General features: G+C 39.7%; 8 protein-coding genes across 17 annotated transcripts; 4 read left to right on the top strand and 4 right to left on the bottom strand.

Annotated features, from left to right (window-relative positions):
- Positions 1-17,661: 17,661 nt before the first annotated feature.
- On the top strand, positions 17,662-21,323 carry fas (Fas cell surface death receptor; the record flags this gene model as incomplete). The annotated part of the gene is made up of 7 exons (XM_051429340.1): positions 17,662-17,839; positions 18,532-18,649; positions 18,831-18,904; positions 19,026-19,124; positions 19,317-19,351; positions 20,084-20,102; positions 20,725-21,323. Coding segments are annotated over 7 exons (798 nt in total), but the record flags the coding sequence as incomplete, so codon positions are not given.
- A 3,276-nt stretch (positions 21,324-24,599) lies between these two features.
- On the bottom strand, positions 24,600-26,614 carry LOC127377407 (cholesterol 25-hydroxylase-like protein). The gene is made up of 2 exons (XM_051425259.1): positions 26,559-26,614; positions 24,600-26,055 (listed from the first exon to the last, which is right to left on the bottom strand). Exon 2 carries the CDS (start codon positions 25,998-26,000, stop codon positions 25,410-25,412), a length of 591 nt encoding a protein of 196 aa, XP_051281219.1. The 5' UTR covers positions 26,001-26,055; positions 26,559-26,614; the 3' UTR covers positions 24,600-25,409.
- A 1,820-nt stretch (positions 26,615-28,434) lies between these two features.
- Positions 28,435-34,254, top strand: itprip (inositol 1,4,5-trisphosphate receptor interacting protein). The gene is made up of 2 exons (XM_051375570.1): positions 28,435-28,553; positions 30,647-34,254. The coding sequence occupies exon 2, from the start codon at positions 30,714-30,716 to the stop codon at positions 32,325-32,327; it is 1,614 nt and encodes a 537-aa protein (XP_051231530.1). The 5' UTR covers positions 28,435-28,553; positions 30,647-30,713; the 3' UTR covers positions 32,328-34,254.
- Positions 33,572-36,423, bottom strand: LOC127349731 (glutathione S-transferase omega-1). Its single transcript, XM_051375594.1, has 6 exons — positions 36,271-36,423; positions 35,081-35,189; positions 34,739-34,961; positions 34,532-34,633; positions 34,278-34,384; positions 33,572-34,019 (listed from the first exon to the last, which is right to left on the bottom strand). Exons 1-6 carry the CDS (start codon positions 36,296-36,298, stop codon positions 33,869-33,871), a joined length of 720 nt encoding a protein of 239 aa, XP_051231554.1. The 5' UTR covers positions 36,299-36,423; the 3' UTR covers positions 33,572-33,868.
- Positions 36,424-36,490: 67 nt separating this feature from the next.
- cfap43 (cilia and flagella associated protein 43) lies at positions 36,491-52,663 on the top strand. 3 transcript variants are annotated; one of them, XM_051375476.1, is made up of 38 exons: positions 36,491-36,619; positions 36,834-37,087; positions 37,242-37,338; positions 37,448-37,615; positions 37,840-37,990; positions 38,166-38,310; positions 38,510-38,592; positions 38,752-38,883; positions 38,993-39,109; positions 39,218-39,295; positions 39,452-39,600; positions 39,871-39,974; positions 40,189-40,338; positions 41,468-41,628; positions 41,837-42,001; positions 42,105-42,235; positions 43,362-43,527; positions 44,044-44,154; positions 44,832-44,909; positions 45,420-45,545; positions 45,721-45,825; positions 45,914-46,039; positions 46,558-46,752; positions 46,970-47,176; positions 47,369-47,455; positions 47,715-47,795; positions 48,311-48,439; positions 48,542-48,661; positions 48,933-49,040; positions 49,271-49,357; positions 49,446-49,534; positions 49,678-49,888; positions 50,131-50,243; positions 50,384-50,543; positions 50,656-50,820; positions 51,950-52,030; positions 52,124-52,277; positions 52,366-52,663. In XM_051375476.1, exons 1-38 carry the CDS (start codon positions 36,591-36,593, stop codon positions 52,539-52,541), a joined length of 4,989 nt encoding a protein of 1,662 aa, XP_051231436.1. In that variant the 5' UTR covers positions 36,491-36,590; the 3' UTR covers positions 52,542-52,663. The 3 variants fall into 3 exon arrangements, with proteins under 3 accessions (XP_051231436.1, XP_051231437.1, XP_051231438.1); XM_051375477.1 differs by having other exon boundaries at positions 45,914-46,030; XM_051375478.1 differs by having other exon boundaries at positions 45,914-46,030; positions 46,561-46,752.
- Positions 51,391-53,875, bottom strand: sfr1 (SWI5-dependent homologous recombination repair protein 1). Its single transcript, XM_051375598.1, has 4 exons — positions 53,741-53,875; positions 53,507-53,633; positions 53,025-53,372; positions 51,391-52,918 (listed from the first exon to the last, which is right to left on the bottom strand). Exons 2-4 carry the CDS (start codon positions 53,585-53,587, stop codon positions 52,730-52,732), a joined length of 618 nt encoding a protein of 205 aa, XP_051231558.1. The 5' UTR covers positions 53,588-53,633; positions 53,741-53,875; the 3' UTR covers positions 51,391-52,729.
- Positions 53,876-58,968: 5,093 nt separating this feature from the next.
- On the top strand, positions 58,969-83,375 carry col17a1b (collagen, type XVII, alpha 1b). 5 transcript variants are annotated; one of them, XM_051375473.1, is made up of 56 exons: positions 58,972-59,190; positions 60,419-60,486; positions 62,699-62,749; positions 62,890-62,997; positions 64,652-64,975; positions 65,109-65,165; positions 65,285-65,320; positions 65,452-65,502; positions 66,872-67,018; positions 67,618-67,839; positions 67,894-68,262; positions 69,057-69,140; positions 69,268-69,336; positions 69,438-69,590; positions 69,936-70,028; positions 70,115-70,159; positions 70,243-70,389; positions 71,552-72,046; positions 72,185-72,235; positions 72,352-72,369; positions 72,507-72,533; positions 72,647-72,709; positions 72,800-72,904; positions 73,012-73,065; positions 74,173-74,208; positions 74,346-74,399; positions 74,489-74,524; positions 74,610-74,645; positions 74,751-74,813; positions 75,376-75,411; positions 75,591-75,662; positions 75,762-75,788; positions 75,904-75,975; positions 76,492-76,572; positions 76,703-76,738; positions 76,838-76,918; positions 77,303-77,362; positions 77,474-77,524; positions 77,640-77,705; positions 77,794-77,862; positions 77,953-77,979; positions 78,130-78,171; positions 78,285-78,368; positions 78,493-78,531; positions 78,661-78,777; positions 78,857-78,976; positions 79,065-79,175; positions 79,278-79,415; positions 79,509-79,619; positions 79,727-79,906; positions 81,096-81,236; positions 81,344-81,571; positions 81,750-81,914; positions 82,055-82,135; positions 82,237-82,311; positions 82,399-83,375. In XM_051375473.1, the coding sequence occupies exons 2-56, from the start codon at positions 60,429-60,431 to the stop codon at positions 82,452-82,454; spliced, it is 5,418 nt and encodes a 1,805-aa protein (XP_051231433.1). In that variant the 5' UTR covers positions 58,972-59,190; positions 60,419-60,428; the 3' UTR covers positions 82,455-83,375. The 5 variants fall into 5 exon arrangements, with proteins under 5 accessions (XP_051231434.1, XP_051231431.1, XP_051231433.1 ...); XM_051375472.1 differs by adding an exon at positions 60,215-60,267 and having other exon boundaries at positions 59,051-59,190; positions 67,618-68,262; XM_051375471.1 differs by having other exon boundaries at positions 58,971-59,190; positions 67,618-68,262.
- A 56-nt stretch (positions 83,376-83,431) lies between these two features.
- On the bottom strand, positions 83,432-104,511 carry slka (STE20-like kinase a). 4 transcript variants are annotated; one of them, XM_051375490.1, is made up of 20 exons: positions 103,885-104,511; positions 100,729-100,893; positions 98,405-98,453; positions 97,708-97,857; positions 96,764-96,836; positions 96,203-96,397; positions 95,897-95,978; positions 95,527-95,658; positions 94,084-95,412; positions 93,850-93,980; positions 93,195-93,318; positions 92,670-92,849; positions 90,688-90,780; positions 89,507-89,578; positions 88,293-88,422; positions 87,202-87,326; positions 86,926-87,120; positions 86,359-86,484; positions 85,483-85,596; positions 83,432-85,346 (listed from the first exon to the last, which is right to left on the bottom strand). In XM_051375490.1, the coding sequence occupies exons 1-20, from the start codon at positions 104,032-104,034 to the stop codon at positions 85,200-85,202; spliced, it is 3,762 nt and encodes a 1,253-aa protein (XP_051231450.1). In that variant the 5' UTR covers positions 104,035-104,511; the 3' UTR covers positions 83,432-85,199. The 4 variants fall into 4 exon arrangements, with proteins under 4 accessions (XP_051231450.1, XP_051231469.1, XP_051231459.1 ...); XM_051375509.1 differs by lacking the exon at positions 90,688-90,780; XM_051375499.1 differs by lacking the exon at positions 89,507-89,578.
- Between the last annotated feature and the right edge of the window lie 1,377 nt (positions 104,512-105,888).

The raw sequence follows: 105,888 nt of genomic DNA on the forward strand, positions 1-105,888 counted from the left end.
CATGCATAACCTTTCACCATTCACCTGTTTTTGTTTGTTTTTGCAGCGGGTACGGCCTTCTGTAGCTCATGTGTCAAACTACTGTGAAGGAGAAAAAAAAAAAAAAAACCAACACCAAAATATAGAGATTTAAGCATAGTATTATGACCAAATGAGGGGGTGGGGGAGTGTGTGTGGGGGGGGTCAGTCTGGCCTACAAAGAGAAGATAAACCCAAGCTGGTAACCCCATTTCCCTTCCATCTGTTGGTAGCAGTTGTAGAGCATGGCTGCACTCACCAGGACCTGGCAACCCATCCCCCAAGCCCTCTTTCTCTGGCTGACTGCACAGCTGTGTTGCGTTTGGATTAGGCCAAGAATAAAACAGGAAGTAGAAATTAAACAAAAGCTTAAACACACACACACACACACACACACACACACACACACACACACACACTCTCATACAGGCAGTGTAAGTTACCAAAGACTCTGCAGCAACAAGAGTGACAGCCTGTGGAAAGTGCACACACCCACACATATAGACTATTGCACACAAATATACTACAGTATGAACAAAGTCATACTCTGCCTCCCACAGACTCACATAAGCCCAGGCAGGACCACAGGCGTATCATTTCTCTGTGCCCACACTCATGCTCACACATATGGTCTTTTTACATGCTAAGTGCCTCTCTGCCTCTCCTCCCCTCTTCATGGTGGTCTGCTGTGGCGGCTGATGAGGAAAACTAGCAAACACGCTCAATCAGTCTTGGAGCATGCCAGCGTAATGATGCTAATAAGGGAGTGTTTTGGTTATGGGATGACGCGCAAACGTTATATTCGTAACAAAAATGACCGCGAGTGAGATAAAGACAACATAAGTTGGTCTGGTTACTTATGTTTTCACCCTGATTAATAGTACAGAGATGTAGAAACACTACATTTCTTGCAGATTATTTCAAATAATCCACTACGATAAAGCAGCTTTTCTTTAAAGGAGATTAAGATGAATATTAAAATAGTTTTTTTTCAACATATTATTGAACATATCATTTTTAATAATTTTTGAAATCTTGATTAATCCCTTTTAGGTCGAACTGCATGATGGTCATTATGGATCACATAAAAAAAATTATAATCTACCTATAAAAGAACCATCCGAACAGCAGTAAAACCTCAAGAAGAATAACTTTGGTGTTGAATGTTGTCACTCATCTAACATTTTAGATCTTAAGAGTGTGAGTATTGTCTCTGCTGTGAACTTTCAGCAAATCCTCTGTGCGGTTTCTCCTTTTGTATGAATGCACTGAAATAGCCCGGCGATAGCACACAGGAACTACGTTCAATGAGGAAGTGGAATTGGGAAGAAGAAGGGAGATGTTTGGAAACCCGTAGCTGTACTGGAGCGGCACAGAGTTAGTTTAGCTGGCAAGGTGCATCTGATGGAAATCCATTAAAGTGCTTCTCGTCACGACTTGGACCGACTGTTAATGAATATACGGTAAATGTTTTTCAGATGTTATTTTTACTGTCAAGACCTGAGTCACCTAATGAGTCACATGAACTCTGTTGCTGTGTGAGTTTTTGTTGACATGGATATGCCAGCATGCTTGTCAGTCTGTGTGTGTGTGTGTTTATGTGTGTCTTCATGAATAAGAGAAGCACATGGAAACACTTACTGTATTGCTGTCGCCACTGACCCCTCCCCTTCCTACACACACACAAACACACACACGTACTTATTCTCTCTATTTGATCAATGAAGAGCATGTGTGTCCATTGTTCTGAATAATCCTCAACATGCATTGCCAGAGGCAAAAACCATGGACAGACACATATCAGCCATTTACCACAGAAGCATGTCGGCATATTTTACCATAGGGTACATACATACATACATACAGTACATACATACATACAGTACATACAGCCAGCACACACACACTCACACACACATTTCTAAAACAGGAACTTGTGTTATACTTTGCTCTCTGTGAAACGTGCTCCTGCTGCAGGGCTTTTATGTGTATGAATCTGCGTGCATGTGAAAACGTACGTTTATGCACCAGATTCTGTGCATTTATCAGACTTTACTTTGACAGGCTCTGTTCTCACCTGACTTTTACCCTGAAATCTTAGAGCGGGTGTAATCCTTCCCCCGTGCCTCCTCCTCATCCTCACTCTTTTCCCTCTCTCCATCTAGTGTCATCAGGAGGGTAATATGAGGCATATGGCTTCTGATGACAGTCTCTAATCCTCACGCTGATGACTGATAGTCACCCGCGCACTCCTCATCCCCATCTCATCCTTATATACCAAGAACAAGGGAGGGAGACGCAAGCGTGTCGGCTGATACTCCTTGCTCAGCCTCCGCGTCCCTCCACTCTCTGTCTCTCCCAGCTGAGAGTCATTATCTGAAATGACTGATGTGAGAACGGCTGATGGACAAGACCGATATTAGTGTTTGTGCTGGAGAGTGAAAGTTAGAAATGGTGCTGCAGACTTTCAGAGTTTCAGAGAAGAGGAATTGCTTCAGGGTTTTACAGTGCATGAGATGCATAATAAAAAGGCATATACTGTAAGACTTGAGAGCTTGTTGAGGATAGACACGCTTGAGCTCTGGTAACTTTAAAAGGGATTGTTTCTGTTCGTTATCACTGCAGTGACTCAATTGGAGGAGACTGTGACGCTCCTTGAATGAAACATAAATTCCAAATTTCCATCATGTTTTCTGCATAGTTCACCACCATTTGAGGTGTGACTTGCACTAATATATTAATGGAACAATAATGGGATAGAAACACGCAATAATTTGAATTTTATTTTGCTATAAATTTGCCTAAACTTGCACATTTGGAGCGAAACATTCCTTAAAGGTCCAGTGTGTAACATTTAGGAGGATCCATTGGCAGAAATGGAATAAAATATTCATAGGTTGTTTTCAATTGTGTATAATCACCTGAATATTGGAATCATTGTATTTCTGTGACCTTAAAATGAGCCTTTTATATCAACAGATGCCACAGGTCGAAGTCAAGAATGAACTCCTAAAAGTCATAAATCAGCAAAGTGACCGAGTAATACGGGACAATATCTATCGAAAGTTTGCTGGCATCAGCTAATATTAGCCACCATAAGCTACAGCTCATACCAGAGCAAGTAATAGTGCAGCAGCAAAAACTGCAGAGTGTACTGGATTGAGCAATCGACCTTTTATTGCTTATGAGTTCAACTTTTCATTCGTAACAGGAAGAATGTGTTAATTATTTTCTCAGTTTGTAATACACCAAAGCCGTCAGTTTGCACAGATATGATGCAAAAAGGAAGACTTACAAACCTGACACTCTTTTTACTTCTCTAATAGTAAAAAAAAAAAGAGGCCTGTTGATTCTGGCCATATTCTCTGTGTTTAGTTTACGTTCAGACTATTTATTTGGCTGTTGTTGAAAGAAACATCCTCTCCACATACACACACATCAGGAGCAGTTTGGGTTGAGTGTCTTGCTCAAGGACACTTAAAGGATTAGTTTGAGACTTTGAGAAATACGCTTCTTCGCATTCTTGCAGAGAATTAGAGAAAGAGATATCACTCTCATGTCTGTCTGTTAAATATGGAGACCATTAGCTTAGCTTAACGTAAAGACTGGAGGCAAGGGGAAACGGCAAGCCTTGCTCCGTCCAAAGTTGGAAAAAATTAACACATTTAAAGCTCACTAAGTAACATGTTGTATCTTGTTTATTAATCCGTACAAAAAGAAATGGAAGGCTGCATTTTTAGGGAGGTTATGAGCCCAACTGTTTCTTGGCCGTGCGCAGTGACTTTCTGAAGTTTTCAGTGACAACAAGACCGGACGGAGCCAGGCTGGCCGTTTCTCCGTGTCCAGTCTTTATGCTAAACTAAGATAACAAGCAAAGCGCATAAGCATATTTCCCAAAATCTCAAACTATTCCTTTAAATATGTCAAGAAGAAAATAAAAATGTTTGAACCACCAATGGTCGGCACACTGGACAGCCTAAGATAGTACGTCAGTTTCCTCAGAGGAGAATATCAAAGGCTGTTTTTCAGAGCATCTTTTACAACAGCAAACATTTTTGGGTGAGTACGTCTTGTGTAAACCAACAGGTCTGTTTTTCTAATCTGTTCCGCCGTATGGTATGCATTTATTTAAACTTTCTTTCTTGTCTGCAGATGTTTATGGGCTATTTTCACTGCATTGGAAGAAACCTCTGGAGAAGAGGTATGCAATGGAAATTTCTGCTGTGTGTATGTACATACTTGTACAAACAAGTGACATACTTTCTGGAGGCCTTGTGGATGTCAGTCACGGGGGTGGGTAAGCATGGTCCATCCTCTCATTTAAAGCCTGCCAGTCAGCCAGCCACTCAACCAGCCCTGGAACCAGCCAGCCAGAGCTTTTTAAAGGGGCCTGTGATTTGACAGAATCCCGTGGGGGGAGACAGGGGGGGGAGGGATTAGGATTAGCAGCTGTTTCCCCTCAAACACTGGAGAAGATACGCTATAGCTACACCACGCTGATGGCAAATTAATAGATGAATAGAACATGCGTGCATCGACTCAGATAATGTGCTAAAGCTCCCCCGTTTCATAAATAGCGAGGAAGGTGTCCTTTTCTTGAACCCGGCTGTGTGGATCTCTTGTCACACACATATTGAGTAGCAGGGAGGGAAGCAAAGGCATATTGCGGCCGTGAGAAAGGTTTAAAACATCATCACTTTAATCTGGGAGCACAAAGCCAGCTACAGATTATGCTTCTGCCTCTCAAGCGATTCTGCTGCAGATCCGGTTTAGATGACCCCCGCTAACACCCTCAGAGACAGGGGCTTTTAACCCCAAACAAACACTGATAGCAAGCAGCTATCAAATGAGAACACACACACACACACACACACACACACACACACACACACACACACACACACACACACACACACACACATAGTATCCACATCCATGGCATGCACATCAACAGTACCCACCCACAGCATCCAAAAACACATACATGAGGGCACACACACAAAACACACACACACACACTGAGGACACCGTAGCACATGCTCACAGCTGCAGACAATAACAGATAAACACACAGGCTTATGTCGGTTCCACTTGCATCCATTTCAGGCTATTAAGCAAGACACGAAAAGCCCAAACTGTTGCGTAGCTAACAGGTTTTGAGGTAAAAATGACACAATTGCTGGTGTGAAGAGACAGCACACAATGTGGCCCATCCCCTAAGACCGTCACACAGACCACCTAAAGTGAGGATGGCACTGCTGTGATGCCGTCAAGAGTTACGAGCAAAATGAAGGGGCACAAATGCACATGTGAAAGGTTAAACAGATGCCTAACTCCTCTGCTGCTGACCCTGCAGGCCTGTATTACCTGTATTAAAGGAGCTCAGGCACCCTGACGTAACACACATGCTGATTTTTTTCTCACTCTCTTTTAAACTGGAGCACCAACCACACAATTAGCTCCCTGTGAGTTAATGACTAGTCTTCTCTATCGCTCATAAAACCCACAGAAGGCCACATTGAACGCAGAAAGAACTCAATTCTACCCCTGTCTGGCATTTCGTGCATATCAGTCCAAATATTGTACTATTTAAGCTCACAAGATCGACATATTCTGTATAATTTACAATATTTTCTTTAAAAAAGGGGGGAAAAAAGCTAGCATATTTAATATTTTATTGGAAATATGCATTATTTAAAGCTATCTACATTGAGCTCGAACTTAACCTTTGCTAAAGAGACAGACACAGAGCAAACGGAAATGGAAAGAGGGAGAAAACGAGATACAGGAGAGAAAAAGGATATAAAAGAGGAGCAAATTCGGCAGCGGTTCGCCACAATACACTTGAGACCTGAAGGATGAGTCAGAGAGGACATGGCCATGTCAAAGAAAATTGAGAAAGCAAAAGACAAAAGAAGGAAGGAGGAATTTTCAAGCACAAGTAGCATTCTGTTTGAACTCAGCCCTTGATTTTGAACTTGGAGAATAAGATCATAACATTATCATCATATCTCAGTCAGCCTCTTCAACTCACCAGAGCTCATAGAACAGTCATTCTCTGGCGTGACAAGGCTGTGTGTGGGTATTTATTTATTTTTATTTGTGGCAGTTTTTGCCCAACACTTCAATGAGAGCCTCAAACTAATTGGTCTCACCCCCACTCCACTTTAGCCATTTGTGTCTATACGTAAAGCAGATCTGGCAGATTTTTTTTTACAATTGCAAAGCTCAAACCGCATGGAAAATGTCCACACCCTTAAACAACGGTTATGTGCGTGTGTGTATGTGTGTGAAAGAGAGAGAGAAAGAGGTAAAGAGAATGAGAGCACACCCTGATGTTTCCTGTCTCCAAATAAAGACTGATGGCTTGTGTGTGTGAGTGCGTGTGTGTGTGTGTGCTTGTGTGTGTGCTTGCGTGCTTGTGTGCGTGCGTCTGTGTGTGTGTGTGTTTGGATACCTACAAGTGCAAACCTTAATTTTTGGCATCACACACTTGACATAAAAAACCTGCCGCGCTGATATATTTCAATAAATGTCGGTGCATACACGGTGGATGCACGCTCACGCACACCATCTCACACACACCACCTGTGACATCGCCACTCCCATGCTTGGTGGGATGATGTTTCTGTTTGCACTCCAGTTCAAGTCCGATAAACCAGGACCAAGACAACACACCTTAAAGCCGCTGTGTGTTTGTTCTGCAACACACAAAGCCAGATTTGATCAGATTTAATAAAAAGCAGCACATGCAGAGAGAAGGTGCACAGTATCTGCTCTCATCTCTGTTATGTCTTATGTGTCCTGATGCAATAGCGGAGACGTAAACACGCCATTTGTGTGTCACAATAAACCCAACATCATGATCATTCTGAATGATTTCAACCATGACTTCCATCAGATAGAAAATGACAAAGTGCTGAGGTTTCATGTCTGCTCACTTCCTCTGTGATTTCTAGAGAGAGAGAGAGAGAGAGAGAGAGAGAGAGAGAGACAGAGATAGTGTGTGTCCATGCATGTGTGTGTGAGAGAGAGAGAGAGAGAGAGAGAGAGACTGAGAAAGAGAGACCTATCTGTACTTGAACACTCACCACTACCACAAATAAGTGAGTGTGATTCATCACTTCCTTCCTATTAAGCATGAACAGTGCAAGAGCAGAGGGTGTAAACCAAACGCTTCAGTTCAGAGCACCAGGCTCTCCACCCGAGTGTGCATGGACTGTATGTACAGTGTGTGTGTGTGCATGTTTGCCCCTATACACCTGCATGTCTCCATCACATACAAACCACTGATTTCTTATTGAGGTAAAGAGCATTTAGTATGTAGTAAGTCATCTTTTAAGCTTCTGTGCGTGTGTGTGTGTGTGTGTGTGTGTGTGTGTGTACATGCAGTATGTATTGTGCGTCGGAGACCCTCCAAAAAGTTCTCCTCTCGACCTCTGGTGCCATCTGCCAGTGACAGGGCAGAAATGCAAATCAGATAATACACCACGCTCGCTCCCTCCATTAGAGCAGCCTACAGAAATAAACTAGGTCAGACAGACCAGCAGCCAGCTGTGTGTGTGTGTGTGTGTGTGTGTGTGTGTGTGTGTGTGTGTGTGTGTGTGTGTGTGTGTGAATAAGGCACATGCGCCTCTCTTTGTGTGGGGAGACAGCTATACGTGTGTGTGTGTGGGGGATGGGTTTCGAGTTAGCATTGAGGGTTCATAATATCCTTACTTGTGATGTACTTCACTCAGCACTCCTTCAAAGATTTCAGACAGAGAAGGCACTTCTAGGCTGTGTGACATGGCAAAGGAGCTGGGTGACAAATAAAGGCTCTTATCTGAGGCTGAAATTAGCCACAGCCAGAGCGCAACTGATAGGGAGCGTATTAAACTCTCGAAAATGAACCACCCGGGAGGGTGATGCAACGCAGAGGCAACGCTGGCGTAATGCAGACAGATGCGTCCTCCTCTCTCATATCGCTGCGACGCCTCTGAATTATGAATGAGGCCCCGTGCACCTCTTCAATGCAAAAAGCATTCTTCTCTTCATGCTCACAATATACTGTTTGTTTTCATTAATGCCTCGCACTCAAAACGCAGCCTTCCATCCTCATTGTTGGTTGTGTTAAAAAAATCTTAAATAAAAGGGTCGCAGAGTAGCTGAGGGGTGTTGTTCAAATCCTCTTTGTCTGAGGACAGTGCACGAAAGCAGATGGCATATAGGTGCTGATCTGGGACAATTAGATTGCTTGTGTTGCTTTTGAGGAGCTGAACTGATTTATGTTTTAAAAGGATACAGCAACTTTTTGGCAAATACAGTATCTGAATGATTAGGTCAAACCTTAAGTTCTGTGCCCCTTTATGTTGGGTTGATTCTGCAGCACGGTGTGTAGGTTTGTATTACTTGAGAAATTCATGCTGCACGTAAATCAGAGTTGATTTATTATTATTATTTAAGACTTTGTATGCCTTTGGTACTTTCATAAATAAACAGTAATGCCTATCACTAGATTTAATCTGCTATTGTCAGTAAATAAATCCGGATTCCAAACAGGCTTCTTTTACTCATTCTATGTGATAAACATGGAGCAATATGAGCTGAATAATAAATGACTGCATGCCTTTCAGAATCATTTCAAACGTGGGCCTTCTATTTATAGACGCTCAAACATTTCCTTCTCCAGCTAACTTTCTCTGTTTTCTTTCTTCCTCCAACTGATTTCAGGCACAGATTGTAAATTCGGTCACAAGGGAGGGTCAATGATTCTCATTTCCTGCAGTTTGGTCCTCTTTAACCAAATGACTTTCCACTCCCTGAATTCCCTGTAGTTCCTCTGAGATATCTGCAGCCGCTTGTGTGTGTGTGCGCGCATGTGTGTGTGTGTGTTAGTATGTATGAATCTGTGTGTACTTACACCAGTTCATAATGTGCATGCGTGCAGTGTGGCATGTGTCTATAGGCATGTGAGCGTGATGCATGAAGTTAAACCAAAAGGTGACATGAGATGAAAAGGTTAATATTTTCCAGGCTGGTGGGTGGGAGGTGATAGCTCTGTGTGTTCATGTGTGAGAGCACTGTGTGTGTCTTTGTGTCTTTGATTACACATTTATGTGTATTTTCTGTGTGGGTGAATCAGAAAAGTTTCAAGTAAAATGCTACCATGTTCTCAGAATAGTGGATCCATTTCACTGAAGTGAATATGCGACGTGAGATTTATTGGTTTATCTGTTTGTTAGAATGTCTGAAAAAGTTGTCAAATCTCAAAAAAGATTTCAAATTTGTTGCACTGAACCAAAAACTCTTATTTTGTGGATCAAATTTTTAAAAGGATTTCTGATCACTACTATCAAGAGAGACTGTTTTAAAAATGTTCACTAATTTCTCATGAACTTTTAGCCCCTAACTTGAACAGACAGAAATATGATGCATGTATCTTCTGATTGTCTTCACTGTCCTTTGATTCCAATCCAGATGTAAACTTTCTAAAAAAAAATTCTGTGATTAAAAGTAACAAAGTGAAAGGATTGCGCAGTTATGTGCTCGCTGAAAGTTAAACTATGTAGATCATCGTTCTGTACACCCACAGTCCAAAAGGAACTGAAAGCTTCATCTCAGCCACCCTTCATGTTCCAAATGTGTGCAGCTGAACTGAGCTTAGACTGGATGTTGTTAAACACTGTTATATTAGTAATATAATATAAAATAATATAATATAAATGTTGAACTTGAACTGAAGTTGAACTTTCAATGTTTGGTATGTTTTTGTCCCATTTCCATTTGTACTGCTACCACTTGAAGGAGCAGAAGCCAGGGGTTTTAGCCATTTATCCATTATGTTTCAGCTAAGTATTTCAACCATTTATCCATTACTTCTTTATCTATTTCAGATTGAATACATTATTCACAACTAACTATTTAGTCATTACTTTAAGCTGAAAGTTCAAACCATTATCCTCTACTTTAAGCTAACCATTTCAACCTTTAATCCATTATTTATAGTTACCTATTAGGTATTTAGTCATTACTGCTAACTAACTGTTTCAACTGTTATCTATTAGCTTCTTATAGCTAATTTTTTCAACATTTAATTACTTTATACTATTTGTAATTTTACTGAACTCGTCTGCTTGCTTGATAGACCATAGTTATAGTTATTAGTTTACACACTCTCTCAATTGCAACACAAATGAATTGCCCCTTTCCACGGCCTTACCACGTACTCCCTGACAACTGCAGAAGTATACCTTAGTAAAAATACCCTGGTTGGGAATTTCTGATGTAGATCACAGTTTACACAAGGTTTAGAGACACCCTGAGGACCACAGGCGTATAACACGTTCACATATACTGCTCTCAGAAATGAGAGAAGGGTCATCCCACAGAACAGAATGAGAAAATGTTTTTTCATGCAATGGTTTGGACAAAGGACAATGACTGGAGTGGACCCACTCTGAGGACAGGTAAAGGACAGGACAGGCAGGACTGGAATCAGTTTGGCCTGGCCTACAGGCTCAGCTCTGCTCTGTTTTGATTAAGTCCCTAACCGGATTTTTCCTATACCAATAGTCCCAATAAATCCATCTCCATGGGATATTCAACCGGCATTATTCTTGTCTTTCCTCTGTGCTGGAGAAAAGCGCTCGGCACAGTTTGGAACAAGACATCCAATCTGCACTCCTCTCCATTGTCTTCCCCACCAGACAGCCCAGTGAATGAATGCTCTCGGCCAAATCCCCCTTCCATGTGCAGACACAGACTCCCTTGCCCACAGATACGCTCAGCTCTAATTAGGCAGACCGCTGGACGTGTTGCGGGAGGAAATCTCTCTGCACAGACATATCGTCTAGTGGCAGCTTTACAGATTTACGTCTTTTCATCTAGTTTGTGTGCATGTATGTAAGCTGGTGCCGAGGGAGACAAACACGGGGAGATACTGTAGTTGTTTTTTGACGATTTAAAGATGAGCACAGTCCTTACTTTTAATATATGGCACTCAAAGAGATGTGGGACATAGTGTGTGAATGTGTGTGTCCGTGCTGCAACATGTTGCAGGGCTTTGCACAGCCACGCCGTTCATGCAGCTACAGAGTGTACAGTATGCTTCAGATCTACAGAACTTGCTGAGCATTCCCCTGAGATCTGCGTCATCAGCACAGAGGTTATTTCCTGTAGTTTAAGAGCAGCATGACTCTCTTCCTGTTCTGTGTGTGTGAAGCCCCCCCCCCACCACCACTCCCAGTTTACTCTATACTGGACACAGATTACAAGGCAGACAAGCAGTTAGTAATAGATGTTTTAGCCTCACATTAGTTATTTCCTCTTTCACTCTTTAATGCATTCAAGATATCCCAAATGAAGATATCCCTGCCTGAGTTATTATCACCTAATACCACGGTTTCAGCGTCTGAACGGGAGCACTGAATGCAAAAGCTGTGACGCTTGTCAGCCTGGTACTTTTTAAGGTGAATGTTTCAAATGTTCACTTCAAGACGGAAAAAGTGAAAAATTGTCACGGTGGTTATGTTTAAATGTCAAAGTCGCAGCAGTATAGCTACTCTGAATTGAAAGAGCAAAGGTGATCCCTTTGGAAATATAGTTTTCACATTCACTCTCAGTGCATTCATGGATTATGATTACTACCTGTAGACCTGAAAGCTTTGGCTCTGTAAAGAAGTGCTATAGCTCAAGTTAGAGAAGAAGCTCAACCTCGAGGAAGTAAATATGAAATATGCAGAACTACTCCACAACATGCATGGAATTTTAAATTAACAAATGTATAGTGTACTTTAGGGGAACTGGTAATAATATGCATGCAATACATTTTCTGGAAAAAACTTGTTGCCTTTCTTGCTGTTTTTAGTTTTTAAGTTAATACTGTTGTGACCCAATTTCCCCCCGAAAAGTGCATTGTGACTATAGTTAACTACATCTATGAAACACACTGCAGTACAGCATTAATGAACTTCAGCATACAGACACAATCACAGCCACTGAAGTCTCCTCTCTTTCTTTTTTGGTACTTCTTTTACCCAAAGAGAAGAGCTGTTACCTACTGCTTCCCCGACTCATCTCCTCCCTCTTCTTTTGTGTCCCCGGGGAGGCTTTGCAACACGGTCCCTTCCAGCAGCTTCCTCCTAACAACAAAAACATTGTTTTATTCTATTTTATTTTTCCTCCCCTCCATCTCAGTGGAGCTATTACTCTGCCTTATTCTGCATATGACCTGGGGGCGATGGGAGGCGGAACACACTGGCCGCGGATGATAATGTCTTTCCACACAGCTGAAATCTACGAGCTTCGCACTTCTCTAGTGGTGGTTTTGCAGCTATTTGTGGCAGTACAGCAGAATGGAGGAGAGTGGTGCTCTCACTGTGGCCTGTTGGTAACAGTTTTCTATGCTATTATTACATTAAGCATCAGCCCACTCAAAACAGAGGATGAGGCACCAAAAATACACACGCTTGTGCCAAGACGACCATGTCCAACTCATCCACTTATTTATCCTCAAAGCTGCGGGAGAAGGTCATCGGGGTTACATCCCACATTTGAATTCTATGAAGAGATTTTTATTTTTATTTTTTAAAGAGTTAAGTTAAAATTAACGACATCTGCAGAACCAAATGCAAATAAATGTGTAGTTTTGTCATTGATCCATAGGTTTGGCTATATATGACATATTAGAATATATTGAAATAGCTGTATGGCAGTGCTTTGAGCTAAATGCTAATGTCTGCAAGCTAACATGCTCTGAGTGTTAAACTGATGTTTAGCATTTATGATATTTACAATGTTCACAATCTTAGTTTAGCACGTTAGCACAAAACCCAACACACACACACACACACACACACACACACACACAACACACACACACACACACAATGGGATGATTGGGATAATTAGTTATGCACATATTTGCTTATAAACTTAGTAATATTAATTTTTGACCTGATGGTGGCACTCATTGAAAAGGAGAGGAAGTGATTACAAGCATCTTATGGCAATCTGTCTAACATTTGTGGGAACATTTCACCCAAAGGCACAAAAGTCAACTTGATGATGCATGGCGCCAGAAGAAAAAGTCAGAGAAATCGCCAAATTCAACAGCCTTCATCCTCCGGGGACCAAAAATATCTGTACAAAAGTTACAAAACATTTTGAGATATTTCAGTCCGAACCAGCGGTGGACTGACCGAAAGCCTGACACTGGCATCCATAGAGCCATAGTACTTAGTCTAAAAATATTAATTCATGTTTTACATCACACCTGTGTGTGTGCGTGTGTGTTCATTTTGCTCTCTAAGTGGGCCAAATGAGCAGGCAACAGACTGGTACAAATCCGACACTGGGACTCACTGGGACTACAAAGGGCTGAAATTTGATACACTTGCAAAAACAAACCAAATCCCACAGGAGTTCTCCTTCAAGTTAAGTTTTTATTCCCCAGCCAAATACTTTTTTCTTCACTTTTGTTCAAAGATAAATTTGCTGTTAACTACACTTGCCAAAGATCAAACAAATGTGGCGTTTTTTTGGGGTGTGGGGAGACATTAATTTGTTAGTAGTGCAGACAGAAAGGATTTCAGAAATGACTTGTATAGCATATTAAGGGCTTCATTAATTCACTCTACAACAACTTTATAAATCAAAGACTGAGTTTAAAACGGTATTGATTCATATGATATTATAAAAGTGTACTTTCACTCTACCTAACCTTTTATTTACTACAGTTGCAGGTATCCAGCTGTGCAGTGCTGTTCTGCATCACTTTCGTATTTATTTCCATTTGGGCTGATTTCCTGTTCAGGAACAGAGAGAACAGATATGAGTCAGTAAGTGGTTAAAAATGTTTTAATCTTCACTTTCACAAATCACCTTACTCTTACTGTCTGCAAGCCAGAAAGCATAGGTTCTGCTAACCCAAGGAATAAATGCCACACATAATTCAGCAGGTAATATAAATCATTGTTGGGTAAGATCATAAAGATGTTCCTCGGTTGATCCCCCGTGGGAGAAATAAAGTAATTAGTAAGTTTGGCTCAGCAGCACAGAGAAATGTAGTGCAAATAGTAGAGAAAAGTAAAAATACAATAAAAATGTAATAATGATATAATTAAAAATGTAAAAAACTATAATGAAAATATATACCCTATATGCAATATGCCATAAAGTGGAATATGGTGTGCAAACATTTTTTTAAACAGTATAACTGTCAATTGTAACAAGGTGAGTTTGTGCAAAAAGAGTTGAAAAGTAGTTTCTGTTGTGTACTTTGTGGTGTGGATTGCAGTTATCAGATTATATCACATTCATTATTTATCAGTGATATTTCAGTATTCTGACGGATCAAGACTGTCAAGGTATACTGTATTATTTTGTTGACCCTCATCAGCAGGAGCCACGGCTCTATAGCAGCCATCACACCAAAAAAAGAGCAATAACGCCTTCTAGTGGAATAGTTTGAGTCACACATGAGGGAAGGCATCTGCAAACCATACTACTTCATTATCATCTTCTATAGCAAATTACAATTGTAGAGTTGTCTTTTCTGTATAATGTATTAATTCTGTTTGTTTCTTTCTTTCCATGAATGGACTTTCCTTTTATTGTATTTTTTTTTCCATAGAGAGAGCTTTATATTCCTATAAACCAAAGCCATTGAGGGCACAGACGTCACATGTTTTAGCAACAAGGATGTTTTCCAAGCTGATTTCAATGCTTTTTAAACGTAAAATTTACTTATTTTAAGCAGGTAGAATAATACATAAACTATTGCTCCCCCAGAAGTACATGATAGAACTGAATAACTAGATTACTGGTTGAACTATAAGTCTGTGAGATGTGACAGGTGCATTGGGGAGGACTTGTGTGATGTCAGTATTTGTAAAATTCTAGGTACTATCCTGCTGTGGCAGAGTTGTGTAATGTGGGGCTTTCCAAAGCACAGTAACTGAACGGTTACACTGGCTACCATCTTGAGAGTCCTTAAGTTACATTCAATTGGGAACATATCTTACAGTACAACAAAAAAAACTATACTATAAGTGTATTTGTGTAATGTACAGTTTAATATTTGTATTAATTAATTAATTTGTAAGTTTTGACATAGTGAAGAAATGCACAATTCATTGTGGATTGTTAAAGAAGCCAATGAAGGAAGTGAGCTCACCAGCCAATGAGAGTGAGAGTAGGGTGGGGGCCGGTTTACTGTACACATTTCTCTAGGAGGTAACGATGATGGCAGCCGCTTCAGACAAGATGTGTTTTATCGCCGCTGTTTTGTTATTCCTTCTGGCATCAGGGTAAGTAAAGATACATAGATCATAAAGTTTGTGTCTTAGTCTGTTTAGTTGCACATTGATAGTGTTTGCGTGGTTTGGATCCATAATGTGATGGTACTATCGGCAGTGTGTATATACATATATGTAAGAGATGGTACTGGTTAGGTTTATAGGTAAAAGGTTGGGTTGAGGTTGAACATCATATAAGACTGTGACTGAGTACAGTCCTTACTTGTAAATCACATACTAAAGTACTGTTTATTAAGTCGAGTATGTAGTAGGGTTAGTGTTTTAGAGCTGGGTGGGGTTCTTGGGACACAAATCAATGGGTCCCTGAACTCACCACAACATCTCAGTTCAGACCTCTGATGTTAATTCCAACCGGTTGGAAGGAGAAACAAAGAGATACCGACATGATAAAGTAATCATTAATCCATCCACCAAGACATTTTCTTCCAGTTATTACGCAGGCGAAACCTACTTTCACTTTCCTTTTCTTCATTTTTTTTTTTTTTTCAGAAACTTTATTAAGTCAACAGGGTGCAATATCAACAAAACGCCGCCAGGGGGGTTACAACAATACAGAGGCAAGCTTTCATACAAAAACATTGTAAAGTGTACATAAATTCGAAAGTTTTGTGTATAGCTTAGAACTCGCTCAAGCAGGCGACCAATGGGCTATAAGAGGTTTTATACATCCAAAGAATTTCTATAGAATCCAGACCAGGCCTCTAATTGACACCTGCCTTTATTTATCAAAACATGTAGCTGCACCAGGCTACCTGAGTCTAATTGGGATGTTGCTTTTAAGTTTTACGGTATCTTGTCCTGGAATTTTTTATTTTAGCCCCTTGTACACCTGGGTGTGTATTTTGTTTGAAACTCAGCTGTTGGTAGGATAAACTGTATGATTATGACTGATAATGATCAAATGTCTTGTTACTGTGGTTCATAAATACATGCACAGTCCTGATTATTCTGGGGATCTCCCAGTTTCTCTTGGTTACCCTCCACTTGTTTCCGAGGTTTTCCTGCCACCATAATGCACACGCAACTGCAGCGACGTAACCTTGATGTCCACGCCAAATTCAAAGGATATGCTCAACTGTCTCAGCCTCATGACATAGATGTTTTCCTATAATGAAAAGTGTACAATTAGAAACCTGCTGTACTTTCACTTTAGTTTTACTGTGGCTTTCTTATCACCAGGGCCTTTTCTCCTGCCTCAGGCCAGTGTACAGATGGGACCTACAATCATAACGGGAAGAACTGTTGTCGGTGTGTGGTGCTGGTAAGTGTCAGGGTTTACATGTGAGTAGCTACAGAGAAATCAGTTTACAAGTTCTTTAATTTGGGCTGCTAGATAGCATTGGATAATATATTGTTTAATGTTCAACTGTGAATGATGTGATTTTCTGGATATCTTCAACTTTGTCTGCTTCTGTTCTTTGGGGGAAAAAAAATTCTGTCAAACGTGCTCTAGGTTTACAATTAATCTCACCAGATAAGTCTGTAAACCAATCAGCGGCAGAGTTTTGAGCAAAGGCAAAATTTTAAACACCAACTCGTATGTAAAAGACCTTACATTATAAAACCACCCTGTTAGCCACAAAAATACTATATCTTGTAATCAACCCTGGGACAAAATGGAGCTGTGGGCCTCAAGCTAGTTTGATTAAAATGTGATTGGAAGCAAATTCATAGCAAATTCATATGTAAGCATTATATTAACTGAGATATTTAAGATGCTAAAACAACATTTGAAACAAGGCCCTTTTAAATGACAAGGCCTCAAGAAAAGGTAAAACTACAGGTATTATGTGTGTACCATTTTAGGTTTTATTGTGCTTTAGGTCATATTACCAAACAAATCACCCCTAATTTGTTTGTGGTGGGTAAAGACAACTTTTGTGCAGTTGGACCCACTATCAGAACGTTGTGTTCTGTTTTTAAAGGTCCCGTGTGTAACGTTTAGGATCTTATGGCTGAAATGTAATATAATGTTCATAGGTATTAAAGGTTTTAATTAGTGTATAATCACCCAAAAATAAGTGTGTTTTGGTGACCTTAGAATGAGCGGGGAGGCCTTCTATGGAGGCCGCCATGTTGAACTGCCATGTTTCTACAGTTGCCCAGAACAGACAAACCAACATTGGCCCTAGATAGGGCCGTTGGCAGTTTTGCACCTTTAGCAGCCTCCGTAGTTTTTCCCTCGTGCTCGGAAGGGGAGGGTGAAACGAGTGAGTTTCCATCTGCACCTTGATGCCACTAAATCCTACACACTGGACCTTTCAACAAGACGCTGATAAATATGGACATTTTCAAACGATGTCCATGTGGGTGTGTGTATCATAGGCTGGCTCACACTGACTAAAATGTGTTCTTCTGCCTCTGGCTCTCGTGTCTCCATGCTGTAGGTTGGCGTGTGGTGAAGCACTGCAATACAAATCTACAACGTGGCGAATGCAAAGAATGTGAGGCTGAGACGTACAGCAGTTACCATAATGACCAGACGTCCTGTGAGCCCTGCACATCCTGCTCACACCCCAATGGTATCACAATGGACTTCACTGGTTCATTTATTTCCATTAAAAACAAAAAAAAATCCCAAAGACGAGGTTTCAGTGCAGTACAGCTTTTTTATGTGTTATTCTTATTATTCATCTACTTAAATCCCAGTAAGTTGAACATTGAACCAGCATGAACAAAACCAAGATCTTGAAACTGAAGCAAGCTAAATGGAATTCAGCCATCAGTAATTTTATATTTAAAAGCTGTGCAGTTCCTACTGTGACATGTCAAAATGAGGAGGAAACCATGCTACCTAACATACAAAGCATTTAAGATATACTACAACACTATAAGCTCCACATACCTGGACACATGTTATGAAATATTATTTTCTGATTTTCTAGATGAAACATTACGTGATTAAAAAATGATGGCCAGATTAATTGATAATGAAAATAATTGTTAGTTGCCGCCTCAATCACAATCAATTCCATGCAGTGAGATATATACCGATCAGAAAATAATAATCTAGAGCAATAATTCAGTTTATCTATGAAAATTCAGTACTCAGAGTCAATACCTTTTTTTAGAAAACAAAATGGAGTAAATCCTGGTAATACAACCATAATACGACCATAATATTAAACATTCTGCCTCTCAAAATGTGCATTTATGTACCGCAAATAACTACAGCTCCTCTAATGTCAGCGGTGTGGTTTTATTATCCTTTCAGCTAATCTAGAAGTTGTCGAACACTGCACTCCTGCCAGTGACGCAAAGTGTGGATGTAAAAAGGATCACTACTGTGTTACTGCCGAAGAAAGCTGTAAACTTTGCCACCCCTGTAAAACGTAAGTTCTTCAAATATCTGTACACTAGAAGATGTATGTGTATGTCTCCAAAACGGTGTCTCCAATTTATGGATTTGGCCTCATAGACTACCAGCAGAATTTAAAAAGAATGATAAAGATGTTTTAGTTATTTTTTGCTGTCACCATTCAGTTTTGTCACTTGCTTTTCTTTTGGTTCAAGATGTGACGGTCCTGAGAACATCAAAGAACCGTGTACAGGCCACAGTAATACAGTCTGCAAGGAAATACGTGAAGGTATGGTTTAGTTTCGCATGGCTGCCTTTGAATTAAATCATGACGGCTTCATGTAATATATTTTACAATAATTTCATCATTCTGTGTGTGCTAAAAACATGTCCATATATTTGTGTTCCAGGGGGAAATACAGGCAGAATTATTGCTGTTGTAATTATTCCAGTAGTAGCAGCAGCAGCGGTGATGGTTGGGGTGTTTATTTGGAAAAAGAGAACATTCAGTGAGTATTTCTACCACTATACAACTATAAGTAATGGGACCAACAGAGGGCACCAGAACCTCATGTGTTATGTGTGATATGTGATAGTACCTGTGGTTTGGTTCACATTTAAGTAACATTAAGATTGAATTGCCATTTCTGTAGGTTTTCACTAATGTTTGTGTATTCTTTTTTTGTAATTTATCTCAAAAGGCAGACAGAGGCAAGGCCAACTGCCAAATGATGTGGTAAGTTATTGGGATGCACAAACAAATAAAGTATCTATCTATCTATCTATCTATCTATCTATCTATCTATCTATCTATCTATCTATCTATCTATCTATCTATCTATCTATCTATCTATCTATCTATCTATCTATCTACAATATTAGGCAATATAAAGGCCAGTAAATAGGATGTGTGTTATATATATATTTAAATTATAGTTGATAAATTATTGGTCAGTAATAATAATAATAATTTATTTTGTGCCAAACATTTTAAAGCCTTTATTATGTTCAAAAGCCAAAGTATGTTTGCCAAAGTTTTTTGTATGTTTTTTTTTGTGTTAACAATAGTGATGTCTGTTAGATTTTGTTAAAACAGAGCTATGGAATAATAAATATTCCATCTTATATCTTATCAATAACTTTGTATACCTTTTATTATTAGCTATGCTCCTCTTTTAGTCAGTTTATAACTGACCAGCTGTAAAATGTTTGGCCTCCGTCCTGTTTTTCAGTTTTATCTAACCTCTTTTGTCACACTCGCACATATGCATGTATGATAAACGCTTTTCTGTCTCTCCTCTAATGTTGGCATAGCTGCCCCTTTCTGTAGGAGCTGCAGGTTAGTTGCCTGAAAGCGTTGGTGTCGTTGTTAGTGTGCTTGCTCTGTGTCAGTACTATTGTGTAAGCAGTTTTATCACTGTGGACTTGTAAATCGTTTATTAACATTCATTCTGCTTCTGTTCCTCAGGAGATGCAGCTTCTTTATGGTAAGAAAAGTCAGAGACCATGTGTTTAATTGATGCAATATTAGAGCTTGAATTGCTTTTTTCAACATATTTTGAGCTTGTCAGATGAAAAAACTGATCAATTGATAATCAGACTTAATTGACATTTTATATTTAGTCAGATATCAAGTTTATGTTAGCTGATTTCTGTTTGGGAGGGTTATATTTTATGTTATTTAGTCTATAACAATCAGTTGTGAGTCACATATCTTTCCAAAATGTTATTTTGTTGTCTTGTTAGCTGCAGTAACGCTGCCAAGGAGAAGTTAATTTAACGTTGCCCACTACAATATAAGTGATATGCTGATATATACCCAGTTATTATCTGTTACCTGTAAATTGAATTACAACAACCTGTACATCTATGCTTTTTTGCCATTTTTGTGGCAGCTTTCCTGTTACTATTTTTATGTAGTTATTTCTGTGGCACAGGAAGATGATTTCCCCATTTTTAAACCTGCCTATAATAAACCTCTGTTGTTTTTCTAACCGCTGCGACCACTGTAAATGTAACTGTAAATGCCCCTGCAGGTTCAGTAAAATCTTAATGTGTGTTGTACTTTGTTTCATTAATCCTCATTTTCCCTGTCTTTCACACTGTCAGATAAGGATCTCCAGCCTTACCTACCTGACATTGCAGAAGCGATGGGATGGAAGGATATGAAGTATGTAGCAATACGTAGCAAGATACCAATGACTGCTATTGAGTCCTGTCAACTGGACCACCCTCATGATAGTAAGGAGCAGACTGTCAAACTACTGATGATCTGGGTGGAGAAACAGGGCTCGGATGCAGCAAAGAACTTGCTTGAAATCCTACAAAGAAGTGGCAAAAGGAGAAAGGCCGAGAATGTGAAAGACATATTGAGTCGTGGTTAATAGATGAAAGCTTCCGGTTTGAATGTGTCTATTGTGAGCACTTTTTTAAAAATGTTTGCAGTGCTGTCTAATGTATGAATTGAACTGCTGAATTGTAAACGTGTGAGTTAAGATTTTTGAGGACTACAGCAATCTACAGAGGAAAGACACGGAGGAATCCACTACTGTCTGCTTCCCAGTGTATGAAATAATGGTGTGAGAGGTTTTTTTCAAACCCCAAATCCTGTGTTTACATAATGTTTGTGGAGATATGTGCCATTTTTTGTGATGAATTGCGTGTGCCATAGTTTATATATTGTGCAATAAATTTGTAAATAAGTGTCACATGGATTTTGGTTCCTTATGTATTATGAAATTGTTATTTGTCTAAATTTGTTTCATCTAATGCTGATGGACACCAGATTTTTCAGTTCAGCTGTTTCTAATATTCAAACGAGAATACCACAGTATATAACTATTGAGGCTTGTTGCAGTGACGTCTGACTGACTGTAACATCTTTAACATCTAAGTACTTAGAAATATCTATGTGTACTTTACCATGCTTTTATTTTGCTACGTAGTAACATTACTGCACCCCATAATTGTTATATTAATTAGTATAAGTAATACAGATAGACCTACCGACACATAATTCTTAAATCTCTTTCGATTTTTTGGGGGACACTGTAGTTAAACTTACTGAAAAGCCATCATCTGAAAATAAATTGTATACAAAATGACTTCCTTATGCCCAGGTACGTCTGCAGAATTGGTCTTACAATATTCGTACACTGATTGCTGGTTCCCAGTCTCAGTTCTTACTAATCTCTCTTCAGACATTGTATAAACTTGTTTTAGCTTCAAAATCAACTACCTGCCTCCTTGACCCCGTACCAGATTGATTGATTACTATAATGTTCCAGTACTGTAATACTTCAGACTACTTTAGAATACTGGCTTCCCTATCCATGTCAGATCATACACACCTCATAGTCAGACTCACTGGATTTAGACTCTGGGTATAAGCCTGCTATTGGCCATGCTGGGACCTCTCTCTCTCCTGGCATCTCTGTGCCCCATCCAGATGTTTGATCTGGATCATCGTCCCCCAGGAGATAACAGCTGTGCATGCCTCGTGTTTTTTTTTTCTTTCCAGTCCTCTTTGTGTGGTTAAGTTTCTACCTTTCTCAGCGACACCTGAAGTTGCTTAATGTCTTCCTTGACCCATATTCTTCTCATATGTTATACAATCTGCATGTATCTGTAATTGTAATCATCCTAATTTGGATGTACTGTGATTTCTTTGTCTATTACACAGAACATAACACACAGAACATCTGTTGCTGCTGATAAAGGGTTTTTTTTGGGGGGGGGATTTTTCCCTCAAGGGACATTTTTGTTCTGGTGTTGTATGGTGTTTTATTACCACTAGGGCTGCAATTACTTATAATTTTAATTACTCAATTAATTGTTTGATCTATAAAGTATCAGACAAATAGTTGAAAATAGTGTTGTGTATTTTGTTTCAGTTTATTTTAATCTTCACAAGTTTTGTCATTTCGTAACAAATTGCTCACAATTAAATTTCTGTCAACTAATCATTTCAGCTCATGGCACCATGAATGTACAACAAAATTACCCACTTTCCATGTTTGTTTGTTTTTAAACAATTTAAAGTGTTACCCAAGAAGTGAGTAATCTATAAAATGACACACCACAGTTTAAAACCCAACCCCTGTCTTCAAATTGCTTGTTTAGCTTGAAATGCTGTCTAAAAAAAAAGAAAAGCCCTTTATTATCACAGAGACAAAGTAAAGTAGCCGTAAAGAAAGAATGTCTGCTATTTTTAGTGGGAAGATTACTTAAACAATGTACTGTCAATTGTTGGGTACTTTCCTGTGAATTGAGTAATCGATGCAGCTGATGAATAGAACAAAATTAACCAGAGAACCCACTTCCACTTCTGACTTTGTTTAGTAGAGTGGTGACACCATAATTGAGTCAGGTGAACATTAGCTTTTATTTATAATGGTTTCCAAGTTCCACATTCTTTAAAATTCTGGTTATGTTGTCAAGGCTGAGTTTGATGCTGCTATGAATAAGTCTGTGGTCGAATAAAATTACATTTTGTAAAGTTGAACTTTGAGATTGCATTGAAAGGGTTTGATAGAAACATTGTGGGAATGTGTAATAAAGAAATTAATAGTGGAGTTACACAAATGTTTTTATAAATACCTGAATATTTAAAGCAGAAACAAAGTGAAGTTTCAACCCATCTACCTTTAAAGGTGCAGTGTGTAACATTTAGGAGGATCTATTGGCAGAAATTGAATATAATATTCATATGTATGCTTTCATTAGTGTATAATCACCTGAAAATAGGAATAGTTGTATTTTTGTTACCTTCGAATGAGCTGTTCGTATCTACAGAGGGGCCTTTGGAGGCCACCATGTTCAACCGCTGTTTTGTGGCCACAGTAGTTTCCCCTAAAAGCCTGGAAGGCTGAGCTGAATTCAGATGGTTGAACTGCCATTAACTCATATCAGCTCCATTTTTTGCTCATTCTTGTAATAGTGTAACAAAATCTTTTTGTATTCATGTGTTATTGCACCTTACAATTGATACCTCCTACCTACTCTAAATTAACATTGAGATTTCACCTTTTATATTGATACTGCAAAGTTGTTGGCAAACAGCTGCTTAGTTAGACATCAGCAGTCACGGAGCAAAAGCCACCAACTAGAAGAATATAAAACAATAATTGCAATAAAGTGCAGGCTAGCATGCCAATTCTAACGTTGACTAAGCTGTTTCACCATGAATGCATCACAACTTTTAGTGCACTGGTGCCCTTTTTGTTTTGCCCCTCAAACCGCCTGAGTCTGCCACTGCTTCATCAGATTCATGTTCCTGTCTTGTAAATCCCTGAGGAAGGAAGACGATCATTTTAGCCTGGTTATTTCCAGTCTGCTGATTAGTCTGTCTACTTTCATTTCTCATCATTCGGCCAAAAATAGTGACATTGGCACCAATGTGCCCTCATTCACTTTTACCATCAGGTTTTTTTTCTAGCAGTTTCTGACCACATTTGGGTAATTTGGTGGACTCTTTTTTTGTTGAGGCATCAGCTTCGTATCAGACACATCAGTGTTTTCTGATCAGCAACTATATCATCACTTGTGCAGTCCATTCTGCTTTATGAATAAAAGACTACAGTTGAGTATCTATTGAAATGATTAATTACTAAAGAAAAGATCAAAATGGAGAGAAATGATTTAACATTTGAATGAAAAGAGAGGAATGAAATGGATGAAGATGTCAAATGAATGTGTAAAGTTATTAGATACCACAAGCTAAAGTAAACTGAACCTGGAATATTTTTTTAATCTATTTGTATGTATATGTATTTATTCATTCTGTAATTTTTCTTTTTTACTTTTTCTTTTCATCTGATGGATCTCCAGCTTTGGTTTTTATATGTAGGTATAATAGTAATAAAAATTAGTTTTAGTACAAATTGTGCAAAGAGAGCGAGTGAAAACAGATTGTGAGTACAGATGTGGATACAAGTTTGACTTTCTAGAAGAGCGTGGGTGTACCACCTCACAGTACCTCATAAAAAGAAATGTTTTTTTCTGTGTTGACAAATGTTATGTAAGTGTCATTTCAGCTCCACATTACACATTACAGGGGGTAAGTGCAAACAGATGATGTGTGCATTGTGCCAGTAGATAGACAGGAATACATGGTTGGATTGACTTCCTGGGACAAGGTGGGTGTACCACTACATTGCATTTTAATAAAAACCATTTGCATGCACTGACAAATTGTTATTTAAATGTTATTTCAGCTCAAAGGGCAGAGGAAAAACATAAAAAGGGTATTTTACCAACTGACTGTAGGTTAAAGGTATAACACTTTATGTCAGGCCATTTATTGAGCCATATTAATTACATTTTGTCAGTTTCGAAAGCATTACAAAAAAATCAAACAAACATCAACAACATCTGTGGCAAAAGTGAAGTAAATTAGATTAATAAAATAAGTATATAACATTTATGAGGTTTAAGTGATATTTTGAAATACAGTTACATTATAATGATGATGAAAAGTTATATAATTCCAATAGTGACAAGACTTCCAACCTTTGAAGATAAATACATTTATATACTACATATGTGACTGTAGATTGATAACTCGTACCTTGTACTGATCTGACGAAGTTGAGTTTTTTACAGCCACCTTTACAGTTTAAGTTCAGATTTTTTCATGTCCATCTTAATAAAATGATGGCATGCCCATGTTCATATTGACACAGTTATTGGTCGCTGTTGTCAAGAATATAGCTTTGATTAAGTCAATTTTCATCTTTAGTTGCTTTTCTTGCAGGTTGACAGCTGGAAATAATGTCCATCACACATTCTGATAATCATGACTTCTTGTTTCTTGACTTCTTCTGAGTGTCTTTTCCCTGCAGTGTGCCAAAAAGTCTGTCCCAGTGCGTGAAGTATGGCGCGTAGTTTACTCTGAATTTTAGGTGGTGGAGGTCATGATGCCGAGCTCCTCCGTAGAGGCCGAAGGGCACGAGTCTATGTGGAGACCAGGGAAATTCATAGCCTGAGTGAGCCTCCACAGACAGATACATGTTAGTAACATAGAAGAGCATCTCTGTGAGTGGATGGCAGCCCAGGAGAGCGGGGTTCAGTGTCGTGAAAAAGCTGAGACTCAGCATCTCCCAGATGCTTGTGTCTTCGGTCATCATCGAGAAGGCAGCCGTGTAGAAGTGGTGCTCCTTGTGGAAGACATTGTAGAGCCAGGACACCTTGTGATGCAGCAGATGCCACAAAAAGTACTGCATGTCGAACAGGAGGAGGCAGGCCAGTATATCCTTAACAACAGACAGCATCTCAGGTGCCAGTGGAGGATAAAAAACAGGTCTAAAGTACCAGTGCACAAGAGATGCAGGGAAAATGAAACAGACATGGTTGTGGACAATTTTGCGCAAGCAACTGTAAGCCATTGTCCATGTCACCTTGCTTTGAGGCTGGATCTTGAAGCGGTGTACCTGGGTCAGTCTAGAAGAGAGCAAATCCAGACAAACGTAAGGGAAGCAGCAGCTCAGGTACACAGTCAGAGAGAATAAAACTGGGAAAAACGGAGATCTGAGGAGGCTCTGTTGTATTAGCCAATCCCAAAGAATCTGCAGAGGAAGCATCTCTGTGCTCTGTGAGTTTGTCACTCTGCAGTATGAGAAAGCCTCACTGACTGTACAGACATTTCTACTTTAGTGAAGTGCTGCGACATTGAGCAACAAAGCATTTCCTGGGGGGTTTCACATTAAAGACAGTGCCAAAACAAAACTTCACCAGAGATTTATTCCGTCACATGTGTATGTCCTTTGATAATGACACTGTTTATCACTTTGAAAACAGGGGCTTGTTTAATGTTAGTAAGACAGGATTTTTAGTGTTGATGCATCACGCAACAGTGTCTATCAGTGAATGAAACAATGTTAATATGTATATGAACGTCGGCTTCCAAAGCTCATATTTTTTGTGATTGTTGTTGTGGTACTTACCTGAGGAATTTGTTGAAAGGAATGAGTTGTGTTTAGTCTGTGCTTCCTGTGTGTCCTGCCCTCCCTGACTGTAGGTCTCTTTTATACAAGTATGAAGCGCCACCTTGTGGATGCAGAATATTTATTGAGGAAGTGACATTGTTACATTATGCTATAACAGTGACCATGTGTTGATTGTTTTAGGATGATGATTTTGTATTTTCCAAGGTTAGCAGAGCTATTTTGAAATATCAGATTCACACCAAGGCCCAATTTGTTCATTTTAAATTGTAAAATTTAAGAAATCTTTTTTATTTTAATTGTGGTCTGTTTAATTTACATTTTTTTGCAGCATGTTAGTTTAAGTAGGCTGGAAATTAACAAAAAACAATAAATGCTTTTATGAACACCCTCCACTGGCTGATTAAGATTTTAGGTTTCACAACTACTAATTTCATCAATGAACATTATGGATCTAAACGTCAAATAAGTAAATAAAATTAAATATACAGAGAGCTTTTTTGTGTACAATGATTATTTGCTTTTGAACATTTTGAGGTGTGAAATATATATTTTTAACCTTAACTGATAGATTAGACTAATAGATTACTTCTTATCATTACCTCCACAGTACATGTTTTCAATTGTTAACTTGTTCAATATCAACATAAAGGGACCTGCAAATAATAAAAGAACATTTATTTTTTAATCATAGAAAGGAAGTGATTAACTTTGAACCATCGCGTGTCAAAGTTATACAGTATGTTACTGTACATTGTATTGTTACTGAGTCAGTCACAGTCTGTCCCCTGTAGGATACCAACAGTGAGAAGGCATTTTAAGATTCACCTTCTTGTATCAGAAGGAGGTATATTCCTGGAGCGTGTTTGTGCTGACAGACTGTGTGGAAGAAGCACATGTTTTTAGGATTTTTAACAAACAATACAACATACATCTTCTTACCTTCAGTCACACAGTGATGGAATGTAACTAAGTTACTCATGTACTGTATTTAAGTAAATATTTCAGGTACTTGTACTTTCCTGCGTGTCTTTTTACACTTCTGCCACTTCACAAATTAAGATATTTGCATGCAAAACATGTGAAAATGTACAAATAAACCTAATATTTAACCTAATCCATTGACAAAATGAATTGGCAGCTATTTTAATAATCCTTTTTTATTTCTATTTTTAGCAATAGTTGTTCAGTTGGTTGGACAAAACAAGCATTATTAGGCACCACTTTGGGCTCTGTGTGATTCTGATGGCACTGATCACTATATTCTGACTTTTTATGAACCAAACAATCAATTGATTTATATAGAAAATGATTTGCATAATCATTAATTAGTAAGTAAGTAAGCAAGTAAAGCTTGATTTATAAAGCATGATTTAACACGGAGTTACAAAGTGCTCCACAAACAAACAAATAAAAATATAACACACATACGCATAACCATACCCTATTATACATACACAGGAAGCATATAAATACAAACTACATAAAAAAAGAGAGATGAGTTAAGAAACAATGACTTTTGCAGTCCTATTTAAAATAGTTCAAAATTAGCTGCACTTTTATGAGGTGATTGCATGTTTTTGTATTTAAATTCTCAATCTGCACAGTAACTATAACTACAAGTTTGTATGAAGGAGCATAACATTTTAATAGTCCATAAAAACACAGTGGCTACATTTAAGTGAAATGCACAGTATTATTTAGACTGACTTAATTTACCATACATTTACATCCATATACATATCCATCTGATACATTTATGATATTTAACATAAGTCCTACACCGTCCTCCTCCCAGCTCACAGGGCCTGTTGTGGTGGCAGGGAGGAAGCTGGGCGGTGTCTGTGTGTATGGGTGGAGCTCACAGTCAGGAAATGTGTAAGAAAAAAGCTGAAACTGTTCCCTCGCTGTTCGCATGAGTTTGAAGAGGCTGCGTTCACAGGAGGGAGCCCGCCACATGAGTTTATCACCATGAACTCAGAAAACAGAGCAAAGGTAGGATATATCAACTTTTATACACCGTGTATCTTCTAAATGTGTCCTCTAGACTTTTACATCGACGAAGAGCCGCAAAACATGCACTTATCTCGCCCGAATGATGCTCGTTGCTCACATTTTCGGGAAAATAAACGTTTTAGTTGTTGTTGTTTGTTTCTTAAAGGTTTACACAGCATCACACAGAGCTCAGTTTGTTAGCTGAACAGGCCTTAAAGTGACTCATGAGTGTGGAATAATGTTTGTCTGTCTGCACATTTCCGTGATGAGCGGGGTCACTATTTTGTTGCTAGACAACCGAGGAGGAAACCGTTGGCGATGTGTCGAAACGACGTCACTGTAGTGCACATAAACGTCATAGTGAGAGTTATTTAGCCTACTCCAAACACCCAAATATGGTATTATACATCCACTTTACATTTAAATTAAGTACAGTTTTAAAGTTGGCTACTTTTACTTTACTTAAAGAGTGTAAATACTCCTTTTACACATAAAAGTCCTGGATTCAGGAGTGTACTAAAGTAATTAAAGTAAGATTTTATATTGAGTAGAAGTAGTGTTAGCATCAAAATGTATCCCCTACTTTATCAAAAGTAAAACTGCTCATTATGCATATCATATCATATTATTAAATTACAATTATTGGTACATTCATTTGTTCATTGCCTTTATTTTGCAGCTGAAATACTGTACACGTAGTAGTAAAGTAAAATGTACTTCTTTTTTTTACTCCACTACATTTTTTTGACAGCTGCAGTCACTGGGTACTTTACAGATGAAGATGTTTCATACAAAAATCTTTAAAAAATATTAAGCACTTGTATCGATTAAACTACCCAACACCCCAGCTCCTAGTCCACCAGCCTGCAACATGCTGTTCACATGATAATGCATAACGATGATTTATTAATGACGATATATAGCTTATAATATTTCAGTAAAATATTTAAGGCAGAAGGTTTACTTGTACCAGAGCATTTTTACATAGTGTTCTTACTAGTTAATGTAACAGGATACATGTTTAAACACAGTGAAACAGTAGCACAACTAGAGGAAATGCATTTACACAGCAGTCTATTTAAAGACCTGGTTTTGCTTTCAGCAGCAAAAACCCCATAATGCTTTAAATTGAGATTTGTAACTTTTTTTTAGATCAGTTTTAACATAAATAATGTTTAATTTCTTAATCTTCTCAGTCTTTATTTATGTTGACCATGTTCTTTAACAATAGGTGATCTCTAATATGTTTTAATGAAGCACAGCACATGCCTCTCTGCCTGGGCTGATGTTTGTTTGGATGGACTGAGCAATGTAAGTGTTGGACCACATCCCAGTGAGTAAGTCATGGGAAATTTCCCTGACTGTGGCCTCACATACTCTGCCATTACTGCTGCCATTTTAAAACTCGAGTCTGACAGAGAACAGCTCATAATCTCATGATCTTACAGTGAGATCATGATGCATGTGTACGTCCTATTTCTTGTTCCTCTTATTCGCTAAAGGAAGTCCCATTGTAGACACTTTTATATGCCTTTTATTTTGAAGATTTCAATAACGGTAGTTTATTAAGTACATCCTTACCGGAGCATTGTGCAGTTGTCTCTTTAAATTCTACTTGGAACATAAGCAAGAGACTTATGTAATTTCCTCCTCTGTACAATATATTGCATTGCTTATCGGCCATCTGATGACGTCCAGGAAAGAAGATAATAATGTCAGTGTGAGAGTTTTCCACATTGTTTCACTTAGAAACTTTATTTGGACATTTTCCAGAAAGGGAGGTGTCATTCATTTTATTTTGGACAAAATGTTAACAGGATGTTAAGAGGCATAATTTAAGTAACTTATCAGAGGAGGGCGACGTTCTTCTAAAGGGCTCGATCTTCCTTCCTCCCATGTTGCACAGTCTGATACTGGCCGAGTGCGTCACTCAGCCCACTGCCTCTATTTTTAGAGGTACAATCTGTGCTTCCCTGGTGGAGTGGTTTACAAATATAACAGGATTTTATATATATATAGCATGATTTTCATACATGTTATTCAGCACACTTAAATCCACTTCAATAAAACCACCATTTCTGTTTTTGTTTCAGGATCTGAGCTTCAGCTGCCCGGACGTCTACTAGGTGCTTAAATGTGTACGTTAAAAACGAGCTGAAGATGCAGGGGGCCATTGCACGTGTGTGTGTGGTGGTGGCCGCTGCCATATTAAACCACCCCTTGCTGTTTCCTCAAGAGAACACCACACTCCCGGAGCAGGACGAGGTTCTGTTGGCTCGCATGCGGGAGCACGAGGAGAGGCTGGAAATGGAGCAGGCCAAGCTGGAGAAAGAGCTTTCACAGCTGGAGTCACAGCAGGAAGAAACCACCCCGGAGGAGGGTTACAGCTGGTACTTCTGGAGCACTGTGTCTTTCGTCATATTCTTCACTATCGAGATGTACAGGGTGGATGTTGCCGACACAGAAATCAAGCCAGTTGAGGATGAAGACATATTTTCAGAGAGTGGATCAGTCACCCCCATGACGGTGGTACTCGATAAAGATGTCCTGAGAAACTTCTGTGACAAATGCAGCTACACTTCATCTCATGAAAACTGGAGGGTGAGGGAGTTTGTCGAGGGTTTCGCCGATGACCTGCTGGAATCGCTCAGGAGCGTGTGCGACAGGGAGGCAGACATGGAAGTCGGGGACTTTGTCGGGATTGGAAGCATGTTCGAGTCTTGGAAGGTGTGTAAGCCACTGATGTGCGACCTTATAGTGCCTTTCTCGCCTCCAGATCCGTACTCCTTCCAGTTCCATCTGTGGTGCAACCCCTCCAGCGACGTGCCTCCGGACATGCAGGGCTGTGGCAAGATAAAAGTCACCAGGTTTGGGGAGAACGATGAGGGCTGTCTCTGTGGCTCTGCTAACCTGGGAGAGGACATGCTGTGTCTGTTGCACAGCAGGAACGACACGCTCAAAGTGGACCGCAGTCCTGATGAACTGCTGTGCTCCAGGAACACACCTTTCTTAGCCAAAGATCGAGTCATGAAGTGGTTTCAGATCTCTGTAACCAAAGCGTGGGGACGCATCTCTCACAAATACGACTTTGAGGTCACTTTTCGCAACCTGGATGCCGCCGGTGCTCTGAAGATCCGATTCCGTTCAGGGAAAGTCATCGTAATGAACATCATACCGGTGCTACAGCTAGAGGATACAGATGCCTATTTTGTCTCACACTTTCCCTCCGATTGTGACAGCTCTCCCGACCCATACTGGCCCCTCTCTTTTGCTGCCTACGAAAGGAATTTGCTGAAACATTTTGCCAAACGCCTACCACAAAATTCCTGTCATTTACACTGCCTACAGATTGTTACTTTCCTGCACAGAAAGCAGACAGGGCTCACAGGAAAAAGTGCCCTCACTAACTATCACTTAAAGACCGCTCTGTTGCACTTGTTGCTGAGTAAAAGGCCCTCATTGTGGGGCATTGAGAGTACGGAGCACAGACTTCGGGATGTGCTCAGCTTCTTGCAGAGGAGCCTGCAGGAGAAGAGACTTCATCACGTTCTGATCGGGAACAGTAAAGTGCCAGAGGACGTCCGGGTTCCTGAGATAATTCGCAAAGCGGAGCCCATCAATCTGTTTCGGTCTCTGGTGTTGCAGAGGGAGCTTCATGCAGCTACAATGAGGCACTTCCACGAGATGTTGAGAAATGCACCTGTGCTTATACAAGAGTACACACCTCACTTATCAAATGGAGGTCTACACCACAGCCTGGATGGAAGTGTGTGAGCTTTGGCAGTGTTCATGAATTATTTCATACTTTCAGCACTAGCAGACCTTAAAATATCATTCAGTGTTACTAAGAGTAATGCACAAGTACTGAAATGAAAGGTGCGCATACAACAGTTATTTTAGTTACGGGCAATATTTTAGATGTGTGGTGGTTTTTGCTGCAGCTGCTCTCTTTACATTCAACAAGGTAGCCAGTGTGTTGAGAATCTGGCCTTCAAACAATACATTAGCAGCATTTCTGCCTGTAAAATCTAGTTGGCAAAACAGTGCCTGCCCTACAAGATTTGATGGGTGTATTGTTTACCCATGTAGTTGTATTTAATTCAGTCTCAGTCTGTAGGACTGTTTCTGAAGCTTATAAGTCATATTGCTTGTTTTATGGGCATAACAATTTTCTGTAGATATCCCTAATGCCTCTAAAAGAAGCAGCAACTAGTAATTTACATGAAGGATTATTTTAGAAAAGCATTTCAGTATTCTCCTGACAAAAAGCAAAGCACTTTTGTCTGAAATACCTCTCATGTTACTGGTCTAACAGGGATGAATGACCAAACTAGGGATGCACTGATCGGGAGATTCTGGGCTGATTTATAGATGTTTAAAATAACAAATTAGCTGATAGCCGATGCAGATTATTTTTTACTATTTATTTGCTCTTTTCTGCCAGTTTGCAGCTCAGTCCACTTCTGTTCTCATCCAAGATGTGACACACAGAACTGAACAGCCGCTCACTGTCCGTGCTGCTGCATGGAGCACATCTGTATTTGCGTGAAATTTGTGCCAGTGCTGGAAAACAGAAGTTATTATTTCTCCAATATCCGAGTTGGAAATAACCAACACAACATTTAGCCAGCGCAAAATTCAGTGCGACACAAAAGATAATTATCGGTTCATGTGGCCGATGTCAATCAACAAAGCGGGGATCAGCTTGTGCTGATGATTGGCTGATAAATCAATGTATCCCTGTACCAAACAGTATCGCAGTGTTTTTGTTTTCATTCATACTGTTGCGAATCTGATGGCAGCTATAACATTTTGTAATGTTCAATGATAAATACTTGTTTTGTTATTGGTTATTAGAATTCAAATGTTTTTTTCTGGTTACATTTCCACTGGGTTGATGTCAAATATTTGGTAGAACTGCAGTTTATTAAATGGGACAACCTTGTGCAGCCTGCGGGGAAAAGAGTTTTTTGTTTTGTTTATTATAACACAGACAGAAAATTCAGATTCAGGCCGGAGTCATTACATCTCCAATTTTTATTAGAAAAAGTTCCAAACTTTTGAATGGATCATTGAAAACATCTTGAGTCACATTTAGCTCAATATGCCTCATTCCCATTATGGTTCATATTTCCCCTTCAATACCAAAATAAGTCTTAAATGTCCAATAAAATACATTTTTGTTCTTAATATTAACTCATCATGATATTCACTATAGTATACTTTCCTATTACACACTTTCAAAGACAGATTCCAGCCTAACCATGATCAAAAACCAAACAAATGGACGGTTTAAGGTTTGGATCACTTATTTTCTACAGGCCATAGTCATAGTTGGGTTTTCCCTCAGTGTAACTCTTGTAGAAGGCCTTGTAGGTGTCCTCACTGTGCATGGTGGCTTTGACAGCCGGGTCCTCCAACATGCGCTCTGTCCATTTCTTCAGCTCAGGTGTGCTGTCAAGGCAGCTGAAAGGACAAAGGGAATCCAATCATTCACTCAAAACCAAAATACAACTCATGAAGTCACCCTCATGAAATATTAGATATCATGAAGGAAAGATGACAAAGAAGACTTGACTTGTATGATCCTGTGAGATTCCCTGCTTTATATTATACTTACTGTACCTAATATTTGCTCCTATCTACGGTTACCTTGACTGTTCTGAAATGCTTCTATAAATAAAATTTATATATTTTTAAATGTCCTGGGTGATTATTACTTACTGTTTCAGTTCAAAGATCTCCAGCCTCTCAAACCAAGGCCACATCATGTAGTCGATCATTGTGATGGAATCACCACCAAAGAACTTGGTCTTCTTATTAACTAAGTCCTGAAAAATAAACATTACATTCATCAGAGTCTTATAAAACACTAAACTAGCCAGATACAGTCATACAGACTGACACATGGATGATCTCACTTTTACACATCTTGTGAATGTGTAAAGAAATCAGACTTTCTTGACTTCACAACCTACCTCATTTAATTTGGCAAACTTCTCTTTCAGTTCAGCTTCCAGTTTTGAGACATCCTCGCCATTCTTTCTCCCTGTGGGGATCTTGTAGAAGTATGGCGTTACCTGTAGAAAACAGTGGCATTAATATGATTATTTAATGATGGCAACTGTAGAGAAATGTACAAAACAGAACCCCAGAATTTAGGTGCAAGTCTTCATATAAGATACCTTGGAAAAATGCTCCAGCATCATCTTCTGTTGAGCTTTCCCAAAAGGAGAGGAGGGAAGCAGCTTGTTCTCGGGGTAAACTTCATCCAGGTATTCACAGGTGATGGGAGACTCATATATCACCTCACCAGCAGGTGTCTCCAGTGTTGGGACGAGACCAAAGGGATTCCTCTCAAAGTACCACTCAGGTTTGTTTTGCAGGTTGATATTGATGGTGTCATGCCTGAAAGACAAAAACAGGTTCTGCAAATTTAATCAAAAGCTCTGATTACATGAATTTCACGTTAAGCTAACTGTGACGCTAGGGTTTATAAATAAAGTATAATAATAGTGTATCTTTACTTGATCCCTTTGGCATTCAGCACTAATCTGGTCCTCTGGGCGAAGGGGCAGAATCTCATGCTGTAAATTCTGATTTGTCCTTCGGGGACTGGACCTGGTGCAGCACTTCCTGGAAGGATAAAAAAAAAAAAAAAAAAACTTACTAGTGTTTCCATTTTAAGCTACTTATTATTTCAACTTTAAATAATTTCATAATTGAAATAAACCATTTTTAAAAAAGGGAAAAAAAAAAAAAAAAAAAAAAAAATAAAGCAAACATTAGTCCTTAAAAAACTACAATCATTTTTGCATTATATACTGGAAAACATAATATATAGGTCAACTGGTATACTCTCTACTTTATAATATTAATATTCTACATACTAAACATGAACATTTTATAAAGTATGATGCATTGTCACAGATTAAACTACCCAGCAGATCTCCACCTCGATCATCATTAAAATGCTATACATCAATAATAACAACAACCCAATAATATAATATGTATGACAATCTGGAAGAGACTGTGAATACTTTGATACTTTAAGTACAAGTTACTGATAGTAATACTGAATGTAAAACAGTCTGAACTTTATCCTTTCAGCCTTTTACAGTCACACAGGAGATACTATTACATGATCTGTTCTAATGAGTAACTGCAGTAACCTTTACTGTACATTTTAAACGAGTAACTCATAATATCAGCAAAGTAACTTCTTGTCTGTCAAACATCAGAGTATCCACAGAGAGTCGCTGTGTCAATGCAATCTTTAAAAGTGCACTCAATTAGATGGGACATAAAGGTGGGGACTATTTGACCTATTTGTAAAACCCTCCTGTTATCTACCGTGAGCTTCACAAACGCACAGTCACAATGACTGTGCAAAAAACACAACATCCGTCCTTATATTGTTTCTGACATTTCGAAACGTCACGTATACTGCCAATGGTTACAGCACAAGACAGAGCGGAAGAAATGAATGGGATGGCAAACATTTAGCAGCGTGGAAAGTTTCAATGTGAAGCAACGCATTCAGTCGGAAAACAACAGTGAACATGTACAAACCTCTCATAAGCATGTGACAGATTTGCGGAAGTGAAAAAGAGTAATGTTATGGTAATCGTATCTTAGCCTGCTAGCAAAAAACTGACAATGCAACATTTATTTTCTCAGTTAACGTTAGCTGAGTGATCGCTGTACGTCTTACCTTTGGCGAAACACTTTTCAGTAGACATGTTTACACTTTAGGTGGTGAATGAAATCAGTAACCTTGGCAAGAACTGAGAAAGACAACGACCCAGATGAGAGCGCTCTGTGGTGTGAGTGTTTTACGGCTGAATTATTTTATTTGTAGCCTTCTTCCGGTATGGGCGTGTCAGATAAAGTATCAGCCAATAGTATGAAAGGGTGGTTACTTAGGAGTTTTCTGGTTGCCAGGGAGACGCAACCACTCGCCCGTTCGTTTGACTGTTGTTGGTGAAAAAAAAAAGTTGAATTTTATTGTGTGTCATTTTGTTTTAACTTAAAATGGACGACATTGGAGGTTTAGAAGTCAGGTATGTCGCCGCTACTAATACACCTATTTATTTTTGCTTCTGTAGACTCGTATATATACACCCTCAATATACAGTGTTAGCCACAGTCGTTCATAGCAGTTAAGCTTGCATAAAAACACAATTCACCAGCGTTGTTTTAAAAAACCCACCATGTCGTTACTTAAGCTACCGTTGCTACCTTCTATCTAATATTTTGCCTTTTTACTCCCTCCAGGTGGATACAAGGTTTTACAAACAAGAGTATCGAGTTTGTCGACAATAAAACAGTATGTTATCCATGCGGGAGCCATGTCTGTTTCCTGAACCTGGAGACAAAAACGCAAAGTGTGCTTCAGAGTCCTGGCAGAGGCATTGGTGTATTGACAGCCAATGGCAATAATGGGATTTTTGCTTTCTCTGAGCAAAAGCTATCACCATCTATATTTGTGTACATTTTCCCTGAGTCTCAGTTGAAGAATGAATTAAAAGGTAATGTGATCTTTTCTCCCAGCTGAGATCTCTGTATTTCCTGTAATTTTCTTCCAATATGTATTGAGTTATTTTTGTCTGTTTGTATGCATCCGTCCTACATTTTTTCTCTCTCTCACAAATCCTAAATAGTTACCATTAATTCTTTTTCTAGGAAAAGCACAACTGGACTACACATCTCTGACATTAAGTGATGGTGGTCCTTATTTGGGCAGTTGTTCCTCTCTTCCAGACCACACCATAACAGTGTGGTAAGCCACTGAAAGCAGTACACTATCTTGTATTGTGCGCTTAACATTTCCAACTATGTTTATTTAGGCTGAACAGCTCTGTTACATTAACCATGACTGTGTGATGCAGGGACTGGGAAAAAGCTGTTCCTATTTGTGCACAACCACAAGCTGGGCACAATGTCATTTCTTTGGTGTTCAACCCAATGAATTGGCTACAGCTTTGTGCTTTGGGCACTACATCCCTCACTGTCTGGAATATTGAGAAGAGTGCCAGATTGAATGTCCTGAAACCAAGGTAAATGCATACTTGGCTTCACAAGCAAGTAGTTAAAAACTAAATTGATATATGCACATGAAATTGCCTGTGCATTGCATATGAATTAACTTATAAATGAAATTATTTATCCTTGACATTCAATAAGCAGCAAGTGGAATGGGGACTGATGAAACATGCATAATCTAGATAATTAAGTGTCAAACAATATTACTAATGTGTATGTCGTATTTGTTGCATTGCAGTGTGATAGAGCTTCCAGCGACTGATGGTTCCTTTGTTGAGAAATTGGTGCCCACCTCTCATACTGTCAGTGACAAACTGCCCTATTTTGGTCCAGAGATGGCTCCATCAGCCATATGTGGGCTCATGGGAGAAAGGACAGAAAGCATTGTGGTATTTGTAACAGTGCCAAAATAAATACACTTTAACCAGTTAATATGTTTGTTTTGGAGATTTGATTTTTTTTTTGGATCCATGAATCTATTTGTTAGGGAAACTATTTTGTTAACAGACACACAAACAAAGACAAAATGTAAACTGTTACCCCACTCCACATGTGTTTGCACAGACTAAACTCTGCACCAAAGCCAGACTGACTCCTACTGCCATCTGCTGGACGGCCACATCAGAGCTTTATGTGGGCTGTGCAGAAGGTTTTCTGCTTCTTGTTGACCCTGAGAACGTCTCTGTCACAGTCCTCTTCAACCCCACAAGTAAACACACACACACACACACACACACACACACACACACACACACACACACACACGCACACACACGCACACACGCACACACTGGTGGTTGATATTTAAGAACTCACTGGGAGTATTTCTGGTCTTCCATATATTATTGTATTTTATTTGGCTATAGAAAATACATTTGATATCTGGTTTGTGTTTCACTTTTGTTCAGCTGCTGATGCAATCCCTGAACTCAGGGAGAGCAACTTTAAAGGTTTAACCTTTAACAACAATGGTTTGATCGCTGTAGGAAAGGTAAAAGACCATTAACATCTTCATACATCTGTATGCTACCTTCAAATTTAATAAAGAATAATGTATAGTAATCCAATGATCTGATTGATTTCAGGCTTCAGAAATTCTCAATTACTCAATTGTAATTTAAGAACACTTTAAAATGCTAATGTTTTACAGGAGAGCGTGGTGCACTGTCTACAAATCAAAGGGACTCAGATTGACATAAAAAAAACATGGCAATTAGAAGGACCTGTCACAGCTGTGATGTACTCCCCTGACTATGAAACATTACTTTTATCTTCGAATACAGTAAGTATTTAAATGCACCATAGTGTGACACATTATACATTATAAAATAATAACATGTTACGTGAGAAAGAAGATGTACTGAGAGTATAACAGGCTTCTTGTTTTTCAGGGCCAAATCTATATGTTGAACCCAAACCAGTCAGACAAGATTGTGACGGTCCTGGATGTTCCCAGTGGCAACTTTGTGGCAGCAGCTTTTTCACAAACTGAGAAGAACATTTGTGTGGTAAAACATTTGTGTTGCTCAATAATTACAGTGTCTTGTGATGGCATGTGTAATTTAGGTCAGTGTCTTTTAAGTGAGTTTTGATGTTTGTGCTTTTGCTGGTTGCAGTCAGTGAGGGATTCTGGAGAACTGCAGCTGTGGACCGCAGATGGCATTAACCTCGGTTCCCTGTCTCTTCAAACTGAGGTGGGATTCACAACATATGATCATTCAGAATATATCAGTTGAGCTACATTACAGTAATACACATGTTCTATAAGCATGTGGAAATTACTTAAACCAAATCATTAAATTTATCAGAATTAAAAATACATTTAAAACTTGTCATCTGTGCCTGTTTAGGTGACAAGTCTGGCCTGCTGTCCTATTGCACAATACGCAGCTGTTGGTACAGCTTCAGGAAATGTCCTCTTCGTTGACCTGTACAGGGAGCAGCAGCCTCGCCTGGTTCACCAGGTTCATCTCTACCACTCTCCTGTGCATCACCTAGTGCAAGTATCCTCCATCCCTGTCATGCCACAGACTTTCAGTTTAACACCGTACTTGTGATAAAGTATCTTATCACACATTTTTGAAGTAGAAGCATGAGTTATCTCTACCCATAAAACCCAGAGAGGACAACTGCTCCTCCACTTCTGGTCAGCAAATTAAAATGTCACATTAAATGGTTACAATCTTTTTGTGTGCATATATTGTATGTCTGTGTATGTGGTGTGTGTGTGTGCGTGTGTGTATGTGTATGTGTATTTGGGCTTTTACAGTTTTGATCAAATAGGGCACTACCTTCTCACCGGTGCCTCGGATTCACATATCTATGTACTAGATGCAAAGCCATCAAAGAGGTTTTCAGTCATAGGATACACAGGTAGATATTCCTTTTAACACTTTGTGATATAATTGATTAGATATGTTACAGCTCTCCTGTACATACCAAAACACTGTCAATGACATATAATTGCAAAGTTCAGTCTAGCTTAGAAATAATATACAGATATATTGAAAATTGTTGTTCTTTTACTTTAACATTTGAAAGTTTAAGCTCACCAGCATCCTTTTGTCATTTGGCTTTTATTTTCCAGCTGTTCCTGGACCCGTTTTATCACTTTCCACTCAGTGCATGAGGGACAGTGAGCAGGTGAAAGTTCTTGCCCTGTGCACTGGTCAGGAGGGCAAAAATCATGATGGTAACCTGCTCACAGTGCTCTCTCTGCCTGCGAGGGACCTTACAGGTATGGCACAGATGGAGGAGAGAGAGCTATCTTATAATAGAGGATATGTGTGACACATTATTCATAAGATGTGGTGGTGATATTGACGTAAAGACATTCAACTAATTCAGACAGAGGCTAGGGAGGTCCACTGCAGACTTGGGAGGCGTGATGTTTGGACAAAAGAGAAGAATTTATGTTGCAACCAGCAGTCAATGAATCATCTCCTGTAGGCAAGGAAAAGTTTACAGGGTGATTGATGATATTTTACCAAACGCCAAATTAACAAGGCAATAATGACCTTCCCTACTTTTAGATTGCAAAATTTGTGAGTAGTAAAAAATGAAGTTGCAGTTTATTGGACTTCAATTTGCCTTCTGTTCTTATTGTTTTAAAACTGGGAATCTAATCATTCATCCTTGATGATGCTCTGACAGTGGACTTCAGTGTTGTTTCCAAAACCGTATTCAGGGACATTAGCATAACCGATTAATAGTACTCAACTGGACATTTCAATCCAAATGTTTAGACAGGTTAAACTGTATACTATTACTGTACACGGTTAAAAAGGGAGAAAAATGACTGAGCAGTTTACAACACACCCTTTGTTTATACAGTCTGGGAAACTATGTTGAACAAGATAGACCATGAGACAGGTCTCTAGAGAACAGTGCAAACATTAAGTCTAAGGTGAGGCGGCAGATTTATACTGTGTGACACAGTATAAATGAGGGTTATAAAACATGGCTGCAGTGTCTTCTAAGGTTCTATTTACATGGTAGTTAAAACCACCAGTGATAATGACTTTGGTAATAATCAATTGAGGATAAAACCTCTTAAGATCTGGTTAAAACACAATTTAATTACGTATTGTTATATTCGTGTTTAGAGAGCCATTCTATATGTGGTGTATTTTATATACACGCTTAAGCTGATACAGTACTTCTGTTCTCCAAACAAAAGTGCCAACTACCGAAGAAGACTCGGTGTTATTGTAGATGTGTAGATGCAGGATTAACAGACTGTAGTAGTTGTCGCTATGGACGGGCATTGTTTAAACTAAACAGAAATAGGAGCCTGACTGTTTCTAATATTTTTTATTTTTATTTTTATTTACTGATTAATATATTTATGATGTGCCCACCTGCAGGTCCAGCTTGTGTAGACCGACATGGTTGTCTGTCTGCTCACATCCTCGAAGTGTCCAGATACGAAGTGCCTCATCCACTTAAATCCTGTGTTCTGGGAGTCAGTGAGGTCTTTGCTTACTGCCACAAGAAGAAAACTCTTCAGCGATTTCAGCTTCCTCAGGTTTATTGCTGCCTAACATATCTTATGATCCTTATTCTCTGTCTTCATCTACCTGAAATGTTGATACAATTATAGAAAGATCTTTGTAAGTCTTTGTATTTTAAAATATAGCACATTTTAATATAAGCAGTTGTCTTAGGTCTGTGTTCTTAATTGGTGTATTAACAGATATTTAATCATTATCCTACTCTGTGATCTTTCTGTCCAGGACACAGACGGTGTCTCTGGTCAACAGGTGGTCCAGCTGAAACCAGAGCAGGAAGTTAGGGGTCATCCTCTGGGTCCTGCCTCTCTCGTTCTGTCTCCTCACCAGCTGTGGCTGGCTTCTGTGGGCCGAGATGGACTACTACGCATCCGAGAAACTGCTTCCATGGTTGGAGCTCATTTTATTTAGTTTTATTCTTTTCTTGTAAACATTTGAGTCACGTTTCCATTGTCTGTTGTTGTGTATTACGATGCTGTTGCTGCACCTACAGGAGCGGTACATTGAGCTGCAGTGTCATTCATGCCGTGTTGGCGGAGTCCGGAGTGTGTCGTTCACTGCAGACAGTCAGACACTCCTCACTACTGGCGTTACAGATGGCTCCTTTGTGTGCACTTCTCTCAGGTACAGCAGCAAGCAGCCTGTCATGCTTACATAATGTGTTGCTGTGTACACTAGAGGGAACTGTTGCTCGCAGCAGGGCTGTCACTCTTGTGCAGTGTGTTTACATAACACATTATTTTTCCTTTCTTTGCCTTTCATATGAGGGACAATAGTAAATAAATACAACTGAAGTGGTGGGTTCAGGGGGATCATGGTCATAATCCGCAGGAAAACAAAGATCCAATAAACTTCACAGCAGTCTCCGCGCTGAATCAGATCCCACTCACATTCCACATCTGCCTCCTCTGCTTGGTCCCGCACGCTTTTGTTTTGAATTTTAAAAACCTTTTCTTCTCCTTACTACTTTTCCATTATTTTAAGTCACTGTTGTTTTAATATTCCAGGGATTGTTGATAATAATGAAATAATTGATATTATGTGAATTTAAAGGACAGGTCTGGTGATATACTCCTTTTTCTTTTGTTTGTTTGGACAACAAATCCCATGATAACAAAGAAAACCAATTATTTGTGATTGTATTGAAGTACAAGTATTGGCTGTGTAGCTAAAGGCTTATATGTCTTATTCTTCTGTGCTTATTATAAACATATAGATGAGTCACACCATTACGATGGGTGACTTGTTTCTTCATTTTGATCAACACGTGCGCTGTGGTTTATTGTGAGTCAATCCAATATATGTGGTTCTGCTGCCATAAAAACTCACTAGTGCACTGAATTCACAGCTAGAAACTACTGACTCCTGTTTGAGTAACATTTGCTAAAATATACAGTCCCCACCTGTTTTGTGAAATAACTTTAAAACCTTTTTGTAAAGAATAAAAGAAGAATTTGTGGCCTGTTTTTAAAGATTTACATCTTCAGTAGGAACATATTGGGCTTGGTGCTGCATGCCACAGACGAGGTTGCGAAGTCAGAAATTATAGAGACAAAGTAATTACTGTTAGTTTGATTTTTTTCATGGGATTTGTTGACGATAATACATATGTAGAATATCACTTCTTTTTTACTTCTTCTACACTGTTGACCCATTTTAGGTCTGTCTTCTAAAAATTAAATATAAAATGGCTATTCTTATCTGCTCTCTCATTGTGTATTTCTGATGTGTTTCCCATGGCTCCATACAGAATGAAAGGTTTGGATGCTGGCAAGGTGAATGAAGCTACTCACTATAGCCAGTCTATGTTTCACTTCTTGATGCACACATTCAAAAAGGAGAATCCTGTCCTCAAGGGCTTGTCTGAGTGGGGCCAGGGGTCTCCCACTGGCACTGAAAAACCAGAGGAAAGTCAGGTAAATGATGGAAAATGGAAGGAAAACATTAGCACCAGCTCAGTATAATTCAAACTACCACCTCCAAAATGATTATAAGATTCAATAAATGCCCCTCCAAAACATTGTATGACAGACTTAGAATAAAAAGAATATTGTCCTGCTGTACTGGACAGCGGGTTGCGTTGGTATTGTAGGTGATAAATGGGAGAGGTACGCCAGTAAATCTGAAGAATGTAATGATAATGTGAATTGTTTGTAAAAAAAGGTTTGTTTCTGAATGGCTTCCATGAAACATAATCAACATTTTCTGTTCTTAATTAAGGCACTGTGGTCTAAATCTGGAATTAATATTTCACAATTTAATAGATATAATTTATTGCTTATACAAAGGCCTCATTCATTACTTGACTAGATTAACATTTTAGCAATTTGTCAAATGCTTTTATTTTTATTATTATTATATTCTTTATTATTATTATTATTATTATTATCTGTATCTGTGCATTATTTGTATGTGTTGTTAACACTTTGTAGGCCAGTGCTGCAGAAGAGACTGTGGATGTGACAGAGCAGGACGAGAGTTATAACAGCTTGCTGTCTGCTCCACCTTCACACTCCACCTGGCTGGAAAGCAGGCGAGAGGCGGTTAGTGACTAACATGCTGAATATTTGCAGTGGTGGCATAAGATGTGGATAATGTTAACTATGTTTAGATATTTGTCTTGTGTCTCTACATCGTTGCAGGTGGAGGGTTACGAAAGTGCCCTTTGCACCTGTGTGTGATATCTTGCATTGTTGCTGTTGGCACACAGTTTCTCTGTGCAACAGCTTGATTTATCGTCACCCAGTGAGTGAGAAAGTCAACCAATTAGCAAATGGGAAAGTAAAGCAGATAAGCATTTGTAAAAAAAAATGTTAAGTACTTTGTCACCTGACAAAGCTTCTTGATAACAATAAATTGATACTGAAGGCGTGGCAGTCTTTGAATTGTGGGTTTTGCACCTCGTTGACAGTCACACATGGGAAATGGGCTGAGGAACTTTCCAGCCTGCTTTTATGCTACAACATGCTTTGTAATCTGACTCACATGTTCTGTGAGGACACCTGTTTAGATCAAGTTGCATCATGTTGAATGATGAAGTGTTTCATAGCATATCATTTATTTTATTTTCCCATGTTGTCAAATGTATCATAATTAACATGAAGTTTGTCATTTACATTAACTTACTGTAGGAAGGTGGGGAGGTCTTGTGAAGTTGACATGAGCTAACTGATTCGATAATGGAGTTGTCACTTGTTTTCAATTTGTGCATATTAAACAGGCTGTAAAAGAAGAAAATGAACAATATTCTGAGACAAAGAAAAACTTGAAGAAAACCATCAAAGAGTTACGTGACACTGTAAGTGATTTTTTTTTTTTTACATATTTGTTATTTTACCTCTTAATTAAGAAGATACTCAAGCTCTTTAGCAAGAAAAAAGTCTTGACAAACATAAAACTTGCTGACAAAACAACATCCCACAGTGCATGTAAGCACAAATGCTGTATCATTAAACATGTTTGGTAAGTGCTTTTCAATCCAGGTAATTATACATAGCAGCTCACTAACCAGGGCAACACTTACGCACACAATCAATTAGGGGCACTCAAGCTAAAGGATAAAAACTGTATGTGGAATATATAAAACAATACCAAGCCATGATAAAGTCAACTAATGTCAACACTTAATTGAATGTATTCCAATAAAAGCATCATCAGTCTTTTATCAAGAACAGTTTACCTATTCTAAACTCACCCCTTTATTTTCAGGTTCAGGCTTAAATTAGAGGAAGCTGCACAATTACAAAACAAGTCACAGAGAAATCCAACAAACAATATGACAGCTGAACTATGTTTCCTGTATCGTTAGATCCAGAAGATGATGCGCGAAAATGAGAACCTCCCAGATATTGAGCGTCTGGAGCAACAGGAGTTCAACCTGGATGTTGAGGAGCAGAGGAGACTGGAGGTCATGGTGGAACAGGAAGTTACTCGGGTACTGCACACACACTGCTCTATTTGAAGAGTGTCCTGCCATAACTTCTGTTGTGAATTGGCGCTATACAAATAAAATTGAATTGAATTGAATTGAATTGAATGTGAATGTAATGCAGCTTTAATTTTGCCTTAAGGTTATGATAGCAATGATTCTTAATGCTGTCACATTGTAGGTGAGAAATGAAATCCAGCTGGAGATTTTAGCAAAATGTTACCTCCGTGATGTCCTGAAGAGAGAATGCTGGGATTCTATGAAGGTCAAAGGCAAGGCCATTAAGGTAAAACGGCTTAGGAGCATGCACTGAGACATACTATTACAGCATGTTGCACTAAGAGTTTAAAATCACTTCTGGCTGTCTACCACAGGCCTTTCACTCCGAACATGAGGTGAAGAACTACCCTCTGAAAGAGCGAACCGAGAAAGAGGTGGAAGAACTTCGCAGGGTTCAGAATATGAGGAAGTTTGAAATGGCTGCCTGCACCGTAAGCAAAGTTAGTCCACAGGCCTGAACAGTTTGTGGTTTAGATTCTGGTTAACACTGCAAAGAGAAGCACATGTAATCAGTTAGAATGAGCTAGATGATATGTTGACTGTTTTTAATGTGAAACAGAAAGGCAGCATGAAAAGTCACAGCAAGCAACGCATCAACAATCCTCCATTTTTTAAAAGCTGCGATAATGGAGCCTCTTCAGTTTGTTGGGGTTTTACTGTCTGGCAATACATTATATGGCAAAACCAAGTCAAAATAGGTTTTACAGCTGGAAAATAATTTGATGTTTTGAATCATAGTTCTATGTGTGACCTTTCACTGTTCAACAGTGAGCTTTTTAAAATGCTTGAATACGTGCCAGTCCACCGGTGTTGAAATCTCTGTAGATTTATGGCTGTGTGGCCAAAATACTTTTCTTCACTGCAATATTCTTGTGATGAAGTTTATAATCTTACATTTAACGTAACATTTATTTCAGCCTTCTGATTCACTCTATTTTTCCCCACCTTTCAACTGCAGCAGAGCAACCTGAAGAAATGTTCAGACACAACCAGTGCGAAGGAGGAAGAGCAGGAGGATGAAGACCATGAGTCAGGGAGTGCTGCTGTAACAGGAAGTTTCTCCACTCAGTTAGGATATTCAAGTCCTTACATCTACGATCAGTTCAGCCTGCAAACCACAGAACAGAGGATAAACCAGATAATTCTGCTGCAGGTGGGAACCTGTTCAAAAACGGTTGTATTTCAGCGAAAGTGTTATAATAACGCCTTTATATTTCTAAAACAGTGACCAACACACACACTTAAGCAAGAAGTGACAAAAAAAGCAAAGTTAGATAAAGAACACCTAATTGACTTACCTAATAAGAACTGTCATACATGAATATTGTCATGATCACAAAAAGTATTTTTTCACTCCTCTCCGAATGCAGGATGTGATTTATTGCATCAAGACCGCTTTCAACGCTGACTTTGAGGCCGTGCACAGGCAGAAGTTGCAGGAGCTCAACCGTGTGAGGGAGAGGAACAGACACATCAGGGGGATCAAGCTGGAGCTGGACCTGAATGACAGGCTGTGGGAACCCAGCCTGACCACCAACGAGCAGCCAGAGAGGCTTCTGACCGTGGACGATTCTGAGGTTACTGACCTCCGCATGAAACATTTAAACAGTTGACAAAGTTCACAGAAAGTTCAACAAACAAAGTGTACATCCTGAACTATTTTGTGGTTTGTTTGTTTTTAGCAAATTGTGAAATAGTATGTGATTATCATCATATGAGAGGCTTTTTCACAGTTCACCAGAGAGATATGCGCCTTTGTCCCACTCTAGATAAAAGCTGAAAAGTACCTCACCCCAGAACAGAAAGAGGAGGAGGAGAAGAAGAAGTTGGAAGAGCAAAGACGTTTGGCTGCCAAGGTATGCTGCCATTATAAATTTGTTTTTGTTTTTCACACTCTTGTATGTCGCTGTTTACAAATTCTTCAGATACTTCCATATATGAAAACTACATCTAGGATTATTGACTATGTAAGAGTACATTTAACAGTCCTTTACCTGAATGAAATGAAATATATTAATGGCTTATGACAATGTGATATGCAGCATACGCAGCAAGTCATAAACAAAAGTAGTTCAGTTCTGTCATATTGATGAGGTTTGTGTCTTTCTATTGCAGGGTGATTCCTTCAGAGACAGGGCTCTTGATGACATGATGGATGGAGTGCTTGAAGTGAAAAAAGAGGACATCTTGAAAATGGTGTGTCAAAATGTTCACATTTTTGTTAAAGCACTAATACTGTAATAGATTGATCCCAGAGACACACACATGGAATTTCAGATTGTTCTGTCTGTATTAGTTTAAATGTTGAAGACTGATTTAAAGAGCTTTCTTATTAAATTAACAAAAGTTGTATTAATAATTAAAATGATTGTTGGTTACTGCCATAATGTAAATGTGTTTTTTGGATTTTGATGAATTTCCATTATTAGATGCTCATTTATTATCTAATTAGATAGTATGCAAAGAGTTTACACAAAACAAGAAAACCCTTTCCTACCTCTGAACTCATTTCTTATGACATATACAATACATCTCACTACAGCCAAAATGAACTCCTTAATACTCACACAGGACACTGTTCATTCTCTTTTGGCAAATTATGACTTGTTTTTTTTTTTTTTTTTTTACTTGAATTCTTTTCTAGTCAGTGTCAGTTGAATTAGACAAATCAGCATGAATGTCACATACTTTCTATTGAATTGACTCCACAGGAAATACCTCCGCCTGAGTTTGTTTTGACTAAACCTGGCATCAACTGGAGTGAGGAGGAGAAAAAAGTCTATAAAGAGTATGAAAAGAAATCCAAAGACTTGATCGAGGAGAAGGAGACACACAGAAAGGTACAGTTGATAAATCACAGTCCTGCTTTGCAGTGATTACAAATATTACTAACTTCTGATCAGTGATCAATATAAGTCATCTAGTAAACTGTGTAATTGCAGACACTGGAAACAGAAATGAAAAAACTGTTGGCATCCACCAAAGATGCAACTGTAAAGTTTGATGAGACTTTGACAAAGCTGTTTGAAAAGAAAGTGAAATGTGAAATGGCTATATATCAGGTGAGCCAACACACACACACACACACACACACACACACACACACACACACAAAGACAAACACTACATGTATGTGACACATGGACAGACTCAAGTCAATCTGCATCACATTGCTTCCTTTTGTTTCCATTTTCTCATTTCCCTCACACATAATGAAGGGGCCTTTCTTCTCATTGTGGTTTCCTCCTTCAGATAATTGTGCGATGTGATATCTTGTGTCTGTGACACCTTAAAAAACATCCTCTTTAATGTTGTGTTTTATGTATTTTACAGGAAGAGCTCAAGATTACTTATCTCATCTATTCAGTCCTCCTAGAAGAGGAGATGAGAAACCGAGAGCTGGAGCTCAAGTTCAAACTTGAAAAAACTGTGGCACACAAGGTCAGAAAACTCAAACACAGTAATGCTGAAAGAATTTATGGCTGCCAGCTTCAGATTCTGTAGTTTCTGAGACACGCTGAGTGAATGGTAGTGGTGTTGTTCCAAATTCTAGTATAAAAATGTTACCATCGCTTAGGCGTGTCTTGCAAGAGCTAACCTGTTCTGCACGGTCATTTATTCAGGGTTCGCGACTGCCAGTCGTATCTCATCCACATATATTTCTCTGACAGGATGAAATCGGGGAGGAGATGAAGAAACATGAAGAAGAAGTAGAATTGTTTCATGAAACCTATGATAGAGTTGTAGCTGAGGACAAAGTAAGCCAGCTGGTAAAAATAGTAAAATCATTGTGACTCTAAGTGATGGTGACCATACATAATATAATATCCCTCCATGTCTCTCAAGGCTCTTGACAAAGAATTCAGGAAGGAGTTCTTTGATATACCAACTCATGTGGTTGATCAACTATATAAGTTATTCAAGCGTAGACCCAGGTTTGTAATACTCGCCATTTAATGAAATATAATGCAGTTGTTCTGACTCATAGCTTCATATGTAGAAAGCTACGTGATTTGATATCAGCATTATAAGTTGTAAATGATTTAACAGTTGCAGCACACAATCTTTTATGCATCAGGGTTCAAAAGATGAGGACCCAAACTGACAACAACTCCAATCCGTTGAAAGAGCAGCGTCTGTGCGGTTCTCTGGCTCCCGATTCACTTAGCAAAATGCTGCAGGCCATGGAGGAGCTGGATGCTCCGGAGAATATGCCAGAAGGCTTGAACCCATCGATATGGGAGAGGTTTTGTGTTGTCCGCAGAACGAAAGTAGATAGTGAGCAAAAGGTGAGAACAGGTTAAAGATTGGGATTATAGACAAACAGAAAGTGTCTGTTTCCAGATAAATCTTTCTAATTGCACTCACGAACAAGGCTTTCCAAGTTATAGATGTAGCTTCTCCATCTTTGCATATTTTTCAAAGGTTTTCACTTTTTAACATCATGCTCAGCCCAGCTATTAAACTGAACTATTTTTTTATTGTGTCTTGTGTCTAGTTGTCCCCTCACTGTTTGACTTTTCCTTTGCAGGTAAAAGTAAAAGCTTTGACTCTTGCTGAGATGCAGGCGTTTGTGCAGAGGAGGAGAGATGAGGATAAGGCTGCTCAACAGGAAATTAAAAATATCTCTAATGAACTTGAGAGGTATGACAGATTATAGGAAGGACCTGAGAGGATGGCACAAGTCTTAATCTCACTGTCGGTAACCTGTAACCTGTGTTCTATTTCTCCATGGTGGTAGAGAATGGTGCTTTACTGGGTTTTGTTGTCCTGTTCTCTTCTAGTCTGCATAAGGAGAAGAACCATTTTCTGACTGACCTCATGGTCCAGGTCATACTCAAACAGGGCCAAGTGGAGCTGTCTACCACAGACCTGACTGCTGACTACACTGACTCTGTACTTACCCACAGGAGCGTGGTGGAGGACTTCAACAGAATCATCAGGGTACAGATACCACAACTTGTTACAAAACATAGATTCTTCAAGGATGTTTGTTCTTATGGTGGATCTATTTACAAATATGTGTCTGTCAAATGATTAATATCTGTACAATCAGACGCTTGGAGAGCAGAAAATAGCCTCCATGGTAGAGTGCAAAGACTTTCGCAAGGGCATCATCCAGCTGCAGTGGGAGCACAAGATGATGAGGATGCAGATAGAGGACCTCAACAGCAAGGCGAGGGACATCCAGATGTTACGACTCACTGAGGACCAACAAGATGTGAGTGTAATTATTAGAACACCCTTTATTCTTTAGACTTTTTTACTCTAAATCAAATGCTGGCTTTGCCTCAATAAGGAAATAAGCACTAAATAACTCTTTTCTATGCAATAATTCTACTAGATAGTGAACAGATTTTACGTTTTACATAATTCATGGTAATTCCCAAAATTCAAAAAGTTCAGCATCTGCCTGAAATAGCGATGACATGTCGGCTTTTGGGGTGAAACCTTAAACCTGTTAGCATTTCTGGCCAAACTTCAGTCAGTGATATCAAGGCAGGTATTTTGGTTTTGGCAGCATCAGATGTTTTGTGAGCAGAAAATTGTTACCATCCCTAAGAACAGATGGGTGATCTTTTGTTATCACAAACACACACACAAATAGGGTGGGGAATCTGTGTAGATCGGCAGACTCCACACCCTTTTTTTCCCCTCCTTTTTATATCTTTTAAAACTCCTGCAACCCAATAGTTTGAGCTGTACTTATGCTTTCTTTATCTCTGTTTTAACATATCAGCCATGTTTTTTGCAATGATTTAAGATTCTAGTACAGAAACCGAAAACAGAAAAAGCTTCTCTGCTTTATTTGGCAGCAATTGTCAATCTGAGGCGTGAACGGGCATTTTTAATTAAATACAGACCACTGGATACTTTTCTCCTGGTTGCAATCCATTAACCCCTTAGCACACATTACAAAACACAAGGAATTTCATGAGTTAGTGATATAAAAAACAACAGGGAGGTGGTGGTTGAGCAATGAAAGAAAACATGAAGATCATATGAGTCATCCATCATCTTAATTTCAACAAGTCGATGAGCATGGCACACACAAAACACGTTTTCAGGCCTGAATGCCAGTTTCCTCTGGAAAAAGGCTCAGGTAGCGCCGCTCAGGCGTGGCACACAGCTTCCTGTCATTGTTTAGGCCCCGAAACATGAGAGAGAAAAACTTTAAATATAAACAAAAGCATCCTGAGAACATTTTATGATGATGCATTTTTGCCATTAATGTTGTGGGATCTCTCATCACAGGAGCGAGGGTTGTTGAGACACTTCATGTATTTATCTATATTGTATTTTTCCAAGTTCTCACTTGATACACGCCAATCATTCCCATTTGTTCCCAGTATCTCAACAAGACAGATCGAGACAGTCGAGTGTCCAAACAAGTTTCCATTCTGGAGAAAACCATAACCTTCCAGGAAAAGGTAACTATTTGAGCTCAGTAATCAGCTCCGTATTGTGTACTTTCCATACCTGAACGTTAATTTAATACACATATTATTATTCTCTATTTTCAGACTCATCAACAGAGCCTGCAGCATCGCATAAAAAAGATCGAAAAGCTGAACAGGCAGGCAGCGAGGAAAGCGAAGAAGAACACGACTGTAGAACAGCAGCTACCAGATGTGCAGGTGACTGTGGCAGAGAGGAGACACGTCTGTGAAGCTATAGGTAATAAAACAGTAATTCCAGCTCTAATGAAATACATAGCAAAGGGCGATTTTAGAGCCTCTTCTGACTGATGGTGTTTGCTGTTTAGATGCAGAGGAAAACCAGGCGGCTCTAAAAGAGGAGCGCTACCAGGAAATCCTTCAGAAGAGGAACTTGGAGGACCTTGCCAGAGCACAGGCCGAGGATCTGGCTTTCCTCTGGGCAGAAGTTGAGCGTCTGAGGATGAAGAACTTTCCTTTACTTCATCAGTTGAACCACTACTGAGCAAAGTCTTTTCAACAGATAACCCCATTTTATTTACTTTTCTCTTTTAACATGAAATTTACACCTTAAGCTGTGAACAAAAATGGTATAGCAGCAACAAATAAAACAACTAGTTAACCCAGGATATTTATCTGGAGTTATTATTCTGCAACAAATTATGTGTGTGTGTTTGTTTTAAAGCATATTTATTAGGCAGTGAAGTCTTCCTCTCTACGGTCAAAGTGCAGAATCCCATCCTCCAGACCAAAGAGGTCAATAAGCCCCGACAGGCTGGCCTTTCCTCCGTCTATGGGGACGTCTGACTGGAGCTCGTACAGCGCAGACTGAGCACAACTCCGCCACTTGTCAATCAAGGTTTGGAGCTGGGTTAAATCATTCTAGGGAGACAAAAGAAAAGTCAAATAAAATCACCACTTTCAGTCCAGTTTAAGCAAAATAAACCCCATTTTTTTCATGTTAGAGGCAACCGGAGGGGGCTGATACCTTGCTTCTGTACATTTGAACCATCTTGAGTCTGCGGAGAGTCTCCGTCTTGTCTTTAACCTCCTTCCTCAGTCGGTCTAGTTGTTGTGTAAAGTCTTTTGAGGGAAGAAGTGCTGGTTCGGGAACGGGTCCAGAAAATCTCTCACTCCCTGATCTCGCCTCATTTCTGTTTACATCTATGCTAGGAATGATCAGTGGAGGGTTATTAACTGTCTCTGCTGAAACTTGTTGGCCATCCTCCTCCTCCTCATCAACACAAAGGCGTTTGGCCACAGAGGAGGGCGAGGTGAAGGAGCGCCTTGATCTCTTCAGCCTCTCCTTCAGTGAGGCACTCAGCTTCTGATGATGCTGCGGGGATGACAGTAAAAGACAGGGTCTCTATGTGTCATGATAGCAGATATTAGATCACGTTCAATCAACTGATACAACTAATAGTTTTGATATTACCCTAATAACATGCATTAAAATGACCTTCGACCTACCTTTTGCTCTTTATACTCGCAGGGGCTGGACTGTGGAGAGCACACAGGTTTGAATTTGGCTGATTTGGGAGTGATCTCCATCGGTTAAACTCACTTTGACTCATGTGAACCAGCGTTGTTTTTGCTGCTGTGGATACAGTAACGTCGTGTTACTACGTTAGCTAACGTTATTCACATAGCTTCTCAACAAACACGAAAGAAAGCCAACCAACACAAACACTCAACCAGACGTACAGACGGACGCCTTCCCGATAACTAGCGAACAACCAGCGGATATTTCGCCTGACGCTGATTAAATATATAAACCAGTGAAAGCGAAGAGAGACTTCTCTGTTTTTCCTTATTTTTGCGGCTCAAGAAAACCTCCAAAGTCAGCGATTGGACAGAATTTGATGACGCGAAACAGAGGAGGATCTTGGGAAATGCAGTTCTTACCGACTAGATAGGTTAAAGAACATAACAGAAGTTTTAAAGTTATTTCACGTACATAAAACGCACATTATATCGACTTGGCTCCATCATCAGACACAATAACTCTAGTAGCAATTATAAAGGAACAAAACAAAACCACAGATACAAGTTTATTGTTTATTATAGGGGCAATTTAGTCAAATAATAATACATTTAAAGTCTACCTGTTGAAAATGTAGTCAATAACCAAATCCAACTATCACAATATTAAAGTAACATAACTTGTTTATTAATTTTCATTACTTTCGGATTAACTTAATATATGGGCATATATGCAAATAAAGACAAGACAAAAGAAGTCAATAAGATGTTGCTTATTCTTTCAGACAAAAGAACAATGTTAGATTTTTAGTATAAAAATGTGTCTGCCCAGGGTTTATTTTAAAACTTGCTTTTCATTAAGAAAATTCAGGCAGTAGCTTATAGACCATTTTCACAACTGGAAGTAATAACTTATACTTTACTGTGATGTTGTTCCCTTTTCTGCTTTAAGGACAAAATAATTGGGAAATGTATTAACTTATTAATATTTTGCAACTATAAAATATGCTATGGTTTCACTCGAGACCAGAGAGGTGTTGTGAGACTTGTAGGAAGTTGTAATATGTAAACACTGTGCATGTGCATGGCATAATATCATTCTTTACTCTTTACTTATTTAAAATTGTTATCCTGCCAATGCCCATTTTTACTAAAAGTAACTGTAATCTCATCACATCTTTTTTTTCTGTAACTGTAATGGATTGCAGTTACCTTTTATTTCATATCCTGATTAACTCTGTTAATTTGTTGCTCCCCCAATAATACCACTGCTAATAATAATACATATTATAATAAGTAAATTAGCACATTAAATTAATTCAATTCAATTCAATTCAATTCAATTCAATTTTATTTGTATAGCGCCAATTCATAACAGAAGTTATCTCAGGACACTTTTCAAATAGAGCAGGTCTAGACCGAACTCTTTAACATTAATTACAGAGACCCAACAGTACCACCATGAGCAAGCACTTGGCGACAAGGGCAAGGAAAAACTGCCTGTTAAAAGGCAGAAACCTAGGACAGATCCTCCGGAAGAAGGAAGAAGTACATACATAAAGAGTTTTTAGAGGAGAGAGCCGTACTGGATGGGATTGTTCTCGTGGGATTAAAAGGAGACACATTGACACAAAATGAACTCCTCAAAGGAAGTAAAATAGGAAAGGTTTTTTTGTGGGCCTGTGGACAGTTTCGTTGTTGAAGCAGTGTTACTCGGTTGCCCACGTTACTAGGGTCGAGTCACATTGTGATTCAGCTCTTCTCATCAGTTGATTCATCTCTATTAAAGGATTTATTTAAAACTCCCATAAACTGATGTGTTCATCGTTTGTTTTGAGACTCGTGCTGATATCCAGCACTTTAAAAAAAAAAACATGGTTTCTCTGTAGCTGCAGGGAGAAAGGTGTGAATTAAAACGTGATCCTGCCTAGACTTGATCATCAGAACTTGGCAGTTTGACTTTTCCCCACCCGAGGGAATGGGGATTTTTAACATTTTATATGGATGAATCTTGCAAAGCTGAGGGATACAGATAATTACCATGTGTAAGTTTTCTGTGCTTTTTTACTTTTGAATAGTTGACATGAAATAGTGTGCCTGCTCCTCGGCGATGTATGAAGTAAATGTAGCATTGGTATGATTTTACAGAATCTAGAGGCTATGTGAGAGACTGAGCGAGGGTGCCAGCTCTTTCATCAAATGCAGGTGTGTTTGTGTGTGTGTGTGTGTGTGTGTGCTGGGCGCTCGTAAATTATGTCATGTCATGTTTGTGCAGGCTATTAATTCCTCTCAAGATGCACATATGGGTCAGCAGTGAGATACTATCCCCTCTGCACATCTAATATGGTCTGAATATTTTGTAATTTTGCATGGATCGTCTTGAATTCAGTCTTAAACACAGGAGATTCTTGACATCTGATCTTTCTCTTAAGTCCCTTTTTCTAGTGGAGGAGTTGTGATGTGCTGAGGAAGGTGTTTTGTATTTTTTTGGTTAGTTGGTTATTTTGATTTCCAGTCGATACTCTGTGTTATCTGCAATCTGCTATCTCTGTGTTTCCCTTTTATTTGGTGCCAGTGTCCCGTCTGCAAACACTTCCTCATCTTCCATGTTTACATAACATGCTTTTTTTTGAAAAAATTTTAGGATTATGTTTTGGGGCTTTTTTATTTTGATAGAACAGCTGAAGAGTGACAAGAAAGTGGGAAGAGAGAGGAAGTATGAGAAAGCAGAGGGAAGTTACAGGTTGGAATCAAACCTGGGCCGCTGTGGTAAGGACTCTTTGTACATGCTTTCTAAATGGCAGCGCAGGGCCCGTCTAAGGCACAGCCACAAAACGACCTATTAATGTGGGTTCTTTGCTAATTCATAACAAATGTGCACTGCAGCAGTGGCTGTTTTGGCCTCCTTTGGGTCTGGTGTAATTAGCCTTTTTCACAGCAGACATTTTGATTGGTCATATAGAGTGCATGTGTTACTAATAACATTAACGTTGGTTCAGTTCTATTTAAGTGTCTCAGTAAGTCACGACTGTGTGACAGCGAGGCAGCATGAGCAATACCAGGACCCTGAAAGTGAAGCATGCTAAATGGAATCCAACCATCGTTATTTTTTCATTATTTACAGCTGTGCTTCTCCTACTGTAAAAAGAGTGTATTCTGTGAAGAAAGGACTACAATAATAAAGTGCTTTTGAAATGTTTGACCTGTAGCCTACTGATTGTTGTGCTAGTTGGATTGTGGGTATTGCAGATCCTTCCTGAATATTCCCCAGAATGAGATGAGGGTATGTTTTCTTTCACGGTCAATGAAGTAATTATAAAATACATACATATTAAGACTATAAAGAGGCTGCAACTGATTCTTATTTTCACTATAAATTACTTATTCTTTTCTGAATTAACAGATTAACCATTAGATCTATAAAATGTTAAATAAAATCATAATTTCCTAAAGGTTGATTTGATGATATCAAATTGCTGCTTTTGTCCGACACTCCAAAACCTAAATATTATTTAGCTATTATTAAAAAGATGAAGAAAAGCTGCAGATCTTCTCAATTTAGAAGCTGTTACTGGGGAAAAAGTTTTCTACTTGACTTCTACAAGATGAAAAATAAACTCTCCACATCACTTTCTCTAAGCCAAGTATCCAGGTACATAAATACAGATAAAATCCAGTCAAGGGCCTGAGCTGCCTCTCCTTTGTTCGACCACACACACACACACACACACACACACACACACACACACACACACACACACACACACACACACACACACACACACACACAGTGCCGCCTTCCTGGAATTTATTCTCTGCTGTTCTTTCTCGGGAGAGATTTTTACCAGAAAGAGGGTTTACCAGCTTAACTTGGAACAAAGTGTGACATCCATGAAAAGATGAGCCTCAGACTTATCTCTTTAAAACTGTCAGAAACGTCCCGTCTGGAGCTGTCCTATATATTATCTTTTATAGCTAACAATAAACAAGTGATGCCTGACTGGCAGAGAAATGGTGCCTGCAGGAGATTTCAGCAGACAGATGAAGACACATGTGTGAAGAGATTATTTCACAGCCAGCTTCATGAGGAAAAACAATATCTGTCCCATCAGTTTGTGTAATGTAACACCTCGGTTTACCCGAGGAAAGCCGGTGGTTTCTTTACAACATCCTACTGTCACTTTCAAAGCGAATCATTAATATGTAACATTATCTTGATGAACCTGAAGTGATTAAGTTCTTTGCTATGTAATGCACTTCTTTTGAACTCTAATCTCACCTAATTTGGGCACTTTTTAAACTACTGCCCCCCCCTTGTTTCAGAGAACAAGCCCTCCTCTGAAAAGCTGTTATCCTAAACACAGACATGAGTGTGTTTTCAGCCAAAAAAAAAAAAAAATGGCTGAACAAGCCAGTTAGGAATCTGTTGTTTTAAACCAGCCCCTTTCCGTTAGATATGGCATTATTCAAGCTTGCACATAGATGTGAGTTGGAGCAGCTCCTCCTCCGTTAAACTGTCCTTGGGGCCATTTGTTTTCCATCATTTGAGCAGATTGGAGTCATGCTCACTGTGAGTCATGCAGGGTGGGTAGATGTCTACACTGGGTGTGGTGGGTGAGGGATCCTACTGCCACTTGCGGCTGCCAGTGGATGAATAAAGCATCCAATTTGGCTCAAAATGCAAAATGAATAGATAGGGAACTTTCATTATGATCATAAAGTTAAAAACAGCTCACATGGGAGTGTGCTTGTGGTGGAAACAGTCTGATGCTTCATCTCCAGAGTCAGATGAGAAGTATCATAATCCCTAATCTCAACTGTAAACAGGAAAACTGATCCTCCAGCAGCTGCACAAACATGCAGAGGTGCCTTTTGTGCAAAAGACGTGGAGGTAAAATTGCAATATAGTGAGATTGCACGCTGCTTTTGCCCTAAAAAAGTGTTTGTGCATGTGGTAAAATGCTGTTTGGTTATGTAATAACACAGTGGCTGAAACCATATAGACTAAATGTTCTGTTTCGACTTCCAATGTGTGCTCCAGATGTGTTCCAGCTGCTGGATTTGCTACACACAATAGATCAGCAGACCATGAGATGGTTGTACTCCTTCAATCCATAAAGAAAGAGAAAGAAAGAAAGAAATAAAAAGAAATCCCACCTCCTCCAAAAAAGTTTGCCCAGTTTCGAAAAAGTGTTGACCAAAGCAGACAAACAGAAGCAGCAAAAGGAGGAGGAGGAGGAGGAGGAGGCGCTCATCACTCTTCTTTTTCACAGTCGACTATCTGTCTCTGCAGAGGTGAGTCTGACAACTTAATTGGTTCCCTCAGGCGCTGTTTTTTCTTTTTCTTTTTAAACTTTTTTCTTTCTGTTTTTTTTTTTTTTTTTTTTAAGCTCCAGCCTTCCGTGCCGTCTACTACACCTGCCCTTGCCAAGCTCCAGCGCTGATGGGCGCGGCTCGGACCGGTGCCCAAATCTCTGTTTTGACTTGCCTGGGAAAGTTGCGAGAAAAGGCACAAAAGGACCGAGGACTTTAAGAACCCCCCCCCCACCACCCACCCCCTACAGCACGACGCGTCAACTTCATATAAACACTTTATTCCTCCTGTGGATCAGTCGGTCCATCTCGAGAGGAGGAATCCGGATTTGATTGATTGTTGTTCGAGCTGGCTGAAGGTATGGATTTATTTTATTTTTTTAAACAACATGTGGAATAAACCTGGAGACTTTTTCTTTATGTTTAAGCTGTTTATGCTGGATGGAGTTTTCTTCCCACCTGGCTGATGCATCTCTGCACTAACAACTGTACTAAGTTTGGTGATGGGCTTTTTTTTTTTTTTTGCCTTTATAGTTCGGATTTGTTAGATGGAATTGCGCAAAGTCTTATACATTTATATAACATGTCTGTAAAGTGTTTTTAGGTATCATTTTCCTGGTGGTATCTGTATAATTAGTCTGTTATAGTGATCTCGGGATAGTTTTACAAGTACTGTTGCTGTGCTATTTACATCCCTCTAAATATACTGCAGGCCAGGACCTTGCCGCCAGCTTTATGTGACATCAGCCTTTCATATTTGCCGTTGAGATCAGTTGCAGGCTATAACAGAAAGATTTGTGTTTAAGTAACAAAGCGTAGTAAATGTAACGAGGAATGATTCATTGGCTTTCACTCATATTTTACCTTTCTGAGAGGTGGAAGAAACTGGAAAACTTTGATTTGAGGAAGCCAGGATTTGAGGAAAGAGTATTTCTGCTTTTTTCTTATGTCTATAAATGAAAGTGTGCAGTACATGAGGCACATGCTGTTAAATGTCCTTGGCTGGCAGGGTGTGGTGAGAGGATGGTCTTTCAGAGCTGTGCAGTGATCCACTGGCCTCTTTTGTTCTTTTGTTAGTTTGGGCTTCAAAGATACAAAGTTAATACAAACTCTATTCAAATCTATAGATGATGCATCAGAGCTTCTGGGGGCCTTTCTTGTGGTATCCACCATTCACATGAGAATTCAATGTGTCTGGAAAATTATTTGGTTTTTCTTTTTAAAGGCAGTATAGGTGAGAGGTGAGGTCTATGTTGGGCCTACTGCGGAATTTCTGTCTCAAGATCTTTATAAGCTGGTTGTTCAAGTATCTCCTGAAATATTAGAATGGGGTTTTAAAAATAAGATCCCAAGACTAATGTGATGACATTTTTCTGTCCTCAGTGGGATGAAATTTCAAATTGATGCAGTAAACATCAGACACAAGCGGCTTAAAGGTCATTCCCCGCATAACTTAGGAAATGTTTTCCCAATTAAATGTTTGCTGAAATGCCATTTAACCACAGTTACAAGTCAAGAAATAAACTGAACTTTAACAGCAGTTGGCACAGCATCTGCATGACAGTGGACATTTTATCATCTTACCAGATAAGATGGGATGGACGAGTTAACAAGACAGATGGACTTCCTCTCAGGAGACTTGTCAGAAGAAAAGGGTGAGATTTCTGAACTTATTTATGACATTTTCAAATGAAGCCACCATAGAAACACAAGTTACAAACACCAAAAAAAACCCCACTGTTGATGTAAGTGGAGGAGACACGGTGGAGACTAACTGGCTCTCATTTACGGTGCCCAAAGCATCAGAAAAATACATTTGAAAATCTCAGCAGAAATGTGTCTTTTCCAAAAGTAAGGTCCAATTTCCACAGACCTCATTGTGGTAAAGTTCTATAAAATATTATCTGAAAGCTTAAAGAAATATTGGCTTATAGTGTAAATCTGCATTTAAAGACCCACAAACACTTATGCACTTATTTTCCTGGGTGATGCTTGTGTCTCTTTTTTGAGGGCGCTTCCCATTACTAACATCATGGCATGCCTTCCCTGGTCTCAGGTTTCCATTTCTGCTCCTCACTCTCAGGGCTCAGGGTGTAAGTCATCCTCCGGGGTTTCCTCCACTAAGTCATGACTGTAAAAGGACAGCTCATCTTGGCCTAACGACTTTTGAGACGAGGTCAAGGAACGCCTGATTATACGTTGGACTCTAGATGAAAACAAACATATAATCAGCTGTTCTGTTGTCCCCTTGTTCTCCTTCTTGTTTTACCAAAGTAAACCTCCTGTATATATCACTTTTCACAACAGTGCTTTGCAAAGTGCCTTACAGAAGAGAGAAAAGAAAGTGAGAGAAAAAAAGAAGAGATAGACAAGATAACGTGGTTTGGACGCAATATACAAAGTTCAGAAAAAAGACCATAAAAAAGCCAAAACAAGTGAGTTTTAAGATGCTTTTTATGCACCAGTTTGGATTGTCTGAGACTTTTTCGGAAGCTGTTTCAAAGTCAAGGAGCAACAGGAGCAAAAGCATGATTACCTCTGGTTTTTAGCCGTCATCCTGGAAGAGATAGAAATCCCTAAAAGGAAGGAGGAGGATGAGGAGGAGGGAGGACAGGAGCAAGGAGGCATCATGAAACTGAAATGGAATTTACATTATGCATAACTGAATCCAATAAAACTCAACCAGGCTGGAGAACAAGATGCCTTCTAGTGGAAGAAGGCGGTCATTAGTACTATTTATCTTCTCCCAGTTCATTATAAACACAACATGATTTACATAAACTATATTCCTGCACCTTGTTTAACTGCCTCTAGAAGGACAGAGTGAGTGATTTAAGTGAGAAAATGACACATAAACATAAATAAGAGTAAAAGAGGCTGAAGGTTTATTAGTGATTTTGGAAACATCAGTAACAAAACAAGGTCCACTTACTGGACTTCGTTTTCCAGGGCTTTTATAGAGATGGCTGTCATTTCGTACTTTATTTCTCATGATAACAGCTAAACCATCTCCATGACAACTGAGCAAACTCTATATGCAAATGAAAGCCACGATATCTGGCTGAAAGCTCAAGTAAGTCTCTCTCATGCTAAGACATTTTTGTCAACGTAAATATCAAAGCAGGAGACGGCTTTTGAAAACCAGTTTTCTTTGTTAAAATCAAAGTAATGGGAATATTTCCACCCGCTGAATGTAAGCGTTTCCATCGTTTCCTCCACAATTATAAAAAAGAATCCAAAGATGTGATTGGATATCAAATTTGTAGGGTGGTGCCAACAGAAGTGAGGTGTAACTAATTTTTTTTTTTTTTTTTGTGGAGGTAAGTTTAATATTATTGCTGACATTAATTAGTAATTAGTTACACTACTAGCTACTGGGGAAAGCAATAGTATTACTGTAATACCATTACTAGTAACGCGTTGCTGCCCAACACTGCTTAAGGGTTCATATAATGATAATAATCCATTATTTACTATGTGTAAATGTTTGATGATTGAATGATTGTGGAGGCTCCTTCTGATGAACTAAAAATACAAAGCCACTGTCCTAGGAGGAGGATAAACACCGACCTGGCAACCCGAATGTTGTTCTTAATAAGACTTATAACTGATACATATAGCATTGTAAAATCATGTTTTATCTGTTAATAAAGCCTTTAGTTATTGCTTATAAACCCTGTACTAGAAAGTGGGACTTAGAAGCATGAAAATCATCACCATACCAGTCACTCAACACCTCAGTCAACAGCTGCCAACTGGGATTAACATATAGAAGTTTGAATAACATAGTTGTAGCTGTAGATACCTCCCAGCAACTGCTCAGTATACGCAGAGTAATAACTTTACTTCTATTTCATGTGCCATCAGTTGTGACAGAAACTGTATCCTCCACGTCCAGACTGACTTCTCTACCGCCAAGTGAGTGTCTCTTTCTTCTGCTTTAATTATCAGCAGCAAACTAAATGCATAATACAGTAATTATAGCCGAGCAGTTCTAAAGGAAGTACCCGATGAGTAACAGCGTCTCCTTGTTTTGCTGTGTGTCTTCTCGTTGCTAGAGGGAACCAGCGGATCAAATCACAGGAATATGTCCAGCGGTGCTGGAGGGCTGGGCTTGGAGAAGAATGTCTTAACCCAGAACAGCAGTGGAACTTATTTCTCCTCATGTGAGAGCAAATTTCCACTCATGGCCCAAAATTGGGAAGTTGTGGTTTTGTGTTAGGACAAGTTCTGAGATGCTGGATGTTATATTTTTAACCCCCAGTAGGAGGAAACTAACACTAATTTCAGTTTCTGGGTTTCGTGTGTCATTTCACATCACTTGCAGTTTTTAAGAACTTCATATTTAATACTCCATTACAAATTGAAAATATAACTAAAGTACATTTACTCTTAAGTACACATTTGAAGCACTTATTTATTGCCACTTTATACTAATGTAAGAACATTTTTACTCCACTACAGGTATTTGACAGATATTGCTAGTGGTTACTTTACAAATTAAAAGTTTTATATACAAAAGTTATGGATTATCTAATAGAATTATCTTAGAAAATATGATGCTCTGATGTAGATTAAACTACCCAACAGTATACCTGTATGCAATTAGATTCATTAGTTGATTAATTTAATTAATCCACTGACTAATTGATGATAATTGGTTCCGTTAGTTTTCATGCAAAAACAAAACAAACAGTGTGAAGGTCTCCTTGTGAACTCTGGGTAATTGGCTAATTAAAGGCTATTTCCTGAAGCTATATAAAACCCAACAATCTGTCAGTTAATCAATAAAATAATAGTTATAGAGTGTTTTTACAATATTGTATTGCTACTTGTATTAAGTAAAGGACCTGAGTACTTCCTCCCCACTGCCCATAGCTTCCTGTCATTTTCAAGAAAGGAACTGATGTTTAACTGTAAATTCATCTGAAGGTTCCTGGGAGGAGTTGTATAATTTGGCACTTATTATAAGGAAAGTTGTGTTTAGATAACCTTGATAATCTCAGAGTCAGTGCACAGCAGGTCAGCTGAATGAATGTTACATTGATCTGCAGGTATAAGTATCATAAAGTATCATAAAGTTCAACATATATGGAGAGTAAAGCTTACAATAATAATCAACACTTAATTGAGTTTAAAGGTTCAACATTTAGGAGGATCTGTTGGCAGAAATGGAATTTAATATTCAAAGGTATGTTTTAATTAGTGTATAATCACCTGAAAATAGTCAGTATCGGCTATGTTGGGCGACAAGACAACACAATCTTGTTATTTTTATACTTTATTGTGTAATAACAATTTAAAAAAATACAAAAAAATAAGGAAAGGCATTTTGTTTTTTAATGCAAGATTACAGCTATTCAGTTGTCAAGGACTGGATTGATTTTAGTAACTTGAAGTGTGAATTGTGCAACTGTATTATCTAAAAATACTCAATATTAAATTACTTAAATCAGATTGGGGGCTAAAAAAACCTTGATAAGGACATCCCTAAATATTATATTACATTACTGGCAATAGAGCCTCCTAAATGTTACACACTGGATCTTTAACTACTTTGTATATTCAGCATTCTGCCATCATATGGTTGTTACCTGTAACCACAGCTGTCAGATGAATATAGTGCAGTGAAACATACAATATTATAAATATAATATATCTATATATAAGTATAAAGTCACATGAAATCTAAATACACATATAAATAACAAGTAAGTGAGTAAATGACTCAGGGATATTCCTGTTTATTTATTCACACTGCAGAGAGGATACAGTTGCAGGAAATCAAAAATAACTTGCATGTATCATCCCCCCCTCCAGCCTCTGTAGGTGTGAACACCAGCAGCTACAGCTCCTCCTCAGGAGTTTACCTCGGAGGAGACTCCTCGGGAGGAGGTGATGGAGGGGGGTGCTACATAGACGGTGAGGGATACGGAAGTGGAAGCGGAGGAGGTGGCGGCGGAGGCGGTGGTGGAGGAGGAGGCGGCAGAGGCGGTGGCAGCTATCTTGTGAGCTCGGTGTCAAAGGTCAGGTCCAGCTCCTCGGGTGGTGCACGGAGAGCGCAGACTGCTGGCTCATCAGGAGGCCTGTCGCCAGGTTTCCGCGAGAGGAAGACCATATCCAGCCGCTCAGGAGGTTATGATGGTGAGATCCTGTTAATAAAAACAACTCAGTTGGCATCATGGGGTTGCCTGAAACAGAAGCATAAAAAGAGAAAGGAAACCGTTGTGCGCGAGGGTGCTGTTAACATTTCTGCTGCTATTGTGTTTTCTTCTAGGAAGTTCCAGTGCTAATTCCTCTCCAGAATTTACACGCAAAGATTATGGAGTCTATTGTATGTGAGAATGGCTGCATGAGATTGTATACTTTCTATATACCTAGTTATGTTTTTCCAGCTTTATCCTCATCATGTCTCTGTGTGTGTTTATGTTTTTCTGTCTGTTTTCCTTTCAGGCTCCAGCACCACAAGAGGGAGGAGCGAAAGCAGAGGTATTCAGTAATAGCTTTTTCTCCACGCCCTCCTCCCTTCATTATTTCTACACCATCTGACTCTGAACTATCCCGGTTTTCTTTTTTATTAAATCAGGATTCCTTTGTCCATTGTGTGATTTTTTTTCCAGAGAGCGAGATCAGAGCCAGATTACAAAGTGCCTCTCCCACCGCCTGCAGATGTAAGACCACTTGAGACACATTGATCCATTTGCTGTCGGTTATGCAATCCCTCATGAAGCAACAAAGCATCTTTATTTGAGCATGCTCAACCATTCTGATAGTGAACAAGTTTTCACTGCCGGGTCACTTTAGAGCAGCATGTTTTTTGAATTACGTTACTGTCAAATGCTTTGGCTCAGTATTTTACACAAAGGACATTCCTACTCTTTCACCTCTCACATGCATGTTTACGTCCAGGAAATTTAAATTAGTAACACATGTGCAGATCCCCCCACACAGGATATACGGTGCACATCTGCACAAAAGAAAAGGGTGCGACCGAAACGAGGAGAATCATGGGTTTGTTTGCATTGTGTTCATGTGGGGAAGAAGTTAAGGGGGCAGATTTGTGGTGGCAACAATGGCACACATGAGTCACTGTTTGCAGCACATCCCGTTTGAGGCAAAACAGTGCAGAGTCACAACGCTCCCCCTGCTGATTAAAGTGTATAACTGCCATAATTTAATTTTTGATAAAAAAAAATGTGCCACCTTAACCCTAACACCTTTAACTGTAGTGTAATTTTGATGTATGCCTACTTGTGCTTTCCATGTTATACAACATTTCTATATATAGTACTTTGAAGATCAAGATTTTACACACAAATAGACAAAGTCAACTCAGAGTATGATGCAATGTTAAAGATCCAACAACCCGGCACTATAAAGTAGTGGAAATTAGTCCCACCTCCACCAGTATTAAATGAATGCATCAGTAACCTGATAATAATCCATTAATTAAAAATAACACAGGGACCGGTCTACCTTTTACTTTTATACTTGAAGCACATTTTGCTGCTAATGCTTATGTATGTACACTATTTATGAATACATTAATTATTAAATAACAGCTAGCTGGTGAGAGCCTGAGCTAAAAGCCAAAGCTAAATTTAAAAATGTAAAATATTTAAATAAATGTATTTTCCCCTAGCTGTTATCTGTAATTGAAAAATATCCATTCAGATCAACTGACTTTTGGTAATTCAGTTAGTAAATCTACATAATTAAATAAGGAAGTAACTAAATCCAATCATGGTGGAGAAATCCCCAGCTAAACTCTAGCAGATCTCAGTTCTTAAGCTACATACATACATACATACATACATACATACATACATACATACATACATACATACATATATATTTAATATGTAGTAAATTGTTGATTGACACCTAGCACAACAGAGATTTAATTCCTTTATTCCTAAATAATCAAAATCAAGTTTATTTTCTTAAACAATCAAGTTTAAATGGACCAGAAAGCTGAAAGAACACATTATGGCATTATTTATGGCATATATTTGGTGAGCATTGTTTGTGGTTTTACAGGGACGGAGCTAGACGATGTGAAGAAGCTGCTGAAGGGACGCTCTTGCAGCGTCAGCCCCACTCGCTCCTCCAGTGCTTCCATAACCCTGCCAGTTCCTAAAAAGGCCAGTGTGGAAACCAAGACCATCTCTGTGGCCTCTCAGTCAGGTAATATACCCTCACCAGAGTCACACATACTGTGCATGCATAGACAACCTGTCTCCCTCCTAAAGATATATGGTTTAAATGGCCTCAGTTTGTACCTCTCATGCACTAAATTATTATGGACAACAGACAAAGAAAATATCAGCAATATTACCGTTAAACTTCAAATAATAACCAAGGCTTTTATTTCCTTCAGTCAATGAACTCAACCTGCCTTTAAGATGGGAATTATTTGTTATGGCGATCTAAGCAGCTTAGAACTCGCTCAAGCGGGCGACCGATGTGCTTTAAAGAGGTTTTATACATCCAAAGAATTTCTATGAAATCCAGACCCGGCGTCTAATTGAGAACATGTTACCACACCAGGCTAGTAAAGGAGACCTGTAATTAATTAATTGGGACGCTGCTTTTAATTAAAGTGTAAAACATTAATCAATACACATTAATACACACATTTTTTCATTTTATTTTGAGCAACAACATCTGTCACATGTTTTTTACCATTGTTGTTTGCATTCTGAATTATTAAACTTAATTTGGTTTAATTTAGAGAAACTTTACGCTCTCTTGATTTCTGTCTTTGTGTCCTTTTTCTCCTGCAGTTCAGACTTCATTTGGCTCTGGTGTGCGATCAGGTGCCTTCCACACCATTGATACACTGGGCCTGTATGATAACGGTCTGACATCTGGGCAGTTTGATACTGGTGTAAAATCAAGCCAGTATGATGTCACTCTGAAATCAGGCCAGTATGATACTGGTGTGAAATCAGGCAGGTATGATGTTAGTTTGAAATCAGGACAGTTTGATACTGGTGTAAAATCAGGCCAGTATGATACTGGTGTAAAATCAGGCCAGTTTGATACTGGTGTAAAATCAGGCCAGTATGATACTGGTGTAAAGTCAGGACAATATGACATGAGTTTGAAATCAGGGCAATATGATACTGGTGTCAGATTGGGCCAGTATGATACTGGTGTAAAGTCAGGACACTATGACATGAGTTTGAAATCAGGGCAGTATGACAGCAGTGTGAGATCAGGCCAGTATGATACTATGAGATCAGGCCAGTATGACACTCTGGACGCTACACTTCCATCTTTCTCTTGGTCCACCTCCACGCTGCCCTCCTCCTCCGCCACCGTGGTTGCTGGCAACACCAGCAGCTACACGTACCAGGCCAGCACCAACAACATGCCGGGAGGAGGGTCCTCACCGGTTGGCCTCACCTCACCCTCGTCCCTGTCAGGTGAGACAATACAAATATTGAATATTACCTGTTACCTGCAGGTGAAACGTTGTCTTGTTTGTAGTGTAGTAAAGAATGTTTCGCCTCTTCTGGTACTTTATTAAAGTCTGTACATGGACTTCGTCACACATAAATAAATAAGCAAACAAGCCCACTCTGGTAAATATTCAGTTGTTCTTTAACTGATCTTTGACTCTCATCACTGTGATTTCCTATCAAAAATTTAAATTTATGGTCATGTAAACATCTTATGATGATTCATTAAAAATGAATATACTCTAAGGATCTCCACAGTTGTGTCCTTAGACATCCATTTTGACTGATTTGTGCCGTTGTTAAGTTAAACATTGAACAGAATACATTGTTTTGGGCCACTACTAAAAAAAGTCCATCATGCAGATTTTTACAATTCTTACATTGCCCCCACTTGCCCAATAACAAGCAGTTCCAGCTTCTAAAATGTGAGGACTTAATGCTTTCCCTGTTTTTCATCATTATAAATTAAATATCTTTGGATTTTGGACTGTTAGACAAAACAATATGTATACTGATGAATCTGTGACTGTGTTTCGTTCAGTTTTAACATTTTTATCCAGTTTCATGCTTAAATCTGATCTAGAACACCTTGCTCTTGTTCCATTTACTCTTTCTTGTTTTTATTTTTTCTTTCTTTCCATATGTGTTGTTGTTTTGGTTTTCTTCTTTTCTTTTTTATACATTTTCAGACAAGTGCATGCTATTTTATGGTTTCATTATTTAATTAAATCAAACCCTGCCTTCATTTTTGTTTACAGTTTACGGCTTTCAGAATAATCTGGCTCCCACTTCGAGCAGTGTGCTCACCACCAGTGGAGCCAACGTAAACGCTAACGTAGGAGGTACCGCAGCCTGGTTCTACAATATCTTGACACTATCAAATACTTTGCACTTATAATAAAAAAAACACAAAATATGACCTTTCTTACATGAGCATTTATCTGTGTGTGTGTGTGTGTGTGTTTGTAGTCACAGGTTACGGCGTACAGAAGAACCTGTCGAATGGTGGTGGTGTCGTCAGCACTGGAATCTCTACAAGTAAATCCAAATAATTTCCTTTTATATGATAAAAAGGTGTCAGAGTCAAACCAATTCTTAAATGATTCCTGAGTGTCTTGTTGTTGTTTTGTTGTTATCAGCCACTAGATCCCAAACTGATGACACATACAAGAAAAGGTTCCTGATCTCAGAAAAGGAGAACGTTTCAGCCAAGAGAGACACGGAGACGCTCATTTTGGCTAAAGACAGCGGGAAGCAGTTCACCAGCAGCAGCAGCGTTCACATAGGAGGAGGTGAGTCGGACACTAACTGCCCCCTTCTGGGCAAACTGTGAATTTTCTCTCACTTTAAAGGGTGTTCTAAACTTTTTCCGGACCCAAGTTTGGATCCCAAACTTCCCATGACCACAGCGAGCTGTAAAGTATATTTATACAGTAAAGTATTTTGTTTTACATAATTGTACACCATGCAACCCTGATACAGGCTGTTAATGAAGTACTATCACCTGTCCCAGTATTTATTTTTTCACCTCTTAGGGACCCTTCACAGGCAGACCAAAATGCTTATTAATACTATTATCACGATTTTCTTTTTCCTCTTCTTTTCCCGTGTTTAAAAAAGTTTTTCTAATTTTACAGGCTCGTTATCGGGAGATTCGATAAAGAAAGAGAAGCTTATTTCAAGCTACAGTGAGACGATGCCACTGAAGATGGAGACAGGCAACTCTTACTGTGAGTGGTAACAACATCTCTAAGAAAGGAAAAAATAACTTTTATTATAAAAATAAATGATTGATTTGTATTCATTCTTACATCAGACGGATCATCTGGAGTTGTGATGAAAGACAAAGCCACCTATGCAGGTATTTCTGATAGCATATATGTTGACATGATGAGCAACTTGGTGGTTGACAGCGAGGATTTTAACTCTTTACTCCATCTTCAGAGATTCACAGGGACAGCGGCATCTTCGGAGGAGGAGGAGGGTTTTGCTGCTGCTCCGACTCCTGTTGCTCCTGGTGGAAATGGCTGCTCGGTCTTCTCCTCCTCTCCCTGCTCCTGCTGGGTCTCCTGTTTGGGCTCATTGCACTGGGTAATGTTGACTTATAAAACATAATGACATTTAATAGGGAAAAATACAAATCTCCCCAAAGATAAACCCCGAGGAGTCATCAGATACTCTCTGCCACTGCTCTGCAGTGAATCACATGGGATTGACTGTTTTTGAACCAATAAAATGTGTGTTTCAGCTTTTACAGGCTAGTGAGCATTATTTCACAGTGCTGCTAAGAGCCGTGAGACAGTAAATCCACTCCTTTCCTTGGAAACTTGATCTGTGGGTACTGTCTCACTGCCATAAAGTGGGTCTGGCATTCATTGTCAGTGGAGCAGCTCCAGAAATTGTTGCTTGATGACATCAGAGACTCCAGTTTGTTTTCCTGCAGCAGGAGAGTTTTTGGTGTGGATTTTTCCTGAAAAGTGTGATAAAAAACAACCTAAAAATTACACTTTTAACCTCTGATTTGAGGTATATTTTTACTTGTATGAAAGCGTGCATCAAAATCTGTTGAGCAGTTACTGATCCTGTACCGTACATACAGTGAGTTAATTGATGTTACACATATTTTTAGATCCAATGTGAGTTAAACTTTCCAGTCCCATGTCAATTGTGATTGAATGTCAAAAATCTGCTTAGAAAAAGGAGAAAAAGACATTCTTGTAGCTCAATTCAGTGTCAAACTTATCCCGTGATATTTCTCTGTACATCTAAAGTACATTGCAAACATGGACAGCTAATAGCTAATTCAGCATACTTTTAATGCTGCCAATTTGCCAAAATGTAAACAAATATAGGCTAAAAGTTGTAGCCCATACCGAATTAACTGACTCCATGGAAACATCCCTCTCAATGCACTGTTATCTCAGATTTGTCAGACTTTCAAAACCCCTGCTCTGTATCAAGGTTGTCATACTTTTCTCAGTTTCTTTCTATAATTTATTTTGGTAGCCAATCCAAATGCACTCCTGTCCCATTTGTTTGTATTGCTAAAGTCATTATTGCTTTACCTGAAAGTGAATGATGAACAATAATCATGACAATTACAGTGAAATAAGGATAAAAGCTGTGAAATAACACAGAGATACGTGTCAAACCCTAGAACGTGGCTGCAACAGATACATTCGTAACCTGTGTAAAACTCTATTTTTCTATATTACTGTACTATATTTTATTTATCTTATCATTACTTTCTCAGCTGAGGATGTGAGAAAGCTGAAGAATCGAGTGGCTACCCTGGAGGCAGAGTCCTCGGCCGCCAGTGCTCATACCAGTCGGCTCTCAAGTTCTTCCAATGACATCATTGAAGGAGGAGGAGGAGGAGGAGGCATAGACTCCAAAACACGAGTTGGGATTGCTGCTGGTGCCAGCAGTAGCGGTGGCAATGACATTGATCTCGGTACTGCAGGTGGCAGTGCTGGCGGCACTGGTACCAGTTCCAGTGGCAGTGCTGGCGGTAGTTCCAGTGGCAGTGCTGGCGGCACTGGTACCAGTTCCAGTGGCAGTGCTGGCGGTAGTTCCAGTGGCAGTGCTGGCGGCACTGGTACCAGTTCCAGTGGCAGTGCTGGCAGTACCAGCTTCAGTGGTACTGGCCTCGGGACCGGCATGAGTGGAGGACACATGGACGTTGCTTATATTCAGAAGATGATTCAGAACATGCTAACAACTGAGATGCATTCACAAACATTCAGAGGTACAGTACATGCATATATACTGACTAAATTAACACACACACACACACACACACACACACACACACACACACACACACACACACACACACACACACACACTATGTTCATGTTAACTGAATTGTTGTTTTCTGTCTCAGCTTTTGTAGCATCCTCAGCACAGGGGGAGAGAGGACTGCCTGGACCTAGAGGTGAAATTAAAACATATTTCTTTCATAAAATCTCAATGTAGACCCATTTTTAAAGTTAATCAATATGAGTCGTGTTTATTTTATGTTCATTTATGTATATTTTTTATTCTTTTTAGGGGACCCTGGAGCTAAAGGTTGGACAGCAAAATCTTATTATCGCTAGAAATCTTTTTTTTTTTTTTTAGACTTTTCAGTTGTAATTCTGTTGATGTGTTGCATTTCTTTTTCTGTGGACTCTCTTCATAATCAAATGTACCTTTTTTCGTCACAGGAGATGCTGGTTTCCCTGGACTTCCAGGTGAGGAATGATGACTAACATTTTCCTTGAGTCATTACCAGTATTTTACATTTTCTTAGAACTCTTATGTGGCATCACAATGTCATTTTACTGACCGTGACCTTTGACCTCAGGTGCTCAGGGTGCGATGGGACAAACAGGCCCTGAGGGTCCTAAAGGACAGAAAGGAAGTCAAGGTACAGAGAGAGCTTCAGTTGATGATGTAGCTGCACTGCTTGGCTCATTTAGAGTGAGACGTTTAATCTGTATGTACAATGTCTGATCAGGTGATCACGGACTGGATGGGCAACCTGGTATCAGGGGTCGCGAGGGCCCTGCTGGCCCCAGAGGTGAGCCAGGACATTCAGGCATTGGACCGAAAGGTGACAAAGGTATGAGGCTCAGAGTAACATAACTTGTATGTTTTTGAGTGGTAGTAATACCTCCTAGCCTGTCTTGATCGTGTCACTACAGGATGTCGTGTGCTTGGTTCAAACAGGTGCTGCTGGAGATCCTGGGGTTCCTGGGCCTGTGGGATCTGTCGGACCAAAAGGTGAGACCATTCAACATAACTCAGTTTTTTTTACATTTAAATAAACATTAAATAAAATCTAATTGTCTAATGTTTTGACATCAAAATACCACTTGTTTTACTTGTGACAAAAGGTTTCTCATGGTGTATAAACTGCAAACTGCACCAGGTGGCAGCATAGAGTCAGTTTGCTATTAAAGCCTCCACATTGACCCACATAGGAATTAAGAATAAAAACACCACAAATGATGAAAAATGATACATATTTCAATTTTATATTGCTACTTCTACTTCTACTAAGACACCAGCATTAACTCAGTGCTTCAGTAGAAACAATGCTTCGTAAAACTAAGGGGTAAGGGGACCCTCATCCATGAATGACTCTTTAACTTTTTAACCTCCTAACTGTTGTCCTAAACTTTACTAAATTATTCTGCTTGTGCTTTTGTCCTGACCTTATATCAGTGGTTCTCAAATGTTTTCTCGTGTGTCCCCCTTCAGAATAAAGGTTTTCTGGCGTTCACGCCCCACCACAACCACACGTTTTATCAATCATTGCCAATGGGGGTAGCAACTAACAAAATGTACCTTTTTAAACATTTAATTAAGCGAGAAAGACACTCTCAAAGTGCTGTTTAATTATGGCTTTAAAGATAATGAAACAACATGAGTATGAATGTACACATTTTATCTCTCCTGTCTTTCCTGATGCATTAATCTAAATGCTTATTTGGCTTCTCTGTATTAGCTTCACTGTAGAATAAATCTTTATTTATATATTTATTTTTCTCTTGTTCTAACTGTATGTTGATAATTACAGTTCTCCCTAAAGCACTTATAACAATTAAAATATGATGAATGTGGGGTTATGAACCCAGCATGGATATGATCATTTAATTAAATACATTTCTATAAAGTAGGCCTATAAATAAAACATAAATCTTTGTCTTATAAAATCTTTGTACACCACCATATTGACTAATGGGATTTTTACACTATTGTCTGTGTCAATTCTTAATGCTAATGTTACATTTTTGTTTACTTTACATGCTTCAAGGTGCCTAAAGGCTATTATAATGTTGCTGTTAAGTGATTCTCCTTCCTTATAAATATTCATCTTTGTGCTAGGTGAACATGGAGCTCCTGGGCTTTCTGGGCCACCAGGTCAGTTTCTCCCTGTTCCCATGAAAAACACCCACTGAGTTGAATATTATCTCAAATGTACCTGCAGCAACTGAAAATACTGTTGGTACTGACGTAGATTTAATCCCTGGCATTTTCCATGAACTGTTTTGCTCTAGGTCAACCAGGTGCTCAGGGTTTCCGTGGCGAGGCAGGGCTACCTGGGTCTAAAGGTAGGTTACACGGCTGCTAAATACAGATATATATATATATAATATAATATACTACAATATTACTCACAGTCACTCTTCTTACTCTGCAGGTGACAGAGGGCTTGCTGGATTCCAAGGACTTAAAGGTTTGTTGTAACTACATCAGGTTTTTATAGGACTTGTGAGATCAGTGAATATTTCTAACCAATGTTTAAATCATGTTTATTTCAGGTGAAGCTGGGGACAAAGGTCTCAGAGGTCTGCCAGGTCAGTACAGCTTTGTGAATTAAACTTTATTTGAAGCTGTCAATTTAGCATGTTATACACTCTGAGTATAGCATCCGGTGCTAATCCAGTTGTTCCACTCCTCAGGTGATACTGGTTTACCAGGTCTGCCAGGGCCAGCTGGAGAGAGAGGAATCAAAGGGTCAATGGGTGAGTCTGAGGACCACCAGCCTCAGATAATTTACTCATTCATAGACACTTACATGATCATATTCTTTTTATAAACTATAACCTAGCGTGATTAATTTGGCTTTCTGACCAAGAGATAGATAAGAGGATCAATACCATGCTCATATCTGTCCATTAAATATGAAACTACATCCGGCACACGATTAGCTTAGCTTTGCACAAAGACAAGAAACAAGGGGCAAGCAGCTAGCTGGCCTCTGTCCTCTGATAAACAAATCTAGTTTGTTTAATCTGTACAAAAACTGTTGCGTAAAAACAATGCGGTTTACTTGAAGTTATGATCTGAACCATTTCTTGGCTAGTTACAAGTTTGTTACATTACAACTGATTTCCATGTGGCAGTAAAAATAAAATGCCACACTCCAGCAGAGGGCAGCAGAGAGGAGTAAAGCCCCCCTAGTGTTCATGGAAGGAATAACATACACTGAAAATAAACCGTTACAACATAAGTAACATTTTTAGACTGATGTATTGATTGATATTCAATATAATTTTTGTTTCTTCTTTGTTTTTCTGTTATCAGGGGTGGCTGGAACTGATGGTCAGAAAGGATCAAGAGGTAAATGAGTTATTATATGAACATTACAGATTATTTTAATATGCACAAGGACGTAACATTTGAGATCACGCAACTCAATAAATGTATGAGGGTTCAATCTAAAAACAAGGCTTTTCTTCCTCTTCCTCACAATGTTTTCAGCCCAACTCATAAGTTATATTTTTATTTTTGGACCTCAGGTGACCACGGGCCTGCGGGGCCTCCCGGACTCAGAGGTCCTGCTGGGCCTCCTGGAGATGCTGGACTTCCAGGTAAACTGAGTGACTGTTATGAAACTTGATCTTCAGCAACATTAACATTATCATCTGTGGATAAATTAAGATTTATTAATAATATCTCCTCCTCTGTAGGAACACATGGGCTTCAAGGACCACCAGGTACAACTCTACTATCCATACACATTGTAGTTTTATAAGTAATTCTACACCTTGATGTAAATTCTTTTTTTTTATTGCTCTCAACACTAAAACTGTACTTTCATCATACTTTTAGGGATACCAGGGAATCCAGGACGACCTGGCGCCAAAGGTGAAACAGGAGCAGCAGGAAGAATCATCAATGCAGGTAAGTGTACCACGGCTGGTACGCGGGCTCCCTCTTGTGGTACGCAGAGGAACCTCCGAAATTATTATTTCTTTTAGAAATAAACTAATTAAAAAATACATAATACTATCAAATTATTACAACATTTCAAGTGAAAATACTATGGGAAGTTTTTTCATTTCCTGTTATATTTAATTTCAGTATCAGCCTGCTAGGTAGTCACGTTCATGCCTGTGTAGCGCGCATACATCCATGATTAGTTACGAGCCTAAATGTGATAGTAAGTGAAGGTAAAACGAATGGTTCAAAAACACTGCAATCATGGCTTCCACCAAATTAGCTCAGTCAATCTTATGATCTTATTATTAGGAATAAACCTGACTCCTGCGCGAACTGTTAATAGCTACCTGCCTACACTGCTTTTTAACATTGGTCGTAATGGTAGCTCATATTTTCTGAGCTAGTACGCGTAAAACGTTTATATTTTTAGATTATACAGTAGTTTCAGGATATCTGATCGTCACTTTTATTTTGTAGCTGGCGCCTCTTCTGTTGGCATCCCAGGACCACCTGGACCTGCTGGTCCTCCCGGCCCTGCAGGACCTCCAGGATTATCAGGTCTGACCCTTAATAGCTCAGCCAGATGATGGAATCTTATCTCTGAATAATTGTGCCATATCAGTAGTTACAATACCTGTCTGTTGCATTGGCATGTTGTACTAATATGTGTTACGTATAACCTTCTCAGGTCCCATTGGCCCTGCTGGTCTGCCTGGCCAACCTGGTAGGTCTTTGTGCTTTTTTGGCTCCTAAAGGAAGCTTTTTAGATTGGATATGTCTCCCACAGAGTCTCATAGACGCTGCATTGTGTTTGTCTGTACAGGTCCTAAAGGTGACAGGGGATATAAGGGAGATCAGGGAGAACAAGGAATAATAGTGAAAACGTCTGAAAGCACAACCAGAGGTGAGAGCGCATACTTATTTCATATTTCAGTGGTTTTCTATCATACATCTGTGGTGTAACATTATCTGCAGAATATACTAAAAGTGAAACTATGTACCTTTTGAGAGAAAGTAATTGGGAATTAAAAGTTGAATTCAATACAGTCCAGTTCTGTACACTCAGGTGTTTTGATGCTACAGCCTTACTTAGTTGGGTATGACCAGTATCTATGGTGGCCAATGCTAGCAAACAATTAAAACTGACATTACAAAGTCAGCTTCTCTGCTTATGCTACTGTTACTCTTCGCGTTTAGCATTGTGCTGTGGCCACTATTCAGTAATTTACTTCTACACACAAGAAAACTGTTCATTACCTAAAATTGTGTATTTTTGTTTCTGCTTTAGGGGAGTTCAGTTCTGCACAACCTGGCCCACCCGGCCCACCGGGTCCTCCTGGACGTCCAGGTAAATAAGACAAGATGCTCTGTCGCAGCATCATGAGAATAACCACAGTAATATCTACTTGTAATATTCTTCAAATTGCGTCACTGATTGTTTGGAAAATGCTTTCATTAGGAGATTCAAGACAAGGACCTCCAGGACCACCTGGGCCTCCAGGTCAGCCAGGCAAGTATTTCAGCTCATTCTCTGATGCAAATGGATCATATGGTGCATTTGTTTGTTATGTAAAGCTCAGCCATTCTTCATATCAAAGTTTATCATTATCATTTCTGCTTTGTAGGTTATGGAAGACCAGGAGCTAAAGGAGAAAGAGGAGAACCAGGCTTTGCATCCAGCTCTGGCTCTGGTATGATCCAAAATCCAAATTCATGCTATGTCTTGATGTGGGTTTGACATGTAGAGCAGAAAAGATTTCAACATTGCTCTCGTTACAGGAACGTTTTACTCTGGACCACCAGGACCGCCAGGACCAGCTGGGCCCGCCGGGCCTAAAGGATCAACAGGTGATCTCTTACTATATACCTCATTTAAAGAGGCTTTCTCTCTTTTAGTTTTAGTTGTACTTTATTTTAACATCTACATTATTATTTCAGGTTCTCCTGGACCAAGAGGATACCAAGGTAACTGTCTTTCTTTAATGTGTGTTTGTGTGTGTGTGTGTGTGTGTGTGTGTGTGTGTGTGTGTGTGTGTGTGTGTGTGTTGTTTTTTTTTAAATCACTCACAATACAGATCGCCTTCCCAGCATAAATAATGCTTATGTGTGTCTCAGGTGAACCAGGCCAGCCAGGAATTCCAGGAAGCTCTGAGAGAGGTCAACATCCAAACACAAATCAGACAAAGTCACATTAGAAAGCCTCAAGGGCTGAGGATGTGTGGGGAACAGGCTTAATGTATAACTATTTATTTACTATATCTTCCTTACAGTGTCTTATTCTGGTGGGCACGGGATTCCTGGGCCTCCTGGTCCACCAGGGCCTCCTGGACTTCCAGGACCGCAAGGATTTAAAGGTAGAGCTACTCATACATATGAATCTGTGAAAGCTGTCAGTGTTTTATTGTCTGAGTGAGCACTGTATCTGCCTGTGTGCATCACATGAAGATAATGCTTTTGTCGTTGTTTATCATTTCTAAGGGGACCCTGGAGTTCCAGGTAGTTCTGGCCATTCAAGAGGTAGAGCAAATCAAAATGATCATTCTAACTACTCTTTACAATAATACACAAAGTGTTTTATCTCAAGTAACTTTAAAGTTTGAATCCACATAACCTCTTCTGGGTCTTTACTATCTAATTTTTCATCAGGTGCCCTTACGGTCACCGCAGGCCCTCCTGGTCCCCCAGGTCCTCCTGGCCCTCCAGGTCAGCCGGGCTCCTTCGGCTCTTCTAGTGAGATGCACCAGTACATCACCAGCTATCTAAGTAAGAGTCTTTCTGAAGAGCTCACAGGCTGTCAGGGGGACTGAGCAGAGTATGAACCTGTTTTATTTCTTCCATGCAGGCAGAAGCAGACTGGCAGGAACCCCCGGACCTCCAGGTCCACCTGGACCTCCAGGAATTCCTGCAACCTTCTCAGGCTCTATGGACGACATCGCCACTCGAATCATTGCATACATACAACGTACGCCTGTGCTTTCCCCCAGAACTTATATCGTTTTATTATAATTACAGTAGAATGGGAGCCACCATTAACTTATGTGCAATTTTAGGTTCGGGCTCAGGTCTCAGCATTGGCGTTCAGGGTCCTCCAGGACCACCTGGTCCTCCTGGACCTGGCTCTGGATCCCTGACAGTCAATGCTCTCATCACCATGCTTCAGAGTAAGTATTCTAGCTGAGCTACATATATAATCCACAGTGTCCTCTACGTATTTACAGAAGTCCATCTTGCACTGGGATAAACTATGTGTCTCTGCTGTCTAGGAGACGATGTGAGGAGATATTTGTCAGGACCACCAGGGCCACAAGGACCACCAGGACCACCAGGGACATCAGTAGGAGTTTCAGGCAGTTATGGCATAGAGGACATAGCCAGATATGTCATATCATATATCAAGAATGGTAAGCACGGTTTGCACAAACAGAATACAGTAACCCTGGAAGTGGAAGCAGGACTTAATTAATTAATCAAACTGCTCTTATTGTCATTTTCAGATGAAGGGTTTAGTAGAGGTCCACCTGGGTTACCCGGTCCTCCTGGGCCTCCTGGTGTCGGTGGCATTGGTTTCAGTCACGCTGTGATTGACTATTCTGCACTGATTAAACGTAAATCATTTTATTATCATTTTCCGTTAATCACACTGAAAACCTTCTCCGAGAACAGTGACAAGTTACAAAAACTCATCATCGTCCTCATATCTTCATCTACTTAGAACCAGAATTCCAGGTATGGTTTAAGTCTGCCGTACCGCATGGTCCTCCTGGAACCCAAGGGCCACCTGGCCCTCAGGGCCCTCAGGGCCCTCAGGGGCCACCAGGAGTCTCCTCGGCCACTGTGTATGGGGCGGGAGGTCGTGGCTACAGCTTTGAGGAGATTCAGCGTTACCTGCAGGGTGAGTCTGATAGAGGAGATGAAGATTATGCAACAACTAATGCTATAGCTTGGATTCACATAGCAAGTAAATGTAATATTACCTTACAATAAAGAAAACCATCAATAAATATGAACACTGACACAAATTTATATGACGGAAGGTTTAACGATCCGTCCACAACCTACAACCAATGTTACTACGCTGTGTGTGTGTGTACGGTTTAAAGGGTGATAATGGTTGTGTTGTATTTATATATATTTATATTCCTCATAGCAACCTCAACTAATTACATTATTTAGCATCATAATTGCCTCCCTTAGAGAATATTTACCGAAAACAGGATTAATTATTTATACGTACATAGCTAAACAAATTTTAATTTCTTGTAAACACAAACCAAAGACGCCCGCGTTTGCAGATGCACTTTCAATTAGTTTGCTTTACGTCACCAACGGGAGTAGAAACACTTGCATGGTGCAACACTAAACCCTGACAATCAACTCGTAAATGCTTACATATAAAGTAAATGACAGTGTCTGCCTCGATTACTACACACTACACTCTTGTGTTAAGACCATAATACGTAACAATACTCTGAGTTTCCAGTTCATCATGCTGTATTTCTGGGTTCTGTATAATTCATTGATCCACATTGTGACCAATAAATCCCAATAGATACTGTAGATACAAAACATTAATCCTTTTCTTCAAAATGTCATTACTTATAGTTAGTTATAGAAATACCACAGACCATAAACACAGAATATAACATTACAATCATCTTTTCACAATATCCCTTGGCAAATAAGGAAACAACCTTCTTTCAACTTTTACATACATCTACATTTAAACTAACACATCCATCCATAAAATACTACTTGTAAATTTGTTCTCAAAGAAACTATTATTTGAGAACCCCCATATGATGTCACGGTGTACTGACACACCCTGGAGTACACTTTTACATCACTGCAGCGAGATGAGAACTTAGACCACTGGAGGTCAGCAAAAACAAGATCTTCAGGGGGAACATTCCTGTATCAAAGCTTACCTTCATCTTGCTTAATACTCAGAATGAGTTCAACAACAATATGGTTATTGTGACTGTTGTTTATTTGTCTATTATCCAACCCTGTTAACATAAATGTGGATGCACAGCCTCATCTTGCTTTACAATTACAGTAACAATGAGTTGAATCTTTCTCAGATTCTAGGTTCAGAGGTCTTCCTGGCCCTCCTGGCCCTCCTGGTCCACAGGGTCCACCAGGCAGTTACACTGGAACAGTTTCATACAGTGGAAACTTCCCTCGGGAGAGCCTCCGCTCGGAAATCCAGGCGTATCTGACCAGTAAGCTCCAAACATCCCTCACAGACAGATCAGTCAGTATGTGTAGTCAAACATAACCCTTTTAACTTCCATAAAACCAAAACCTGAAATTAACTCTTATTTTTCAGGTGACAGTGTTCGTCATGCCATCATCGGACCTCCAGGGCCTCAAGGACCAAGGGGTCAGAAAGGAGAGCGCGGAGAGCCGGGTTACGTTCAGGGCTACTTGCAAAGCCAGAGCAACTCTCAGGGCAACAGTCGCCACGGCTTCAGGCTGTCAGATGCCAATGTCAGGACGCACGTTGACACGATGGACTACTCCAACGTTGCCATGAAAGTTACTGATTACATCAAGAGTGAGTCCATTACAGCCGACAAGTAGATCTTAATTACTCATTTATACTTCTGTTTGGTAGATATACTCTAACTACAGTTCCCATAATGCTTTGGGGGATGTTGCTATAGATTTAGTGAGTTACAAAGGCCAACAATGATGAAAGAGGTCTAAGTTTGATATAAAAACTCTCCCCCTAGATCAAGGCCTGCTGCAGGAGTATCTGGTTGAGGGTCCTTGGAGGACGAACGTTAGAGCGATCCAAGGCCCCCCTGGTCCACCTGGCCCTCCCGGACCAGCTGGTCAAAGCCGTGTCATCGGTGCCTACGGCAATGTCACAGCTGACCTCATGGAATTCTTCAGAAGTGAGCATACAGAGTTATGACTTTCCACATACTGTATCAGCTTAAATCTTACAGCAACGGAAAACTGTCCAGACTTATGTAAGCATAGTTGGAAAATGTTGCTTCATCGTGACTGAATCTGTGCTTTTTCTCTTGCACAGCTTATGGCACCATCCCCGGCCCTCCAGGAGGCCCTGGACCACAGGGAGACAGAGGGTACCCAGGACCCAAAGGAGACAAGGGTACATTTAAACAGAGCTGATGAAACACTGCATATTTTCCAGAGAAATGTTTTAGTGGAGTGACTGAGACAAGGCAATCTGAGAGTTTCCTATGTTTACAGGTGATCCAGGTCCCCAGGGTTTACCGGGGGCATACACTATCCAAATTCCACACAAACTGCAGAAGAGGGATGCAGGTAACCTCGCTCAAATGTTGTCAGAACTACATAAAAGATGTCCAATGTTACGCACATGTAACTCGTCACTTTATCATCCCACTACAGGAAATAAAGTGGTCGGTCGTCACAAGAGGCATCGCCGTCAGGCCAACGGTGGCTGAAGGGCTAACATACTACTGGATCACGTCAGATTTCATTTTTACTCGTCTTTTTTTAGGTTCATCTGTAGTCAAAATGCTCTTAATTCTTGCCATTTGTAGAAAAGTCAAGAGGACAAATTTGAGAAAATAAAAGCGGCCAAAAAACGCATCAGTCTCTTTAAAATGGCTTCAGTAGAGGTATGGATTTAGCTGCTGGTCAGTGTTTTTGTAACACAGACTTCATTTTTTGACATGTGGGTGTAAAATGTTTACTTCGCTTAGTTAGAAGCTTGCATTCAACCTTTTTCCAGGGGCAGCTTTGTTAAAGAGAATATCTATTTTTAAGCAATAAGTAGCTACAGTTTTAATTGCACTTTGCATCTTTTTTTCCCCAATGCTTGTGTAACTTGAGTGTCTGGTGTACTGTTTTTTTGTATTCATTGTCTTTTGAGGATTATACTGTATTGAGGACTATAGGAGTGTTAAATGTGTCATTTATGTTTCTTAAAAGGCTACAATATTGTCAGATTATCCACGTAAATCAAGCCAAACTCCAGCCCTTTAAGACTGGCAGTTATCCATTCACCCCACACAAATTACATTTTATAAAGCAATGCATCGTTATCTGAACCTGACACAGTCCCGGTCAGACGGGGGCGAGGGTTTACAGTAAATGTTGTTGCAGTCAGGACTGGTGATTTACTTGAAAGGTTTGTTGGTAAAATAATGGTTGAAAGACAGGGACTCAGATAATCACTAACAAATGACTGATTGGATTGTATATTTTTGTATAAGAATTGATGTATTTTCTTTATACCTTTAAGTGTTGGAAAGATTAAATTATAAAATGTTCCCAGGTTATGTTTTTACATGATTGAACTTATTGACATTTGATCAATATATTTGAAAGACACACAAATAAATCTATTTTTGGACTTGTGAGTCTTGATATTTGTATGACTAAATTGAAAACAGTTTCACTCGAGGTGTTCCCAATGTCAAATAAACAGTCAATATTTTATTTACAACAAAAAAAAATGTCCATTTATAAAGACACTTTAAATACATTTGATCTGACATCAAAAATGCATATGCTAAGAATATTCATTGTGGTAGAATGACAACTTATCGACACATCTAAATGCTGTAACGTAAGAAATAAAAAAATATTTGAAATCTATGGGGCGTATGGTGTAATTCACAAGACACAGTCTCCAATTACCCCCAATAAAAATCCAGCATTCATGACAAAACACTAGTCATTGGTAATGTCAGCATACAGAAATTATAACATGCATCAATGATATGCAGCGGCAAAATAAACAAATCAGGTTATGTTGAAGTAGGTCTTCTTCTTGTGAACCATCAATACTTTGCTCATAAAATACAGCGAAGGACATTTTCCTGACACGTTGAAATTCATACGGTTACAGATACAGCATTTTACCTTTCATACAACACTGGTCTCAACAAGAGCGGAAGCTCACCAGAAAGAGCAATTACAGCATCAATATATCAGGAATACATGTTTACAAAACTAGATGTGGTCATAAAATACTAAGGGCATATTTGAAGAAAAAAAAAAAAAAGGTAAAATAATGAGATAAAACAAACAGATTCAGTCAGTTTGGAGTTTGAATAGGCGTGGGTGAGACAAAGGTGACTCACTGTCAAAAACACTGACAGTTTACTACTGCATATTTTTTTCTTTAGCTCAAGTGGGAAAACAGTGCAAATCCACAGCTTTACATTCCTTTAGTATTCATACATCACAACAAAGCATTTGTTTGTGAGACCACTGCTCAAACTAACTCCCAGAAGTTAAAGTGATTCATTATCTAGACATAAAAAAAAGGACTTCATCATTCTCCAGGAAGTAACAGGTCACCTCTGTGTTCAACTAAAATGGGGAATGTACAGCACTGAAATGAAATTATGTGCTAAAGCAACGGATATATTTTTGATCTGGAGAGTGTAAACTCCTCATGGTAAGCACAGTATCTGATTAAACTTCATATGTAGGTGCACACAGGTAACATTTCACTCATCATTTACAACACAGTACATTCCTTTTAATTTGAACTCGCAGCCCGACACGGCGCTGTTTTTGACTCCTGTGACGACATTAGACACTGCGCACGTAAGACCACACAGACATAACAAAGTCTTACAACTACAGACTTATTCTTTTGAGTCCGCTGACTCCTCAGCACGTCTCCATTAAACCAGCTCTACCTTACAAGCAGCAAAATAAGATTTCAATGTTCCTCATCAGCTAATGTGAAACTGATTAAAATAATCTCTCAACATTTTGTGATTATGGGTGAAAAAAAAAAAAGATAACCAGTTATTTATTTAAGTGCAGGACATTCAGAGGGCTTTGTATTTACTGCAAGCTGGGGCCTAAATGCAGGCAAAAAGGAACATATGAGGCACTGGAGATCATTCATACCATAGCAGGCTGTGCTTACAATAATGTGATAAGCATGATTGGCCTTAGCTACCAACTGCAGACTTTTAAAATTTGAACATGCTCAAAAAGTGCATATTATCCACTGGACGTTTCCCAACAAGCGGAGAAAATTTGATTGAGTGAGGGAACAGTGTGTAGGCACGTCATGCTCACTAATGATGGAATCAAAGCAGTGAAGACATTGTCGTGTTTATCAGTAACTGAAGGAGGGATGATGTCGCTCCACCAAGAAGAGTCTTTGAGCGCAGCTAAGTTTGACAGGAGTCTGTTTCGTAGCACAGACAGACACGAGGCTATAAACCGGAGTTGTGCAGGTTCGGGATGGGGTAGAACTTGGATACTCGACTCTGGGTGGTGGGGTTAAGGCATTCGGATTCGCCGCTCATCTTGAAGAAGACCTCCTGCTCCTGGAGCTTCCGTGTGAACTCCTCCTCTAACGCCTGCAGGGGGCAGCAGATCCAAACAACTTAGTCAGCCGCTTTGAAGATTACTTCACATTCATTCAGCATGACCGCAGAGAGAATTTATAAGAGAGATAAATTCTGAAGTCAAAGAGTAAATGGATATTAAATATACCTTCTTCCTGGGTCTCAGCTTCTCTCTCCACTCCTTTATCTCTTGGCTGTGTTCCTCATCCAGCTCCTTCAGCTTCTGGGTCTCATGTTCAATCAGAAGGTGGCATTTCTCATTCTGTAAGAAAATGTGGGTTAACACAGCACCTTCAGGATTAATGAATAACACCTCCTGTACTCTGCTTACTTCATCTGCACAGGAATGTAGTTTAAGACTAAACTAAACTAAACTATCACATCAACGCTAGTGATAATATGGACATTCTTACCAAAGTTATAAAAAACAGCTCTTTGTGGGTTGTAAAAGGCTCGACGCAACCTTGTTTGAAGTCACTCTGAACCTTGTACGGCCAATACTGACATAGAGTTTACCGTTTGGGGCTATTTTATGTTGTGACATTTATATAAAAAAAGAGTTACTGTGTTACCGCCCTCTAATCAGAGGAGGGAGGCCCACCTCCCCCAGCCTCCGCTTTGAGTGGCAGTCTGTGAAACCGCTGTGCTCATATTATAATGCGTACTGATTGAGATGCATCATTCATAGGAGTTTATGCAATTTTTTTCTAATGTCTACTTGTTATTTTTGTATTTTGATGCAGTGGTTCGGACTTGTGCTCACTCACTGTTGTTTGCAGGTCTATGATGCATTTCTAAAATTTGCTGTGAAGGAGGGAGCTATCCGAATTCAAGGGTGCAGTTACACTTTACTGATGATCCTTCTATAGCCCCAGTCCACTACTGATGATCTAGGTTGTTAAAGCTTGTTCTCCTGTTGCATCCATTTCAAGTCACCATACATGAGCAAGCAAGCTCAATGCTAAAAGTGGTGGTTTAAAACATGTAAACAGATAAAGAAATATGTGCGTGCTTGTGGCCCCACCTGTAGCTGCTGCAGCTCCCTGATGTTTGAGTCACACTGCAGCTGCAGATCTCTCATCTGGTTCTCGTGTTTCTGGTGTTGATGGAGCCTCTCGTTCTTCTGCCTCTTTTCTTCCTGAGAAGCAAACTGGACCAAAAAACAAGAGACCACTGTAACGTAAACTGCACCACATTTTGGTATTATTTGATTTGTCTTTTTTGCAGAACGGTGGCGTGCTCATGCTACAGGCGGTGCTACAGGTATCTGCTTTGCATAGATCTGTTTGTGTCAGGCAACCCTATTGTTTACTAACTATTATGTTCTGAATCTTTTAAGATGTTTGAGAGTTCCTCCACAACAAAACTTAATTGAAACAACATTTTGAGAATGATGGAGCCAGTGAAGCTTGTGAAATGGAGACAGGAATGTTGCTGGTTTGAGATCCAGACAGGCAGGGATTATTGAGAGTACAGTGTTTGTATGGGGCAGATTCTAGGTGTGACTGTATGCCTGACTAACATAGACAATGCATGTCCAAGTCCATAAACATGACAAGCAGATATTGTGAAACAACCACAGTGTCTGTACCTGTTTTATCCGCTCTCTCTCCTGCTCCGGGGTGACGGATGCTGTGGCGGTGATGCGGATGCTCTTCTTGAACATGGCCATGCGGGTCTTGGCCTCGCTGCGCTGAATCTTGGGCAGACGAACCCTCTCTTGAGTCTGTTTGTTCTTCATCTCCTCTATCAACCGCTGGTTGTAGCGGTGCATCTGCTCCATTTCCTACAAAATACACACATGCAAGTGTTCAGCAGGCATATTTAAATAATACAGAACTTTTGTCTCTGAGTAGATTTGTCTTACTTTCTCATGTCTCTTCAGCAGCTGGTGTCTCTGCAGGAAGTACTGGTCTTTCAGCTGCTGCTTCAGCTGCTGGTGCTTCTCCTGCAGGTGGCGCTCCTCCAACTCCCACATGGCTGCCTCTCGAGCTACAAAACACACACACACACACACACACACACACACACACACACACACACACACACACACACACACACACACACATACAAACACACACACACACACACACACACACACACACACACACACACACACACACACACATGTCATGTTTTAATGTCACACAAGTATGAGTTAGAAAACATGTACATGCATGTTATCCGGCGACGAGTAGTGTGATGAAAACAAAACGCAATACTGTCAGCAAGTCAGACAGGTTGTAACATGTTTTCCCAAACAGCACGTCTGTATTCTCATCTGTCTGCATGTCACACTCAGTAGTGAAGACACACACACACACACACACACACACACACACACACACACACACACACACACACACACACACACACACACACACACACACACACACACACACACACACACACACACACACACACACACACACACACACACACACACACACACACACACACACACACACACACAGTTACCAGTTGAAAATGAGTCAAATGTAAAAAAAAATAACAACCTTTCAGGTTGTTGTTGTTTTTATGTCAGTCTGTTATGAAAATGAGCTTAGAGACTTGAAACTTGCACAGGATGCTTGATGCTTGAGAGGTAATCAGTCACATCATGTTGCCTGTTTTATCAAATGTAATAGTAATGTGATCTAAGCAGGGATTGATACCAAGTGTCTGCTGGTGTGGTGCCTCTCTGTTGTTCAGGAAACCAGAACCAGAAGTGTGACCACATTTTTCACCAACACGATTAGAACAAAACAGCTTCAAATCAAATGCTCTTGTTGTATGGTTTTTATATCACACTGAAATAAATAATAGTTCCCTCTAACAGGAAATGCACATTCATATATGACAGTTTACTTTGGAGGTGGTGAGCAGTAATGTTAAGATGTGACTTTGCAGTAAAAGGGCTGATTTCATCTGTCAAGTAGTTCTTCCTCCATTTCCTACCTCTCATCAGTTGCTGCTTGTGGTTGAGGCAGTCTTTCTCAATAGTGGTGATCTCCAGTTTATGCTGCTGAATGATTTTCTTTAGAGCTCCATCCAGCTCTTGCTGCTGCTTCTGTAGGAACTCCTGCTCCTGAGGAGCCAGAGAGAAGAAGAGCAGTGAGAAACAGCCAGAGGAAGCCGTCATGCAGAGGGACAGCCAAGAGCAGAGAGAGACAGCACAATAAAATGTCACGGTACGAATGCATCGTAGTATGAAAACTGCCTAAAATTATATAATCTAGTCAAGTCAACCACTTCAAGTTCAGTACGACACAGAGCACTAAAGAAATCACATCATCAACTGGAATCAGAAGAGAAGACACTCAGAGATCATGGATGGCAACGATCCACAATGGAGGTGAAGAGAGAAAGAAAGATAAGTTAACAGTTCAGTAAAGTTTCAGATTCACAGTTTTATGTAAGACAACATCGATACTGACGCTCACATTGTCCAGATCAGAGCCTACATTATGCATGACTCATTACAGAATGAGCTAAGCTAACTTTACACATAATTTAAAAAGATGTAATAACCTATTCTTTAGACGTCTAATACCTCGCTGGCGGCAAATTGTAGGTTATGTGCTGCCATTACTTAACTACGATTAAGAATGTTTGATTACACAGAATTCACTTTGGCTATAGAACAATTGGCTAGCATTGTTATTCCACTGCTGAATCCAAATTAAACTGGTTAAGATGTGATACCATAACCTAACTGTGCACAATACAAGTGACTTTTACATCCATTCTGTAAGGCAGTCAGTCTATATTTGGACCTTGGCTGACAGAAACAAACATGGATCCAGACAGAAGGGGATCAACAACAACAACACCACCACCACCTCTGGGAAAGAGTGCTGTACAGGTTTACTCCCAGACTCAACCTAGTCTGATGCGAACGATGTAATACAATATAAATACCACATAAAATACACAGACTAGATGTAGAACATTTGTGGATTGGTGAGGGAAAATACTGAGCAGGAGAAGAAGAGAGAACCACTGCACAAACACAGTGATGACAACACTCAAAAAAACCACAACACTGCCCATGCTTATATGTGTCGTTTTTTAAACTAAAACTATCCTGTCACCTCACACACCTTCGCTCACATCTAAGTATGGGCCAGAGACGGAAAGAAACAGAGCAGGTAGGGGGGTGGGGGACTTACATCCTGCATCTGAGCGTTGAAGAGTGCGCATGAGGACAACTGAAAAGACTGTATCATAACCTGGGCCACTGCCTGTGGAGGAGAGCAAACAGCGCACTCGCCCTGATCAGGGACATACACCACACAGCAAGCTGAGGATTCCTCTCTCTCTCTCACACTCACACTCACACACACACACACACACACACACACACACTTCCTAAGTTATGTAAGAGATGGCCCTTTCCTCCTTTTGGAATATCGGTGAGTTTAAGGCGCACAGCGAAAGTCACTTAATTAGTTATTAATACTCTTTCCATGCTTGAAAGTGGCTCATAATTCCAGCACTTGAGTTTAATCCAAGTTGCAAAAGAGGAGCTGTGTTACTTTCCATGCTTACTGGCTGATGGAGTGTTAATAATCAAAGAGTTACCTTTAAAAGAAAAGAAGGCCTTTGTCCGCATGACTCATGTCTAATTCATAAAAGGTGCACAGGAAAACAGAAAAGTTTGGAAAGGGCTTTCAGTACAGAGGTCTACTGTGGAAACAATAGCTGTGTCTGCGATTGCTCCGTCGTTCATTAATTCACTGTTCACTACACGGTAAACACTCCAGGGTACTCTATGGTGAGTAGTAAAATGAGAGCTGACACTTATGAATCATTGTCATCATTCTGCATCACCAGTGACAAGTGTACCGTGACATAAGTGTCATTTTCACATCAGTAATCTCAGCATTAAAAATGTGAAGAATTGCATTGTGGGATGTTTGGTTAACAGTAGTATACATGCTCCATTGTGGGCATTTTTTTAAAGGATCAAATCCATGGTTGTATCTTTGTTACGGCTGCAACGAACAACTTTTATTACAAGAGATTATTCTTCTGATTATTTTCTGATATATGAACTGTCAGTAATTAGTTTAAATGCCCACCACAATGTCTTTTTTTGTGTGACCAACAGTTAAAAACCCAATGATATTCACTTTACTATCAGAAAAGAATAAGATAAGTGAAATATTCACATTTAAGAAGCCATTACAGTGCACTAGATAGCAAATGGAGAGCGATTACAGACACAGCAATTCTTTGTGTTTGTGTAAATATGAATGAAAGGGGTTTAAAAGGAGAAGGAAAAAGAGAAAAAGAGACAAAGAGCAATCTCACTCTTTCACAGAGTAAGAGACAGCAAGTGATGGTTTACCTCTGCAGTCTTGAGGAGCGAATGGTCCTCCTTTATGCGTTTCATGAGCTCTTTTCTCATATGTTTGGGTGACTGTCCAACTTCCTGTTTGGCCTAAAGTGTGTGTGCACAAACTGGTTGATGGTATATTCTGAAAATCTAACAAAGCTGGCCAACAACAGTAGAAGACATGCACGGCCCACTTTGAGAGGAGAGATACTGCATCCAGCCACCAACTGATTGGAAGTCAACATGCTTAATCCCCATGGCCTGACTCTGACGTTCCTTTGAAACAGTCAGTCGGTCGTTTTTCAGAGCACGTCAGAGATGGAAGTTTGAACTGCACCAGTTAGAGTCAAGTCAAAGAAATATTATAAGAAATATATATATAACATGACAGAAGATGTTAGTCTCAAAATCAGCTTCCTCTGTATCTCTTTGCATTCAATTAAGTCCCACAGCCATCAAGATGATTAGTTTGCCTCTAGAAATTAATAAACAGTAACTGAGCTGGAATCATCTTGTCTCTCATTTTCTAACTGCAGATTACCAAATATTAAACAATTCTTGTTGCTTTCTAAGAACACCGATCACACCTGTAGCTAAGAAATCTTCTGTACCATGTCTTAAGCTCTTTGGTGAAAATGAAATGCTTTGAAAAACTTTCACATGTAATACCTTACCGGGTGCTCTTTCACCCACTTCAGATGTGTGGACGATGCAGACTGCTGTTCATAGACTACAGCTCAGCATTTAACACCATTGTGCTACTGTGAAACTAGTGGCTAAACTAAACCAGCTAGGTATGTGCAGTCTGTGTGTGGGTAGATTAGCTTTAAAAGAGAGGCCACAAACAGTGAGAGTGGGAAATAACCTCCACTATTATTGTAAACACAGATGGGCCAAAGGTTTGCCGTCACAGTCTAAAGGCACAACAAGCTATTTTTTTCTCAGATGCCTTAAGAGATTAAGTATGTCTACAAAAATGTTTTTTCATTGTATGAGGCAGAGCTGGCCTTTTTAATACACATGACAATAAATTCCTTGATTCCTTAAATATTAATGTTGAAGATGATTCCATATCAGTTTCCCTGACTCTTTCATTAATTCCCTACATGAGCCCAACACCACTCATAAAAAAAATCTTCAAAAGTCGCCCATCCCACGACCAAAGCCACCTCACACACTCATACAAGAGACATGGTTAGTTAAATACACAATCACAGTACATTTTGAATAAGAAATACAACACAAAAAATACACATTTTATCAATAAGTAATAGCTTATATTTTTGCAGCTGAACAACCACAACAAAGTACATAACTGAGGGCTGAAGCAACCACTTTTAAGCTCACCTGCACAATAAAAATCCTTCAAGTGGCCCAGAAAGCAAATTGCGAGCAGTACAACAACCACCAAGGCATCATATTGCACAATGAATGCCAATCGGCAATATTGCCATAAAAGAGCTGCATAAAGCGAAAAACATAAAAACTGCAAGCATACCCAAAACATCCAACAAAGCATTTACGGCTGCCAAGCAGAGGATTAGTAATGAATATCCAGCATGTTTTTGTAACAACACACCTTCATGATAAGGTTTTATGCTTAGCCCGAAACCGAACTTTTATTAATAGTTCTCTAAAAATAACAAATAGACTCAGTAGCACATTGCTTAGGAGGCAATCAGAAGCCTCAGGGCTGATAAATAATGAATACAACAACATGGAGCTAGCAGCATCTAGGAACGATAGAACAGTCTGTCTGTTGCTATCATTTGCACACATACAGTACCCAAGCAGAACAGCAAGGCACACCACTCCCATAGGATTAATATGACACAGCCAAGTATGCCACCGGCTAAGTTGCTAAACACATGCACCATTAAACAGCTCGTATGTTTATGACATGCAAATGCTTACTACCCCCAAGCTACCCCAGTTAAGAGCTAATCGGCCCACTAAAGGCACTTCCATGCAGAAACAGTCATGCATGGCCATACCTCTTTCTTCCGGTTCTTCAGCATGTTTTGGAACTTGGAGAGCTCCTTGTCTTGATCCCCTTTGATGCGTTTGGCTTCGTCTCGGAGCCGGCTGGTGTGATCCTGTTCCAGGCGCTCAATGGTCTGCTTCTGCTTCTTCTCAAGATTCTCCACTTCTTGGTCATATTGACGCTTCTTAGCCTGCACAGAAAGAATCCACAGATAGTGGCATCAGCATGACAACATGGCTATACATGTTTATAAGTTATTAAATATTATAAGATTATATAGTTTTAAGCCTTTATTGCTTAGGAGGGAGGGGGAGATTAACTGTAAAATATATTAATATGGTGTAATTTCTTGACTATAAGAGAATCGGCACATTACATTAGAAATAATGAATGAGTACATGGTAAGTGATAGAGATTACATGCTTCATGTGAGTCCCTCTGTCAGATTTAGATCAACTTTGAAGCAGCTTGTTTCCTGGGAGTTGGCCAAATGAGAAAAACACCACACCACTGCGATACGAACACACTGACTCACAGTAGTTTCCTGTTCAAAGCGCCGGTAGATCTGCTCTCTCTGCTGCTGCAGCTTGTTGCTCAGCTGCTGCTGGGCCCTTTGCTCCTCTTTCTGGAGGAGGCGCAGCTCTCTCAATTCCTGCCGCCTGAGGAAACCACACACACAGCAGTGCAGTCAGGGTGCCACCACATTCAATTACTTCATATTCAATTGTTTGTCATTGATGATATAAGATTTAATTCACAAAAAACAACAAGCTATTTGTTTTATTTCTGAGATGGAATTTTATGGTTTGTTGTTTATGTTCACTTTCAAATTGATTACAGTATTAATCTCCCTTTAATATTTAATAGGATACTATTATTTTCCTGCTTTCTGAATCAGTAGTTCATAATTTGATACATGTTCACTCTGTGCATTACTGACATAAAGAACCCTGCTGTCAGACAGCACTTGTATAAACATTTGGAGCAGCATGTCGCATGTCTTTAAAAGGCAACATGTGAGATGACAGTAACATAATGCAGCATTCATCACGGGAGATAACCCATCTGGCATTTGTAAAAAGCTGTGGGAGTTGTGAAGTGAACGAGAACTATTTAAGGCAGGCATGTTAAATAGGCCATGTTACATATTTAGACCCACAGTATGGTAAGCAGACTGAATACAGACGTACCTCAGGAACCTCATCTCCTCGCTCTTTGTGTCGTTATCTGTCACTATCTTTGACGTTGTCACACTGACCTCCACACCGTCCACCATGAACTTACGCGTCTTCTTCAGAGTCTTCTTTTGACGTTTTGACTCCTACAAATGAAACAGGGATGTTTTGGTGGCTTAAATGACCAAAATAGTGTTGATAATTTAACTGAGGTTGTGAAAGAGAAACACATTATTATTATTATATTACCTGCATAGACACAGAGCCCCCTTCTTTGCTCTTGGACAGGAAGCTGGAGATGGACAGATTGAGGTCAAGGCTATTGCTATCAGCAGCAGAGCTGCTTCCAGAGTCCGAGTCCTTCTCCACATCTGGCTTGATCACAGCAGGGCTTCCATGTTCGATCTTGCTTTCTGAGTCTGTTTCACTCTCTGGGACAGAGACAGCATCTTGGGAAATGCTCTCATCTGCACAAGTGGATTTATCCTCATCTTCCTTCACAGGGACATCTTTACATGGGATCACTTCTTCTAAATCCTCAGAGGTGTCTTTGGCTTCATCACTGACTCCATTTGTGGATTCAGTTGGTGCCTGTATCTCCACTTCATCCTCGCGGGGATAACTGTCCTGCTCTGGCTGCGCTGGCTGCTCTGCCTCCTCAGGGACTTTATCCTCAGGCTTCTCCTCTGGCTGACTTTCTATGGCTTCCTTCTCCAACAAAACCTCAGCGAGGGACTCGTCTACAGTTGACTTTGCGTCTGTGACTCCATTTATATTTGTGCCAATTACATTTGATTCTATATTCTCTGTGTCTATGTTTACAACTGTGCCATTAGCTGTGTCTTCTATTCTCTCCTCTGTAACACGCTGAGGCATCTCCTCATCTGGTTCTTTGTTTACTTCTTCTACTTGTGCCACTTCTCCTCGTATGGATTCTGGTTCTTCTGGTGCATCTTCAGGTTGTTCTTGTGACTCTTTGGATTCTTCTGTACTTACTTGTTTTTCTTCTTCTTCTTTCACCTCCTCTGCCTCTATTGCTTCTTCTATTACTTGGGTAGGTTCATCCTCCTTTTTCTCTTCTTGCATCTCCTTCCTTTCCTCCTCTGTTTCTTGACCATCTGTGACAAGTTCTTGGGTATCCGCTGTATCTACAGGCTCTTTCGGCTGTGATACTACAGGCTCTTCCGGCTGTGATACTACAGGCTCTTCCGGCTGTGATACTACAGGCTCTTCCGGCTGTGATACTACAGGCTCAGCAGGAATTGCCAAAGCCTGACCATCTTCTGGTTTAGGCTCTGGATCTTGTGAGATCAAGTCCTTGGTGGGCTCTATTAGCCCAGGTGCCAGGTCTTCATTACTGACATCAGACACCTCATTGAGTTTTTCCTCCTCCGTCTTGTCTACCTCACTTGTTCCAAGTCCTTCATCAGAGAGCTTATCACTAGTCCGGTCCTCAGCAGGCTCGGCCTCTGTCTTTTCTGTAACAGATTCCAGTGTGGAGGGAGTTGGTGGGACTTTGTCATCTTCTGAGCTGGCCACGCTGGCATCTGAAGGGGCACGCTTGTGGCCAGGAGCCGCCTGAGACAACAGTTAGAAAAATCACAACATCATCACACATCAGTGAGTGATAGAAGAGGATAGAAGGATGGAAAAAATATGATACTTGTTATGTATACCAATAAAACTACATACCACAGGTGTATCAGGCTCTTCCTCCTCCTCCTCCTCTTTGCTATCCTCAATCTCCTCTGTGACTTCAGCTTTGGCCTCTGCGATGAGCTCTCTGAGAGGTCTGCTATCAGTTACACTGGTGACAAAAGGATGCTACATAGATGGACAGGGACACAAGACATCAACATGAAATAAAAATATTTATCCTTCACCAACTGTCAGGCTTAATCAAATCCAAGAACAAACAAAAAAAATATGACAGATTCTTTTCATTGAGGCCAGTAGCAACATGTGCCTCCGGTCTTCATGTGTTAAGTGTGTATGCATTCTTTGGGTTAATTTGTAAGCTGCATACATGGTTATGTATTGAGATAACAGTAGGGCTGCTCACCTGTAGCAGCTGTAGTGGACTCCACCTATTGTCCACATTCTTATCAAGTGCCTTCCGCAGAAAGTCGTTGAATTCTGGCGACCTTACAGGAATAAACAAAAAAGGAATCAGTTTGCTGACCATAGACCAGAGTAAGTGTCCCTAGGTCCTGCTTTGAGGGAATAAAATGAATACCACCCTTCCCCCCGTGGCCATTCAGTTGACTATTAACAATTCACCAAGCTTTCACACATTAAACAGTCAACATATCCAATCCGGAAGCATTCCAGTGCCACCTCTCTAGTTATCACCAGCACACAATCTCACCAGCGAGAGGGATGCATGAGTGTGGGCGGCTCGGACTTGGCTATTTTCAGCAGCACTCTCATGGGATTCATCTCGTGGTTAGGTGGCTCAATCTGCGCCAGCTCTATCAGGGTTACCCCGAGGGACCAGATGTCGGCCTTGTAGTCGTACGGACGGTCCTTGGAAGTTTCGCACATTACCACCTCTGGGGCCATCCTGCAAAATTAGAAGTGGGTTTGCATTAAGCTAATTTCAGACTGCAAGTTAATGTATGCATTCAGGCATGTTGCTTGATATCTTTGTGATCCATAGAGGTCAAAACAAGAAAAAAAAGAAATGAAATAGTATGCGTGTGCAATTCGGTCTGGAATTTGAAAGATAGGAAGCCTATTTAAAGCTGAGGTCATCCAACACTTGAGTGCATTCAAATTGCTGAATGAGGCCTTTTCTATTATCACACATTCATGACAGCTTTTGTGCCACCGCATAGACAAATAATCACCCCTAGCTGTGAGACACGCTAAGACAATTATCTGATGGAAAAGGGTGAAAGCCCTCTTTTATGCAGGCTGTATGACTCACCAATACGGAGTGCCGATGAAAGAATCTCTTCTCTGTAACGTCTTGGTATTTTTAGCAGACACCCCAAAATCCGCTGAAAGTAGAAAATAATTAGGACCCTTTTCATCAGTGCATCAAACTAAATAGTGACATTTTCTGTACTGTGAATCCTTCAAAGATATAAAACAACATAATATCACATTTTTTTCTTAACTAACCTGCTTCAAGCTTTTAAATATGACCCCTATAAGTAGACAGAAAAGCCTCAATCTCCCTTTCATAATGCTTGTAAAGGTCCATCATCACTCCGAGCAATTCTGTCACCTGTGCAACTATTTCAGCTCGCTCTCTTGTAATGTACACACTGGAGGGAAAGAGAGATCTATCATTAAGTCCCTGGTGACTGCTTGATAATTATTGTTTGCCAGGCTGCGTCCTGACCCTCTGCCTACAGAACATGAATCATCAGGGAGCCAGCAGCTATGGATGCTACAGCAGCACAACATTTACTTCTGGAATATTATGTAACAAGTTCAACGTATCACCAACTCCAGTGCATAAGTGGTGTATAAAAAACATTCTCGCCTTTAGGGCTACAGAAAACAATTTTTTTTCTTTTTTTGACTCATTCCAGTTTTATCATACGTAAACACTGTGTTGCGCACTTGTCACCACTATCCCCAAGGTCACATTGCTCAGCTGGTTGCCACAACACTGATGGCAAAGGGATCCACAATTGACTTTACTAATTAGCTTTTTAAGCCTATTAGTGTTGGCCCTACAGGAGGGTTCAGAACGGCCACCAAGGACATATATCTGAGAGAGAAATCATGAATTCGCTATTGTTCTGTGTAGTACTCTAAAGTGAGTACCCTAACGTGTGCTTAGCTGGAACATGAGTGATCTTTGCTTGCTGAATAATCCTTCACATTTAGTAAAATATTGCAACAGCAAAAAGTATTCACCCAGTTTCACTTCTCCATCCAAGGAGAGGAGAATGTTTCCGGCTTTCAAGTCTCTGTGGATGACCTTGTTTTCATGGAGGTAACACAGGGCCTCCAAGGTTTGCCTACACACCACACGGATCTGTGGCTCTGTCAGGGGCCGCTCCAGTTCTGTCGATAAACATGCGCACACATAATTAAAATATGTTGTTAGTGGGATTAGATTTAGATTTTTAGAACACAGACTGAGCCATTTGGATATATTAACATAAAATGTGATGGTCTGGTGGTATCCAATAGCAACTGGAGGACAAAACTCCACCCTGACAGCAGCCAACATGTATGACTGGACAAATCTGGGGGAAGAAAAATGTTTTTCTAGGTGAGTCAGACCACAGAGCAGAATGTATCTACATCCACCAAATGAATGAATTGGTATCCTCTTTGTAATGGTAATTCACACATAAGAAAATGTGGGAAGGTCTTCAAGGTTGAAGAAAGAGAAACTGAACGCATTAGAAGTGGACTAACCACTCCCTGAAATCTGAGCTACAATAATTATACAGTTAGAATGGCTGCTTCAACTGGGGAGAGGGAAAAAAATCCCAGAGGCTTCTGGATGGAATAAAAAGAGTTGGCACTCAAGGATTGGAGCAAAGAAAAAAGCTCCAGTGCTTTATAATAATTTGTGGTTTCCTTCAATGAATGAGGGACTTACCCAGCATGATGGCATCCACTGCACCACCCGCACAGAACTCAATCAGAATCTGCAACAGTAAAACAAAACAAAGTGGAACAAAATTAATGTGTACTATAATGCAATGAAGTCAGTCAATCAACTCCCTTTTACAGCACATAATTTGCTTGAGGGAGGAACTTGTGTTATGCAAGACAGATGAACAATATGACCTTTATAGGAAAGACATCAGACCCCTATTCAATGTTATTGATTAAGCTGTGGAAACATTCCAAGAAGCCAATCGATCAGTCACAAAAGAGGCCCAGTGAGCTTCCTCTATAGACACATGTGTTCTTTTCCATTTCAGGACAATCTTTATGTGTCAGTCTTTCTCGGCTAAAAACATGAGTAGAGATTCTAGTTGCAGGCTGGCGACAGTGACTGGGATCATCTCCTTATAGTTTCTTTATGATGCACCTGTTCAGCAGGATGTTTATGCAAAAAGTGTGCAGAGCAGGTCATGATGGTTGGTCATCTTTAATTCTCTACAAAATAAAATCTTCTTCGTATGTGTATGTCTATGTATGACTCATACAGGATATTTCATCATATGTTCTGATGAAAAATGATTTCCTCATTTGGGTAGCACCATACTGTCAATGCACTTCAGTATATTAAGGAGATAGATAGATATGCAGTACAGTCAATTTCATTCCTACAGTTTAAGTCCTGCCACAGACAAATATTATACGTATCTAAACCATACTATTTATATTTGGGAAGCTGTGAAAGGAAATGTATGGATGGAATAAGCCAGGGAGTAAAAACCTTAACAATGTAAATTTACTTTAACTTGTTAGTCCCAGTGTGAAAGTCTTAACACTATACAACTTAAAGGTATGATAAATGTTTAGACTCAAGCATTATGTTGAAATGCTCAGCAGTGGTGCTTTGTACAAATCTTCAGACACACTTAAACCAAATGACCTGCTATCTGGCAATAGGAGCCATAACTATGGATTCACCAGTTCACAGAGCACATTTCAGTTATCTGAACATAAGACCATTCCCTTCTACTGTTACTGAGATGTAAAACTGACCAGCTCCTGACCTCAATTGTAATAGCTGATGTAATGTACCCGACCACCACTTCATCTATAATGGCACTGCCAGTTGTTGGCAGCTGACGGTATCAGATGATAGACAAAAATCAATCAAAGCTACAACCGAGCACCACCCTCTATTCAGAAAGTGAAACAAAGAGGACAAACCAAGCGGTTGTTCCTGTTCTGCATAACAATCTATCCTGCCGTGGGAATCTCGCTTGTAATTTACGCCGTTGTGATTTTGACAGGTGTAACAAGTACGTGCAAATTTAAATCTGCTGATCATAATATCAGGTTAAATTGAACATCAAGCATGCGAATACATTCTCATTTACAGCAACGTATGTTCTTGATTAATGTTCTGTAGAAAAAAAAGAAACACATTATATATTAACTCAACCAAACACATGCAAAGCAGAGGCAGTTACACATTTATCATGCTGCTTTAAGACGAGGACCAGAGGGACAACCTGTATGCAGCTCTGAATTATTCACAGGCACTTTCTCCAGCCACCAAAACCACTCCATTATTATCCCATAGATGCGGCCAGTCCACAAGGGACGGTCACATGAAACCACCTGCCAGGACTTAATTGTTCTGGGGCCTCTTACAGCACACAGAATGAGATCTACTGACTATGTATTAAAACTGCACTGTGACTCAACTCTCTGCTCACAGTGGAATAGCTTGATAAGGATGAAGGACTCTTTTAAAGATACTTTTTTTGCCACTATAAAGAAACCATGTTCACTGCTTAAGATTTGTGGGAGGGTGCGAATAAGGTCAAACTGGGGAGTATTCAGCTGGAAGTCACAAGCTCCAATTGTTATCAGAGCATTCCTTAACCTACATTGCAGAAACATGATCCATCTTTTTAAATGAAATGACGTAAAATCTATAGTAGTTTTTTTGTATTATGACCTGTGACTTCTGGGAGGTGAGGCAATCCTGCAGTAGAACATGCGGTCCAAGCCTCGTACTAGCCTCCGACTGTGTCACATGATTGGTTTTAAACTCTTAAAATGTTGGCGACGTGGAAAAATTCACTGCTATTATCCTTTAATCGAATGATACAAGAGTCCTTTGAGAAACAGCATAACGAATACTGGCTTGTGATGAATTTGTGTGTCTCCATGCGTGACTAGTTCACTGCCTCTGTGTCTCTTTGGCTTCAAATCAAAAAAACACATGAGGGGGAAAAAAAGAAAAAAGAAAAAAAAATAACTCTTCTCTCCGCCAAACACTTGCTCACTTACCCAAAGTTTGCCTTCAAAATAGAAAGCATCCAGCAGTTTGACGATATGATGGTGGTTGCAGGAGGCCAGAATGTCAATCTCTACCATGTAATCCTCCAATTCATCCTCTGTCTTTGTGTCAATAACCTTGGCTGCAGCCAGGGTCCCATTCTGCTTGTTCTGAGCCTGAAAGCAACATTGATGTCAAAAATAGGAAAGTGATTATAATCTCATAATACGCAACATATAAATTAGGAAAGAAAAAAAGAGAAAGAACAAAGAGAACGCGTGTATCAATTGAATACACTGTTCAATACATTTCTGACCCTGCTGGCTCGGTTTACTTGGCTAAAGGCAGTGCAGTGAAGTGGCTATTGTGGAATAACATCCATCATCGTCAAAAAATTTCATTTAATACAAAAGCCATTTTAAATCTAGAGCAATAAATACTGGAACACTTCATGGCTGGTTTAGGTCAAAGCAATCTCTATAAATACATTTCCCAGAGACTTTACAATAACACCTTATTATATATTGAAAGGGAAAATTACTGTAGGAAAAAAAAACCAAAAAAAACACAGCACACATCTGAAGTCTAAATATTTACAATACGCCCCATCATTTTCTGACCTCTAACAGTAGCTGATCTTGTCAAGCTTTCTCACTACCTCCGCTTCCTCCCCCCCCTCTATTCTTTCTTTCATTCACCTACTGTAATGTCACATACAAAGTTACAGTGGTAATAACTTAGAGCTTATACCAAAAACATCTAGGATTTAATGGATTTCTGATTAGGGAAACAGATTTTAATCATCTAAATCGGCAACACATGCCTCCAAAATCTTCATTCCCGATTAGGCTGTACTGAAGAGTCTAATTCCCACACACTCTGTCAAACAAGTAGCTGAGAAGTTATTTTAAGGCCAGCTTTGGACTTAATGTTTATGGTTACAGACACAATCTGAGGGAGTTAAGGAAAAAGAAAAGGGAGGGAGTGTTAGGACCAACTGTTGCCGAGTGTGTCACACCCTATATTTACACAGTTATGACCTGACACACTCCCTGTGTCTTTGGCCTGGTCGATGCCTGTCTAGCACAGGCCAACACTAATACATATGCAGTTTCAATATTAGCTTCATGATGGAGAGCGCAGAGATAATTGGTCTGTCATTGAGCTATTCAAATGTGGCCTTCAGTCATTATGTACATGACATTTTACACTGAACTCTATATACTGGTCTGGTTTGAGGGAATAAATGAGACAGTTTTGTGGGTGTCATGTTAACAAGTCAAACAATCCTTTTTGCAGATTTTGATATGATCTTTTAATATAATAAGACTAGCAAATCATTTCACTGTCACTTTCATCTGAATTTGAATAGATCATATTAAGGATAAATCTCACACCACTTCAGCTGTATTGAATAGGCACTCTACTCGGCAGAGCATAATTTAAAGATGTGTATGCCAATCTAAATATATGAACCGACGGGCTGTGTGAACACAATTATGTAAGCTGTTTGTTTGATGTCCAAAAAAATGACACGCCTCTTCAATACAAGCTATGTTGATGTGTTGTTGTGTATTTAAGACTCTTCTCTCTTTCACTCTCTTAAACAGCTGATTCACACTTTACTGGCAATCTTTGTCACCCCACCCAATTGAAGCAGCCATCAAAAGCCTGTGAAATAACTGATGAAATACGTAGAGTCTGTGTTGACAGTAATGTGACCCCGTGAAGGCAATTCCTCCCCACCCTTCTATCTGCTAAATGTGCATCCAACATAAGTGCACACGGGTTTGCAGTTTTAGTCTGAGGAGGCCCGAAAGTCTTCTGGCTTTCATCACAGTTAGTTAATCAGCTAATAAGACTTGGAAACTGGCAAATGAAGATTTCAGGGCCATTAGCTACATTATTTAATCACAAGATTTCCAGGAAGGGACAGTCACAGAGAGAGAAATCTGTTCATCTGGGGTTACTGCAATAAAAGTCCCAGACTGACCTTCATGTGAAACTAAACTACTAGACGGCCTACATTTCTTGTCTAATAATTGTCTGTGTTTGATTGGTAGTATGCACCTTAATTCCTTATTCTTTCTTGAAAGTTGTTGTATTAAAATTATGTGTATGGTCAAAGGTTTTAGTTATATGGGCAGCTGAGCTGAGTTTTTCTCATGTTGCTGACCTTTCCAAAGGGTGTGCCTCAGCCCAATACAAATTTATACAAAGATAACCTGGAGAGGTACGTCAGGTAGCAGCGATTACAGCTAGTGGATACAAAACCACAAATACCTCACAATGTAATGTAATCCAACAGCAAACTACAGCGTTAAGAGATAAATGCAGGAGGAAACAACCCCTCTTTGGCACTGTGACGCTATAAAAGGTGAACATTAAGAGCTCCAGAAGCATTGTTTTGAGGGTAATTCATTAAATTTGCATTATACAGTACTGGTGTTGCAGGAATTGTGTCCACCTCATTTATAATGTACAGTGGGTGTTGGCAAAACAAATATAGCATCAACTTAAGGTGGCAAACTGTTAACCAGCACACTACATTTACACACACACCTGCCACTGTGTGGGATTAACAAACTACTTGCCCTTGCCCCTTTTCACTACTTCTACAAGGCTCAGAGGGACACATTTGACTTTTAAGGGCACCTGCTCTCAGGATGTTTTTACTGTTTATCTTGTGTCTCGTCTGATCTCTCTTAGACAACCCAGTTTATGCTGTGGAAGTGAACCACACCTTCAACAGTTTGACTGAGGCAAACTCAATGACAGGACAAAGTCATTTTGTTAACCTGACAGTGTTAACAGGGCCTTCCTTAAATCTCCAAAATGGGGAAATGCCCCTGACACACTCAACGAGGGGAGAGTTCAAGCTGTCACCAAACACAGTCCTAAGTTTACGTTTCTTTACATATCCTCAACAGGAAGATGTTCGCATGCAGGTGACAGCAAAAGTACAGTATGAACTGTCATAGCATGGAGTTGAAGCGAAAAAATTCACATTACTCAGGGTTTAGTGGCCTAGAAAAGGTTAGCCTGAGCGAGGACTGTGCTATCACTGCTGTTATTTTAACATTATATGACCAACATGAAACACAATGGAAGCGAGTGACTCTTAAAAAAATAGGTTAGAGAACCACAAGGCGGATGTAATACATTACCTTAAACACTTTCCCGAACGCCCCATCTCCCAGTTCCCCAATGATGTCCCAGATCTCCTCCGGGTTAACGTCTCTGTGTACATGTTCATACTGCTTCTTCTTCTTATCAGGCCCCAACTTGAATATCTTCCGAAAATTGAAGAAAGACATCTTATTTTCCGGTCGTGAAGTACAGTGCCGTTGGATGGGGTCTGTCTTCAGTTATTTCCGCCAAGAAAAATATATAGCGGTTCCCCCCGACGCGGAGCTCAAATGGCTAGCGAAAATAACAGCATGCGGCCGTCAAATGAAGACAGACGAGGCGCTTTTGTAGCCATTCAGCTATGATAATGGCAATTATAACTTCCCTCGACGGCAGTTATTCATAATCACATCACAGCTAGCAGTGTTCACAGGACGCTGTTTCGGGGACGGGAGGGATACAGAGAAGAGTTCGCCGTTTACGCACAGGCTGGTAGTGCCGTTTTTGAAAAAATCAAACAGCAAAATATCGATCATGTCATCACACTCGATACTGCATTTTTCATCATTTAGCTAGCGTTAGCGGGTGAAACACGAAGAGTCAAAGGACCCCATGCTTCGGTTGGCTGACCACACAAGTTAGCGGACTAGCGTCAAGCTAGCTGACGCGTTCATGCGGACTTCCGTTATAAAAACCTTCAAAATAAAACCGTTACTAACCGACAGTCGCGCAAGACAGTTTTTAGTCACTAAACTTGGCAAAAGAGAAAATTAATAATATACCAAATGCGGCAAACAGTGTGACAGTAGACGTCTTTTGTGTTATTTTGTGAGAGTGTTAATGGAGAAATCCCGCTAGCTTTGATGTCTGAGGAGTAACCGTTAGTAGCAGTAGTAACTTAGTAACGTTAGTAACTTAGTAACTGCGTAACTGCGTAACCTTAACGTTAACGCTACGTCTGTTTTACGCTCCCCCTCCACGGAAGTTAGCATCATTAGCTCTTTATGGCCCAAATAGCGAGTGTGTGTTTTTGCTAGGTAGGGTTTTGTGTTGCTGTTAACAACTGAATGCGTTTACTTCGGAGACTGGATGTGGATAACTTCCGCTGCCAGTTGCTCTATTAGTGGTGTGCTTGACGCGGTTGGTTAGCTGTATCTGTTTCCTGAGTCTCCTCGGCAGGACGTGCTCAGGGCTCAGCCCCTCGACCGCACCACGCATGCTACTAGTCGTCATGAGCAGGGGGGGGAATGGTAGAAGTTGTTGTTAACCTTTTAGCACCATTTCAGGCCCACATTGTGTTATAAGGAGTCAGATGGTGAGACTAAGTGATCAGTTCAGGTAATTCAGTAGTCATAAGATGGGTCCGTTAGTTGGCCTTTTGTTTTCATAATTGTCAGCAAAAGTAGGTCTGTAAGTCACCACATCAAAACACTGTCAGAGCAAGGTAACCTACCTCAAGGTACTATAGGGATTCTTGTTGCTCATTATATCAATATCATATTACATTATTATGAATATTGTATTACACTATTGGATTGTGAATTATTGTGAAATTCAACAGGCTCACTGACTTTTAGTTTTGGTGGATTTCATCTTTAACTAGTAGTAAATAATTTGTCAAGTTGTAAGTTCACAACTGTATTCAGATCTTTAAGTAAAAGTAGAAATACTGTACAATAAAAAAATACTCCATTATAATTAAGTTTTGTACATTTTTAAAGTAATGAAGTGTCATCTGCAAAATGTAATGTAATGTAAACTAGCACAAATAAATGTGATCATTATGTAGAACGCTCGCTCTTAGTGTGTTATATCTTAATACTGTTAGATTATTTTACAGATTCTCTGTCTTTACATGTAAGACATATTTGAGAGTTTTTAGTTGTTTATTCTTATCAGAATCAGCTTCATTGGCTAAGTTGCTCTCAGTAACAGAAAAAGACATTTAATAAAATCAAAAAAGGAACACATAAACATTGAACTATTATGTGCATACAAGTAGGAGAATATATGAAAAAACAACAATGAACAACAGCATACAA

The sequence above is a fragment of the Dicentrarchus labrax genome, unplaced genomic scaffold (genome assembly GCF_905237075.1).
Source record: "Dicentrarchus labrax unplaced genomic scaffold, dlabrax2021, whole genome shotgun sequence".
Lineage (NCBI taxonomy): Eukaryota > Metazoa > Chordata > Actinopteri > Moronidae > Dicentrarchus > Dicentrarchus labrax.

Bases quoted from the DNA above. Each gene is read 5' to 3' on its own strand.
- LOC127377407 (XM_051425259.1), bottom strand. From the start codon at position 26,000: ATGGCTTACAGTTGCTTGCGCAAAATTGTCCACAACCATGTCTGTTTC.
- col17a1b (XM_051375471.1), top strand. From the start codon at position 60,429: ATGGACGAGTTAACAAGACAGATGGACTTCCTCTCAGGAGACTTGTCA. The intron at 62,998-64,651 runs GTGAGAGCAAAT...CCCCCCCTCCAG, and splicing joins TGGAACTTATTTCTCCTCAT to CCTCTGTAGGTGTGAACACC. The intron at 78,369-78,492 runs GTAGAGCTACTC...ATCATTTCTAAG, and splicing joins AGGACCGCAAGGATTTAAAG to GGGACCCTGGAGTTCCAGGT.
- slka (XM_051375490.1), bottom strand. From the start codon at position 104,034: ATGTCTTTCTTCAATTTTCGGAAGATATTCAAGTTGGGGCCTGATAAG. The intron at 90,781-92,669 runs GTATGGCCATGC...CACACACTTTAG, and splicing joins TGAAGAACCGGAAGAAAGAG to GCCAAACAGGAAGTTGGACA. The intron at 85,347-85,482 runs GTATATTTAATA...TGCCCCCTGCAG, and splicing joins AGCTGAGACCCAGGAAGAAG to GCGTTAGAGGAGGAGTTCAC.
- itprip (XM_051375570.1), top strand. From the start codon at position 30,714: ATGCAGGGGGCCATTGCACGTGTGTGTGTGGTGGTGGCCGCTGCCATA.
- sfr1 (XM_051375598.1), bottom strand. From the start codon at position 53,587: ATGGAGATCACTCCCAAATCAGCCAAATTCAAACCTGTGTGCTCTCCA. The intron at 53,373-53,506 runs GTAGGTCGAAGG...TCATCCCCGCAG, and splicing joins GCGAGTATAAAGAGCAAAAG to CATCATCAGAAGCTGAGTGC. The intron at 52,919-53,024 runs GTATCAGCCCCC...TTGTCTCCCTAG, and splicing joins TTCAAATGTACAGAAGCAAG to AATGATTTAACCCAGCTCCA.
- cfap43 (XM_051375476.1), top strand. From the start codon at position 36,591: ATGGACGACATTGGAGGTTTAGAAGTCAG. The intron at 38,311-38,509 runs GTAAACACACAC...ACTTTTGTTCAG, and splicing joins AGTCCTCTTCAACCCCACAA to CTGCTGATGCAATCCCTGAA. The intron at 42,236-43,361 runs GTACAGCAGCAA...GGCTCCATACAG, and splicing joins TTTGTGTGCACTTCTCTCAG to AATGAAAGGTTTGGATGCTG.
- LOC127349731 (XM_051375594.1), bottom strand. From the start codon at position 36,298: ATGTCTACTGAAAAGTGTTTCGCCAAAG. The intron at 34,962-35,080 runs GTAAAGATACAC...TTTGTCTTTCAG, and splicing joins CTGAATGCCAAAGGGATCAA to GCATGACACCATCAATATCA. The intron at 34,385-34,531 runs GTAGGTTGTGAA...TTTATTTTTCAG, and splicing joins AGTTTGCCAAATTAAATGAG to GACTTAGTTAATAAGAAGAC.